This window comes from Somniosus microcephalus, chromosome 13, assembly GCF_052327205.1.
Source record: "Somniosus microcephalus isolate GS21.2 chromosome 13, FLI_Smic_1.0, whole genome shotgun sequence".
Classification (NCBI taxonomy): Eukaryota; Metazoa; Chordata; class Chondrichthyes; order Squaliformes; family Somniosidae; genus Somniosus; species Somniosus microcephalus.
In genome coordinates, this window is record NC_140999.1 from 184,167,300 (window position 1) to 184,311,478 (window position 144,179).

Below are 144,179 nucleotides of genomic sequence, written 5' to 3' on the forward strand. Positions count from 1 at the left end.
CGTTATACACCCGCCCGTTATACACCCGCCCATTATACACCCGCCCGTTATAGACCCCGTCGGTTATATACCCGCCCGTTATACACCCGCCCGTTATACACCCCGTCCGTTATACACCCCGTCCGTTACACACCCCGCCCGTTACACACCCCGCCCGTTCTACACCCGCCCGTTATACACCCCGCCCGTTATACACCCCGCCCGTTATACACCCGCCCGTTATACACCCGCCCGTTACACAGCCGCCCGTTATACACCCCGCCCGTTATACACCCGCCCGTTATACACCCCGCCCGTTATACACCCCGCCGGTTATACACCCGCCAGTTATACACCCGCCCGTTACACACCCCGTCCGTTATACACCCGCCCGTTATACACCCGCTCGTTATACACCCGCCCGTTATACACCCCGTCCGTTATACACCCGCCCGTTATACACCCCGTCCGTTATACACCCTGCCCGTTATACACCCCGCCCGTTATACACCCCGTCCGTTATACACCCCGCCCGTTATACACCCGCCCGTTATACACCCGCCCGCTTTACACCCGCCCGTTATACACCCCGCCCGTTATACACCCGCCCGTTATACACCCGCCTGTTATAGACCCCGTCGGTTATACACCCACCGTTATACACCCGCCCGTTATACACCCGCCCTTTATACACCCCGCCTGTTATACACCCCGCCCGTTATACACCCGCCCGTAATACACCCCGCCCGGTATATACCCGCCCGTTATACACCCGCCCGTTACACACCCCGCCCGTTATACACCCCGCCCGCTATACACCCCGCCCGTTATACACCCCGCCCTTTATACACCCGCCCGTTATCCACCCGCCCGTTATACACCCCGCCCGTTATACACCCGCCCGTTATACACCCCGCCCATTATACACCCCGCCCGTTACACACCCGCCCGTTATACACCCCGCCCGTTATACACCCGCCCGTTATACACCCTGCCCGTTATACACCCGCCCGTTATACACCCTGCCCGTTATACACCCGCCCGTTATACACCCCGCCGGTTATACACCGCCCGTTATACACCCGCCCGTTATAGATCTGCCTGTTATACACCCGCCCGTTATACACCCGCCCGTTATACACCCCGCCCGTTATACACCCGCCCGTTATACACCCCGCCCGTTATACACCCGCCTGTTATACACCCGCCCGTTATACACCCGCCCGTTAGACACCCCGCCCGTTATACACCCCGCCTGTTATACACCCGCCCGTTACACACCCGCCCGTTATACACCCCGCCCGTTACACACCCGCCCGTTAAACTCCCGCCCGTTACACACCCGCCCGTTATACACCCCGCCCGTTATACACCCCGCCCTTTATACACCCGCCCGTTATACACCCGCCCGTTATACACCCCGCCCGTTATACACCCGCCCGTTATACACCCCGCCCGTTATACACCAGCCCGTTATACACCCCGTCCGTTATACACCCCGCCCGTTATACACCCGCCCGTTATAGACCCGCCCGTTATACACCCGCCCGTTATACACCCGCCCGTTATACACCCCGCCCGTTATACACCCGCCCGTTATACACCCCGCCCGTTATACACCCGCCCGTTATACACCCCGCCCGTTACACACCCGCCCGTTACACACCCCGCCCGTTATACACCCGCCCGTTATACACCCCGCCGGTTATACACCCGCCGGTTGTACACCCGCCCGTTACACACCCCGTCCGTTACACACCCCGCCCGTTACACACCCGCCCGTTATACACCCCGCTCGTTGTACACCCGCCCGTTATACACCCCGCCCGTTATACACCCGCCCGTTATACACCCCACCCGTTATACACCCGCCCGTTATACACCCTGCCCGTTATACACCCGCCCGTTATACACCCGCCCGTTATACACCCCGCCCGTTATACACCCTGCCCGTTATACACCCCGCCCGTTATACACCCGCCCGTTATAGACCCCGTCGGTTATACACCCGCCCGTTATACACCCGCCCGTTATACACCCCGCCCACACCCGCCCGTTATACACCCCGCCCATTATACACCCCGCCCGTTATACACCCGCCCGTTATACACCCCGCCCGTTATACACCCGCCCGTTACACACCCGCCCGTTATACACCCGCCCGTTATACACCCCGCCCGTTATACACCCGCCCGTTATACACCCCGCCCGTTATACACCCGCCCGTTATACACCCCGCCCGTTATACACCCGCCCGTTATACACCCTGCCCGTTATACACCCGCCCGTTATACACCCCGCCCGTTATACACCCGCCCGTTATACACCCCGCCCGTTATACACCCGCCCGTTATACACCCGCCCGTTATACACCCCGCCCGTTATACACCCGCCCGTTATACACCCGCCCGTTATACACCCCGCCCGTTATAGAGCTGCCCGTTATACACCCGCCCGTTATACACCCGCCCGTTATACACCCCGCCCGTTATACATCTGCCTGTTATACACCCGCCCGTTATACACCCGCCCGTTATACACCCTGCCCGTTATACACCCGCCCGTTATACACCCGCCCGTTATACACCCCGCCGGTTATACACCCGCCTGTTATACACCCGCCCGTTATACACCCGCCCGTTATACACACGCCCGTTATACACCCCGCCCGTTATACATCTGCCTGTTATACACCCCGCCCGTTATACACCTGCCCGTTATACAACAGTCCGTTATACACCCGCCCGTTATACACCCCGCCCGTTATACACCCGCCCGTTATACACCTCGCCGGTTATATACCTGCCCGTTATACAGCTGCCCAATAAAAATGTCGCCGGTTATACACCCCGCCCGTTAGACACCCCGCCCGTTATACACCCCACCCGTTATACACCCGCCCGATATACACCCGCCCGTTATACACCCGCCCGTTATACACCTGCCCGTTATACACCCGCCCGTTATACACCCTACCCATTATACACCCGCCCGTTATACTGAAGGGTTAATTACAGCCCTAGCCCTTTTGGGCCATCCCAGATCAGGCGTATTCCCCAGATGTTCACCCTCAACTTAAGTTAGAGATAGCCGAATTCCATAAGACGCTTAAATGGGTCTAAAGGTTCAGGCTATCTCACCCTAAAAGAAAGAAACAATTAAAGATGTTACCGATAGTACTTTTAATAAGTTGAACTAGACTGTAACCTCCGGATATTATAAGGGTCCTGAATATCCCCCAGATTTCTGCAACTCCTTACAAAAGAGTGTACAGAATTTGTGGGTTCGCGAGTCTGTACAGATTCACTCTTTGAGACAATTCTAAAAATATATAGTTTTATTTGAGAGCCGGCATTCAGTTAACATCTGTTGAATCAGTCACAACATTAACAATTCAAAGTACAATGAGCTTCCATTTCTTATTTCTCAGCGATCCTTATTCTCAAATCTTTACTTCGCCATCTTTCTTATTTCTTATTTCTAAATCCAGAATCTCCACCAAAAATCAATTACTTTGATTTACCGAGACTCATAGTTAAAAACTTACAGAGATGCCTCTGGAAGGTTGAGAAACGCCCTGCCCGTTCAGCGTGTTCTGACTTTCTGTTAAAAAGCTCTTATTTTTATACCCTTTTGGCATTGGTTTCTTCTTTGATGTTCTCTGCTGATGTCAGCTAATTGTCTTTATTGATACCTCTGTTTGAATGGTTTCTATGTTACTATCAATTCAACTATTGCATGCATAATTATTTCTCTACTTTTAGGTGTTCCAAAAACTATCATAAAAACAATGACAGCTATGGTTTTTGTTTGATGTCATTCTTACCAAAGATTCTTAATATTAGCTTAACTGCTTTTTTGCAGACATTGTGTCTTTCCTTATTCTCCATGTTCAATACAAACACAATGCAATTGCTTGGTGTCTCTATTGAAGTTATATCTTCAAAGTTTTGTTGGTATGGTTTTTACTATATGTAAATCAAAACCACTTTAACTGTGTGTTTACTTGTTTTCTAGCTATCTCAATTGGTTGCATATTTAATCGTGTTTCCTGTCATCCAAGTTTAACATAAAACTATTTGACCAGCAAATGTTTCTTTTCTTGATGTCATGTTTCAAAGGCACATGCCTCTTTTAATGTTTGTATTTCTGTTTTATCGTGTCAGCTTGTAACACTTAAATTGGGTCTTCCCATTGTGTTGGTTGCAAACCGTAGACCTTTCGGAAGCACCAATGGTTTGCTTCAGTCTTTGATTGTTTTAGTATATTTAACTAATTCCCATTTCAAAGCTTGTTTACAACTTTGTTATCAACTGATCTTCTCTCAGAAGCCTGTATTTCTGTTCACAGCCTTGTCTGCTGAGACTTGTGTCTTTTAAACCCAATGGCCTAGAAATTCGGTTGGTAGCGCCAGCAATTAGCGCCTAAAGAGCCCGAGAATTGGGGCATTACCCAATTTTCGGGCAGGCGCAGTGAATATAGCGCCACCTCCCATATTGAGTATCATTTTAGCGCCGGTGCTAACTCTTTGCGCGCGCCCGCGGGCGCAGGCAGATCATGACGTCATTTCATTGTGCAACGCCTTTTTGGCGCCCCGGACCGGATATTCGGTGGCACACGGAACCTTTCCACCTGGCGCTATTAGTGACAGTTGGATGGAGCATTCCCAGGCCCTTCTCGGACTCGGAGGGCGCTATTTAAAGGGGACAGCACTAGTATAAAAGCTGCAGCCATTTGGGCTGGCCATTCTGATCGTTGCTGGAGAGAGTTGTTGACCTTCTGTAGGACAGTAATTTTCTCCTTGAGCCCTCGGAGGCACTGGCACTGGCAGCTTGAGGGCCTGGCTCCCGAGCTGGTGATGCAGCATCTGAAAGCAGGGAGGTGGAAGAGTGGCTTTAGCAAATGGACAGCTTTGCAGCAAGGGATGCCAGATTGCGGCAAGGCTATGACATGGGTCCACAGTGAGAAAGCATGCTGGCGGGGGTAACAAGTGGAAGGAGACAGTTGTAAAAGGTGAGAACCTTACCATCGCTGTCGACAATGGGGTCGGCAGCTGCAGTGGCTACAGGACCACTCAGACGTCCTCCAAGAATCTGGTGGACTCTCTCCCCGAGATCCGTGAGAGTGACCACTTGTGGAGGTCCTCCACCGGTGCGAAGCTGGTCTTTGCCAATCCTCGCCAGCTTGGACTGCAGGGGAAAGGAGGGGAAGTTATGTTACCTGATGCCCTGAGTGATCATCTCATGCCCCCCATGGTGCAAGAGCCCTTACATGACGCTCTGAGTCAAATGTGCATGTGTGTGCCCAGAAAGGGCCATGGGTGCTTGCTGGCAGATGGCCAATGGGGCACAGGCCATCCTGTAGCCATAAAGTCAAGTGCAAATGAAGGGATGCAGATGTTTGCAGAAACAACACTCACCCTCACGACCCGAGTGAGGTCGTTGAATTTCTTTCTGCATTGGACAGGGCTCCTGGTCACCATGCTGCTGGAGTTGACCCTCTGGCATACATCCCTCCAAGCTCGTCGGTAGTCCTTATAATTCGGCCTCCTGCCATTGTCTGGGTAGAGAACATCTCACCGGCGCTCCACTGCAGCCACCAATTGCTCCAGAGCCTCATTGGTGAAGCGCTCTGCTCTCTGTCTCACCTTCTCCATCTGGTCCAAGTTTTTAGCGCCAGAGAAGGGCCTGCGCCGATTCTGAGGCCTGCAAGGCGCAGAGTGTGGATGCTGAAGCTGACTGACCCACCCCTTTAAGAGCTGGCCGGCGCCTGGAAGTCTGGTGGTCATCGGTAATTGAGAGCACCTGCGCTGCGCCCATCCGCTCCAATATTGGGTTGCGCCGGAAGCTTAGCGCCTTAGGAGTCCCGTGTAACGCCTGAATTCGCGCCGCAATCACCTTTAGGGGGCGATGCAACCCAATATCGCGCCAGGTGGCGATAAGTTGCGTCTGGCTATAAACTTTGCGCTGCACCAATTCTAACGCCCCAAGCGGGGCTATACCCAATTTCTAGGCCATTAATAATATTAGAAATCTGTTCATGGTATCGTGTATTTCTCTGAATCATCCCGTCCGTTACACACCCGCCCGTTATACACCCCGCCCGTTACACACCCGCCCGTTAAACTCCCGCCCGTTACACACCCGCCCGTTATACACCCCGCCCGTTATACACCCCGCCCTTTATACACCCGCCCGTTATACACCCCGCCCGTTATACACCCGCCCGTTATACACCCCGCCCGTTATACACCCCGTCCGTTATACACCCCGCCCGTTATACACCCGCCCGTTATAGACCCGCCCGTTATACACCCCGCCCGTTATACACCCGCCCGTTATACACCCGCCCGTTATACACCCGCCCGTTACACACCCCGCCCGTTATACACCCGCCCGTTATACACCCCGCCGGTTATACACCCGCCGGTTGTACACCCGCCCGTTACACACCCCGTCCGTTACACACCCCGCCCGTTACACACCCGCCCGTTATACACCCCGCTCGTTGTACACCCGCCCGTTATACACCCCGCCCGTTATACACCCGCCCGTTATACACCCCACCCGTTATACACCCGCCCGTTATACACCCTGCCCGTTATACACCCGCCCGTTATACACCCGCCCGTTATACACCCCGCCCGTTATACACCCTGCCCGTTATACACCCCGCCCGTTATACACCCGCCCGTTATAGACCCCGTCGGTTATACACCCGCCCGTTATACACCCGCCCGTTATACACCCCGCCCACACCCGCCCGTTATACACCCCGCCCATTATACACCCCGCCCGTTATACACCCGCCCGTTATACACCCCGCCCGTTATACACCCGCCCGTTACACACCCGCCCGTTACACACCCGCCCGTTATACACCCCGCCCGTTATACACCCGCCCGTTATACACCCCGCCCGTTATACACCCGCCCGTTATACACCCCGCCCGTTATACACCCGCCCGTTATACACCCTGCCCGTTATACACCCGCCCGTTATACACCCCGCCCGTTATACACCCGCCCGTTATACACCCCGCCCGTTATACACCCGCCCGTTATACACCCGCCCGTTATACACCCCGCCCGTTATACACCCGCCCGTTATACACCCGCCCGTTATACACCCCGCCCGTTATAGAGCTGCCCGTTATACACCCGCCCGTTATACACCCGCCCGTTATACACCCCGCCCGTTATACATCTGCCTGTTATACACCCGCCCGTTATACACCCGCCCGTTATACACCCTGCCCGTTATACACCCGCCCGTTATACACCCGCCCGTTATACACCCCGCCGGTTATACACCCGCCTGTTATACACCCGCCCGTTATACACCCGCCCGTTATACACACGCCCGTTATACACCCCGCCCGTTATACATCTGCCTGTTATACACCCCGCCCGTTATACACCTGCCCGTTATACAACAGTCCGTTATACACCCGCCCGTTATACACCCCGCCCGTTATACACCCGCCCGTTATACACCTCGCCGGTTATATACCTGCCCGTTATACAGCTGCCCAATAAAAATGTCGCCGGTTATACACCCCGCCCGTTAGACACCCCGCCCGTTATACACCCCACCCGTTATACACCCGCCCGATATACACCCGCCCGTTATACACCCGCCCGTTATACACCTGCCCGTTATACACCCGCCCGTTATACACCCTACCCATTATACACCCGCCCGTTATACTGAAGGGTTAATTACAGCCCTAGCCCTTTTGGGCCATCCCAGATCAGGCGTATTCCCCAGATGTTCACCCTCAACTTAAGTTAGAGATAGCCGAATTCCATAAGACGCTTAAATGGGTCTAAAGGTTCAGGCTATCTCACCCTAAAAGAAAGAAACAATTAAAGATGTTACCGATAGTACTTTTAATAAGTTGAACTAGACTGTAACCTCCGGATATTATAAGGGTCCTGAATATCCCCCAGATTTCTGCAACTCCTTACAAAAGAGTGTACAGAATTTGTGGGTTCGCGAGTCTGTACAGATTCACTCTTTGAGACAATTCTAAAAATATATAGTTTTATTTGAGAGCCGGCATTCAGTTAACATCTGTTGAATCAGTCACAACATTAACAATTCAAAGTACAATGAGCTTCCATTTCTTATTTCTCAGCGATCCTTATTCTCAAATCTTTACTTCGCCATCTTTCTTATTTCTTATTTCTAAATCCAGAATCTCCACCAAAAATCAATTACTTTGATTTACCGAGACTCATAGTTAAAAACTTACAGAGATGCCTCTGGAAGGTTGAGAAACGCCCTGCCCGTTCAGCGTGTTCTGACTTTCTGTTAAAAAGCTCTTATTTTTATACCCTTTTGGCATTGGTTTCTTCTTTGATGTTCTCTGCTGATGTCAGCTAATTGTCTTTATTGATACCTCTGTTTGAATGGTTTCTATGTTACTATCAATTCAACTATTGCATGCATAATTATTTCTCTACTTTTAGGTGTTCCAAAAACTATCATAAAAACAATGACAGCTATGGTTTTTGTTTGATGTCATTCTTACCAAAGATTCTTAATATTAGCTTAACTGCTTTTTTGCAGACATTGTGTCTTTCCTTATTCTCCATGTTCAATACAAACACAATGCAATTGCTTGGTGTCTCTATTGAAGTTATATCTTCAAAGTTTTGTTGGTATGGTTTTTACTATATGTAAATCAAAACCACTTTAACTGTGTGTTTACTTGTTTTCTAGCTATCTCAATTGGTTGCATATTTAATCGTGTTTCCTGTCATCCAAGTTTAACATAAAACTATTTGACCAGCAAATGTTTCTTTTCTTGATGTCATGTTTCAAAGGCACATGCCTCTTTTAATGTTTGTATTTCTGTTTTATCGTGTCAGCTTGTAACACTTAAATTGGGTCTTCCCATTGTGTTGGTTGCAAACCGTAGACCTTTCGGAAGCACCAATGGTTTGCTTCAGTCTTTGATTGTTTTAGTATATTTAACTAATTCCCATTTCAAAGCTTGTTTACAACTTTGTTATCAACTGATCTTCTCTCAGAAGCCTGTATTTCTGTTCACAGCCTTGTCTGCTGAGACTTGTGTCTTTTAAACCCAATGGCCTAGAAATTCGGTTGGTAGCGCCAGCAATTAGCGCCTAAAGAGCCCGAGAATTGGGGCATTACCCAATTTTCGGGCAGGCGCAGTGAATATAGCGCCACCTCCCATATTGAGTATCATTTTAGCGCCGGTGCTAACTCTTTGCGCGCGCCCGCGGGCGCAGGCAGATCATGACGTCATTTCATTGTGCAACGCCTTTTTGGCGCCCCGGACCGGATATTCGGTGGCACACGGAACCTTTCCACCTGGCGCTATTAGTGACAGTTGGATGGAGCATTCCCAGGCCCTTCTCGGACTCGGAGGGCGCTATTTAAAGGGGACAGCACTAGTATAAAAGCTGCAGCCATTTGGGCTGGCCATTCTGATCGTTGCTGGAGAGAGTTGTTGACCTTCTGTAGGACAGTAATTTTCTCCTTGAGCCCTCGGAGGCACTGGCACTGGCAGCTTGAGGGCCTGGCTCCCGAGCTGGTGATGCAGCATCTGAAAGCAGGGAGGTGGAAGAGTGGCTTTAGCAAATGGACAGCTTTGCAGCAAGGGATGCCAGATTGCGGCAAGGCTATGACATGGGTCCACAGTGAGAAAGCATGCTGGCGGGGGTAACAAGTGGAAGGAGACAGTTGTAAAAGGTGAGAACCTTACCATCGCTGTCGACAATGGGGTCGGCAGCTGCAGTGGCTACAGGACCACTCAGACGTCCTCCAAGAATCTGGTGGACTCTCTCCCCGAGATCCGTGAGAGTGACCACTTGTGGAGGTCCTCCACCGGTGCGAAGCTGGTCTTTGCCAATCCTCGCCAGCTTGGACTGCAGGGGAAAGGAGGGGAAGTTATGTTACCTGATGCCCTGAGTGATCATCTCATGCCCCCCATGGTGCAAGAGCCCTTACATGACGCTCTGAGTCAAATGTGCATGTGTGTGCCCAGAAAGGGCCATGGGTGCTTGCTGGCAGATGGCCAATGGGGCACAGGCCATCCTGTAGCCATAAAGTCAAGTGCAAATGAAGGGATGCAGATGTTTGCAGAAACAACACTCACCCTCACGACCCGAGTGAGGTCGTTGAATTTCTTTCTGCATTGGACAGGGCTCCTGGTCACCATGCTGCTGGAGTTGACCCTCTGGCATACATCCCTCCAAGCTCGTCGGTAGTCCTTATAATTCGGCCTCCTGCCATTGTCTGGGTAGAGAACATCTCACCGGCGCTCCACTGCAGCCACCAATTGCTCCAGAGCCTCATTGGTGAAGCGCTCTGCTCTCTGTCTCACCTTCTCCATCTGGTCCAAGTTTTTAGCGCCAGAGAAGGGCCTGCGCCGATTCTGAGGCCTGCAAGGCGCAGAGTGTGGATGCTGAAGCTGACTGACCCACCCCTTTAAGAGCTGGCCGGCGCCTGGAAGTCTGGTGGTCATCGGTAATTGAGAGCACCTGCGCTGCGCCCATCCGCTCCAATATTGGGTTGCGCCGGAAGCTTAGCGCCTTAGGAGTCCCGTGTAACGCCTGAATTCGCGCCGCAATCACCTTTAGGGGGCGATGCAACCCAATATCGCGCCAGGTGGCGATAAGTTGCGTCTGGCTATAAACTTTGCGCTGCACCAATTCTAACGCCCCAAGCGGGGCTATACCCAATTTCTAGGCCATTAATAATATTAGAAATCTGTTCATGGTATCGTGTATTTCTCTGAATCATCCCGTCCGTTATACACCCCGCCCGTTATACACCCGCCCGTTATACATCCGCCCGTTATACACCCCACCCGTTATACACCCGCCCGTTATACACCCCGCCCGTTATACACCCGCCCGTTATACACCCGCCCGTTATACACACGCCCGTTATACACCCGCCCGTTATATACCCAGCCCGCAATACACCCGCCCGTTATACACCCTGCCCGTTATACACCCTGCCCGTTATACACCCCGCCCGTTATACACCCGCCCGTTATACACCCCGTCCGTTATACACCCGCCCGTTATACACCCGCCCGTTATACACCCGCCCGTTATACACGCTGCCCGTTATACACACGCCCGTTATACACCCCGCCCGTTATACACCCGCCCGTTATATACCCAGCCCGCAATACACCCGCCCGTTATACACCCGCCCGTTATACACCCCGCCCGTTATACACCCGCCCGTTATACACCCGCCCGTTATACACCCCGCCCGTTACACACCCGTCCGTTACACACCCGCCCGTTATACACCCCGCCCGTTATACACCCGCCCGTTATACACCCCGCCCGTTATACACCCGCCCGTTATACACCCTGCCCGTTATACACCCGCCCGTTATACACCCGCCCGTTATACACCCTGCCCGTTATACACCCACCCGTTATACACCCCGCCCGTTATACACCCCGCCCGTTATACACCCGCCCGTTATACACCCGCCCGTTATACACCCCGTCCGTTATACACCCGCCCGTTATACACCCGCCCGTTATACACTCGCTCGTTATACACCCGCCCGTTATACACCTGCCCGTTATACACCTCCGACATTTCCTTCATCAGAGTAGCATAGAACTCGTAATATCCATAGGGTATTTGATAATTGCTCCCTACACTTGCCCTATAACCTTCAATGAGGGAAATTCCTACTGGTCCACCCAGCCTATCCCACACAATTCTGATGCCTTCCAGGTATACATTGACCCACCCCACCCGAAACCATGTGACCTCCTGGGAGAGGCGACAAACCAGCTTAAAATCCATGGGGAATTTTTTGAAACTAAATTTAGAAAGCTCCTCTCCTTAGGCGATCGAAACTAGTCCAGGGGACCACTCTGATTAATGTTATACAGTATCTGCCTTTTGTACAAGGTGATCTCTGCCCCAGCTAGAAACTCTCGCTCTCGCTTGAAGGGAATCCACTGCACAAGGTAGGCAGCCTGTTCCATAGATCCACCATTCTCTGGGAATAGAACCACCTCCTGACATCTAACCTTCATCTGAAAGGTGCATTTATATAGCACTTTTCACAACCTCAAGACATCACAAAGCATTTTACAGCCAATGAAGTACTTTTTCTGAAGTGTAGTTACTGTTATAATGTAGGAAACGCGGCAGCCAATTTGCACACAGCAAGCTCCCACAAACAGCAATGTGAAAATGACCAGATAATCTGTTTTTTGTTATGTTGATTGAGGGATAAATAATGGCCCAGGACACCGGGGATAACTCCCCATCTCTTCTTCGAAATAGTGGCCTGAGATCTTTTACGTCCACCTGAGAGAGCAGACGGGGCCTCGGTTTAACATCTCATCTGAAAGACGGCACCTCCGACAGTGCAGCGCTCCCTCAGCACTGCACTGGGAGTGTCAGCCTAGATTTATGTGCTCAAGTCCCTGGAGTGGGGACTCTGAACCCACAACCTTCTGACTCAAATAGGCGAGTGTGCTGCCCACTGAGCCACGGCTGACACTGTATTTAGAAACCTATTTAGTTGAAATTAGATCCTATTAACCAAATAATTATGCAGTTCTTTTTTTGATATGTCCAGAGTCTTACAGTGAAACACGTTTTTTTTTAATTATAAAGTTCTTGGGAAGCGTGTTGATGCTACGTGCGGTATGTGTTCCTGTCGCTTCCATCACTTCCTTATAAGGCACGGTCACTGTTCAATCAGATCCTCCCTCCTCCACCCTGTTTCTCTCCAGCTGGCTGGTGTCCAGGGCCGCCCCTGTTTTTTTGTTGGTGGAGCGGCACTGTGATGTGTGCAGCCCTCCCGGGGCTTTCCAGCAGAACTGAAACCGCACCGGGCCAACTCGCCTTTTAAAACAACCCCAGTCTGGAGGGACCGTCTGCAGTCGCAGGGAGAGAGAGGAGGGAGAAGGCAACAGAGAGAGAGAGACGCCAGTGAAATCGACAGGAGCAATGCATTTCACGGTAACTCGAGTGATTGAGAGGAACTAGTCCCAGTTCAAACAGGCTGCATCTGACATTTTTTGATTTTAATCTAGTGTGTGTGCTTTTTCCTCTCTGTTCATTTTAACAAACTTTTAACATTTCAGCTCCCGTGTTGCTAATTTTAGGTCCGTTTTTACTTTTTTTTTGCGATCCGCAGGGCGAAGTAGGAAAGTCGAAACTTTTTTCAATCCATTTTCATTTTTTTGCAGACCTGTCGCTCAATAAAACCCGCGCGACGAACGCCAATTTTGTTTTTGGAAATCGTTCCCTATTCCCATGACTACCGTTTCTCAAACAAAACCAGCAACTTTTTTTTTTCTCGCCTATTTCAGCCAGTTAATTGGAGACACTTTCACAGGAGGAGGCCATTCGGCCCATCGAGTCTGTGCTGGCTCTTTCGAAGAGTAATCCAGTTAGTCCCACTCCCCCGCTCTTTCCTCATATCCCTGCAATTTTTTTCTTCTTCAAGTATTTATCCAATTCCCTCCTGAAGGCTACTATTGAATCTGTATCCACCGCCCTATCGGGCAGCGCGTTCCAAATCCTAACCACTCGCTGTAAAAACGTTTTTGCTCATCTTGCCTCTGGTTGTTTTGGCAATCGCCTTAAATCTGTGCCCTCTGGTTATCGACCCTTCTCCCGTTGGAAACAGTTTCTCTTTATTTACTCTATCTGAACCCTTCATGATTTTAAACACCTCCCCTTGGCCTTCTCTGCTCTAAGGAGAACAACCCCAGCTTCTCCAGTCACTCCACATAACGGTAATACTTGTAAATTAATCAGTAAATACTATTACAGCACTTGGTGAGCATGCATTAAATGACTCTGCACGTTCTTCCTGCTCCAAAGCCTCTACGTGCCAGTTGTTTTATATGATAATTATTTTAATTTACTCACCTCTCACAGCTGATGGTCATGTGGGTTTTTTTTGATTTGAAAGAAAAGAATTGCCCAGCAAAGACCGAGGCCATTTGGTGCATCATGCCTGTGACAGCTTCCTGAACGAGGCATCCACTTAGTCCCATTCCCCTACCCTTGCCCCATAATCTGTTGAATTTGACATCTCCCCAATATTTATGCATTGTTCTTTTAAAAAGCTATGGTGGATTCTGCTTCCACAGATGTTTCTGGTGGGACATTCCATATCCTAATAACCTGTGTTAAAAAAAAAATCTCCTAACCTCTCCCTTTTGGTAATAGTCTTAAATTTATGTGGTTCAGTAATGTCCTTGAGAGAAGGGAATTTGCCACCCCTACCCAGTATGTGCGGCGCCAGTACCACACTACATGGTTGCTGCTTAATTCCCTCTGAAATGGCCTGGCGGCACCTTCTCAGGGTATATAGGGATGGGTAGTAAATGCAGTCTTGAAGTGTCACCCATATCCGGAGAATGGATATAACAAATCCCCTGTGGGTATCAAGTGTCAGCCATGATTCAGTGGGTAGCACCCTTGCCTCTGAGTCAGAAGGTTGTGGGTTCAAGTCCCACCCCAGAGACTTGAGCACAAAAATCTAGGTTGACACTCCTAATGCTGTGCTGAGGGCATGCTGCACTGTCGGAGGTGCCGTCTTTCGGATAAGACGTTAAACCGAGGCCCCGTCTGCCCTCAGGTGGATGCAAAAGATCCCACGGCCACTATTTCGAAGAAGAGCAGGGGAGTTCTCCCCGGTGTCCTGGCCAATATTTATCCCCCAACCAACATCACTAAAAACAGATTATCTGGCCATTATCACATTGCTGTTTGTGGGAGCTTGCTGTGTGCAAATTGGCTGCCGCGTTTCCTACATTACAACAGCGACTACACTTCAAAAAGTACTGCATTGGCTGTATAAAAGTCTGACAGACTGGATGCAGGGAGGATGTTTCCCCTGGCTGGGGGGGTCTAGAATGAGGGGTCACAGTCTCAGGATACGGGGTAGGACATTTAGGACTGAGATGAGGAGAAATTTCAATTCACTCAGAGGGTGGTGAACCTGTGGAATTCTCTACCACAGAAGGCTGTGGAGGCCGAGTCACTGAATATATTTAAGAAGGAGATAGATTTCTAGACACAAAAGGCATCAAGGGGTATGGGGAGAGAGCGGGAATATGGTATTGAGATAGAGGATCAGCCATGATCATATTGAATGGCGGAGCAGGCTCGAAGGGCTGAATGGCCGACTCCTGCTCCTATGTTTCTATGTAAAGCGCTTTGGGACATCCGGTGGTCATGAAAGGTGCTATAGAAATGCAAGTCTGCCTTTCATCTTTCTTTTATTTCCTCATTGGAGAAAAGTGTATTTTCCTGTAATTGTCTATCTGTATCACTCACTCTCTTCTGCATCTCACCCACTCTCTTGTAGTTTTTGTATCTGTTTGTCTCCATTTCTCTCTCTCTCTCTCTCTCTCTCTCTCTCTCTCTCTCTCTCTCTCTCTCTCTCTCTCTCGGGAATAATGTCTGACTGTTGCGGGCGCCACTTCTGGAGTCGAGCACGTGACCGAGGCCGACAGTGCTTCATGGTATTGAGGGAGTGCTGTATTGTCAGAGGTGCCTTCCTTTGGGTGAGATATTGAAACCACGTCCGCCTGCTTAGGTGGATGTTGACGATCCCATGGAAGTATTTGAAGAAAGGTAGGTGCTCTCCCTGTGACCTGGCAATCCCTGAACTTCACAGTAATACATTGTATGCCAAGAGCTGTGAGAAATTTCTACAGGTGCGGTAAAAGTACAAGTTGTCCTTTTTGTATGTCTTTTCTCTGGCATTCAGCAGAATCGTCTCGCCCCCAAAAAACACTTGAGAACTAGGCATGGAATCGCTTCAGTGTGATTGGACTTGGGTAGGGAGTAACATTTTGAGAGGCTTGAAGTTGGGTGGGAACACATATATGTTGCGGAAACCAAGATAAAGCAATAGAGCATTTTGGGGGTTGGTGGGTTTTGGGTGGAAAGCTGAGTGCTTAGGTAGGCGTCTGATTTGTTCTTGCTAACCATTTAATTAATTTATATTAATGGTTACATAGTTACCATGGACCAATGAGATACTTGGAAATGGGTGGAGATGGTTTACTATTACCAGTGGATACCCCGTGGCACTGCTCATGTTTTGTTGGCTGATAATGCTTTTTATAATATAATGATATAATGGAGCTAAGTCCCCTTCAGGCTGCAGAATCAGAAAGTAGCTGGACCACTTCCTCGCTGTGGTTGAATTAATCCTATAAAGAAGGTAGGTGGTGAATGGGGGGTGGTGAATGGGGGATTTATCACCCAGGCACTATGGCCTACTGGAATTTGAATACTTGCTTTCAGGGGTTGGAGAGGAATTTGAGTTTTTTTTCCCCTCTTGAATTGACCTAGGGATTTTTTTTCTCTCTCTTTGTTGCACTGTCAGAGGAGCCGTCTTTTGAATCAAGTGTTGAATGAGGCCCCGTCTGCCCTCTCAGGTGGACATAAAAGATCCCATGGCACTATTTGAGGAAGATCAGGGATCCTGGCCAGTACTGAACTCTCAGCCAACACCAGTAAAACAGATTATTTTGTCAAGAATCTGATTGCATATTTGTGGAACATTGCTGTGCGGAAATTTGCTTCCACCTTTCCCTACATTACAAATGAATTGCCTGTAAAGCATTTGGGATGTCCGGCGGTCTAGAAAAGCATTCTATCAATGGAAGTTTGTTCTTTCTTTCTAGTTGATTCAGTGACCTCTCCTAGGTCTGCATCCAAATGCAGACTGGTAGGCTGCAAGGCTACAAAAAGGAGACTTAAGCAAAATTAATTTTGGACATTTCCAACCTATTTTCTGTTGCACATGCACAGCACAAAAGTGTCCCTGATTAGGAACAAATTGACAATCTTAAAGAGCCATTAAGAAGTCCGGTGCAGAAGATGGCAGCATCGCACTGGCAGAGTTAGGGAGCAGCAGCCATTCTGCCCATCCCTTGAAGGTAATTGAGCAAAATACACAGAGGACATCAGTCTGGCATTAGCCTGACTGACGTACAACCCAGCCCTGACCAGGTACACCTCACTCATGGCCTCTCCCATGGTCCGAGCGTGACTGGGACAATAACATCCTGGGAAAGTTTGCTCACCTGTTTTCCATATTTAATTCCTGAAAATTGAATTGCTATAATTGCATAGCACAGCTGCTTTTGATAACTCCCTTCAAAAATAAACAGAAGGGTGGGTATTAGAAAAAGCATGTTGTTTCTTGTTTAATGGAACATGATGGCCAACTGAATTTGGCGAGCGATATTACAGCGATTAGCTTTACAGCCTGTAGTGATTTAAACTTGTCTTTTTAACTTGTTTTAACATGTTTGATTGATGTGTATCAAATTTGTACAGCATAAAAAAAAAAGTAAGTAATAATTACCCTTCAAGAAATTCTGCAGCATTTCTGTATCTGTACCTGTTACAGATTAAGAGTTACTGGGGCTGATTATATTCTTGGCCCCCCTCTACTGGACAGGGATAGGGTATGGTAGCCTAGTGTTTATGGTCTTGCACTAGTCACTCCACCGGTTGTGAGTTCATAATCCCACCACAGCCCGTTGTAAACTGAATTCAATGAATCTGGTTATTTGTGGGCTAGCACTTGAATGAAAATGACTGTGAAAGCTGCTGAGTTCCTGTAAACAAAAGCCCAAGTGGTTCACCAATGTTTTTCAGGGCAGAAAATCCCCTACTTGGTCTGGCCTGCATGTGACACCAGCCCCAGACAATGTGGTTGATTCTTCGTGCCCCTCGGGCAACTTGGGAATGCCAGTGTTGACCACATCCCAGGAACAAATATGTATTTCTTTTTTTAAAAGTGCACCGCATCAGTCCAGGCCCAGATGGACCTGAAATACTTGTCCTGAATCATCAATGTGGCTACGTGGTGCAGCCCTGAAGTCTGTCTAGTACTGAAAAAAACAGCCCTCTGCCACTTTATTGGGGCACGCCTGCACCTAGATGCCTCATAAGAAATAGAGATGGGAAATACTCCCTCCTGCCTGATTTATATTTTATTTATGGGCACCTGTGCCTGATGGCAAGGAATAGTTGAGCACACTGTGTGGTTTCTCAGCCTGCCCATGCTACCACACACTGAACTACAGAGCAGAAGAATGCAGGTTCACATCTACATTTTCAAAACATGCTGAGTTCCTTATGCTGTCATGGAAATAATTTGTATTTAAATAGCACCTTTCGTGACCTCAGTCCCAAAGCACTTCACAGCCAATTAAGTATTTTTGTAGCATAGTCACTGTTGTGATGTAGGAAAACATGGCAGTCAATTTGCACATAGCAAGGTCCCACAAACCTAAAAACGGTTTTAGTGATGTTGGTTGGGGGATAAATGTTGGCCAGGACACCAGGGGAGAACTCCCCTTCAAACAGTACCATTGGATTGCTTCCATCCACCCGAGGGATTGATGGGACCTCACTTTAACATCTTATCTGAGAGCCGGCAGCAATTAGCATCACCGTAGCTGGGCAAATATCTAAGGCAGGTCCAAAATCTGTAACCATCCTGAAGGAGGTGCACAAGGCAGAGGGGTTTGGGTATAGAATTCCAGAGAATAGGACCTAGGTGGTTGAAGGCATGGCTTCCAATGGTGGGGTGCAGGGTGGGGATGCAGAAGAGTGTAGCGTGTTTGATGCGCTATCAATTACTCATAAAAGACTGAGAGTTAGAAGAGTAACTAAAGGCTTTTATTAACAACAGAATGGAGGTCTGCCTCGAGGGGTCGACCGGTCCAGGATACAAAGGGCTGGGGAGCAGTCACCTTTATACTAGGACCTGTGGGAGGAGTCAGCCGAGGCATGTCCAGGCATGTACACAGTGGAATACAAACAGGACAAACAGGAATACAAACAGTGGTTTACCACATTCACCCCTTGTTTAAAATTGAGTCCGGCGGGGTGAAGTGTATTAAAAGTTAGTGTATTGGAGTCTCTCCGGAGGTCTTGTCTGCCGCTGTGATCGGCGTGGCGACGGCAGGGGTAGTGAAGCTTCCGGCGTCGAGTCCAGCGTAGGCTGTGGCACAGGCGTGTCGTCCTCGTAGATGTCGAGCGGGTCGCGGGGCCCAGGCCTGCCGTCTGCTGGGGCTGGATATCGGATCGTGGGGGGGGGGTGGTAGTGGGTAGTGGGTTACTGTGGTCCCCGAGGGTGCAAGGTCTCTTATGGAGACTGTGTCCTCCCGCCCGTCCGGGTATGCGATGTAAGCATACTGGGGGTTGGCGTGGAGGAGGTCGACCCTCGACCAGGGGGTCCGTTTTATGGGTCCTCACGTGTCTTCTCAGTAGGACCGGCCCTGGGGACGTCAGCCATGGCGGTAGCGATGTCCCTGATGTGGACTTCCTTGGGAAGACAAACATTTTCTCATGAGGGGTGGCGTTAGTGGCAGTGCAGAGCAGTGACCGAATAGAGTGGAGCGCATCGGGGAGCACATCCTGCCAGCGGGAGGTTGGAAGGCCCCTAGACTTTAAGGCTAGCAGGACGGCCTTCCAAACTGTCGCATTTTCTCTTTCCACCTGTCCGTTCCCCCGGGGGTTGGAACTGGTGGTCCTGCTTGTGGCAATACCCCTAGTTAGCAGGTACTGACGGAGTTCGTCGCTCATAAACGATGAGCCCCGGTCGCTATGGATATAGCTGGGGAAGCCGAACAGGGTGAAGAGGTTGTTCAGACATTTAATGACCGTGGCACTGGTCATGTCCGGGCAGGGGAAGGCGAACGGGAAACGGGAGTACTCATCAATAATATTGAGGAAGTACACATTGCGGTCGGAGGAGGGGAGAGGCCCTTTAAAATCAACGCTCAGGCGCTCGAAGGGGCGAGTGGCTTTTATCAGGTGGGCCCTGTCTGGTCTATAAAAGTGTGGTTTGCACTCAGCGCAGACTTGGCAGTTCCTGGTCATGGTCCTGACCTCCTCAATAGAGTAAGGCAGGTTGCGGGCCTTGATGAGGTGGAAGAACCTGGTGACCCCCGGGTGGCAGAGGTCATTGTGGAGGACCCGTAGTCTATCGATCTGCGCGCTGGCGCAGGTGCCACGCGATAGCGCATCCGGGGGTTCATTTAGCTTCCCGGGCCGGTACAAGATCTCGTAGTTGTAGGTGGAAAGTTCGATTCTCCACCTCAAGATCTTGTCATTTTTGATTTTGCCCCTCTGCTTGTTGTTAAACATAAAAGCAACTGAACGCTGGTCAGTGAGCAGGGTAAATCATTTTCCGGCCAGGTAGTGCCTCCAATGACGCACAGCCTCCACAATCGCCTGGGCCTCCTTCTCAACAGCGGAGTGTCTGGTCTCCGGGCCTTGGAGGGTTCGTGAAAAGAAGGCCACGGGTCTCCCCGCCTGATTGAGGGTAGCGGCCAGGGCAAAGTCGGACGCGTCGCTTTCCACCTGGAAGGGGATGGATTCGTCCACTGCGTGCATGGTGGCTTTGGCAATGTCCTCCTTGATACGGTGGAAGGCTAAGCGGGCCTCTGCCGTCAAGGGAAAAGAGGTGGACTTGATCAGCGGACGGGCCTTGTCCGCATAGTAGGGGACCCACTGGGCGTAATAGGAGAAAAACCCTAGGCACCTCTTCAGGGCCTTGAGGCAGTGGGGCAGTGGAAGTTCCATAAGGGGACGCATCCGGTCGGGGTCGGGGCCGATGACTCCGTGTTCCACAACACAGCCAAGGATGGCGAGGCGGTTTGTGCGGAATATGCACTTCTCCTTGTTATATGTCAGGTTTAGGAGTTGGGCGGTGCGGAGGAATTTTTCGAGGTTTGCGTCATGGTCCTGCAAGTCACGGCCGCAGATGGTCACATTGTCCAGATATGGGAAAGTGGCCTGCAACGCATTTTGATCTACCATCCGGTCCATCTCCCTTTGGAAGATGGAGACCCCGTTGGTGACGCCAAAGGGAACCCTAAGGAAGTGATAGAGGTGGCCGTTTGCCTCAAAGGCAGTGTACTGGCGGTCCTCAGGGCGGATGGGGAGCTGGTGGTACGCTGATTTCAGGTCAATGGTCGAGAAGACGCGGTACTGCGCGATCTGGTTGACCATATCAGCTATACGGGGGAGTGGGTAGGCGTCCAGCAGGGTGTAGCGATTTATTGTCTGGCTGTAGTCGATGACCAGGCGCTGCTTCTCGCTGGTCTTAACGACCACAACCTGGGCTCGCCAGGGGCTGGTGCTGCCCTCAATAATCTCTTCTTTCAGGAGCCGCTCCACTTCGGTTTTAATGAAAACCCTGTCCCCGGCACTGTATCGCCTGCTCTTTGTGGCGATGGGCTTACAGTCGGGGGTGAGGTTAGCAAACAGTGGTGGGGGGGTGACTCTGAGTGTGGAGAGGTTGCACCTGGTGCGCGGCGGGCAATTTGGAAGCTGCTGGCTGCGGACTGTGAGTGGGGGTAGGGGTCCACCGTACGCCATCGTAACACTTTTAAGGTGGCACTGAAAATCTAACCCCAGCAGGACGGCAGCGCAGAGGTCAGGCAGGACCAGAAGTTTAAAATGATCGTACACGGTCCCGTCTACTACGAGTGTCACCACGCAGTAGCCGCCGATGTCTGCCGACTGGGACTCGGAGGCCATAGAAATCCGCTGTTGCGCAGGCAGGACTGGGAGAGAGCAACGCCGCACCGTGTCGGGGTGGATGAAGCTCTCCGTGCTCCCAGAGTCAAAAAGGCAGATTGTATCGTGACCATTTACCTTAATGTCCATTGTGGAACTGGCCAGTTGGTGCGGTCTCGCTTGGTCCAGTGTAACGGATGCCAGCGTAGGGGTCGGTGTGTCGCTGCGGGTATCAGATGAGGCGGTGTCGGGGGCCTGCTGCGTCCCGGCTGTCGTCCAAGATGGCGGCGTCCATGATCCCCATGTGACTGGAGGCGTCCAAAATGGCTGCTGTACCGGTGATTCGCACACGGCCGGGGAGGTCCAAAATGGCGGCCCGCATGGCCCACACGCGGCGCTGCTGGGGTTCGGGGTGGCTTTGGCCCTGCAGACGCTAGCGTAGTGTCCCTTCTTCCCGCAGCCCGAGCAGATTGCGTTTTTTGCCGGGCAGTGCGCTCTGGGGTGTTTTGCCTGGCCACAGAAGTAGCATTTCTGGCCTTGGGGCACTGCTGTCTGGCCTTGGGACACTGCTGCGGTAGTTGGGCCGTTGTTGGGGTGTGGCTGGGGTGGCACGGCGCTATGAGGCGGTCCTACCGTGTCCCAGGCTGTCATTCCCCGCGGCGTCCACGGTGCAGAGGAGTAGGCATCCATGCCCTGGTAGGCTGCATCCAACGATAGTGCGAGTTCAGAGGCCTTGTTGAGGTCGAGGTTACTCTGCTCCAACAGTCGCTGTCGTGTGTAATTGGATCTGTGGCCCGCTACAAAAGCGTCCCGGATAAGTTCCTCTGTGTACACGGCGGCCTTTACATCCTTACAACCACAGGCCCGGCCAAGCACAGACAGTGCCTGAAGGTATTCCACGGTCGATTCCCCAGGTTGTTGTTTACGACTCCCCAGGAGGTGCCTGGCGTACACTTCGTTCACTGGGCGCGTGTACTGGTCCTTGAGGAGCTTGATAGCATCCGCGTACGAGGTCGCGTCTTGGATGACCGAGTACACTCGGTGGTTCACTTTGGAGGTCAGGACATCCAGTTTGTCCTCGTCCGATTTGATTGCTTCGGAGGCGGTCAGGAATTTTTCGAAACACTTAAGCCAGTGAGTAAACTTGGTGGATGAGTCCGCCTCCCGATGATCTAAGTCCAGGCATGCTGGTGTGAGGATCTTCTCCATTATAAAAATGTTGTTAATAAAATTGATGCGCTATCAATTACTCATAAAAGACTGAGAGTTAGAAGAGTAACTAAAGGCTTTTATTAACAACAGAATGGAGGTCTGCCTCGAGTGGTCGACCGGTCCAGGATACAAAGGGCTGGGGAGCAGTCACCTTTATACTAGGACCTGTGGGAGGAGTCAGCCGAGGCATGTCCAGGCATGTACACAGTGGAATACAAACAGGACAAACAGGAATACTAATTAATTAAGTATTTTTGTAGCATAGTCACTGTTGTGATGTAGGAAAACATGGCAGTCAATTTGCACATAGCAAGGTCCCACAAACCTAAAAACGGTTTTAGTGATGTTGGTTGGGGGATAAATGTTGGCCAGGACACCAGGGGAGAACTCCCCTTCAAACAGTACCATTGGATTGCTTCCATCCACCCGAGGGATTGATGGGACCTCACTTTAACATCTTATCTGAGAGCCGGCAGCAATTAGCATCACCGTAGCTGGGCAAATATCTAAGGCAGGTCCAAAATCTGTAACCATCCTGAAGGAGGTGCACAAGGCAGAGGGGTTTGGGTATAGAATTCCAGAGAATAGGACCTAGGTGGTTGAAGGCATGGCTTCCAATGGTGGGGTGCAGGGTGGGGATGCAGAAGAGTGTAGCGTGTTATCATCTCAAAGAGCTTCACACTGCAAATTACCTACAAGTACAGTGACCGTTAGCTAGGCAAAGACAAAGAACAATGAGATGAATGAACAGTTAATTTGCTTTTTTTGGGTATTATTGGTTAAGGGAGGAATTTTGGCCAGTGCACTGGAGAACTGTCTGCATCTTCTTTGAATAGTGTTGCGTTGGAGGCAGCTTCATCAAAGGAAGAACTTATAGGAGTTTCACGTGCGGTCAAAAGGAGCAGTGAGGCCAAAAATGTCAATAGATTAAGAACTGCTATGAACAGAGCTAGCAAAGGTGAGAGGTGTTGGTTAGAGTAGCCAGAGACATCCAGAAGAAGAATTGAAAGCAAGAAAGAAGATTTTCATTGCCCCATTTAAGGACAGGGAGGAGAGATCGAGGCCTGGCTGATTTAGCTGTGATAGAACTGGAGATTGTGATCACCTGAGGGCATGTGATCTGAAGAAAGAATCATCAGCTAAAGAGTGGACAGGGTTGAATGACGAAGAAGGAATGGGTGGGTGAAGACACAGCCTGGGAGCACACCTGAGATAATGGATAAAGAGCCAGGGGGGGTCGAAGGATTGAATGTTGTAAGGATAAGCATGGGCAAGAGCAATCAAATAGTTTACAGAACACAATGGTTTGGAAATGTGGAATGAGATTGGCCAGGACCAATCTTAAATGTTAGAGCGATAGCCTGGATTACATTAATTACCTTAGAGGATTGTTAAGAGATTTCACCTAGGTTCAACATCTTGGATATTTTCTTTGTGGTTGTTCATCTTCTTTGGGTGATTAAATGAGTTGGGTCTTGTCTGTGACTAGCTAAATTCATAGAATCATAGAAATTTACAGCACAGAAGGAGGCCATTCGGCCCATCGTATCTGTGCCAGTCGACAAAAAGGCTATTCAGTCTAATCCCACTTCCCAGGCTCTTGGTCTGTAGCCCTGTAGGTTACGGCACTTCAAGTGCATATCCAAGGACTTTTTAAATGTGATGAGGGTTTCTGCCTCTACCACCCTTTCAGGCAGTGAGTTCCAGACCCCCACCGCCCTCTGGGTGAAAAAAATTCTCCTCAACTCCCCTCTAATCCTTCTACCAATTACTTTAAATCTATGCCCCCTCGTTATCGACCCCTCTGCTAAGGGAAATAGGTCCTTCCTGTCCATTCTATCTAGGCCCCTCATAATTTTATACACCTCAATTAAGTCTCCCCTCAGCCTCCTCTGTTCCAAAGAAAACAACCCCAGCCTATCCAATCTTTCCTCATAGCTAAAATTCCCCAGTCCTGGCAACATCCTCGTAAATCTCCTCTGTGCCCTCTCTAGTGCAATCACATCGTTCCTGTAATGTGACCAGAATTCACGCAGTACTCTAGCTGTGGCCTAACTAGCATTTTACACAGTTCTAGCATAACCTCCCTGCTCTTATATATTCTATGCCTCGATCTGTGGAAGGATCTGTGGAAGAAATGGGCTTGATTTTGTTGCACACTTCCATTTCGTATGTTCCTGTTGGAACCCGTGCTTCTCTCAAACCCTAGTGAGATATTGGCAATTCTACAGGTCATAAATGGGAGTTTTCTTTTTTTTATTCTCTCTTCCCCCCAGGTGGAATGGATTGTGTGTCTCGTGTTACTCTCAAAGGTCAGTCCATCCAGCGGAGTCCAGAAACGATGCGCTGAACCCTCCCACAAGGAGCTGTCAAGGAAGCTGGACCACTGGGTACCTACCTCTGCGGTGACCAGCGCAAAGCATCTGGTGCCTGGCGAAGCGTTCAAAGCATCTTACAGCCACACGTCGCAGATTGGAGAAAGGAGCACTTCCCCATGGTCTTACAGGTAATTATAAAAGTAACAGCTGGTCATAATACTCGCCAAGAGACCACAGCTTTGGATCTGGCAAATTATTTCTGATTCCTTCCCCAATAGAGGAACTGTAGGGATTGGTACAGTATGGAGGTCATACAGACCAGGAAGCTCTTCGGCCCACTCCCTGCCCTGGGCTGAACCAGCTGATCTCGGTGGGTGGGGGATGGGCTACAATTGGCCTCCGTGCCCTTTTGATCACTATCTAGAGATCCTTACTGCAAAGTACTCGTGTTGGGTGAGGAGAGGACAGGGTGCCGAAGAGATTTACTCGGGTGATACCAGGGGGAGAAAGGCTTTAGGTGTGAAGAAAGACTGGGAAAATGTTTCTTATTATCAGAACAAAGAAGATTCGGAGGAGTTCTGATGCAAGTGTTCAAAATGATGAGCAGTTTTGATAAGATAAATTGTGAAAAACTATTTGCACTGGTCTGTAACTAGAGAGCATAAGTTTAAGATCATCACCACAAGGACAGTGGTAGCGGTAAGAAGTATCTTTATTTTTTGCTCAGAGGGTTGTTAGTGTCCTCTCTCATTTTTTGCTGGGGGGTCGTGTGGCCATTTAAAACCTGGCTGGAGTGTCTAGAACTAGGGGTTCATAGTCTCAGGATAAGGGGTTGGCCATTTTAAGACCAAGATGAGGAGGAATTTCTTCACTCAGAGGGTGGTGAATCTTTGGAATTCTCTACCCAGAGGGCTGTGGAGGCTCAGTCGTTGAGTGTATTCAAGGCTACGATAGGTAGATTTTTGGACTCATGGGGAATCGAGGGATATGGGGATCGGGCGGGAAAGTGGAGTTGAGGTCGATGATCAGCCATGACCTTATTGAATGGCGGAGCAGGCTCGAGGGGCCGTATGGCCGACTCCTGCTCTTATTTCTTATGTTCTTTAAAAGCCAGTGAGCTGGCTGCGCGGGGGCTCTAGAGCATTGTGCGGCCACGCATCTTAAAGGGAACATTGGTTGTTAGGACATGGGATGCCCTACCAGAAACAGTAGTGGAAGCATAATCCGGAATCGCTCCTAAAAGGGGAAATTGATAAATATATAAAAAGAAAAATCTTTACGGGGAAAGGGCAATGGAATCGAACTAAGTCAGTAGCTCTTTCAGAGAGTCGGCACAGACATGAAGGGCCGAATAGACTTCTTCTGTACTGTAACATTCTACGATTGGACTGCACGCTGCCATGTTTTTTAAGATAATTGCCAAAAAAGCCAGTGGAGAGATGAGGAGAATTTGTGTTTTTTTCAAACTCAGTGAGCTGTTGTGATCTGGAATGCACTGCCTGAAAGGGCGGCGGAAGCAGATTCAATGGTAACTTTCATAAGGGAATTGGATAAATACTGAAAAAGGGGAAAATTTGCAGAGCTAGGAGGACGAGCCGGGGGGGGGGTGGTGGGACTAATCGGATAGCTCTTTCCCAGGCACGATGGGCCGATTGGCCTCCTTCTGTGCTGCAAGATTCTCGCAGTAACCTGCCAGTACGAACTGTCTAGTCTCGCACCACTTTGGATGCAGTAACAGAAAGGTGTTGGCAGTCCTGAACCTGTACCCCAGGAACAGTCTGCCCCTTCGGGAAGTGGAGGAGCAGCATCCTGCATAACGCTGTTCACTGTAACACATTCTAATATAATGTGGATTGTTCACGGCTACCTCTGTTATGGGGAGGCTGTGTCAAATAGGGGAGAGCGTATTTCAATACCTATCAGGAAAGGATGAACAGGCTGGGTCTCTTTTTCACTTGAAAATAGGAGGCTGAGGGGGTGACCTAATAGAGGTCTTTAAAATTATGAAAGGTTTTGATAGAGTGGATACAGTAAGAGTGTTTCCACTTGTGGGGAAGAGCATAACTAGAGGCCATCAATATAAGATAGCCACCAAGAAATCCAATAGGGAATTCAGAAGAAACCTCTTTACCCAGAGAGTGGTGAGAATGTAGAACTCGCTACCACGGAGTGGTTGAGGTGAATAGTTTAGATGCATTTAAGGGGAGGCAGGACAAGCACATAAAGGAGAGGGAATAGAGGGTGATGAAGAAAGACGGGAGGAGGCTCGAGTGGAGCATAAACACCGGCATTGACTGGTTGGGCCGAATGGCCTGTTTCTGTGCCGTATATCCTATGTACGTAATGGGGGAGTCTCTGTATTGGATGGAATCAAGGGGCAGGGTGTGTTACTGCTGAAATATTTAATAAAACCAGTCTTGTTGCTGCTAATGTTCTCCCTCACTGCTAACCCTGCAGCCACTGCTCCCTGGGTTCAAAGGATTGTGACTTGACTATTCCAACGCACTCCTGGCTGGCCTCCCACATTCTAACCTATGTAAACTTGAGATCATCCAAAACTCGGCTGCTCGTGTCCTAACTCGCACCAAGTCCCGTTTGCCCATCATCCCTGTGCTCGCTGACCTACATTGGCTCCTGGTTAAGCAATGCCTCGATTTCAAAATTCTCATCCTTGTTTTCAAATCCCTCCATGGCCTCGCCCCTCCCTATCTCTGTAATCTCCTCCAGCCCCACAACCACCCCCCACCGGCGAGATATCTGCACTCCTCAAATTCTGCCCTCTTGATCATCCCTGATTATAATCACTCAACCGCCGGTGGCCGTGCCTTCTGTTGCCCAGGCCCTAAGTTCTGCAATTCCCGGCCTAAACCTCTCTAACCTCTCTCTTTCTTCCTTTAAGACGCTCCTTAAAACCTACCTCTTTGATCAAGCTTTTGGTCATCTGCCCATATTTCTTATGGGGCTCAGTGTCAATTTTTTGTCTTTTAACACTCCTGTGCAGCGCCTTAGGACGTTTTACTACGTTAAAGGCGCTATATAAATAAAAGTTGTTGTTGTTGATGATTCGGGGACGGGGCAAAGGTCACAGGTACACAAGTGACGAGGGGAGGAGGTGAACGACCCTTTGGAACAAATTCCAGTTTATGCGCCCAATAGCAGTCGCAGCACAGAAGGCGGCCATTTGGCCCAACGTGTTGGTGCCGGTTCTTTACTAGACGACTCCCCCTGCCCTGCTCTCTCCCCACAGCCCTGTGTCTGCTTCAAATACCTCTCCACTTCTCCTTTTAAAAGGTGCAATGGTCTCTGCTTCCACCGTTCTGTGACCAAGCTCCAGCAAACCCTCATTGTAAAGAAATTTCTCCTAACCTCCCTCCTCACTCTCTTCATGACTATTTTAAATTGATGACAACCGCATCACCGATTTCCCCAACCAGAAAACATTTAATCACTGTTTGTGACCCTAGTATAATATTTTTGAACTATCCATTAATAAAAGTTGTGACATGGAACCTTTGGTAAGCAGGCTGTATTGTTTCATTTCCTCTTGTGTGAAAACCTTCCCTGCTCAGCCCTGCCCATTATGAGAATAGCAAAGTGTCTGTGGTGGAGCGCTGGATTCTTGCATACAGAGTCAGTGCACTCCTCACCCCAATCACTTCTCTCTATTGACTGAATTCTTGGCAAATTACACCCGCTCGCACTCAGGTACAGTTATTGTAAACGTGAGCCAGCTGCGGGGTGCTAACGCTTTAATTAGGGACTGCAAATCAACCTGATCGTTAACTTAGCTTTCTCTACAGAAAGAAAGAAAATCAATTTATGGGATTATGTTCCTGTGCGTCTTCAAGGCTGCCTCAACCTGCTCACTGATCGTCCCAAAGTGCTTTACAGCCAATGAAGTAACTGAAATGTAGTCACTATTGTGATGTAGGAAATGCGGCAGCCAATCTGTGCACAGCATAGCAGTGTGATTCGTGAGCGGATAATATGTTTTAGGTGTTGGTTGAGGGATAGATGTTGGCCGGGAGAAACTGTTTCCACTGGCAGGAGGGTCAGAAACCAGAGGGCACCGATTTAAGGTATTTGGCAAAAGCTGTTCTGAGCTGGAATGCGCTGCCTGACAGGGCGGTGGAAGCAGATTCAATCGTAACTTTCAAAAGGAAATTGGATTTATACTTGAAAAGGAAAAAAATGTGCAGGGCTGTGGGGAAAGAGCAGGGGGGACTGGGGCTAATTGGAGATCGCTTTCAAAGAGCAGGCACAGGCACGGTGGGCCGAATGGCCTCCCTCTGTGCTCTATGATTCTACGAAAGGGCAGAACTTCAAAGGGCTGCTTGTGGAAGTGGCTGATTACCATAAATATATTTCAGAGTGCGAGTTGTGTCACATTGGTGGAGTTCTACAGCTTGATTCATTTCCAGGAGATGAAGGGTGTCGAGTGACAATACAATACTCAGCCCAGTCAAGTTTAGCAAGAATTTCTGCTGTTACAACATTTACTCTTAGGAAAATAAAGCCAAAGGAGAAGGCCACAAGTTGTGTCATGCTGCTGGTGAAGTGCGCTCCGAGTGTCGTCGTCTTCTTCTTAGGCAGTCCCTCGGAACCGAGGATGACTTGCTTCCACATTAAAAATGAGTTCTCAGGTGACTGAGTCCAATGCGGGACCTACAGACTCTATCACAGGTGGGGCAGATGCTGGTTGAAGGGGCGGGTGGGTGGGGTGCTTGGGTTGACTTGCGCTTGGCTTCCGGCGAAGAGACTCGAGGTGTTCGGCGCCTGCCCGGATGCTTCTTCCCCACTTTGTGCAGTCTTGGGCCAGGGATTCCCAGGTGTCAGTGTGGACGTTGCACTTTTTCAAGGAGGCTTTGAGTGTGTCCTCAAAGCGTTTCCTCCGCCCACCTGGGGCTCTCTCTTGCCGTGCCGGAGCTCCGAGTGTACACCTACATTTATCTCACACGAACTCTTAAAGGGACACTATCTTCATCGAAAGCTGTGTTGGAACATAGGAACAGGAGGAGACCATTCAGCCCCTCGAGCCTGTTCCGCCATTCAATTAGATCACAGTTGATGGGTATCGTAACTCCATCTTCCTGCCTTTGTTCTGTATCCCTTAATACCCTTGCCTAACAAAAATCTATCAATCTTAGTTGTGAAATTTTCAGTTGACCCCCGGCCTCCACAGCTTTTTTGGGGGAGAGATTTCCAGATTTCCACCACCCTTTGTGTGAAGAAGTGCTTCTTGACATCACCCCCGGAACGGCTGAGCTCTAACTTTAAGATTATGCCCCCTTGTTCTGGACTCTCCCATCAGAGGAGTTGGTTTCTCTCTATCTAATCCTTTGATCATCTTAAGCACCTCGATCAGATCACCCCTTAATCGTCTATACTCGAGAGAATACACGCCTAGTCTGTGCAATCTGTCCTCATAATTTAACCCTTTTAGCCCCGGTATCATTCTGGTGAATCTGCGCTGCTCCCTCTCCAAGGCCAATATATCCTTCCTGAGGTACAGGGCCCAGAACTGAACACAGTTACTCCAGATGAGGGTCTAACCAAGGCTCTGTACAGCTGTAACATAACTTCCACCCGGCGATCCCTGTAATTTTATTTTGGGCCGTGCGGCCCCTTTAACAGGCGTGGCGGCCCATTCAGAATGGCTCACCGGCTGCGCGGGACCCCTGGAGCGACCACGCAGCTTAAAGGGAACATTGCTTCCTCCCCTCTGTATTCCAGCCCTCTTGAGGTAAAGGCCGTCATTCCGTTTGCCTTTTTAAGTATTTTCTGTACCTGTCCACTCGCTTTGTGATTTCTGTCCTCGGACCCCTGAAATCTCTCTGCTCCTCCACAGTTCCGAGCTTCTTGCCATTTAGAAAATATGATGAAATAGAAATAGAAGCCTCCGCTTACAAATCCACAGTGCAACAGGGCAGATTGCTTTGAAGCTACTCATTGTGCAATGTTGTGACAGTACAGGTAGTGACACACGGATAGCTCACCTGATGAGTGAGTGGGTAATTGCACCTCAGCCACAGAAACCTGAAGGTCCGAGTTTTGATTCGTGTTCCCAGATAGGTTAGCCGAGCCAGTGATGGGGCTGCTACAATTGGTCTCGGTGCCTCTGGGCTAGGAAAGGAAAAGGAAAGCCACTCGGCTGTTAGAGGAACAGGAGGAGGCCATTCAGCCCCTCGAGCCTGTTCCGCCACTCAATTAGATCATGGCTGATGTGTACCTCCACTCCATCTCCCCGCCTTGGTTCTATGTCCCTGGATACCCTCACCTAATAGAAATCTCAATCTCAATCTTGAACGCTTCAATTGACCCAGCATCCACAAACTTTCTGGGGAGGGAGTTCCAGATTTCCACTAACCTTTCCTGATTTCACTCTGAAATGACCTGGCTCTAATTTTAAGGTTATGTGCCCTCGTTCCGGCTTTTCCCCACCAGAAGAAACCGTTTCTCTATCTAACCTCCCATTTCAAAGACCTCGATTAGATCACCCCTCCGGCTTCTAAATACATTATTTTAAGTTCTAAATTTCACGTTGGGTGGGCAAGGGTGGAGACCAGTAGGCCTTTTCCTAATTCTCTTTCCTTTTTCAAACTACAGAGTTAACGAGGATGAGGCACGATACCCACAGAGGCTAATGGAAGCATACTGTCTGCACAAGGGCTGCCTTGGACTCAACGGGCGTATCAATGACACCGTAATGAGCGTGCCGTATTACACTAGTGTTTTGGTGCTGAGGAGGACCTCAAGGTGCAAGCACAAGACCTACATCTACAAACGGGTCGAGGAAAAAATCCCAGTGTTCTGTGTCTGTGTCATACCCAAAGTAGCCAAGCCTTAACTGAAGCAACCACGACCCCAGTAGAATGAATGTAGCCCATGTTGTAAGATTCATGGAAAACTATTTCTGTAGGCCAGTAATAAAAAAGTGGAATATTTTGATTATTTTCTGAAACCCAAATGTGTTTCTCGCTCTCTCGCTGGCAGAAGGGTTAGCCGACTCGAAGGCAGGACAGAGGTTCCTAGGGGTGCGTTGCCATTTTTTGGACCCAACGTTGGATACAGCTGAGATTTTACCCTGTTCTCTGTCAGTACAGGAAACTTTCGATTAACCGGCCCCTAAATAACCGGAAATGTCGGTTAACCAGCAAAATTCAGGAGTAGGTTCAGGTAACTTTTATTACTTGCCTTGCTCCATGTATTACTGTGCAAGGGTGTGGCTGCAGCTGTTGCTAAGCTACAGAGACGCTTGCAACTTGTGGCCATTGTTTTGAACATGTAAGCAGCAGGGTTTGTTGCTTTATACAAGAGCTCTCAGCTCCGTATCTTTTACTATAGCGTTCGGTGATCCGGAATTGTTGTTGAACCGGCACCACGTCGGTCCTGTCCGCGCCGGATACCAGAAAGTTTCCTGTAGAACACAACAGAGCTAACACTCAGGAGGTGTAATAGCAATTTAAACGTGTAAAAAGGCAAGCTCTACTCTCCTGGCTGATTATTGAGTGTGGTCCCGGAGGGGTCCCTTTCCAGAACGCTATCTGATGTATTACCACATCAATGACAACTTGCATTTATATAGCATCTTTAACATGGTAAAACGTCCCAAGGCGCTTCACAGGAGCGATTATCAAACAAAATTTGACACCGAGCCACATAAAGGAGATATTAGGACAGGTGATCAAAGAGGTAGGTTTTAAGGAGCATCTTAAAGGAGCAGAGAGAGATGGAGAGGTTTAAGGAGGGAATGCCAGAGCTTAGGGCCTAGGCAGTGGAAGGCACGGCCACCAATGATGGAGTGATGAAAATCAGGGATGCGCAAGAGACCAGAATTGGAGCCTCCCCAATTGCAGAGGTCTCGGAGGGTTGTAGGGCTGGAATCTGTTTAAATTTAAATGAGAGACGTTACCTTTTTTACAGAGCAGCCCAGCCCTTCAAGTGGGATCATTATTAAAACCTGGTCAAATACACTAACAGGAGCTTCGCTAATGATTTGTTTCCTCCCACAGTCCAAAGATGTGCGGGTTAGGTTGATTGGCTGTGATAAAATTGACCCTTAGTGTTAGGGGGATTAAATACGTGGGGTTACGGGGATAGGGTGGGATATGTGTTGGTGTAGGGGTTACGGGGATCGGGGGTGGGATATGTGTCGGTGCAGGCTCGATGGGCCGAAATGGCCTCTATCTCCACTGTGAGGTTTCTGTGATTTCTGTGATGATTCCATGTTAGGGATGGCCCAGGTTTGATCCCTGATCTGTGCGGAGTTAACCTACCTCACTCTGGTGGAGGTGGCACCAGGGTGCTAGAGTTAGGCTTTAATAGCCCTGGGATGTGCAGGGGCAAAGGTGCCTGCTTCGGGTTGCTGACCCCTGCTGGATGGATCAGTTCATGGGCAAGACCGGGTTCCCCTCTGATGCATTCTGCAGTTGAATAGCCAATCAACACTGGCTCCCCGGGGCTTACCCATGAAGAATGGCCACTTGGGGGTGGGGTGGGGTGGGGGGGGCGCGAGGGGAGGTGAGAGGCTGTTGGAACCATATGCCAAGAATGAGTCCGCTCTTTCAGGAGAGGGCGGGTAAGGGAAAACCAACGAAGAGAAAGAATATCTCTCATTGTAGGACACGCACCTGGCGTCAGTACTTTTAGCTAGTCCTCCAAAACTGATCTGTGCTCTAAGTGAGAACATTAATCAGAGTTTGGAAAGAATGCAAATGCTGAAAATCTTAAGTTGCATTTACAATGCGGCCGTTGGCAGAAACTGATAGCTGCAGTTTGGGACCCAGCCAGGTGGAACCTTGTTTACATCGCTTGGATCCCGTCTGACTGGAATTTTAATTGCTTGGATTAGGAGGGAACTCTGTCCCCATGGATACAAGCTGGGCTAGAGTTGTTAGAGATGTAAATGTTTAGAGGGCGGGGAGCAGAGAGTCTTTGCCTGAACATTTAACTTGACGTCAAGTAGGGGCGTAAAACCCTACTTGACGTATTTCCAATCCGGTGGCGTCAGACGAACGTGGTGTTTGCTCCCTAGTCAGGTCAGACCTGACTCTTTGTACCGACACTAAACTGGCGGTGTAATTACACTCTGACCCTGTGTGTGTTTCTAGCAGTTTCTGTATGACAATCAGCATCTGACCTTTGGTCCCGTTAGGCTGAACCACCGGTGAACGGTCCCAAATTAAAGTTAAGCACCCAGGATTTTTGCCAGGGTTCATTCTCCCCACCAACCGTAACCACAGCGGAAACATCTCCCGCTGTAACCACGCCGGGAATCCCCGGAGAAACCTGGGGCCAATTCTCCCCTAAACCGCCCGTCGTGAAACTGACGGGATCGGGCGCGACGCTGGGTTTTACTCTCCACCCGATTCCACGCCTCATTTAAGTCAACCGAGAGCAATATTGGGCGGGGCGTAAAACCGCCGTTCCACCCGATCCCATGGGATTCCCGCCCGGCGAGTTCGGTTCAAGTCCCCCCCACCTTCCCCCCATTATAAACAATTGTTGCTTCCGGGTTCCCACGCAGGATTCCTGCGGAAAAATTTACCCCAACCTCTTTAGGATGCTGACGAAGCTGCTGTGAATGTCTGGTATTTTCTGTTTTTTATTTGAAGGCTATGTTTCCCACATATCCCCCTTTTACTGATGCTGGGTGTACAGTGCAGTCTGTCCACAGCTGATTAATCCCCAGCTATATGAGCGCTTTTTAAAAACATTGTTATTTGTTATTTTGACTGAAATGAGCTGTGTTAATTTGGCCCCTGCAGTTGTTTGATCCAAGTGGGGCATTTTTGTGACTGAGCAATGGCTTGCCTGAGAATTTCATGTATATCCAGTTTAAGGTACCTCTCACAGCCTGGAATTAGCTCATCATTTGTCTAGTTTGTAGTTACAGGATTTCAGAATCCTGCCTGGTACCTACCTGAGACTAGTTGAACTGACCATTTTTTTTCCGTAATGTTTTCAACTCACATTTTGTGATGAAGAATCTGCCAATATTACAGCCACGATGGGCCGAATGGCCTCCTTCTGTGCCGCAAACTTCTATGATTCTGTTACTGTAATAACGCCACTGAGATGGTTGATTGGCTATGATAAAATTGACCCTTAGTGTTAGGGGGATTAAATATGTGGGGTTACGGGGATAGGGTGGGATATGTGTTGGTGTAGGGGTTACGGGGATCGGGTGGGATATGTGTCGGTGCAGGCTCGATGGACCGAAATGGCCTCTATCTGCACTGTGAGGTTTCTGTGATTCTGAGATGTCTGTGACATAAATGTGTGGAATTTTAAAAGATCCTTATTAAAAAAATAATGAAAATATTACTTATTTGCCCATCTCCCTTCAATAAATTTTCTTGGGCTGCGGGTGACACTAATACGACAGTATTTATTGACCATTCCTATTCACCCTGAGGGCATCGGGAGTCAACCAGGTAGTGTGGAACTGGAGTCACACGTAGGTCAGACCTCATAAAAGGCCAATCAATCCTTGCACATTTTGGGCTCTATCTTGACTTTTGTGCGATGGTGTGAAACGAGAGTGGGCAGCCCATTTCACATTCTCTCCCTGATTTTTATTTACATTGAAAGTCAGCGGGAATAAAAATGGCAAGAGGGGTAAAACGGGCTGCCACCCCTTTTTACACTATCGCACAAAGTCAAGATCTACTCCATTTGTTTAACCTGCTTTCCCACATCTCCTTGCTCACTGCTTATCTTGGAGCTGGGACCTTGCTGATGGTAAAGAATTGATAGCTAATTGGCTGCTGACTGGCTCCAAAAGCCATTCTGCAGCCAATCAGGAACTGGATCAGTGAGGTTTGGTTTGAGTGGCGTCATTAGAGCGGCCAAACCAAATTTCTAATCTGCTTTCTGGGTCAACATAGGGAGCCCAATGTGCTAAACAGTCCAGGTAGGTTACTGGTAGTGGCCAAAGAGTTAAATAGAGTGACTAATTTTGTTAATAATGGATATTGACTCTAACTCAACAGGGGAAACTCAGGATAGGTAAGTCAGTCAGAACAATTACTTGCTTTCAGTTTGAACTCTTGCTGCACTCATATAGTTGTCGACAGGAGTTTCACTCACACAAGCCAAAATTAATTCAGATGCGTGCAATATTCTGTCTGCCAAAGAAATGTATTTCCTACCAGCACAAGCTGTTCTTTAACACACTGCCATAGTAACACAGACTGCAGAGGTTCGAGACAAAGGCTCACCACCACCCTCTCAAGGGCAACTAGGGATGGGCAATAAATGCCAGCCTTGCCAGTAACGCCCACATCCCGAGAATTAATTTAAAAAAATAACCATCAGCACCTGCGCTGCATTGTTTATTACAGCCCTTAAAGTAGTCTTGCTTGCTTCAAGGAAACTTGTAAGGTTCCCCATGTCTGTCCCAGTACCAGCCTTTCAGCTCAAGTGTCTCTTGCCTCACAGTTCCTACATGTTCCTGAGTGCCATTGTTTTAACACAATTGCCAACTTGCTCACAGAATGGCACAAGAAAAGAAAGACTTGTAATTTATACAACGCCTTTCACAACCTCAGGGCATCCCAAAATGCTTTACAGCCAATGAAGTATTTTTTGAAGTGTCACTGTCGTAATGTAGGAAATGCGGCAGCCAATTTGTGCACAGCAAGACCCCACAAACAGCAATGAGATAAATGAGCAGATAATCTGTTTTACTGATGTTGGTTGAGGAATAAATATTGGCCCAGGACACCAGGGAGAACTCCCCTGTTCTTCAAAATGGTGTAGTGGGATCTTTTACGTCCACCTGAGAGAGCAGACGGGGCCTCGGTTTAATGTCTCATCCAAAAGACAGCACCTCCGACAGTGCAGCGCTCCCTCAGTACTCCACTGGGAGTGCCAGCCTAGATCTTGTGCTCAAGTCTCTGGAATGGGACTTGAACCCACAACCTTCATACTCAATCATCTAGATCAGATCAGCCTCCCTGTCCCCGAGCTGGTAGAGGAGAAAGGTTTTGGGGAGGGGGCTGACTTCACATACAACCTGACAAGAGTACCACTGATTACTGAGATTTGCTATACATAGATAATCTGGCTAATTACCGCCCCATCAGTCTACTCTCAATCATCAGCAAAGTGATGGAAGGTGTTGTTGACAGTGCTATCAGGTAGCACTTACTCACCAATAACCTGCTCACTGATGCTCAGTTTGGGTTCCGCTAGGACCACTTGGCTTTAGATCTCATTACAGACTTGGTCCAAACATGGACAAAAGGACTGAATTCCAGAGGTGGGGTAAGAATGACTGCCCTTGACATCAAAGCAGCATTTGACCAAGTGAGGAATCAAGGAGCCACAGTAAAATTTAAGTCAATGGGAATCGGGAAAAACTCTCCACTGGCTGGAGTCATACCTAACACAAAGGAAGATGGTTGTGGTGGTTGGAGGCCAATTGTCTCAGCCACAGGACATCGCTGCAGGAGTTCCTCAGGGCAGTGTCCTAGGCCCAACCATCTTCAGAAGCTTCATCAATAAACTTCCCTCCATCATAAGGTCAGAAATGGGGATGTTTGCTGATGATCACAGTGTCCAGTGCCATTCGCAACTCCTCAGATAATGAAGCAGTCAATGCTTCCATGCAGCATAGCCTGGACAACAATCAGGCTTGGGCTGATAGGTGGCAAGTAACATTCGCGCCACACAAGTGCCAGGCAATGACTATCTCAAACAAGAGAGAATCTAACCACCGCCCCTCGACATTCAACAGCATTACCAACGCCGAATCACCACCATCAATAACTGGGGGCGTCACCATTGACCAGAAACTTAACTGGACCAGCCACATAAATACTGTGGCTACAAGAGCAGGTCAGAGGTTGGATATTTTGCAGTGAGTTTCTCACCTCCTGACTCCCCAAAGTCCACCATCTACAAGGCACTTGCCTGGATGAGTGCAGCTCCAACAACACTCAAGAAGCTCGACATCATCCAGGACAAAGCAGCCCGTTTGATTGGCACCCCATCCACCACCTTAACCATCCACTCCCTCCACCACCGGCGTACCGTGGCTGCAGTGTGTACCATCTACAAGATGCACTGCAGCAACTCGCCAAGGCTTCTTCGACAGCACCTCCCAAACCCACGACCTCTATCACCTAGAGGGACAAGGGCAGCAGGTGCATGGGAACACCACCACCTCCAAGTTCCCCTCCAAGTCACACACCATCCAGACTTGGAAATATATCGGCCATTCCTTCATCGTCGCTGGGTCAAAATCCTGGAACTCCCTCCCTAACAGCACTGTGGGAGCACCTTCACCACACGGACTGCAGCGGTTCAAGAAGGCGGCTCACCACCACCTTCTCAAGGGCAACTAGGGATGGGCAATAAATGCTGGCCTTGCCAGCGACGCCCACATCCCATGGACGAATAAAAAAAAAAAGCTAATTTTCCCAGTAATAACATTGCAAACTGCCATCGTGGTTGAGGAAGAAAATGTGTTTGTTGTGCTGCCATAAAAACCATCAGCCATGCAAATGGCAGCAACACAGCCAGGCGTAACATAACTAGATTGATTCCTGGGATGAGAGGGCTGTCCAATGAGGAGAGAGCTGTTATGTATTGTGTGTTCTATTTTGTGTTCTCCTCCCACCTGTGGTGGCGCTGTCACAGGAGATAAATGGTTGGGTGTTCTCTGTTAAGTTTAGCTCTCTTTGTTCGGAACTTTCCAGAACTTCCTTTCCTCCCAATAAAGCACTTCATGTTTGAATCTCTGAGTTCCGAGTCCTAAATTGTGTCTAGGTAGAAAGGTACCAACACAATAAGAGCAAGTAACATAGGCCTATATTCTCTGACGTTTAGGAGAATGAGAGGTGATCTCATTGAACGTATAACCTTCTTAGAGGGCTTGGCAGGGTGGATGATGAGAGACTTTTTCCCCTGGATAGAGAGTCTAGAACTAGTTGTCATCGTTTCAGGATAAGGGGTCGGCCATTTAGGACTGAGATGAGGAGGAATTTCTTCACTCAGCGGGTTGTGAATCTTTGGATTCAGAGAGCTGTGGATGCTCAGTCGTTGAGTATATTCAAGGCTGAAATCTATAGATTTTTGAACACTAGGGGAATCAAGGGATATGGGGATCGTGCGGGAAGGTGGATTTGATGTAGAAGATCGGCCATGATCTTATTGAATGGCGGAGCAGGCTTGAGGGGCCGTATGGCCGACTCCTGCTCCTATTACTCATGTTCTTATAACATCTACCATCAAATTGGCTTTGTTTCAGAGGAAAAATGACTCAATTGTCAGTCATAAGCACACGTAATGGTTTCAAAATATCATATGAAACATCAAATCACTAAGGCACGGTGGCATAGTGGTTAGCACTGTTGCCTCACAGCGCCAGGGACCCGGGTTCAAATCTGGCCTCGGGCGACTGTCTGTGTGGAGTTTGCACATTCTCCCTGTGTCTGCGTGGGTTTCCTCTGGGTGCTCCGGTTTCCTCCCACAGTCCAAAGATGTGCAGGTTAGGTTGATTTGGCTATGATAAATTGACCCTTAGTGTTAGGGGATTAAATACGTGGGGTTACGGGGATAGGGTGGGATATGTGTCGGTGCAGGCTCGATGGGCCGAAATGGCCTCTATCTGCACTGTGGGGATTCTGTGATTCTGTGAAGGCACCTCACATTGAGAAATGTAAAATTATCCCATAGTGAGACATCCAGGACCTATTTCTTGTCGAGATTGGTGCCTGGGCCCCTGGGTAGGGTGGAGTAAATCAATTAGTGTTAGGGTTTCCACCCATCTAATTTTAGAGTCACACACTGCTTTTTTGACTTTTGCAGCTTATCACAGAAATCCCACAGTGCAGATAGAGGCTATTTCGGCCCATCGAGCCTGCACCGACACATATCCCACCCAATCCCCGTAACCCCTACACCAACACCAACCCCACCCTACCCCTGTAACCCCACGTATTTAATCCCCCTAACACTAAGGGTCAATTTATCATAGCCAATCAACCTAACCTGCACATCTTTGGACTGTGGGAGGAAACCGGAGCACCCGGAGGAAACCCACGCAAACACGGGGAGAATGTGCAAACTCCACACAGACAGTCGCCCGAGGCCGGATTCGAACCCGGGTCTCTGGTGCTGTGAGGCAACAGTGCTAACCACTAACCACTTATCTTCCTGAAGGTGCAGCAAGAACAACAACTTGTATTTATATCGTACCTTTAACGTAGTAAAACGTCATAAGGTGCTTCACAGGAGTGTTAAAAAAACAAAATTTGACACTGAGTCACATAAGGAGATATTAGGGCGGGCGACCGAAAGCTTAGTCAAAGAGGTAGGTTTTGAGTAATGTCTTTAAAGGAGGAGAGCGAGGTAGAGAGGCGGAGAGGATTCGGGAGGGAATTCCAGAGCTTAGGGCCCAGGCAGCTGAAGGCACGGCCGCCAATGGTGGAGCGATTAAAATCGGGGATGCTCAAGAGGCCGGAATTGGAGGAGCGCAGAGATCTCGGAGGGTTGTGGGGCAGCAGGTGAACGTTTCCATTGGGTCTATTGGGTGGTTGCCCTCTGCAGTCACTTCCTGCAGCAACACATGGAGTAATTAATCCTGGCAGGAATCCTCGAACTTCCACAGCCCCCCCCCCCCCCAACCCGTACCCACATCACGTGCATGATGCTATCAGATCGGTTGCTCCCATCAGATGACAAATTGCAGGCAACTGTCCTTTAAACGTGAACCAGCAGCCCTTTAAGAGCTGCTGCTTCATCCAATTTTGCAATTGGCAACCAGCCAGCTTCCAGCCGGATTCCCTGGACGCAGTCTATTGAAATAAAGTGGAGATGGCTTGCCTTACATAACCGGCAAAGCCAGTCCTGCCAGCTGCTGTAGTGACCACACGACGGGCACACAGCCTCCCCCGACCCCCACCTCCTCCCCAACCCCCCCAATTTTGCCAGATTCTTCACCTCCCCTCCATCATCCAGCTGGGTGGGACTGCACTCGCCTGGTTCCATTCTTATCTATCTAATTGTAGCCAGAGAATCACCTGCAACGGCTTCGCTTCCCGCTCCCACATCGTTACCTCTGGTGTCCCCCAAGGATCTATCCTTGGCCCCCTTCTATTTATCATCTACATGTTGCCCCTCGGCGACATCATCTGAAAACACAGTGTCAGTTTCCACATGTACGCTGATGACACCCAGCTCTACCTCAATACCACTTCTCTCGACCCCTCCATGGTCTCTAAATTATCAGACTGCTTGTCCGACATCCAGTTCTGGATGAGCAGAAATTTTCTCTAATTAAATATTGGGAAGACCGAAACCATTGTTTTCGGTCCCTGCCACAAACTCCGTTCCCTCGCCACTGACTCCATCCCTCTCCCTAACATCTGTCTGAGGCTGAACCACACTGTTCGCAACCTTGGTGTCATATTTGACCCTGAAATGAGCTTCTGACCACATATCCACAGCATAACTAAGACCGCCTATTTCCACCTCCGTAACATCGTCCGTCTCTGCTCCTGCCTCAGCTCATCCGCTGCTGAAACCCTCATCCATGCCTTTGTTACCTCTAGACTTGACTATTCCAACACACTCCTGGCTGGCCTCCCACATTCCACCCTACGTAAACTTGAGGTGATCCAAAACTCGGCTGCCCATGTCCTAATTTGCACCAAATCCCATTCGCCCATCACCCCTGTGCTCGCGGACCTACATTGGCTCCCGGTTAAGCAACGCCTCAATTTAAAAATTCTCATCCTTGTTTTCAAATCCCTCCATGGCCTTGCCCCTCCCGATCTCTGTAATCTCCTTCAGCCCCACAACCCCTCCAAGATATCTGCACTCCTCTAATTCTGCCCTCTTGAGCATCCCTGATTATAATCGCTCAACCATTGGTGGCCGTGCCTTCTGTTGCCTAGGCCCCAAGCTCTGGAATTCCCTGCCTAAACCTCTCCACCTCTCTACCACTCTTTCCTCCTTTAAGACCCTCCTTAAAACCTACTTCTTTGACCAAGCTTTTGGTCACCTGCCCTAATTTCTCCTTATGTGGCTCGGTGTCAATTTTTTTGTCTTATCACACTCCTGTGAAGTGCCTTGGGACATTTTACTACATTAAAGGCGCTATTGTAGGAATGGCTAGATTCCTACCTAAAGGACTGAGGTCGAGTCAGTCTATCAAACAAACGATGTTTAATACTAATCAACAGAGTTTAAAACGAAAACACAGGAGAACTACATTACAGGTCTGTACTCTTTGCTGGCTCCACGAGGACTGACTAGGGCAGCTCCCCAGCCTGACGTCATCACGTCATCACGTTTTCCCGCCGCTGGAGGATCACGTGATCAACGTGATGACGTCATCGCGTTTGGTCTCATTCTTAAAGGGATCGCGCTATGTACATGCAATGATATGAACAAAGATAGAGATTCATTCTGTAGCTAATAATTTGTTAAAGATAATTATGTACATTAGATCAGAGTCCCCCTGGTGGCTCCGCCACACTATATAAATACAAGTTGTTGTTGTTGTTGATGATGATTCTGAAAATGAATTTAAAAGACCACACATCATCTGACCTCTTTCCAGTTTTGGATTTGTGAGCAGTGGTCCCATTCCTGATGACCAGCGACCACTGCCGGAAAGTACGTGTAAGCAAGCAGCACTGGACGAGGAAGTTGCTCAGCTGTGATGCCTCTGACCCTGACCCCTGACCCTGCTCCTGACCTCACTGTCTAGGATCATGCTTAAAGGGAGTGCAGCGAAGATTCACCAGGCTGATACCTGGGATGGCAGGAATGACGTATGAGGAGAGATTGGGTCGATTGGGCTTATACTTGCTGGAGTTTAGAAGAATGAGAGGAGATCTCATTGAAACTTATAAAATTCTAACAGGACTAGACAGACTAGATGCAGGAAGGGTGTTCCCGATGGCCAGGGAGTCCAAAACCAGGGGTCACAGTCTAAGGATAAGGGGTAAGACATTTAGGACAGAGATGAGGAGGAATTTCTTCACCCAGAGATTGGTGAACCTGTGGAATTCTCTACCACAGAAGGCAGTGGAGGCCAATTCATTAAATATATTCAAGAAGGAGTTAGATATATTTCTGAAGGCTAATGGGATCAAGGGGTATGGGGAGAAGGCAGGGACAGGGTGCTGAATTTGGATGATCAGCCATGATCTCATTGAATGGCGGAGCAGGCTCGAGGGGCCAAATGGCCTACTCCTGCTCCTATCTTCTATGTATCTATGTATCTCTGTAATGAATGGCCACCTGGGCAAGGTATCAGAGGCTGGTCCATACCCAAGCAATGTGTGTCAGCCGTGTCTCGGTAGGTAGCACTCGCCTCTGACTGGGTTCAATGTCCCACTCCAGAGATCTGAGCACCCAATCTAGGCTGACACCTCAGTGCTGTACTGAGGGAGTGCTGCACTGTCGGAGGTGCCGTCTTTCGGATGAGACGTTAAACCGAGGCCAGGTGGACGTTAAATATCCCACAGTACTGTCCTGGGCTAATGTTTATCCCTCAAACAACATCACAAACAAATTATCTGGTCATTGTCACGTTGCTGTTTGTGGGAGCTTGCTGTGCGCAAATTGGCTGCCGCGTTTCCTACATTACAACAGTACTTTGAAAAAGTACTTTATTGGCTGTAAAGCGCTTTGGGACGTCCTGAAGTCGTGATAGGCGCTATAGAAAGGCAAGTCTTTCTTTCTGAAACCCCCCCAGAATGTGTCACCATATTTGGGAGACGTGCGAAAGGGTGACATTTTCTCGAAGCCTTTTCCCTTCCTTCAAATACAGTGGCAACCGACACAACAACATTGGCAGAGCACTGGATCAGGTTACCTACCGTACCCTCTTGGCCAGGGACTATGCAACGGGCACAGAAGACCTCAGGAGAGTTAGAAAGGGAGAAAAACTATGAGTCCAATTCGTCCCACTCCCCCCCTGCCCTTTTCCCCCCCATAGCTCTGCAAATTTCCCCCCCTTCATGTATTTATCCAATTCCCTTTTGAAAGTTATTATTGAACCTGCTTCCGCCGCCCTTTCAGACAGCGCGTTCCAGATCACAATAACTCATCTTGCCTCTAGTTCTTTTGCCAATTACCTTAAAAGAAAATGAAGAAGATAAAAATAAACTGTACGCTGCCTGCACAATAAATAACTTCCTGGAAAGCTCCTGTCACATGTTTTTGAAAAAGTAACGGTCTTAAGGAAGAACAAACGTGCGTTTATATAGCTTCATGGATATTCCAAACCAATGGATTCCCTCTGAAGTGTAATCACTGCTGTGATGGAGACTGATCAAGACCAACAACTGGACAATTAATGATTTCCATCACTTGGCGCTTTCAAAAGGAACTCCAGGATCTTCGATTAAAATGCCTTCTGGAAATAAATCACTGAAAATATTCCCGGGAACATCTCCAAGTCTCCAGCTGCATCCTTCCACTTGCACCACAGGGGGGCAACAATATGCCACGTCTAAAATAACACAATGCCAAAAAACTGGCAGTCAGCTGCCTGGGATCTGCAAATGATACTTACCTCTGGGGAACTTCACACGTGCAAATTTCAATGAAAGCTCTTCTGCTAATTGGCTTGAATGAGAAAATAATGAACCTTTAAACAATCATGTGAAATAAGTAATAAACTGTAACACTATATGGACGGAATATGTTTAAATTTACACCTCAGTTCTCTGGCCTCCTGTCTCCATATTATCCTGTTCAGGAAGCAGCACAGCGTGACGCCAGGGTTCTGACTTCTCCATAACTACTGTCAATGTGTTTCCACAACAACAACATTATTTATTGCATTTATATAGTGCCTTTAACATAGCAAAGTCGGGAGGACCACAATGCATCCTATGAAACCCAGGCAGAGAGGACCTGCAGGAAGGAGGGAGGAGGACAGTAGGAGTATGTTTGTGTGTGAGTGCTAGGCTGATGTAGGTGAGCACTTTGGTGACAGTGACCATAATATGGTGAGATTTAAGGTGGTCATGGAAAAGGACAGGGATGGGCCGGAAATAAAGGTTCTAAATTGGGGGAAGGCCGATTTTAATAGGATAAGGCAGGATCTGGCCAAAATGGACTGGGATCAGCTACTTGTAGGAAAATCCGCATCGGAGCAATGGGAGGCTTTCAGAAGGGAGATTGAGATCATACAATGGCAACGTGTTCCCGTAAAGGTCAAGGGTGGTTCCAAAAACCACAGGGAACCTTGGATGTCAGGGGATATACGAGAATGGATTAAAAAAAAAAGTGGGCTTTTGGCAGATACAAAAGGCTAAAGACGGAGGAAGCCCTAGAGGAGTACAAAAAGTGCAGGGGGATATTTAAAAAAGAAATTAGGAGATCAAGGAGGGGCCATGAAATAACACTGGCGAGCAAAATAAAGGAAAATCCTAAGATGTTTTATAAGTATATTAAGGGTAAGAGGATAACTAGGGAAAAAATAGGGCCCATTAGGGACAAAAGTGGAAATCTGTGTGTGGAGCCGGAAGATGTAGGAGGGGTTCTAAATGAATTTTTTGCATCTGTTTTCACTATGGAGAGGGACGATGTAGACATAGAAATAGGGCGGGGGTACTGTGATATGCTCGAACATATTAACATCGAGAGGGAGGAGGTATTGGCGGTTTTAGCAGGCCTAAAAATGGATAAATCCCCAGGCCCGGACGAAATGTATCCCAGGCTGCTGTGTGAGGCAAAGGAAGAGATTGCGGGGGCTCTAACACACATATTCAGAACCTCTCTGGCCACAGGGGATGTGCCAGAGGACTGGAGAACCGCTAATGTAGTTCCATTATTCAAGAAGGGGAGTAGGGAAAAACCGGGGAACTACAGGCCAGCGAGCCTAACATCAGTGGTGGGAAAATTATTGGAAAAAATTCTGAGGGACAAAATTAGTCTCCACTTGGAGAGGCAAGGATTAATCAGGGATAATCAACATGGCTTTGTCAAGGGAAGATCATGTCTGACTAATTTGATTGAACTTTGTGAGGGGGTGACTAGGTGTGTGGATGAGGGTAACGCAGTGGATGTGGTATACATGGATTTCAGTAAGGCCTTCGATAAAGTCCCGCACAGGAGACGAAGGTAAGAGCCCATGGAATCCAGGGTGCCTTGGCATGTTGGATACAAAACTGGCTTAGTGGCAGAAGGCAGAGGGTGATGGTCGAAGGTTGTTTTTGTGACTGGAAGCCTGTGGCCAGTGGGGTACCACAGGGATCGGTGCTGGGTCCCTTGCTGTTTGTGGTCTATATTAATGACTTGGATATGAATGTAAAAGGTATGATCAGTAAGTTCGCGGATGATACAAAAATTGGTAGGGTGGTAAATAGCGAGGAGGGTAGTCTCAGTCTGCAGGACGATATAGATGGGTTGGTCAGATGGGCGGAACAGTGGCAAATGGAATTTAACCCGGAAAAGTGCGAGGTGATGCACTTTGGGGGGACTAACAAGGCAAGGGAATACACAATGAATGGTAAGACCCTAGGCAAGACGGAGGGTCAGAGGGATCTGGGTGTGCAAGTACACAGATCCCTGAAGGCGGCGGAACAGGTGGATAAGGTGGTAAAAAAGGCATATGGGATACTTGCCTTCATTAGCCGAGGCATAGAATATAAGAGCAAGGAGGTTATGATGGAGCTGTATAAAACACTGGTTAGGCCACAGCTGGAATACTGTGTGCAGTTCTGGTCGCCACACTACAGGAAGGATGTGATAGCTTTGGAGAGGGTGCAGAGGAGATTCACCAGGATGCTACCAGGGCTGGAGCGCTTCAGCTATGAAGAGAGACTGGGCAGATTGGGTTTGTTTTCCTTGGAGCAGAGGAGGCTGAGGGGGGACATGATCGAGGTGTACAAAATTATGAGGGGCATAGATAGGATGGATACTAAGGAGCTTTTTCCCTTAGTAGAAGGGTCAATAACTAGGGGGCATAGATTCAAGGTAAAGGGCGGGAGGTTTAGAGGGGATTTGAGAAAGAACTTTTTCACCCAGAGGGTGGTTGGAGTCTGGAACTCACTGCCTGAAAGGGTTGTGGAGGCTGAAACCCTCACAACATTCAAGAAGCATTTGGATGAGCACTTGAAATGCCATAGCATACAAGGCTACGGACCAAATGCTGGAATATGGGATTAGATTAGACAGGGCGTGATGGCCGGCGCGGACACAATGGGCCGAAGGGCCTCTATCCGTGCTGTATGACTCTATGAGCCTGGTCTCCAATCATCTTGGATCCCCTTGCCATTGGACCAAGACCTTGCTCTGTCAAGCCCGTGTGGTAGCTGGTGTGCAACAGCCACCCCACGTTAAAAGAATTCACTCACAGGCACCTTCCACCCTTTAAAATGAAGTTCGAGACCTGGAACGTCAGGACCCTCATGGACAACCCCAACAGTGCCCGCATTGGACTCATCAGTCACCTGCGAACTCATTTTTAATGTGGAAGCAAGTCATCCTCGGTTCCGAGGGACTGCTTAAGAAAAAGAAGAAACATAGATACATAGAAGATAGGAGCAGGAGTAGGCCATTCGGACCCTCGAGCCTGCTCCGCCATTCAATTCAATCATGGCTGATCATCCAAATTTAGTACCCTGTCCCTGCTTTCTCCCCATACCCTTTGATCCCTTTAGCCTTAAGAAATATATCCAACTCCTTCTTGAATATATTTAAAGAATTGGCCTCTACTGCCTTCAGTGGTAGAGAATTCCACAGGTTCACCACTCTCTGGGTGAAGAAATTCATCCTCATCCCTGTCCTAAATGGCTTACCCCTTATCCTTAGATTGTGACCCCTAGTTCTGGACTCCCCGGCCATCGGGAACATCCTTCCTGCATCTAGTCTGTCTAGTCCTGTCAGAGTTTTATAAGTTTCAATGTGCTTTACAGGAGGGTTATCGGACAAAAAGTAACACCGAGCCAAGGAAGGAGACATTAGGGCAGATGACCAAAAGCTTTATCAAAGAGGTAGGTTTTAAGGGGCATCTCAAAGAAGAGAAAGAGGCGGAGCGGTTTAGGGAGGGAATGCCAGAGCTTAGGGCCTATAGGCGGCTGAAGACATGGCCGCCAACGGTGGAGCGATGAAAATCGGGGGTGCGCACGAGGCCAGAATTGGAGGAACGCAGAGCAACATTCCCCCTAAGCTGCGCGGGCATGCGGCCGCGCATTGATCGGGAGGTCCCACGCAGGCCGCTCACCAGCTCTTGACGCTGGCGAAGGTACTGCGCGGAAAATGTAACGGCACCACGCATGAAAAAAAAAATTAGAGGCAACACTGACGCAGACATCTCAGAGGGTTGTAGCCATCAGCATCATTGGCCGACAGGAGATCACAAGAGAGTTATAAATCAGGAAGCCCATTCAATCCATCTTAACTCATTCATCAGGAACAAATTTACAATTCTCTCATTAGGGCATTCAATTGTTTCTTAAATGGTTCCAAGGTTGTTGTTTCCATTCTACCTAATGATTGCTCTTTGTTTGAAGAACTTCCTGACATCAGTCCTAAATTTGTCTTTTACCAGTTGGAGCCTGTGCTCCCATGGTCTTACTACAGGAAACTTTGGTTTATCCGGAGGTTAACTGTCCGGAATGCTCGAGCCACCGGCAAAAATCAGGAGCCGTTTCGTTAGGTTTTTTTTCTTTTTCTTTTCGTTGCTTTTTTTTCACCAGTCAGGCTCTGCAAGGTCTCGCTGAAGCTGTTGCTAAGCTACAGAGACACTTGCAAGGTACGGCCGACTGTTCAGAAGCTGTTGCTAAGCGACAGGGTTTGTTGCTAGATACGGAGCTCAAAATCTCCGTATGTTTCAACATTAGCGCTGGTTTGTCCGGCAGTTTTGATGGGACGGCAACAGCTCGGTCCCGTCGGTGCCGGATAGCACAAAGTTTCCTGTACCATGATTTAACTTGAAATATAGTATGCCATCTACGAACATATGTAACTCAATGAGGCTCCCTCGTAATTGTATCCTTTTAAAACCGTGAGATCCTTTAACTTTCTCATAACTTTGTCATCTAGGATTATATAGATCATGAAATAGGTTTGGCCTGCTTACCAATTTTTCCTTCCTTTGCTTTTCCCTGCCCCTCCCCATCCTGAGATGCCGTATTCAGCAACTATGAAGCTCGGAGCTCAAAACCAGTAAAACTCACCCACAAAAAGCAGCTCAAGTTCAAGTGGCTCGATTAAGGCTGAAACTTCAGGCTCCAAATGGGGGACTCCAGCGCTGAGCAACTGGAAATACAGTTACCACACTCTTTCTACACAAAGGGCAACGGTTGGAATAATTTGCAGGGTAGAGCGTTGAAGCAAATAGCATAAATGGGTCCACGAGACAGCTACTGAGTCCAACTCTCAGGCACCACAATAAGAAGAAAAGAAAGAACTTGTATTGATATAGCGCCTTTCACAACCTCAGGACTTTCCAAAGCGCTTTACAACCAATTGAAGTGTAGTACAATAGCAAAATACTGCAGATGCTGGAAATCCGAAATAACAACGGAAAATGCTGGAAAAACTCAGCAGGCCAGGCAACATCCGTGGCGAGAAAATAAAGTCAACGTTTCGGGTCTTGACAAAGGGTTTGACAGGGTAGATGCAGGGAGGATGTTTCCCCTGGCTGGTGAATCTAGAACCAGGAGTCACAGTCTCAGAATAAGGGGTCAACCATTTAGGACTGAGAGGAGGAGAAATTTCTTCACTCAGAGGGTGGTGAATCTTTGGAATTCCCTACATCAGAGGGCTGTGGAGGCTCAGTCGTTGAGTATATTCAAGACAGAGATAGGATAGATTTTTGAATATTAAGGGAATCAAGGGATATGGGGATAGTGCAGGAAAGTGGAGATGAGGTAGAAGATCAGCCATGATCTTATTGAATGGCGGAGCAGGCTCAAAGGGCCAAATGGCCTACTCCTGCTCCTATGTCTTATGTGCTTATGTTAATGACTGCATTAAAATAGCTCCAGGAATTTGAAGCATACATGTTTGTTATGTAGTGTACTCCAAGAGGAAATGAAACCTCTAGGTATGATTCTGAAGAAAGGGAATTGATGGACTTGTTGAGAAAGCAGGATTGAGATTAAGAAATAGAGACAAGCTGCTGATCCAATGGTTTCGGCCTGAAGTTTTCTATCTTGTTATGTTTGTTAATGTTCGGTTAATTTGAATATAATATACTTCAGTGACATATGGGTATCGGATTTCCATCACCTGCATCTTCAAAAAAAACAGTAAAAAGTTTTTTATCCATTCTCAGGTTGTGGGCATCGCTGGCAAGGCCAGCATTTATTGCCTATCCCTAGTTGTCTCCGAGAAGGTGGTGGTGAGCCGCCTTCTTGAACCGCTGCAGTCTGTGTGGAGAAGGCACTGTACTCCCACAGTGCTGTTAAGTAGGGAAATTAACAGTTGCAGAAATGTTAATTTGAAATGGAAGTTTTAATATTTAACCAATTTATTGCATGGAGCTTCTTAGTTCAGCTCGATCATAGCCATCTGCCGTGTGACACAGTTTTAGTCAGGACCGTGCCGTGTAAACACACACACAGTGCACTTAGTCGCATACCACACTCTGCCTCTTTAAATAGAAACCAGGTAGGAACTCACTGCTGGGTAATTAGTGTTGTCACGTAGCTACCAGACCCAATGGTTGGACTCGCTGACTAGAGTGAAGCGAGGACAAAGAAAACAAATCGAAAAGTAAACCAATTCCTGCAGACGATGGTAGGGCAGCAGGCAAATTAAAGTCACCTGGGCAAGTCTTGCGCGTGGACTTGAATGTACAATGGGTTGGGTTAGATGACCTGAATAGCACTCCCTCCTTCTGTTCTTAAACGTGCAGCTCAGCATGACATCTCAACTGGGTGAGGAAGCTCAAACCACTCGTGCTCCACCTGCCCCACAAGGCAAACTGATCAATTTTTTTTTTAAAGAACATAAGAATTAGGAGCAGGAGTCGGCCATACGGCCCCTCGAGCCTGCTCCGCCATTCAGTAAGATCATGGCTGATCTTCGGCCTCAACTTCACTTTCCCGCCCAATCCCCATATCCCTTGATTCCTCTGGAGTCTAAAAATCTATCGATCTCTGTCTTGAATATACTCAACGACTGAGCCTCCACAGCCCTCTGGGGTAGAGAATTCCAAAGATTCACCAGAAGAAATTCCTCCTCCTCTCAGTCCTAAATGGCCAACCCCTTATCCTGAGACTGCGACCCCTAGTTCTAGACTCTCCAGCCAGGGGAAACAACTTCTCAGCATCTACCCTGTCAATCCCCCTCAGAATCTTCCATGTTTCAATGAGATCACCTCTCATTCTTCTAAACTCCAGAGAGTATCGGCCCAATCTACTCAATCTCTCATCACAGGACAACCCTCTCATCCCAGGAATCAAACTAGTAAGCCTGCCTTGGGCCTCTTCTGGCCCACCATGACACACTCCTCCCCCTCCCTCCCCTCTGGCCGGACTGGTCTGGCAGGGAAGCCGTCACTGCCTCCTCCGCTCAGGCCTCCGACTAATAATGCAGTCGGGTCCCGATGACATCATCCGAATCCGATTTGCATATTTAAAGTAGGACCCCGCTTCCTTCCTGTGGGTGTCCCACTCGCCTGTTCAAAAGTGCAGGTTAAGATGGGGAATCGATGCGATCAGAGGGGGTAAGTCGCTGCCCCTATATTAACTGTCCCCCCTGCCCGGATTCTGCCAGGCGGGTTGGATGGGAAGTAAAAATGTAAAAAAAATCTCAAACACAAACCCAACCCACCTTGACCCGCCCACTTCCGGTTTTACCAGAGGTGGGACCGGGAAGTGGGGGGTGGGTAACCAACCCGCTCCCACGAGGCGGATTGCTCATTTAGATATTATAATGAGTCTACGTACCTCGGACTTTTTCCCTGCTCCAGCTTTAACCCTGGCCGGTCAGGTTTCCTAGGCCTTGGGAAACCCGGCAGCTGAAAGGAGGCGAGGACTGCTGCATGGAAGAGGCAAGTGCTTTCCCAGCACTGCCCCCCAAGCAAATGTGTTAAACTCCACAGTGATCGGAACCCCCCACCCACGATCCAATGCCCTCTCGATGTTCTCCACACCCGCTATCTCCTCTTGCCCACTTCCCCCATGTCCTCAGCAATCTTCACGCCTCCTCCCCGATCTCTCTGCGCATCATCGATGTTACCTCCCCCTATCTCCCCGCCCCCCAATCAATGTCCCCTTCAAACCCCGATCTCTACGCGCGCCCCCCATCGATGTCCCCACGACCCCCGATCTCTCTGGACCCCCCCAATTGATGACCCCCAATCACTCCGGACCCCCCCCAATTGATAACCCCCACGACCCCCAATTTCTCTGCACCCCCCAATTGATGACCCCAACGACCCCCTATCTCCCTGCCCCCCTAATCAATGTCCCCTTCAAACCCCGATATCTACATGCCCCCCCATCGATGTTCCCATGACCCCGATCTCTCCAGAACCCCCCAATTGATGACCCCCATGACCCCCGATCTCTCCACCCCCCCCCCAATCTCTCCGGCACTCCCATCGATCTCTCCAGCCACTCCTTCAATGTTCCTCTCGACACCTGATCTCTCCCAGCCTCCCCCATCGATGTCACCCTTGATCTCTCCCGCCACCACCACACCCCCCCCCAAACCCCAATCTCTGATCTCTCTCTCTCCCTCTACGCTCCCCAGCTGTGGCCTGGTACCGCAGGCCTAACCACCCGACAGCCAGCCTCTCAATCTGGCTGGCTGGCTGGGGCCGGGAAACGGATTCCAAAAATGGTAACCAGGTCCTGCAGTTAGTGAGTGAAATCCATTCTTCCGGGTTTCCTGACCGCAAAACTTCCAAAAACGAAATATTGGAAAGACTGAAGACATTGGGCAGGAGTTTCATTGGGCCGTGGAGGCGGGATTGGAGGCATGTGGGGGGTTAAAATCCCGAAATCGGGGGGCACGAACCCATCCCGCCCCCAACCCGCCTCCATGCCAGTTTCAAAGGAGGCGGATACCCGACCCACACGGGGACCCGCCTCCCCGAGGCAGGAAGGGGATTAGTGCCAATTAACTGCCTAATCCCTATTTTCATTGGTGAAATGTGGGATTCCCGACGGCTCCAAACCACGCCAAGTTAGTGAGGCGGGCCGTCGGGATGAAGGGGTCGAGATGTCCAGTGTTCAGGTGAGTGATGGGTGCATGAGTGCAAAGGTAAGTGTGTTTGGTTGTGTAAAGTGTTTAAATAAGTTTTACTTACATGTACTTACCTTTAAAGCCTTCCTTCAGGTCTCGGGAGTCCCTCATCTCACTGACACAGAAAGCAGAATGGCCGCGATCTGTCAAAAGTTGCAGCATTCAGCTTTCTGTTCTCTCTAAATCATCCTGAGAGGAAGGAATTAACCTGGAGTACAGATACAGCTTCAAAGAGCTGTCAAACGCTGATATTTCATCAGTCAAAAGGTTTTGACAGATGAAATGTCAATCTGTGACGTCACCTGTTGCCGGGTGGCCCGCTGGGCAGGCTCAACAAGGTCAATCGAGTCAAAATCGCGTGGGTTGGCTAGAACTCGATGGAGGCGGGACTACAACCCCGAAAGTTGTAGTCCCGCCTCCTCAATGAAAGTCCAGCCCATTGTCTTCAATCTCTGCCACACACTCTATTCTCTAGCCACCGACTCCATCCCTCTCCCTGGCCACTGTCTGAGGCTGAACCAGACAGTTCGCAGCCTTGGAGTCCTAGTTGACCCCTACATGAGTTTCTGACCATATATGCACCCCATCACCAAGACCGCCCACTTCCACCTCCGTAACATCACCCGTCTCCACCCCTTGCCTCAGCTCTTCCGCTGCTGAAACCCTCATCCATGCCGTTGATACCTCTAAACTTGACTATTCCAACCCACTCCTGGCTGGCTTCTTCCACCCTCATCTTCCACCCGCCATAAACTTGAGCTCATCCAAAGCTCGGCTGCCCGTGTCCTAACTCGCACCGAGTCCCGTTCACCCATCACCCCTGTGCTCACTACCCCGTGTCCTAACTCGCACCGAGTCCCGTTCACCCATCACCCCTGTGCTCACTACCCCGTGTCCTAACTCGCACCGAGTCCCGTTCACCCATCACCCCTGTGCTCGCTGCCCGTGTCCTAACTCACACCAAGTCCTGTTCACCCATCACCCCTGTGCTCGCTGCCCGTGTCCTAAATCGCACCAAGTCCTGCTCACCCATCACCCCTGTGCTCGCTGCCCGTGTCCTAACTCGCACCAAGTCCCGTTCACCCATCACCCCTGTGCTCGCTGATCAACATTGGTTCCCGTCTGGTAATGCCTCGATTTTAAAATTTTCATCCTTATTTTCAAACTCCTCCATGGCCTCGCCCCTCCCCAGCTCTGTAACCTCCTCCAGCCATATAACCCTCCGAGATCTCTGCGCTCCTCCAATTTTGGCCTCTTGCGCATCCCTGATTTTAGTCGCTCCACCATTGGCGGCCGTGCATTCAGCTGCCTGGGCCCGAAGCATTGGAATTCCCTCATTAAACCCCGCCGCCTCATCTTTCCTCGTTTAAGACGCTCCTTAAAACCTACGGGGGTGATTTTCACTCAGAAGTCGGGAAGGAGACGGGACTACAACTTTCGGGGTTGTAGTCCCGCCTCCATTGAGATGCGGCCAATCCACACGATTTTAACTTGATTGACCTTGTTGAGCCCGCCCAGCGGGCTCAGCAGGCCAATTAAGGGCCACCTGGCAACAGGTGACGTCACAGACTGAAATCTCATCTGTCAAGACATTTTGACAGATGAAATATCAGTGTTTCACAGCTGTTTGAAGCTGTCACACACTGACAGTCTTACTTCTAACCCGAGTCCTTCTACACAGACTCAGTTAGAAATCTCACCGGCACAGAAAACTGCAGGCTGTCACTTTTGACAGTTCGCAGCCGTTCTGCTTTCTGTGCCGGTTAGATGATGGACTCCCGAAACCTAGAGGAAGGAAGGCTGAAAAGGTAAGTACAGGTACTTTAAACTTCTTTACACACTTTAGACACACCAAACACACTTACCTTTGCACTCATGCACCCATCACTCACCCGAACACCGACATCTCAACCCCTCTAAGCCCTTCAACCCGACGGCCCGACTCCTCTAACTTGGCGTGGTTTGGAGCCGTCGGGAATCTCACACTTCAAGCTTTAAAATAGGGATTAGGCTAAAAACTGCCTGTTAACTACCTGTTAACTGCCAGTTAATTGTCACGAATCCCTTCCCGCCTCGGGTAGGCGGGTCCCAGTGCGGGGCGGGTACCCACCTCCTTTGAAACTTACATGGAGGCGGGTTGGGGGCAGGATGGTGGCGGGACCACCGAATTCGGGACTTTAATCCCCCGCACGCCTCCAATCCTGACTCCACGGGTCAGTTAAAATCGAGGCCTACCTCTTTGAGCAAGCTTTTGATCACCTGGCCTAGTATCTTCTGATGTGGCTGGGTGTCAAATGTTGTTTGATAATCGCTCCTGTGAAGCACCTTGGGGACGTTTTACTATGGTAAAGGCAAATTGTTGTTTTTGTTATTGATACAATGGGTCGAATGGCCTCCTGCTGTGCTGTAAACTTCTGTGGTTCGACTCACCTGAGCTCCTGGAAGCAAACTCAACAGCTTCAATCTACGGCTGAATGCAAACACACAAAAGGCCACCAAACACATCAAATTTTTACAAATATTTATTTACATATACAACAGAGAGAGAAAGAAAAATACAATACCCGATTCAAAGAAGCAATGCATTGAAAGTAACAAAGACACAAAGGTCCGTTGCTAATCTTCAATAATTAGCCACTGCTTTAAAAGAAGATAGGTGTGGAACTGTACTTTCAACATAACGTCCTGCCCCAATCCCCCTTACCCACATTGAGGCTCGCTTAGACTGGGTTTTTATAGCACGGACAGGCACGTCTTTGCTTCAATGTCCTCTATGTTGGCGGGCCAGGGAGCTGGTGTTTGAGAATGGCCAGACTGCAATCCAGCTCGATCTTCAGGCACAGCACCCGTCACCAAGGAATGGGCTTGGATGGTTTCCTTTTTTTTGTTCCTGTAATTACACTTACTGATGAGCCGGTAACACGGATGATCCCGACGGGCGCAGACTTACAAACCAGATCGTGGTTCCCCTTTATGCTGAAAGTACTTTTCCCCCCCCGACAGGTTATCCGCCGTTCCTTCAACTCTGGGAACAGCGCAGATCAAATTAAGTTCTAGTTTCTCACATTGACAAAGGGCAAGAGCAAGCTTGCATTGGATATTTCACATCTCTTCCTTGCCAAGAGTCTGGAATCACAGCTTTTGCATGCTGACAGTTCCGATCCTCATACTTTATGCAGACATGCCTGTACTAACATGATATTTATCCAACTGTGCCTCGCGGTTAACAGTGTCCACGATCTGGAATGCCTGAAAGGGCGGTGGAAGCAGATTCAATAGTAACTTTCCAAAAGGGATTTGGATAAATACTTGAAAAGGAAAAATTTGCAATGCTATGAGGCAAGAGCAGAGGAGTGGAATAGCTCTTTCAAAGAGCCGGCAGAGGCAGGATGGGCCGATTGGCCTTCTTCTGTGCTGTATGATTCTACGATAGCTTCATGTGGGTAAGCAGTTTTTCCTGCACTGTCAAATGTCTCTCATCTGCCTGGTAGCCAGGATATACAGCTTTATATTTATATACTGCAGCTTGAAATGATAACAAAGGTAACCCAATGCCACTGAGCACCACCAAGCTGTGCCACAGAGCGGTTGGACTGAGGTTTGTGCCCATTGCCTCACCCGCTAAGTTCTCTGATAGCCGGGAGATATGCCCAGTGGAAGAGAGTCACCTTGAGGACAACAGGGTTGAGATGAGCTCAATAGTTGGCCAGAGGTTTAACCTGTGTACTGGAGTGTGGCACAGGGAGAACTTGAGGGCTGTGTGTGTGTGTGTGTGGGTGGAGTGGCAGGGTGGGACGGGGTGGATGGGGGTGGCAAGAAAAATGCACCAAAATCCTGAAGCTAGGAGAACTTGTCAATTGCCAAAGCACAACTGTGATGTAAATAGAGACTGATTATAACACACACTATTGGGTGGGCCTTGACTTTGTGCGCTCGTCTAAAATGGGTGATAGTGAGTGGGCAGCCCCTTTTACATCTCTCCCCATTTTTATCTCCTTCGAAAGCCTATGGAAATGAAAACGGGGAAAGATGGTAAACGGGCAGCTGATTCGCTGTCACCCGTTTTTACACGATCGCACAAAGTCAAGATCTATGCGTGCACGGGTAACAATTTGTTAATAGCCGTCATCAAAATGAATACCTAATTTTTTGATGCTGCACAGCTTTAAAAAAAAACAGGCTTAATTTGTGTAATAAACACGTGAACCGCGCTCGACAGTCTAACTCCATCCACCCCAGAGCTGGTGAGGGGAACGTTACCATTGCAGCCAACAGAGAGATTACTTGCTTTATCACGTCTTCCCTCCCCTCCACTGGCATAATCAGATCATTGGGAAGCAGCAGCCGCCAGCATTCAGATGCATGTGTTAACACCAATTATATTTTGACTTGTTTTTTTAAAAAGGTGGTGGAGGAGGTCACTATTTTAGTTGGCGAGGCGGAGAAATCCAAACCGCATAGATACACGCGGAGGTTCTAGTCAAATGGCAGAGCCCTAGTGTTCTACCAATGATTGAGCTCATGGTAGATTACACCAAGGGAAATACAAAATTGGCCAGAGAAGAATTGCCAATTGGTCACCCGCATAGAGAAGCCATTTTAGGTTTCGGCATTGACATTTTATTATCTGAAATGTACCGATATTTTTCTGGCGGTGGGAGAAGATGGAAATTGAAATAAATCTTGAGAAACCAGAAATTAATTTTGTACAACCTGAAATTACATATTGCACAATTTGGGACAACAAAGTCACCAAACTACAGGCTGATTAATTCTTCACTTTATACCAGCATAAAATTTACACATCTTTGAGGAAAAAGCAGAAACGAACGAGTCTCTTGTGGTTTTCCCTTGGGATAAGATAGCCGTGGTCAGGTTAGAAGGTTGCTGAAACTTCTGTCAAGAGTGAGGAAAAAACACCAAGAGTACGGGCAAAGTGTCGTAATCAAAGAATGGCTCGTGTGGAACTGCTCTACTTTCAACAAGTGGGCTTTAGCCATGATTGTTAAATGAGGTTTTTCTTTTACATCCAAGCCCATGTGTTGAGATCAAGATTTAGGAAGGGACAGGGGAGGAACAGAAACAATGGGGGTAATTTTGGCCGATAAAATTACAAATCGAATATACAGCACAGAAACAGGCCATTCGGCCCAGCCAGCTTGTGCTGGTGTTTATGCTCCACACGAGTCTCCTCTCCTTCCATCTGCCTCATCTCAGCCTTTCAGCAGATCTTTCTATTCCCTTTTCTCTCATGCACTCGTCTACTTTCATTTTGAAAGCATCGAAACTATTTACCTCAACCACTTCCTGTTGAGTTGCACATTCTCGCCACTCTTGAGTAAGGAAATTTCTCATTTCCCTATTGGATTTATTAGTAAAAGGGGCGATATTGGGATCGGCCACATTGTTATACATCTCTCCCGATTGAAGTCGATGGAAATGAAAGTCAGTGGAGGTGTAAAATGGGTGACTGATCCAATATCGCTGGTTTTACGCTATCGGCCAAAGTCTAAATTACCCCCAATATTTTCCATTTCCGCTTCATTGCTTTTCTGCCGTTGATCAGTGCTGAAGACCAATGTAGGGGAGGGAGGAGCCATTACCCTGGTCATGAAGAACAGTCCTCTCCATTATCAGTCGCCGGTCTCCTCCTCATGATGCTTTATCAAATTCCATTAAAAACAGGGAAAAGGGACCCGCCCTGATGGTACCACAGGATTGCTGGCGTCCCATGTACCCTGAACGGTCTCCTCTTTGGGAGAGGAAAAGGGAGGAGCGTGGGAGGGGGGGGGAAAAAAATGGGAGAACAGATTGATATTTCAAAAATATCAAAACAGGCAGCTCCATGGTTCTTCCCTTCCCTTCCCTTTCCTCTCCCGAGACTTTACATAGAATTGACAGCAATTTAACCAGGATACACAGCTGTGGGTTCCGGCAGTCCTGCAGTACCATCAGTGGGGGTGACCTTTACCCTGTTTATAATGAAACTTGATAAAGCATCATCATCAGGAGCCCAATAATGGACAGGAAGTGACTATAAGAGATGCAGAGATAATTCAGTCCCTCTTCTCCCAAATGGCCTTGTGTGGATGGCAATGGAATATCTCTTCTCCCCTCCCACTCCTCCACCGCAACCTTCTGTGGCTCAGAGAATTCCCGATTAATTGCTGTACTTTCACTTTCCCTTGCCCCCCCCATAAAAAGGGAGGAAAGAATGAAAGTTTGAGGAAAGATGGACTCCAGTAATCCGTACCCCTTGGAGGAGTTAATAAGTTGGTGTGTGTCATAAATCTCATCATCTAGAAACTACCTATGAAATAACACTGGACGGCCAGCTGGTGGCGCCGTCCAAGGAGTATAAATACTCGGGCGTTGGCCCCAGCTTGCCAGGGACATTTTGTAAAGACAAGGAACTAGTGAAGTACAACTAGACCTCCATGTTCTGAAACAAATTGATTAAAGCCTTGCTTTATACTCAAACCAAGTGTGTAGTGAGTTTTATTACGTCAGTGTGTAGGGCATTAAATGGCACAAAAGCACGGAGAATATATTTGGGGGAAGAATCTATGCCGACACTTTCACAACAAGCCCCGCCTACAAACCCTGAGTACACAGGAAGACAGGAGTCAATTCAACCCGATTGCAATCCCCAGCAGGCGATTAAATCGAAAGGTAGCACAAGCCAATGACACAGAATGTTAAAAGAAAAACTGTCAGGGACGAGTCGCCATTTATCAGTTGCATACACAAATTCTTCTTAAATAAAAAAAAATATTTAAAAAAAATAAAGAATTCAGTAACCACAACACGACAGCTTCACAGAACAGAAAGAAACGGCAGGCCGCACAGGGCTGCTTACACTGATGCCAATACTACAACGCTTCACATCGACCATTCACAAGTGAAACAAACGCACTGTACTTCTCATTCACTTACAGAGACACACAGCTGAACAGAGGGATTAGTTTATTCGGTTTTGTTTATTTTTTTGAATCCTGAACGATGAGGTTTTGGTTGTTGGCCTAGCAAGGTAGGCCCACCCCACTCTCCGACTTTCATAAGCCGAAGAGAGAGAGAGAGTTTGGCTTCGACAGTTTGGTTGTAGAGAAAGTGATAAATTTGGTTCGGTTTATGTTTTGGTGGACACACAAGAGTCGCGCAGCGCCAACAGTTCACTTCCAATCCCATCAGAGTTTGGGATACCCAGCGGTGCTTGGTTTTAATCGGAGTTTCTGCAGGAGGTGGGAAAATGCAAGCTCGTGTTTCGAAGTCAGAGGGGATAGGCTGAGCAAAGATTCCCGGGCCTGCACTAAAACTGTACCAAGGAAAGGAAAAGTGGCTGATCTCGCACTCACCACTTCATGTAAACAGGGGGGATGGGGGCGGGAGTTTTCACTTTGACCGTGGAGGAAAAGGGAGAATTGAGCTTGGGAGAATAGCAGCTGGGAGTAAAGAGGCGGGGAGACTGGGCAGCGGTCACTGGACGCAATGTAATCTAATAGAGGGGACCAGAGGACAGCAAACACAATGGCGGAGCAGCGCACTTTCACCAGTTTAACTCAGACATTGGATTAAGGTCTTCAGACAGTGATTGCTTTAGACGCAGAGGATGGTGAATTCCATTTAAAAAAAATCAATAGTAACGACACAACAGAGCAGTGATATGTGGCACTGTAAAGCGAAGGCGTTCGATTCCTTACTCTGCTCACTTGCCAATCTTTGCAGGGAAGCGGCAAACAATTAATTGCTGCTCCGTGGGTTGAGGTAGGGTTTGCCAACCTCTCCAGGATTGGCCTGGAGTCTCCAGGAATTGAAGATTAATCTCCAGGGCACACTGCTCCGAGCAATAATGAGAAAAATCACAGGGACAGTAAAAAAAAAAAAAAAAAAGTTGTTGTTTTTTTTCCATTTGTTTGAACACTTCTGATATAAAAAGTACTGGAGATTGGGGGGGGGGGGTGGGGGGAGTCAAGAATCATCCAATTGGCCAAGGAAGAGTCTTTTCGCTCTCCAATTGGTGTGGGAAGGCAGGGCGTCGCGAGGACGGACGTGGGGGAGGAGGAGAGGTTGGGGGTCATGTGATGAACTCTCCAGGAGTACATTCAAGCAGAGATGGCAACCTTAGGTTGAGGGTGTATTAATTTGGAGGTGGAGCTGTCCCAGGGGGAGCCACTGTCACACTTCTCCGTCAAGCCAGCTACATGGGCATAGCAGGCCGAGGCCTGGCTGGTAAATTTCCGGCTTGCGGAAGGGCAAGGCCCCCATTTAGCAGCGTCGCCAAAAAAAAAGTGTCAGATGACACTGGCGATCAAAGGGTGACACTTCCAACATGTACAGGCAAGCCTTGTGGAATACCAGCTTACCCTCAACTATAAGCTGCAAACAAGGTCACTCTCCTGTGCATTGCAGCTTATTTCACAGGTTCCAGTAGGATGATCTCTTTACTGTGTTGTGTAAGCCTAGGGTATCTAGGGTCGCCAACCCGCCAGGATTGGCCTGGAGTCTCCAGGAATTGAAGATTAATCTCCAGGGCACTGCAGCCAGCAACACCCGGGGGAAAAGTCATCAGGTTATTAAAAAAAAAAGTGGGTTTTTCTCCCCCCCCACCCCCATTTTCTTTGAAGACTTTTGTTTATTAGTTGTTGTCTTGACTGACAGTCAGGAATCATCGAATTGGCTTTCAAATTGGCCTGGGAAGGAGGAGCTCCGCAAGGACGGACATGTTGGGCGGCCAATGGCGGGAGCGTTGCGGGGGGGGGGGGCGGGGAAGGCGCGCAGGAGGTCATGTGATGAGGCCTCCAGGAATACGTCCAATCAAAGTTGGCAACCCTAAGAACGCACGTTGCGCCTCCAACGTCCCTCTCCCCACCCCCGCCATGCTTTAAATGTGTATCCTATTCAAAATGAGAGTTCGACAGGCAAACTTCCCCACCGAGAACCTGTGTAACCGCAAGCCCAAGAGATACACGACAGCCGAGCACCCTACGTTGCTGCGGGACCAATCACAGGGCGACTCCCTGGTGCTCTGCGATTGGCTGTTCAATTCTGCTGCCTCCTGCTCTTGCTGAAAAGCGGTACTATTACGTATTTAAAGACCATACTTAAGATGGAGGGAGCGACACACTCGGAACTTGAGGCGGCATCGGAAGAGCTCCACAGCCTCATCCTTGCTGCTGAGGATGTTGCCTGAACGCTTAGATGGGTCGCAGCTTTGGTGCTAAAGCCCACAGACCCATGCAGCTTATATTCCTGGAATCAGTAATGGGTTGATAAATACTAACAGATTTACGAACATTTCCTATGCAATTTACAATTGGATAAATAACAGGGCCAGTGATTTTATAGGGATTTACTTGGCAGGAATCGCTCAGGAATTGTTCCCATTCGCTATGTATGCAATGCACTCCTAGCCATCAGTTGGTTGTCTCCTAGCTACCATGGGCCAAGTGTGATAATTCCAGGGAAGACCTTATGACCTTTAGCGGGTTGAGTTAAGTAAAAAAAATTAAATTTAGTAATATTCAACCTCAACAGTTGTGGCATGTTCTTACCAAACGAGGCATGTCGGTCTACGAAGGTTAAATTAAAAAAAAAACACTGCTTCGCTCACGTACATTGCAGTTTTATTAAGTCACTAGCCAATCTCCCGTGGGGTTGCTCATAGGTGGTGTAGGTCCCGGAGCGTGGGAGGTGGCTGCTGGGTTAGTGACTGACAGGAGCAATGGCAGTGACGGAAAGTGCAGCAAATGGAGGGGAAAGGATGGCTGGCAAGTTCGCACGGTTTTACTGGGAGGTCAGAGCGCGAAGCTGGCACACCAGTTCCGTTTACGGGTAAGGCCCGGAGGTTTTGGCCGATGTTGGTGTCAGTCTTGAGTTTTAGAGGCAATGATGCAGTAACTGTCATGGCCGCCGTCGGTTTTTGGGTTTGCTGATCGGTGATTGTTTTCTGAGTGGTAGGAACCATGCATCCATAGAGACACAATACTTATTTTCTAGATAGATCAGTTCCATAACCAGACAATAGAATTGTGCAGTGTTAAGGAAATCACATATGGCATTGAAATAATAGCCATAGTGTGACCTTATACAGTGGGACTCGCGCTTGGCAACCATGGAAACCGGAAAGTGTTCCCAGGAAACCTCAACTGCATGATCTGCGAGTGATGGAGGACCCTTAGCAATGGACCGTTGCCTCAGAGCAATCTGGAACATTCAATGTGACCGATTTACAAATCTCGGATCAGACTGTTTCTTTCCCAAGTGAGCAAAGAGCTCCAAGATTGAGAATTAATGCTCGAGTTTATGGCATCACATAAGTTGGACAATGTCTGTCTCTCATCCCACTGCCCCCACTCCTTTAAAGAGAAACGTGTTATAATGGGACATCGCTAGTCCAGTGATGTGTGTTTTATACGCTTGCAACTTAATTCGGCACAGTTTAATCTCTTCATTGCCAGACAGCTATTGGTAGATCCCAATCAGTGGCACCAGACTCCTTTTGGGGGGGGTGGGGGAGGACTGGGGAATTGAAGGGTGGACGGATCCTTTGGTGAGCCTGAATAACTGAGGAGTCACCAGTTTACCAGCAACAACTGTTTTCAATCCCTCGCCTTGTGTTTCCTTCTGATCTTTGGGATCTGCTACTCCCCCTCCTCCACTGGCCAGTCATTTATTTGTATCAGAGGGTAGATGTTACTTTTAGTTAAGAAACATTTGCCAAGGGAAAAGTTCTTTGGCGCAAGATGTCAAGTATCTCAGGTACTTGTCTAGCTCCGCCTTCAACCAGATAGGAGATATAAACAGATACAGCATCACCACCACCAGCGCTCCAATGGAGACCTCCAGATATCCAAAACTCCTGATGGCAAAAAGAGGCTAAACACACGGTCTTTTTTTGAAATTAGACTTTGAACAACATCCTTGTGTGTCTGGAGCTCCTCATTGTTAGCTCACAGCACGAACTGTTCGCTTGCTTTGAGGAGATCGAAGGGGAGGTTGAAGAGTTACTTCTCAAGAGGTCAGTCGTTACAAAAAAAAAGTGTACAAGGAGCGGCTTCACACACAAGGGCAAACCCATTCCATCCTTCCCCATCAATACACTCCCGGAGGAGTCACCGGGCAATGGCCTGGCTCTTCCAACTGCCCTTGTGGGGGGAATGGAACAGCATGAGGGACGAGGAAGAGGAATTGGTGTACAAATCTCTCGTGGGCACCCGGTAGGGGAGATGAAGAGGGGAGATTGCCTTTTGTACCGTTGCTATCAATCTGAAGGGGGCATGCAAGTCCAAAAAAAGTTCCTTCACCCCCGCACCCCCCTCAAGACCAGGGCAAGAAAAATAGCCACACTCCTTTTGACTTTTTTTTTTAAGTTATAAGTTCTAATCTCTTGAGAAAGAGTTCTGCTTTTATCAAGAGGTAAAGAGTGTTTTGAGTACGTAGAACTTGAATAGATACTCCACATCCAGTTTGTTTGCACTGGCAAATGTTTACCTTTTCAGACAGTAGAGCAAGATGGAGGATTCATGTGGAACTGCAGTAAAGAACCAGGGAGGAGCAGAAACAGCAGGGGGAGAAGAGGGAGGATGTTAATAACCAGGTGGCTTTTAGTGTCCAATCTAAAATGTTTCTGCAGCCAAGTCATCAATGGCATCATTTCTGGAGGGTGGATTCACCAATCAGCTTCCTGCTTTGTCCGAGAGTCTGGCTGTAATTTTTTTGCTGGCCTGGACCTCGCTTATATTACAGTCGAAGCGCTCAAGAGGACGTGCGTACTCTTGCAAATCTTAAGCCGTTCTTTGTTTTTTCTCCCCCTCAATTGGATATCACAAATTATCTTTAAAAGCCGAGGCCTAGACCTGATATCGAACCGTGGGCCAGGCCGGGAGTTTTCAATTCCAATGTCTCCGTCGGTGCGGGTCGGAGGTCACGCTACTGCACGCTGGCGTCCGGCGCGGCCGGGGTGGCGGACCTGGAGGTCACGGTGGACGGCGGCGCCTTCTCCAGAGCCGGGCTCTTCTCGCCTTTGGCGGCCTTCGGGGCCGAGCCCCCGGTGGGCAAGGCCTTGGTCTGGGCCTGCAGGCTCTGCCCGCAGATGCGGTGGTGCTTTTCCCAATCTTTGTGCTGGCAGAACGAGCCGCAGTAACGGGCTGAGTTGCATCCGCTGCAGGTCTCGCTGGCTTTGCGTCCACAGTTCCAGCAGCTCTAAGAACAGAAAAGGAGGTCAGACTTGGGGTTAGAGGTCAGCCCCGGGGTTAGAGGTCAGCCCCAGGGCTAGAGGTCAGCCTCGTTCTTTTCATACATATATAAAACGCATTTTTATAAAGTCATTTGATGTCGAAGAACAAAAGCCTCATTATTTTAACCCCACCCTTTTCCTGAAACTGTTAACTCAGGTTGGTGGCATTGCCCCATCAATAACTTCTCTCCTCTTTCAGGACACCAAGACTCCAGTCGGTCAATTAGTTTCTTCTTGGGTTTTGTAAGGCACTGCTTCAGCATCACAACTAGTGTGGACGAATTGGCAGCTGTCAAGGTCTGATTGAATAAGTCTCTGCGTGGAGTCAGTCGCACCTTTGCTAATCTCCGCTTTGGCTTTCATAACTTCAGGAATATTAATTGCCATGGCCTTGCCATGGACAAACCCAGCGAGTGCTGCTGGGTTAGTCAACCACAGAGAGCACCACAGCCAAGCACTACCCTGCCCTCACCCAACGTACGCACGTGCACTGGGTCGGGATCAGGAGTGGGGTTCTCTTGGCCGACATTTCCACTCCAGTGGGGCCCAGAGTCCTAGTGTAGCACTTCTCTCATTGAGATCAGCACAGACTGGCGGGGCGGGGCGGGGCAAGGGGGGTCAGGTGATGGATCTTCCATGTCTGCGTGGCTCAGTTCTACATTGGGCAGTGCACATCGCAACCGAGCCACTGGAGCAATGGGCGTTTGTTGAAAGAGGGGCCATCAATGGTTAAGCCCAGGCACAAAAGCATTAGCGGTCCAAGGAAGGGGGAATGAAAGGAGAGCCTACCTCACTGGTGTCTTCCTGCTCATTGATGACGGTGAAAGCGTCTTCGGCCGCTTGCCGCTTGGCGTCCGCTATCTTCTGCTCCATCTTGGCCCTCTCTGCCGTTATCATCTCGTAGGCTTTCTGCTCGGCCTCGGTCACCGCCTTCTGCAACTGTGACACGGCCTGGCGCTTGACCTCATTCACCGCCTCCTCTGTTTACCGGGGAGAAACAGAAACACCGCTAAGAGATGGCAACATAGGTGCTCAAAATCACGAGGGGTTCTGATAAGAGTAGATGGGGGGGGGGGGGAAACCGTTTCCACTGGCAGGAGGGGCGGTAGCCCGAGGACACAGATTTCAGATCATTGGCAAAAAAAAAATCCAGAAGGGGAGATGAAGAGAATTTGTTTTACGCAGCGAGTTGTTATGACCTGGAATGCACTGCCTGAAAGTGCAAGCAGGTTCAATAACTGTCAAAAGGGAAGTGGATAAAGACGCATTCATTATTGCTGTGCACAGAGATTCCTTTGTTCTTCCTCATGGCTTCAAGACATTGTGTGAGGCTTTGCTAATAGGCTGATTTCTACAACACCAGTGCAATGTGAAGCAGTTCAGAAAATGATTCTCCTGTTCAACACAGACAACAATAACAACTTGCATTTACAGAACGCCTTTAACCTAAACAAAAAAAACCTCAAGGTGCTTCACAGAGGCATAATGAGGGAAAGATTGAGGCTGAGCCAAAAGAATAAGATAGATTGAAGGCAACTGGCAAAAAGCTGGATTGCGCTTCGAAAGAGCCAGCCCACACTTGATGGGCTGAATAGCCTCCTTCTGTGCTGTACTATTCTATGATCGCAGGTGGGGGGTGGCGGGGGGGCGACCAAAAGCTTGGCCAAAGAGACGGTGTATGCTGCTGGGTGGAAGGCCATCCCACGCTGTTATAGGGAGATGGTAGTGTCGGTATTCTGAAAGGAGGGAACGAAATGGGCTGAAGGGCTAGGCTTAGACTTGGGACTGTGAACCCAGAACGGAAATGTCCCGCAAATGGACACAATTGACGGCGCATTGGCCGAGTTGACCCAGAGTTAGCGAGTTACTCACTTTAATTTATACTTTAATCCCGTTTAGATCTTGCAATATGCAAGAAATCGGATGAGAAATAAATAAATGGCAGGTGCCCGACACCATTGTTATAGGGTTGCCACTTGCAGATGGCATTGCCACACACAAACACACACACACACACACACACACACACACACACACACACACACAAAACTGAATACCGAGAAGGTGCCAGGGCAGAGTCACACTTTGGCGTCAATTCCGCTCTCGGTTGGCAGATGGTGCATTTTCTGCGGGTAACATAGAGTGCGACAGTTTTCTTCCCTCGATCCTCTGCTCTTTTTCTCCTTGCCTCTTGCAAAAAAATGCCAAGTCTTGCTACCCGGGCTACCAGCTGTCAAGTTACCCAACCGGCAAAGGAAATATCGAACTGCAAGCTCACATTAGCTTCATAGGTGGGTTTTCCCCCCTGCCCTCTGCTTTTTATCTTCTTCCTTTAATTCAGTTTTTACCCCTCCCTTCCTAGTACCACATACCCTCCTTCACCTTACACCCCCCTCTCTTCCCAGTGGGAGGGGTGTAAAAGAGGCTGTCGATTTGCTGTTGCCTGCTTCACACAACCTCCCAAGACCAACTGCACCCCCAATGAATCAAGTGACAACTATGTAACCAGACCCTGCATGTTAATGTACAAGAGAGACCCAATTCATTTTTCACACGGACCATTGGGTGCCCACACACACAGCACCTTCAGACCAACTCGACATTACGTAGAATGTACAGCACAGAAACAGGCCTTTTGGCCCAGCTGGTCCGTGCCAGTGTTTCTGCTCCACACGAGCCTCCTCCCACCCCTCTTCATCTCACCCCATATCCTTCTATTTCCTTCTCTTTCATGTGTTTATCTAGCTTCACGTTTGGGTGGTGTTTTCTTTTTAGATGCTTAGAGGCTGTTTCCCCTAGAACTAGGGGGCATAGTTTCAGGATAAGGGGTTGACCATTTAGGACTGAGATGAGGAGGAATTTCTTCACTCAGAGGGTTGTGAATCTTTGGAATTCTCTACCCCAGAGGGCAGTGGATGCTGAATCGTTGAGTATATTCAAGGCGGAGATCGATAGATTTTTGGGCACTAAGGGAATCAAAGGATAGGGCGGGAAAGTGGAGTTGAGGTCGACGATCAGCCATGATCTCATTGAATGGCGGAGCAGGCTATAGGGGCCATATGGCCGACTCCTGCTCCTATTTCTTATGCTCTTACTTTCCCCTTAAATGCATCTATGCTATTCGTCTCAACTACTCCTTGTGGTAGCGAGTTCCACATTCTAAACACTCTCTAACTAAAGATGTTTCTCCTGATTTCCCTATTGGATATTTTAAAAAAAAATTAGTTTATGGGATCTGGGCGTCGCGGGCAAGGCCGGCATTTATTGCCCATCCCTAATTGCCTTTGAGAAGGTGGTGGTGAGCCGCCTTCTTGAACCGCTGCAGTCCGTGTGGTGAAGGTACTCCCACAGTGCTGTTAGGGAGGGAGTTCCAGGATTTTGACCCAGCGACGATGAAGGATCAGCGATATACTTCCAAGTCAGGATGGTGTGTGACTTGGAGGGGAACTAGCTTGAATTTTGGTCTCCCCACAAGTGCAAACATCTTCACTATGTCTACCCTATCAAATCGTTTCATAACCTTAAAGACCTCTGTCAGGACGCCCCCTCAGCCTTCTCTTTTCTGAAGAAAACAGCCCCAGCCTGTTCAATCTTTCCTGGTAAGTATAACCTCTCAGTTCTGGTATCATCTTTGTAAATACTTTTTTTGCACCTTCGCCAGTGCCTGAAGGTAAGCATGCAGGTGCAGCAGGTGGTTAAGAAGGCAAATGGTATGTTGGCCTTCATAGCGAGAGGGTTCGAGTACAGGAACAAGGATGTCTTGCTGCAGTTGTACAGGGCCTTGGTGAGACCACACCTTGAGTATTGTGGGCAGTTTTGGTCGCCTTATCTGAGGAAGGATGTTCTTGCCATGGAGGGAGTGCAGCGAAGATTCACCAGACTGATACCTGGGATGGCAGGAATGATGTATGAGGAGAGATTGGGTCGATTGGGCTTATACTCAATAGAGTTTAGAAGAATGAGAGGGGATCTCATTGAAACTTATTGTGGTAAACCACTGTTTGTATTCCACTGCGTACATGCCCGGACATGCCTCGGCTGACTCCTCCCACAAATCCTAGTATAAAGGTGACTGCTCCCCAGCCCCTTTGTATTCTGGACCGATCGACCACTCGAGGCAGACCTTCATTCCTTTGTTAATAAAAGCCTTTAGTTACTCTCTTAACTCTCAGTCTTTTATGAGTAATTGATAGCGCATCAATTTTATTAACAAAGTTTTTATAATGGAGAAGATCCTCACACCAGCATGCCTGGACTTAGATCATCGGGAGGCGGACTCATCCACCAAGTTTACTCACTGGCTTAAGTGTTTCGAAAAATTCCTGACCGCCTCCGCAGCAATCAAATCGGACGAGGACAAACTGGATGTCCTGACCTCCAAAGTGAACCACCGAGTGTACTCGGTCATCCAAGACGCGACCTCGTACGCGGACGCTATCAAGCTCCTCAAGGACCAGTACACGCGCCCAGTGAACGAAGTGTACGCCAGGCACCTTCTGGGGAGTCGTAAACAACAACCTGGGGAATCGACCGTGGAATACCTTCAGGCACTGTCTGTGCTTGGCCGGGCCTGTGGTTGTAAGGATGTAAAGGCCGCCGTGTACACAGAGGAACTTATCCGGGACGCTTTTGTAGCGGGCCACAGATCCAATTACACCCGACAGCGACTGTTGGAGCAGAGTGACCTCGACCTCAACAAGGCCTCTGAACTCGCACTATCATTGGATGCAGCCTACCGGGGCATGGATGCCTACTCCTCTGCACCGTGGACGCCGCGGGGAATGACAGCCTGGGACACGGTAGGACCGCCTCATAGCGCCGTGCCACCCCAGCCACACCCCAGCAACGGCCCAACTACCGCAGCAGTGTCCCAAGGCCAGACAGCAGTGCCCCAAGGCCAGAAATGCTACTTCTGTGGCCAGGCAAAACACCCCAGAGCGCGCTGCCCGGCGAAAAACGCGATCTGCTCGGGCTGCGGGAAGAAGGGACACTACGCTAACGTCTGCAGGGCCAAAGCCACCCCGAACCCCAGCAGCGCCGCGTGTGGGCCATGCGGGCCGCCATCTTGGGCCTCCCCGGCCATGTGCGAACCACCGGTACAGCAGCCATTTTGGACGCCTCCAGCCACATGGGGATCATGGACGCCGCCATCTTGGACGACAGCCGGAACGCAGCAGGCCCCCAACACCGCCTCATCTGATACCCGCAGCGACACACCGACCCCTACGCTGGCATCCGTTACACTGGACCAAGCGAGACCGCACCAGCTGGCCAGTTCCACAATGGACATTAAGGTAAATGGCCACGATACAATCTGCCTTTTTGACTCTGGGAGCACGGAGAGCTTCATCCACCCCGACACGGTGCGGCGTTGCTCTCTCCCAGTCCTGCCTGCGCACCAGCAGATTTCTATGGCCTCCGAGTCCCAGTCGGCGGACATCGGCGGCTACTGCGTAGTGACACTCGTAGTAGACGGGACCGTGTATGATCATTTTAAACTTCTGGTCCTGCCCGACCTCTGCGCTGCCGTCCTGCTGGGGTTAGATTTTCAGTGCCACCTTAAAAGTGTTACGATGGCGTACGGTGGACCCCTACCCCCACTCACAGTCCGCAGCCAGCAGCTCCCAAATTGCCCGCCGCGCACCAGGTGCAACCTCTCCACACTCAGAGTCACCCCCCCCCCCCCCCACTGTTTGCTAACCTCACCCCCGACTGTAAGCCCATCGCCACAAAGAGCAGGCGATACAGTGCCGGGGACAGAGTTTTCATTAAAACCGAAGTGGAGCGGCTCCTGAAGGAAGGGATTATTGAGGGCAGCACCAGCCCCTGGCGAGCCCAGGTTGTGGTCGTTAAGACCGGCGAGAAGCAGCGCCTGGTCATCGACTACAACCAGACAATAAATCGCTACACCCTGCTGGACGCCTACCCACTCCCCCGCATAGCTGATATGGTCAACCAGATCGCGCAGTACCGCGTCTTCTCGACCATTGACCTGAAATCAGCGTACCACCAGCTCCCTATCCGCCCTGAGGACCGCCAGTATACTGCCTTTGAGGCAAACGGCCGCCTCTATCACTTCCTTAGGGTTCCCTTTGGCGTCACCAACGGGGTCTCCGTCTTCCAAAGAGAGATGGACCGGATGGTAGATCAAAATGCGTTGCAGGCCACTTTCCCATATCTGGACAATGTGACCATCTGCGGCCGTGACTTGCAGGACCATGACGCAAACCTCGAAAAATTCCTCCGCACCGCCCAACTCCTGAACCTGACATATAACAAGGAGAAGTGCATATTCCGCACAAACCGCCTCGCCATCCTTGGCTGTGTTGTGGAACACGGGGTCATCGGCCCCGACCCCGACCGGATGCGTCCCCTTATGGAACTCCCACTGCCCCACTGCCTCAAGGCCCTGAAGAGGTGCCTAGGGTTTTTCTCCTATTATGCCCAGTGGGTCCCCTACTATGTGGACAAGGCCCATCCGCTGATCAAGTCCACCTCTTTTCCCTTGACGGCAGAGGCCCGCTTAGCCTTCCACCGTATCAAGGAAGACATTGCCAAAGCCACCATGCACGCAGTGGACGAATCCATCCCCTTCCAGGTGGAAAGCGACGCGTCCGACTTTGCCCTGGCCGCTACCCTCAATCAGGCGGGGAGACCCGTGGCCTTCTTTTCACGAACCCTCCAAGGCCCGGAGACCAGACACTCCGCTGTTGAGAAGGAGGCCCAGGCGATTGTGGAGACTGTGCGTCATTGGAGGCACTACCTGGCCGGAAAACGATTTACCCTGCTCACTGACCAACGTTCAGTTGCTTTCATGTTTAACAACAAGCAGAGGGGCAAAATCAAAAATGACAAGATCTTGAGGTGGAGAATCGAACTTTCCACCTACAATTACGAGATCTTGTACCGGCCCGGGAAGCTCAATGAACCCCCGGATGCGCTATCGCGTGGCACCTGCGCCAGCGCGCAGATCGATAGACTGCGGGCCCTCCACAATGACCTCTGCCACCCGGGGGTCACCAGGTTCTTCCACTTCATCAAGGCCCGCAACCTGCCTTACTCTATTGAGGAGGTCAGGACCATGACCAGGAACTGCCAAGTCTGCGCTGAGTGCAAACCGCACTTTTATAGACCAGACAGGGCCCACCTGATAAAAGCCACTCGCCCCTTCGAGCGCCTGAGCGTTGATTTTAAAGGGCCTCTCCCCTCCTCCGACCGCAATGTGTACTTCCTCAATATTATTGATGAGTACTCCCGTTTCCCGTTCGCCATCCCCTGCCCGGACATGACCAGTGCCACGGTCATTAAATGTCTGAACGACCTCTTCACCCTGTTCGGTTTCCCCAGCTATATCCATAGCGACCGGGGCTCATCGTTTATGAGCGACGAACTCCGTCAGTACCTGCTAACTAGGGGTATTGCCACAAGCAGGACCACCAGTTACAACCCCCGGGGGAACGGACAGGTGGAAAGAGAAAATGCGACAGTTTGGAAGGCCGCCCTGCTAGCCTTAAAGTCTAGGGGCCTTCCAACCTCCCGCTGGCAGGATGTGCTCCCCGATGCGCTCCACTCTATTCGGTCACTGTTCTGCACTGCCACTAACGCCACCCCTCATGAGAAAATGTTTGTCTTCCCAAGGAAGTCCACATCGGGGACATCGCTACCGCCATGGCTGACGTCCCCAGGGCCGGTCCTACTGAGAAGGCACGTGAGGACCCATAAAACGGACCCCCTGGTCGAGAGGGTCGACCTCCTCCACGCCAACCCCCAGTATGCTTACATTGCATACCCGGACGGGCGGGAGGACACAGTCTCCATAAGAGACCTTGCACCCTCGGGGGCCGCAGTAACCCACTACTCACTACCACCCCCCCCCACGATCCGATATCCAGCCCCAGCAGACGGCAGGCCTGGGCCCAGCGACCCGCTCAACATCTACGAGGACGACACGCCTGTGCCACAGCCTGCGCGGGACTCGACGCCGGAAGCTCCACTACCCCTGCCGTCGCCACGCCGATCACAGCGGCAGACAAGACCTCCGGAGAGACTCCAATACACTAACTTTTAATACACTTCACCCCGCCGGACTCAATTTTAAACAAGGGGTGAATGTGGTAAACCACTGTTTGTATTCCACTGCGTACATGCCTCGGCTGACTCCTCCCACAAGTCCTAGTATAAAGGTGACTGCTCCCCAGCCCCTTTGTATTCTGGACCGGTCGACCACTCGAGGCAGACCTTCATTCCTTTGTTAATAAAAGCCTTTAGTTACTCTCTTAACTCTCAGTCTTTTATGAGTAATTGATAGTGATAGCGCATCACTTATAAAATTCTAACAGGACTAGACAGACTTGATGCAGGAAGGATGTTCCCGATGGCGGGGAGTCCAGAACCAGGGGTCACAGTCTAAGGATAAGGGGTAAGACATTTAGGACAGAGGTGAGGAGGAATTTCTTCACCCAGAGAGTGGTGAACCTGTGGAATTCTCTACCACAGAAGGCAGTTGAGGCCAATTCATTAAATATATTCAAGAAGGAGTTAGATATATTTCTTAAGGCTAAAGGGATCAAGGGATATGGGGAGAAAGCAGGGACAGGGTACTGAATTTGGATGATCAGCCATGATCTCATTGAATGGCGGAGCAGGCTCGAGGGGCCGAATGGCCTACTCCTGCTCCTATCTTCTATGTTTCTATGTCCTTTTGTAATATGGAGATTAGAACTGCGCAGAGTACTCCGAGTGCGGTCTAACCAAGGTTCGATACAAGTTTAACGTAACTTCTCTGCTTCCCATTTTTATCTCTTTAGAAATGAACCCCAGTGCTTAGTTTGCTTTTTTAAAAATGGCCTTATTAACCTGTGTCACTACTTTTAGTGATTTGTTTATCTGTACAACTAGATCCCTTTGCTCCTCTACCCCATTTAGATTCTTATTTTTCCAAGGAGTTATTCTTCCAACCAAAATGCACCACCTTTTGAAAGATTGCATTTATATAGCACCTTATCACACCCTCAGGATGTCTCGGGGCAGCCAATAAATTTCTTTTGATTGTAGTCACTATTGTTTTGTAATCAAGCATGGCAGCCAAGTTATGCACAGCAAATGAAGGAATCAGAAGACCATGTGCTTTTAGTGGCGTTGATTAAGGCACGAATGCTGGCCAGGACACCAGGAGAACTCCCTGCACCACTTCTGTCGTTTACTTTTTAATACTCATTCTCGGGATGTGGGCATTGCTGGCAAAGCCGGCATTTATTACATATCCCCAGTTGCCCTCGAGAAGGTGGTGGTGAACCGTCGCCTTCTTGAACTGCTGCAGTCCGTGTGGTGAAGGTACTCCCAACAATGCTGTTAGTTGGGAGGTTCTATAGTCCTATGGGGTCTTCTCCACCAAGATGGTGCCTTAGTTTAACATCTGAACTGAAAGATGCCCCCTCTTGACAGTGCAGCACTCCCTCAGTACCGCACCAAAGTGTCAGCAGTGTGTTCAGGTCCACGGTGAAGTTTGAACCCGCGCTCTTCGGATGCAGGGGTGAAAGTGCTAACAACTGGGTCAAGCGGACAAAGTTCCCATTCCCGTTGTTATACAGTGAACCCCTTTCTCTAAAGTGCATCGATATGGATGTTGGGCGAGAACAGGATGAGGCTCAGCTGAGGTACTTTCCATGGTTTATTTGCCTGTGACACTCACTGTCTATGCTTACACTGGTGTCAGCCAGTGGCTCAGTGGGTAGCACTCGGAGTCAGAGGGTTGTGGGTTCAAGTCCCACTCCAGAGACTTGAGCACAAAAATTTCGGCTGACACTCCAGTGCAGTGCTGAGGGAGTGCTGCACTGTCGGAGGTGCCGTCTTTCGGATGAGACGTTAAACCGAGGCCCCGTCTGCCCTCTCAGGTGGACGTAAAAGATCCCATTTAACTATTCGAAGAAGAGCAAGGGAGTTATCCCCGGTGTCCTGGACAATATATATCCCTCAATCAACATCACTAAAAAACAGATTATCTGGTCATTATCACATTGCTGTTTGCGGGAGCTTGCTGTGCGCAAATTGGCTGCCGCGTTTCCCTACATTGCAACAGTGACGCCACTTCAAAAAGTACCTCATTGGCTGTAAAGCGCTTTGGGACATCCGGTGGTCGTGAAAGGATCTTTATTAACACTAGTTCTTTCTTTACAAATGGGGACGTATAGTGCTCTAGTCAGACGACACATTGAGCACTGTGCCTTTGTTCTGGTCACTGAGGTATTCAAGCACTGGGGGCAGCGCAGAGAAGATCCACAAGGCTAACCCTTAGTGACAAGGGTCTGAGCTATGAGGACAGACTGGAGAAACCCGAACTATTCAACCTGGAAAGGAGGCATCTGAGAGGTGATTTTATAAAAGGTGTATAAGATAGTTAAGGGAATGGAAAAAGTAGATCTGGAACATTACTTATAGTTTCGTGAATAGGACAAGGGGACACAGGTTCTAATAGTAAAAGGACATGGAAGCACTGGAGAAGATGCAAATAAGATTTATTAGAATGATACCAGAACGGAGAGGTTATACGTATCAGGATAGATTGAACAGGCTGGGGCTCTTTTGTCTAGAAAGGAGAAGGCTGAGGATGCGACCTGATAGAGATCTTCAAGATTATGAAAGGGTTTGATAGGGTAGACATGGAGAAGATGTTTCCACTTGTGGGCGAGACCAGAACGAGGGGCCATAAATACAAGATAGTGACTGATAAATCCAATAGGGAATTCAGGAGAAACTTCTTTACCCAGAGAGCGGTGAGAATGTGGAACTCGCTACCACAGGGAGTGGTTGAGGCGAATAGTAACGATGCATTTAAGGGGAAGCTCATGAGGGAGAAAGGAATAGAAGGATATGCTGATGGGGTGAGATGAGCAGGGTGGGAGGAGGCTCGTGTGGAGCATAAACCCCAGCATGGACCAGTTGGGCCGAATGGCCTGTTTCTGTGCTGTAAATCCTCTAATAACTTTATAATAGCAAAAAGGTACATTTAGGAATCATGTCAGGAAGATCTTTATGCAAAGAGTGATTAACCCATGGCGTGGACTCCAAGTAGAGTAAAGGAGGCGAAAACTCAATTATTTAAGAACTAATTAAATACGGCAAGGGAGGGTCTTTATAGCATCTTAATGGATGGATGAGCCAAGATGTGTCAAATGACCATCCACATCTGTAATTATCTTGGCATCTTGAGAATCGAATGAAAAAAAAACCCAGGAGAATGTTCCCTTTTTTAAAATCTGCAATTAATAACCCATTAACAAAATCGAACTGTTCTTTCGAAAGTTGCTGTGTTTTCGTTGGCGGGTCGCTAATTAGGAAGAGAAACGGGCACTGCCCTATATTTTGTTAAAAGATAGATTACAGCAGAGGAGCGGAGAAAGGGAAACAAACTAAAATAAAACCAGGAATGAATAAGTGAATAGATAGGATTCCATAATTCCATGATATTTTACAGGGTGACAAATCGAGACCAAACAATAGGGGCATCCAGAGATTCTGTAAGTGCAAAATTCTAATATTTTCCTTTAAAATCTCTTTCTCCAGATTGCCATTCCCTCTGGTTGTCCCTCTTTCCCCCCCAGGGGATGCTTTAGCCTAAACCACGAGCTGCATTAAATTAGCTCTAGTATGGCTTACCTGCCTTTTTCCAGATTTCATCTGGGACGTACCCAGCTGATGGCCTGTGACTGATCTCCCGATGAAACTCTGCAAAGACACAATTCAACTTAAAGTAAATTCGTTAGCCCGTTTCCCCCCGCCCCCACAGAGTCTCAACCCCCTCACTGCCACAAAATCAGGATACTCAACAAAAGGAGTCCTCCACTAAACCACCGTCAGCTGGCTTTGACAGTGAAGAGGTCCTCCGGCTACTCCATCCTGCCCTTTGGGCTCCCGTGGCCAGAACCCAATCGCAGAATCTAGGAGTCAAAGTGGAGAAAGGGTTGATGCAGAATCGATGTGGCGCCAGTGGATGTCTTATGTCCTTGGCAAATACGCGGTGATAGATTGCCCCGCATACCGCAAGATCACAGAACCAAGGTGGGTAGATGGAGTTAAGATACAGATCGGCAATGATCTAATTGAATGGCGGGATAGCAATGAGGGGCTGAATGGCCAACGCCTGTTCCCATGTACTTAGGAATTGTGCCACACTCCTAGGATTTTCGGCTTCTCTCCCTTAGAAAGTCAATGAAATCAGGGGGGGGGCGTGGGGGGCAGCCGTCCTGGGGGCCTTGCCAGGGGCAGAGACTCCTTCTCTGGGACCTCCTGCTTGCCATCTTGGTCAGGGCCTGCTGTAGGACTGAAGGTTGGTACTTTTGAGAGAGAGAGAGAGATAGAGAGATGGAGAGCTCCAGATGGATCATGAGTGGGCCCCACTGGTAGGGAGTCGGGGGGTGGTCCAGACCAAGGAAGCAGATCCCTGCCCAAAGACTGCAAAATATCTTCTTTTAAAAAAAAAGAAAATGTGGACTGACCCCTTAATTCCGCAGGGGCGGGGGAATTATCTCGCTGGGGGCAGGGTTGACAACTCTGGTTGGGCGTATTCCTGGAGGTGTCATCACATGACCTCCCGCCTCCAACTGCCCCGCCCCCACACACTCCCGCCATTGGTCGCCCCACACGCCCATCCTTGTGGCGCCCCGCCTTCCCATGGCCAATCAGAAAGCGAACAGACCCTTCGTTACCCGATTGGATAATTCTTGACGGTCAGTCAAAACAGCCTCTTTTCTCCCCCATGTCCAATAGTTTTATAACTAACAAACAAAAGTGTTCAAATAAAATGCCTCCCCTGGGATTTCTCTCCCGGGTGTTGCTCACAGCAGTGTCCTGGAGAGTGGTCTTTAATTCCTGGAGACTCCAGGGGCAATCCTGGAGGGATGGCACAGTTAGGGCGTGGGCGCCCCCTAAAGGTGGGAGGTGCCCAATTATATAGAGCCTTGGTGAGACCACACCTGGAGTACTGTGTGCAGTTTTGGTCTCCTTACCTAAGGAAAGATATACTTTCCATAGAGGGAGTGTAGCAAAGGTTCACCAGACTGGTTCCTGGGATGGGGGGATTGTCCTATGAGGAGAGATTGAGTAGACTAGGCCTATATTCTCTAGAGTTTAGAATAATGAGAGGTGATCTCATTGAAACATACAAAATTCTTACAGGGCTTGACAGGGTAGATGCAGGGAGGATGTTTCCCCAGGCTGGGGAGTCTAGAACCAGGGGTCACAGTCTCAGAATAAGGGGTCGGCCATTTAGGACTGAGATGAGGAGAAATTTCTTCACTCAGAGGGTGGTGAATCTTTGGAATTCTCTACCCCAGAGGGCTGTGGAGGCTCAGTCGTTGAGTATATTCAAGACAGAGGTCGATAAATTTTTGGATATTAAGGGAATTAAGGGCTATGGGGATAGTGCAGGAAAGTGGAGATGAGGTAGAAGATCAGCCATGATCTTATTGAATGGCGGAGCAGGGTCGAGGGGCCGTATGGCCGACTCCTGCTCCTATTTCTTATCTTATGTTTCTAGCCGTAGGAGGCAAGCGGGAGCTGGAAATGCGCCTGCAGTGCCGTGGGAGTGGGCCCCATGCAGTTTAGCTGACCCCTCACTGAACCCTGAAAACTCCGACAAGGTCAGCGACCCCGTCGTGACCTGCGAACCTTCGGGGCATCAGTATTTAATAACAGCGACAGCGCCAGGATGAGATCTGGTGGCCCAACCTCCATTCTCCGCCAGTCTTGGTTATCGAGAGCAAAAAGAAACACACCGCACCGGAAAACCCTGGCGCTCAGTTAGCGTCTGTGCAGCCTTTCCAGCCCCAAGACCGCTTACCTCCAAAATATGTCGAGAACCCTCGCCTCAGCCACGCCGCCACTGAAACCCTTATTCGTGCACCCGCCACCTTCAAACCCGCAATTATTCCAGTGCTCTCCTTAGTGGCTTTCCAAACCTCTAGCCGGCCCTGCGCCAAGTCCCACTTACTCAACACGCCCGTCTCCACTGAGCGACGCTGCCCCTCCCCCTCAATCCTTGACCTCATCTTCAAATCCTTCTGTAGTCTTGCTCCTTTGCAACCTCCTCCAGCCCCTCGCGTGCCCTCTCACACTGTAAAGTCTTCTGACTGTGGCCTCCCGTGCATCCTCCTCTCTCTTTGCCCCAACTCTTGCTGGGTGAGGCTTCAGCTGCCTCAGCTTTATTCTCTGGAAACCCCTCCAACTTCTCAGTCCTCCTTTAAAAATCTTCCCTTTTTTTTGGACCCAGTCTGCAGTCACCTCTCCGAACCCCTCTCCCATTACTCAGTATCCATTCCCCTTTGTTCTTTCTCTGGGAAGCAACTGCAGATGGTTTGTACGTTGGAAGCGCCAAATAAATGCAAGTTGTTGTTGTAAAGCAGAACGACCGGTTAACTTTGAGCGTAACCCTTCATCTGAAAACTGAGAGATAAGCAAATATTTCAGTCGGGTTGGGGGAGCCAAACAGAAATGGGAGAGACTCCAATCACAATGGAGTTAACGGGTCACATTGTCCGCATGCCCGATACGAGACTTCCAAAAACAAGCGCTCTACTCGGAGCTCCGGCACGGCAAGAGAGCCCCAGGTGGGTAGAGGAAACACTCCAAGGACACCCTCAAAGCCTCCTTGAAAAAGTGTAACATCCCCACCAACACCTGGGAATCCCTGGCCCAAGACCGCACAAAGTGGAGGAGAAGCATCCGGGAAGGCGCAGAACACCTCGAGTCTCTTCGCCGGGAGCAAGCGGAAGCCAAGCGCAGGCAGCGGACGTCAACCCAAGCACCCCACCCACCCGCCCCATCAACCACCGTCTGCCCCACCTGTGACAGAGACTGTAGGTCCCGCATTGGACTCATCAGTCACCTGAGAACTCATTTTTAATGTGGAAGCAAGTCATCCTCGGTTCCGAAGGACTGCCTAAGAAGAAGAATGGGTTGAATGACCTGAAAACTGCTTTGCAGAAAACTATTAGATAATATAAAAGATCACTTCAATGAGGCAGTGGAAAGGCAGTAAAAAGAACATAGAAAAACTTCCCTAGGCACTTTGCAGTGACACAAGGCAAAATGGACACCAAGCTAAAAGGAGATATCTTCGACAGAGCCTCCCAAACCAGTGACCTCTACCACCAAGAGCAGCAGGTGCATGGGAACACCATCCCCTCCTCCAAGTCACACACCATCCTGACTTGGAAATATATCACCTTTCCTTCATCGCCGCTGGGTCAAAAATCCTGGAACTTATTCCCCGACAGCACTGTTGGGAGCACCTTCACCACACGGACTGCAGCGGTTCAAGGCGGCGGCTCACCACCATCTTCTCAAGGGCAACTTGGGATGGGCAATAAATGCTGGCCTTGCCAGAGATGCCCATATTCCGTGATTGAATAAAAAAATAAAGGGGAACGAGGCGGGTTTTAAGGAGGGTCTTAAAGGAGGAGAGGTTCGTGGGAGCTTTCTGTGGAGAAATCGGCTGCTGCCTTTCCTACATTTCAACAGTGACTACATTTCAAAAAATACTTAATTAGCTGTAAAGCGCTTTGGGACGTACCGAGGTTGTGAAAGGCGCTATATAAATGCAAGACTTACTTTCTTTAGTTCAGGAGAGGTGTCTGTGGATGAAAGTTGCTTACATGAGGAACAAGACGTTGGGGAAGGCCTGAACCGTAACAAGGCCTGAACTTACTAAAACTTATAAAATTCTAACAGGACTAGACAGACTAGATGCAGGAAGGATGTTCCCGATGGCAGGGGAGTCCAGAACCAGGGGTCACAGTCTAAGGATAAGGGGTAAGCCATTTAGGACAGAGATGAGGAGGAATTTCTTCACCCAGAGAGTGGTGAACCTGTGGAATTCTCTACCACAGAAGGCAGTTGAGGCCAATTCATGAAATATATTTCTTAAGGCTAAAGGGATCAAGGGATCAAGGGATATGGGGAGAAAGCAGGGACAGGGTACTGAGTTTGGATGATCAGCCATGAGCTCATTGAATGGCGGAGCAGGCTCGAGGGGCCGAATGGCCTACTCCTGCTCCTATCTTCTATGTTTCTATAACTACCCTCAGTGGCTCAGCTGGTAAAGGCAATGAGTGAAACTGAGCCACGCAGACAGCAAGGGTCCCAGCTTTGTGCCGAGTTAGCCGATTTCAGCAAGGGTGGCAATATCGATGCAACAATCGGCCTTCGTGCATCTTGGGGGGGGGGGGGGGGGGGGGGGTTGGGGGCAATGTTCCCTGTAATTTTGTTTGGCACCGCGCAACCCATTCCAAATACTGCGCCTGCGCGGTTTTAGCATTGAAAAGCCGTCTAGCCAGCTACGCGGGGCCCCCGGAGCATTGTGTGGCCGTGCAGCTTACAGGGAACTTTGGGGGGTTGGGGGAGGGGGATTGATCAGCCTACTCTCGATTGTTGGAAGTGTGGAAGTTGGGCGAGGACAGGCTCAGACTCGGCTGTGCTTCCCCACACAGTCGAATAGCACTGCCCCGGCTTGCACGTGAAGAATGGCAAATTTGGATGCGGCATCAGAGGGTGACAGCCACCCCTTGGACCGTTGCCCTGGCATGAGTCAGTGCCTTCAGGCGAGGAGCGGACAAGGATGGAGGGGAGGAGGGCGTGGGGGGGATGGAGAGACTATGGGAGGGCTGGCGCGGGACCTGGAGAAATTAGACGGTGGAAGAGCAAGGGCAGCTTCAGGCTGCTCCCGACTGTTCTGCACCTTACCTGGGAGGGAGTGGCTGACAACACTGGAGGCTCGCACTGAAAGGGCGTTCAGTTTCCCAGCATTAAGATCCCACAGCTGGGTATGAAAAATTTACAAAGAAATTTAAAGAGTTTTAAAAGAAAAAGGGTAGGACAGGTAAACGCAAGGCCCGTAATCCTGGTCTTGGGGTACGTGAAGTTGCAGAAACAGAACACCACACCGTCAATCCACGGCCCACTAAGCACACCCTGGGGGCCATTTTGACTTTTTACGATAGTGAAAAACGGGCGATAGCGAATTGGCGTTTTACACCCAATTGCCTGTTGTACATCTTTGCTGACTTTTATTTGCATTGATTCGCTATCAACCATTTTACACAATCTCACACGGTCTAAATAACCCCCCCGCCCCCCCTTTAGTTTACAGCTAGCTCTCTCTCTCTGGGGAATTACAAAGCAACTCAGTTAAACGCACTTTAAAATGGCCACCGAGAACCAACGCAGCGAATCCTCCGCCCTACTCACCGGATTGAACGGTGTCAGTGTTCCCGGGGCTGAGTTGTCGGAGGTGAGTGCTGCTTCCCTTTCGCACGTCCTCGGTGTCATTGTAACGCCTCATCCAGTAGTTCAGCTCTTCCCGGTCGGCCTCTTGGCAACGGCAGAGGACAGCCAGCGAGCGGCGCGTCTTCTCCACCATGTCCATGATGCAGTTCAGGAGCTGGAAGTAGAGAGAGAAGGTTTCCGTTGCTACGTGACCTAGCCCCATCTGTTTTTGCTCCATTTCGAAGTGACAAGATCCAAGTGAGACTTCATAAACGCCCAACCCACGTCAACTTTCCCCCCCTTACCGGCTATCAGAAGACACATTCCAGGCAGCATCTGCGGAGAGGGCAACAGAGTGAACATTTCATCCCAGTGACCTTTCGTCAGACCTGAAACACTGGGCTCAATTTTGTTACTGGGGCGGGCTGGGGTCGTGTAATCCGCTTTTCATGTTAGCCACCGGATTCTAAATCGATGTGGGAGAATGAAGCGATTTTAACTTAAGTGGGCAATTGAGTTCCAGCATGTGGGAACCCATGGCCCAATTAGTTTTTTCAGTCTGAAACTCGCCTCCAACGACGTCATCATTGCTGCTGCATTTAAGGTCTGCAACAAGCCTTGCTTCTTCTGCAGACTGCCAACCTTTTGGCCTTTCATGTTAGAGGGACCTGGAGGCAGATTGACCAGCCAGAGACCTAGGTCTGCTCCCAGGTTTGATGACGTCGCCCTGCACGCTTTAGTGGAGGGAGCAAGAGCCAATAAAAAGGTGCTCTTCCCTTCTTCAGGGAGGACGAAGCCTCCCCAGCAGACCAAGGCTGTGTGGATCCAGGTGGCCCAGTAGGTCAACTCTTTGTCGATAACCCGCAGAACCTGGCTTCAGTGCAGGAAGAGGTTTCATGACCTTCTGCGCACTGGAAAAGTGAGTATGACTTTCCCATCACCCTCAATCTGATCCCCATTGCCTCTCCTCACCAGCACTCAGCTTTTGCAATCTCTTCCTCCACATCCCATTTGACACTGACATCCATGCACCCATACCCATTTCCTCTTTCTCTAGGCTCACATTCACCTAACTATTCGACTATGCAGCCCTCTCACTCCCTATCACTGTGATGCTGTGAAAACAACTTACAACACACAGGGAGGGCCCTTGGTCTTGCCACCTCACTCCATCTTTGTCTCCTTCTAATCATCTATGCTATGGATTCTCTACACTCACTCCTTCATTCTCACTCAAACTCCACTTGTCTCCCTCATTGCAGGAAAAGAGAGCTCACAATAAGAGGGAAAGAGCGAGGACAGGAGGAGGGCCACCCTCAGTGGCCCAGTTCACCCCCTGGGAGGAGGCGGTGAGGAAATCTACATGATATAAGGGGTTAATTTCAAGTGCTTGCTGGGTAAAAGTTTTCAGACTTGACACTGGGCAAGTGTCGATGTGTAACTAGAGCTATTGCACGTACTCAGACTACAGCCAAGAACAGATGTCTGCCCACCTAATGAGAATGTAGAAGTGAAATAATGAGTTCCTTTGATGTAACCAGTGACCTGATAACTTGTGACCGTAAGCAAAGCTAGCCTCCCAATATATGATTAAAGAGGACCTCCGGTTACACGATTCATGCCCTGTTATAGATTAACGGTTGACTTATGTGTCCAGGATCCTTCTGTCAATATGTTATTTCTACCTGATGATTAATCTAAAATGTATCCTGATAGAGGAACAAAGGAATGTCAATCAAACTTGTTTGTTACACTGTATAAATATGGAACGCTTACGTTGTATCATTGGAATAGTAGCCTCACCCCTTGAGTAGAGGTGCTGATTCCCCTTGCAAGAAGAGAAATAAAAGGCCTGTCCGTCTGACGAATCCAAGTGTGTATTGAGTCATTACCCAGAGCTAAGAAGTAAGGCACTTCTACAGCGGCCCTGGAGATAGTGGGAGTGGAGGACGATGCGCAAGTGGGGGACAGAGATGGGTGCATCACAGCAAGCTGGTGACAGAATAGTTTTTCATCTCTCTCATTGACATTGCATGAGTTGCTGATAATGATTCTGAAGCTCTAACAGATGGACTTATGATCATCTGCAATATGCAATATGCATGTAACCTTGGCATCACATCTCTGACTCTTTCCTTTACTCCCCCACAGGACCATCGAGAGCCCCCGTCCTCACTAGCCAGGAGGAAGAGCCTGAGCATCCAGACTCCTCAGAGGAAGCTGCAACCTCTGAGGGCGCAGCATCAGCAGAATTCAGCGCACCCAGCACCAGTGCAGACACTCACACCTCGGTGGGACCTTTGCAAGATAGAGTAGTGTTGTCACCTGGTGTATCACAGCTCACAAGTGAGCATCAGCAGATGGTGGAGACAGGAACAGCAGTGGAGAGTCCTCGTCGGAGGGCGCAGGACTCTGCCAGCTCAGCTCAGCTGCAGGTCGACCTTCTGCCTCTGGGTCCATCCACAAGATCAGCGGTGCTGGAACTCCAGGAACAGACGCAGGAGTCTCTGGCAGGTTTTGCCTCCAGGGTCGCTGCGAGTGTGGAGTGAATGGAGGAGTCCATTGCGAACATAAGCAGAGCCTTTGTGGAGTCATTGGCGCATGAACACATCACCATGGAAAGGATGGCAACCTCCATGGGAGGTGATAAGTCGCCAGAGTGCAGAAAACATGGTGAGTGTTCTGAATAGAATGACATCTCTGGAGGAGCGATGGTCATCTATTGAACAGAGAAACCAGGCCTTCATGGAAATCCTTCGGAGTAGGACTGCCAGTGCAGATACGGGTCCCCATGGCCCCCCTGATGTGCAGCAAGGTGCTCTCAAGCCACTTGCAAGCGCTGAGGGGGACCTGACCCATGAGAGGAGAGTTGGTGACAGACATCAAGGAAGTGGGGGCTCCTCTCCAAGTGCTCACACTTCCATGCCACTGCAGAGCCCTCGGTCAGAGCCCCACCAGAGTCCCCACCCAACTAAGATCGGTGTCTCAACCCCTGCACAGCCGCAGGAGCAGCAGACTGTTGGCGAGCCCTCACAGGTTCGCAACCCCAGAGGACGCCCGCCAAAGGTGTTGAGACAGGAGCAGCAAGAAAGCGAGCAAGGGGCCTCCACATCTACTGAAGCCACAGGGGAAGCACCACGTAGGAGCACACGTAAGAGAAAGATACTGCACAAATAGTCACAAAGGTAGTCACTTGGGTGAAATTTGACGTTTAGTGTTAAAAAGCCATCAGATGGTTACTGCTGCAGTTGTGGCGTGTGTCATTTCGCTAATGGGACTTCCACATTGAGGGCTTAGGATTACTTGGTATATGCCTCAGTTGAGGAAGCGCACTGGAGATAGGTGTCAGGCTCCAAACTTCCACAGCTGTGGTTATGCCTTCTAAAAGTTCCCCCAGACCTGAGACAACAAAGTCCTGTCACCTGCAAATGATGGCTGATCAAATATCCTATTTAATGGTGGAGCTGCAGCTAACAGTCAGCAATCCAATTGTGCTCCCGCCAGGTTTCACCGTCGTGTTTCAGAGCAGGCGTGCTTCACGTCGGAAAAGGGTTAAAATCACCAAGGCCTTTCAAAATGGGATAATGGAGGCAATTTAGTGCTTGTTAAGGGCCTTAAGGGCCTATCCCGCCTCTTGGAGGCGGGGCTGGGCCCGCCCGCCACTTTTTGCAATTTTAACACCCCACACGCCTCCACGGCCCTGTGAAATTCGAGCCCATTAACTCTGTTTCTCTCTCCACAGATGCTGCTTGACCTGCTGAGTATTCCCAGCAATTTTCTGTTTAGAGTTCAGATTTCCAGCATTCACAGTATTTTGCCTTTGTATCAGAAGACAACAGTTTTGCGGACAAGTCCCAGGCTGATGGCCAACGGAGAGAAGGAATGGGAAGAAGTATGGAGGTTGACCTTTACAATCTCCAAATGCAGATACTCATTGGGGGCAGCTTGTGGCCACAAGCAGATCCACAAAGTGGCGGGAGACCAACAGGGGCAATCACAAAGTCCTACCTTCCTGCCTCACGATTGTGATCCCGAGAGTGTCTGCACTGTGCTGGTGAATCCCTGCATTTTTGCTTCCTGGAAAGTGAGGATAGCAAGTAAATGCTATGGAGGCAGGGCTATCCCAGGATTCATAGTTTTGATAGAGAGCTTTCCCTGAAGCTATGAGCTCTATAGATTTAATGGAAGACTTTCACTATTGCAATGAATGCTGTGTAAAAACAGAGGAGTAAAACAAACAAAAAGAAAAAACACCCACGATGATATAGAATATTGAAACATATTCTGAGGGAGATTGACAGGGTAGATGCCGAGAGGTTGTTTCCCCTGACTGGAGACTCTGGAACCAGGGGTCACAGTCTCAGGATAAGGGGTCGGCCATTTAGCACTGAGATGAGGAGGAATTTCTTCACTCACCGAGGTTTGTGAATCTTTGGAATTCTTTACCCCAAAGGGCTGTGGATGCTCAGTCGTTGAGTATATTCAAGGCCGAGATCGATAGATTTTTGGACTCTAGCGGAATCGAGGGATATGGGGGAAATCGGGCGGGAAAGTGGAGTTGAGGTCGAAGATCAGCCATGGTCTTAGTGAATGGCGGAGCAGACGCGAGGGGCCGTATGGCTGACTCCTGCTCCTATTTATTATGTTCTTGAACCCTCTTTCATCAGCTAAATATGCCCCAAACTCCCAGCCCCTGAAATTCAATGGGGTTCAGTCTCCCATTGTAACTCCAATTACCCTCAGGCGATGCTAGGTCACGGTGACAGAGCCCTGCACAGTAACAGAGCAAATCAGGACAGGAAGGTGTGAAGAGGATTTGTTCAGATTGTTAAAATCACCTGTTTCTAAACGGGTCAACGTATCAGAAGAGAACGTGAATGGGAAAGATCTGGAGGAGAAAGAGGAGGAGGAGAAATGCAAAGAGAGAAGGAGATGGAGAAAGAGGAGCAGGAGGTGTCAGGACCTACATGATCCAAATGCTTCCATTCTTCAGCCCACTCCCGGTCAGTCAATCGATGGTCGATCATCTCTTCCTGATATACGCCGCGGGATCCTCCTGCAAAAAAAAAAAGAAAAGTTAAAGGACTGGCAGTTGCATTTTGTTAAAATGTCTTTAGTCTAATGCATGAAGAGCGCGTCAACCCTTTGAAGACTTTGAGTATCTCTTTCCAAAACTGCACTCAATGTTTCAAGTGTATAATACGAGAAGCCTATGAGGCCCCCAAAGAAAGTGACCTGCAACACAGGGCACTGTGCCTACGTGAGCACATTCATAGTGGGCACATATCTTGTTCATTTCACCCTGACAGGGTAAAAGTTTGCAAGTAGGATCCTGCTCCGATTAGAACAGAACTCCCTCCTCTGCATTCCTCACTTGAATTTTACCAGTAAAATCCACCTTCTCCCATGTTCGCTTTCCAAGCCTCGCGTGTCAGTGAATAAAAAAGGTTGAAGCAAGATTGCTCTAGAAAGAAAAACACCATTATGACTCCGCTCCTGATGGCGGCCACCTTTAATGGGTTGTACGGTCCGTTCAGAATTCCACGGATGTGCAGTTCTTTTATTTAAAAGCCGGTGAACCGGCTGGGAGGGAGGTCCAGCGCGCTGTCCGGCCGTGTTCGCACATGCGGCAGCTCTCTGGTACCTCGTCCAGGAGACCATTCTTAGCTGTGAGCCTGGGCGGTGGGCGATGGTCGGTGATTGTGGGCGTTGGGCAGGGAACCTCACAGCTCAGCTGATCGTGTTCTTAACCAGTATCCCCACACGCCCACTGACATGAATCAGTCATTCATGAAAGACTTATGAAATAATACTGAGCGGCCTACGGGTGGCGCTGTCCAGGGAGAGTATAAATACTCGGGCACGGGCCCAGCTTGCGCAGGACATTCTTAACGGGAACTAGTGAAGGACACAACTAGACCTCCATGTTGTAAAACAGTTGATTAAAGCTTTGTTTAACGCTTAGACCAAGTGCCTAGTAGTTTTCTTACATCACCCACTTTTCACTGGGGTCAGTGGACAGCGATCCGGAATGGAAAACCTGGCTAATTTTTTTTTTTTCCTCCTCTCTCTTTCAAGCCAAGGCACTGAAGTCAACTGGAGCATACTAACCTGTCAGCCATGGATCAGTGGGTAGCACTCTCGCCTCTGAGTCAGAAGGTCGTGGGTTCAAGTCCCACTCCAGGGACCCGAGCACAAAACCTAGGCTGTCACTCCCGGTGCGATACTGAGGGAGTGCTGCACTGTCGGAGGTGCCGTCTTTGGAATGAAGCGTTAAACCGAGGCCCCGTCTGCTCTCTCAGGTGGACGTAAAAGATCCCATGGCCACTATTTCGAAGAAGAGCAGGGGAGTTCTGTCCAACATTTATCACTCAACCAACATCACTAAGAACAGATTATCCGGTCATAATCACATTGCTGTTTGTGGGAGCTTGCTGTGCGCAAATTGGCTGCTGCGTTTCCCACATTACAACAGTGAGTACACTTCAAAAAAAGTACTTCAGTGGCTGTAAAGCGCTTTGGGACGTCATGAGGCCGTGAAAGGCGCTATAGAAATGCAAGTCGAGCAAACCCAAAAAGCCAACCCTGGCTCTCTCTCCCCAACTGGAGAAACCATGCCATGCCTGCCCTCTACGAAGACATGCCCCCTCGCTAAAAACAGGCATCACCACAGATGGCCACCCGAGATGGCTACGACCAACCTACGCCCCGATGCCTGCATCTGCTCACCGTGATGCCTGTGCCGGTCTCTGTATTCAGGAAGGCGCTGCGGGTCCCTGTACAGGTGATTCATGGCCACGTCGTCCAGGCTGTAGTGTTGCAGTGGAGGCGGAGTTGGATGCAGTTGTCCGTTTGGTGGGTGAGGTAAGCCAACGTTTGGGCTGTGTCGCTGGGCAGGGCTAATCGTGCACACCCGCTTTGCTGGAGGGTCACGGTCAAAACCATTCTCTTTATTCCTGAGGAGAGGGGGGCGGGGTGGAATAACTTGATAGTGAATCAAAGCTTTCAAGGGAAGAATCTCTTTCACAGGCTTACCAATTGAATTTATGCAAAGAAATCTCAGATGGACGTAAAAAGATCCCATGGCACTATTTCGAAGAAGAGTTTATCCCCGGTGTCCTGGCCAATATCTATCTTTGATCAAGACCGGGGAGAACTTCCTTGCTCTTCTTTGAAATTGTGCCATGGGATCTTTTACATCCATCCAAGAGGTTTAACATCTCAGCCGAAAGACGGCACCTCCGACAGTGGTGCACTCAGTACTGCACTGGAGTGTCAGCCTGGATTTTGTGCTCACTTCTCTGGAGTAGGACTTGAACCTACGACCTTCTGACACACAAGCGAGAGTGCGAGCACTAAGCCACGGCTGATAAATAATTATTTCCATTGTTAGACGTCAGCCGTGGCACACTCGCACCGCTAGAGTCAGAAGGTCGTGGGTTCAAGTCCCACTCCAGAGGCTTGAGCACAAAAATCTAGGCCAACACTCCCAGTGCAGTGCTGAGGCAGTGCTGCACTGTCGGAGGCGCCGTCTTTCGAATGGGGCATTATAAATCGAGGCCCGTTTGCCCTCTCAGGTGGACGAAAAACATCCCACGGCACTCTTTCAAAGAAGAGCAGGGGAGTTATCCCTGGTGTCTGGTCAATAAGACCACATAAGACCCCCAGATCCAGATACTGGATTGAAGGAGAATTAGCGAGGACACTACTACAGCGTTGATGGCCTTGCAACTTGAGGTCTTTAAACTTCTCCGTAAGTATATGATATGATATTAAGTCCTCATACCCAAAATATACGTCAATACTGCTCCAGTATTTATTGTTATGATAAAGACAGTCTGTCCAATTTTGGTGAGCTTGTATTTTTGCTGGCATTTCTGTTCATACTTTAGTCATCTCATTGGAATGTCAATCTCTCCCTCATCCCCCTCCACCACCACCACCCCCATCCCTTATTGGCACAGACTAAAACTGCTTGGATCAGATCCAAGCCCACTTAATTCTCTCACCACTTGAAGCAGAGTGGCAGGAAGTATAAAATGCATCACGTAAGGTTTTACTGTAGTGGCTCGGCAAAAAAAAAAATGGATTTTTTTTACACAGACTTGGCAAGTCTGAAGGCGTACGAGGCAACATTTCATTTATTAATTTACATTTTTAAAACATGTTCTGGAGCCTTTCCTATTAAGTGATTATTCATTATAGCGAATGGCTACGAGAGGGGGGGTCGCCCTGAGGTCGTGAAAAGGGCGATATAAATGGCAGCAACGTCCCTTTAAGCTGCTGTTTCGAGGTCCCGCGCAGCCCGTGAGCTGGCTTCACAGTGCAAAAAAAAAAGTTTGAATGGGCTGCGCACCTGTTAAAGGGGCCACACGGCCCCCCCAAAAAATTGGGGAGAACAGGAGCAAGGATGTCCTGCTGCAGTTGCACAGGGCCTTGGCGAGACCACACCTTGAGTATTGTGTGCAGTTTTGGTCGCCTTATCTGAGGAAGGATGTTCTTGCCATGGAGGGAGTGCAGCGAAGATTCACCAGACATGATACCTGGGATGGCAGGAATGACGTATGAGGAGAGATTGGGTCGATTGGGCTTATACTTGCTGGAGTTTAGAAGAATGAGAGGGGATCTCATTGAAACTTATAAAATTCTAACAGGACTAGACAGACTAGATGCAGGAAGGATGTTCCCGATGGCAGGGGAGTCCAGAACCAGGGGTCACAGTCTAAGGATAAGGGGTAAGCCATTTAGGACAGAGATGAGGAGGAATTTCTTCACCCAGAGAGTGGTGAACCTGTGGAATTCTCTACCACAGAAGGCAGTTGAGGCCAATTCATTAAATATATTCAAGAAGGAGTTAGATATATTTCTTGAGGCTAAAGGGATCAAGGGATATGGGGAGAAAGCAGGGACAGGGTACTGAATTTGGATGATCAGCCATGATCTCATTAAATGGTGGAACAGGCTCGAGGGGACGAATGGCCTACTCCTATCTTCTATGTTTCTATTATACGAACATATGAATTAGGAGCAGGAGTCGGCCACTCGGCCCCTCGAGCCTGCTCCGCCATTCAGTAAGATCATGGCTGATCTGATTACTCCACATTCCCGCCTACCCCCGATAACCTTTCACCCCTTGCTTATCAAGAATCTATCTACCTCTGCCTTAAAAATATTGAAAGACTCTGCTTCCACCGCCCTCTGAGGAAGAGAGTTCCAAAGACTCACGATCCTCTGTGAGAAAAGATTTCTCCTCATCTCTGTCTTAAATGGGCGACCCCTTATCTTTAAACAGTGACCCCTAGCTCTAGATTCTCCCACAAGAGGAAACATCCTCTCCACATCCACCCTGTCCAGACCCCTCAGGATCTTATGAGCAGAATTTTCATTGGGCCGTGGAGGCGGGATTGGAGGCATGTGGGGGGTTAAAATCTCGAAATCGGGGGGCACGAACCCATCCTGCCCCCAACCCGCCTCCATGCCAGTTTCAAAGGAGGCAGGTACCCGACCCGCGCTGGGACCCGCCTCCCCGAGGCGGGAAGGGGATTAGTGCCAATTAACTGCCTGTTAACAGGTGGTTAACAGGCAGTTTTTAGCCTAATCCCTATTTTTATTCCTGAAGTGTGGGATTCCCGACGGCTCTAAACCACGCCAAGTTAGCGAGGCGGGCCGTCGGGATGAAGGGCTTGGGGGGGTCGAGATGTCCGGTGTTCAGGTGAGTGATGGGTGCATGAGTGCAGAGGTAAGTGTGTTTGGTGTGTTTAAAGAAGTTTTACTTACCTTTTCAGCCTTCCTTCCTTCAGGTCTCGGGAGTCCTTCATCTCACCGGCACAGAAAGCAGAATGGCCGCGAGCTGTCAAAAATTGCAGCATTCAGCTTTCTGTTCCGGAGAGATCTCTAAATCATCCTGAGAGGAAGGAATTAACTTAGTGTACAGATTGTCAGCTGTTTGAAGCTGTCAAACACTGAAACACTGATATTTCATCTGTGAAAAGGTCTTGACAGATGAAATGTCAATCTGTGACGTCACCTGTTGCCAGGTGGCCCTTAATTGGCCTGCTGGGCGGGCTCAACAAGGTCAATCAAGTGAAAATCGCGTGGGTTGGCCACAACTCGATGGAGGCGGGACTACAACCCCGAAAGTTGTAGTCCCACCTCCTACACGCCTTCTCAATGAAAATCCAGCCCTAAATGTTTCAATCAACATTGAATGTTAGTATTTCTTTTTTTTTTTTTGAGTCGGCGCAACACAAAAGTGACGAGAAATCTCGGCACTATTACACAACCCATCTTACCGTCGCCAAGACTCCCTGGACAGTTGTGCCCACCACAGGCCGTTCGGCTATGTTCACTGCCCATTAAAAGTCTGGCACCTCGCGCCCACTTCCCCCCCCGGCAAGCGTCACCCTCACCTCCTGGTCATGGTTTAGCCGTCACACGCCACAGCAGCCCTCTAACTCGCCGCGAGCAGCGCGGACGGTGGGAGATGCGTGCGGGGCAGGGGGGCGGGGGGCAGGTGAGATTTACCTTTCCGGGCTGCTCCTCTTCCCGTTCTCGTTCACCTCCAGCAGGTCCGTCGAGTTGACGGGGGACGTGGCGTTGGCGTTCAGCAGCAGGTGCTCGTGCTGTGCCAGGTACTGAGCGGGCGTCTGTTTCGCAGAGCGGGCACAGTGCAGCAGCTCCCGCTGAAGCAGGGGCAGGTTGGCCTGGTAAAACAAAAAAAAAAAGCACACAGGGCCTCACCACCATCTCCAAATATTCTGCATGGTTTCCATTTATCATCATCAACAGCTTGCATTTGTGTAGCGCCTTTAGCGTAGTGTAACAACCCCGGGCACTTCGCGGGAGCGATCGTCAGACACAATTTGGCACCGAGCCCCATAAGGAGACATCAGAACAGGTGACTTGTTCAAAAGGTTTGAAGGAGGGTCTTAAAAGATGAGAGAGCGAGAGAGAGGTGGAGAGGTCTAGGGAGGGGATTCCGGAGTTTAGGGCCTCTACAGCTGAAGGCACGGCCGCCAATGGTGGAGCGATGAAAATCGAGGTTACGCAAGAGTCCAAAAATGGAGGAGGGCACACCTGCTTAATATCTGTTACATCTCCAGCTTTTTCCAGTTCTGATGAAGGTGTCCCAGACCTGAAACGTTAACTCTGTTTCTCTCTCTCCATGGATGCTGCCCTGGCCTGCTGGGTATTTCCAGCATTTTCTGTTGTTATTTCAGATTTCCAGCATCCGCAGTATTTTGCTATTGTATCCCGGAGGTATTGTCAGGCTGGAGTGAGGTTACAGAGGTGGGGAGGGTGGGGGGCGGCAAGGCCATGGAGGGATCTAACATCAAGGACGAGGGTTTTAAAGTTGAGGCGTTGTCAGACCGGGAACCAATGTAGGTGATTGTCGTTAAAAACCCATTTGGTTCACTAATGTCCTTTAGGGAAGGAAATCTGCCGCCCTTACCCGGTCTGGCCGATATGTGACTCCAGTCCCACACCAACGCGGTTGACTCTTAACTGCCCTCTGAAGTGGCCGAGCGAGCCACTCATTCGTATCAAACTGCTACTAGAGGTTCAAGGCGGCTCAGCGCCACCTTCTCAAGGGGCATCTAGGGATGGGCAATAAATGCCGGCCTCACCAGCGAGGCCCACATCCCGAGAATGAATAAAGAACAAAAAATATCCCAACCCTGTTTTAAGAGCAAGAAGGGTCTGCTCCGGGGCCTCTGGGAATGCTGGACTGCAACCATCCAGCAGGATTCCGTGAGAGCAGTCTGGGCTGACAACCTCTGGGAACCCTCATCAGTTCTATGTTAGTAGTAAGTAACAAATGTGCCTGAAGGAACAAGGAGGGGGATTTCCTCTGTGTAACTTTGTCTCGCAAAATCTGGATCACAAGATCTTGACAGATGAGGAAGGCCATACACCTTGGTTTATCCATCCAACAACCCCTAATGTCAGTCTTTGTCGCGTCCAATTGTGTTCCAAGTTTTGCCTCTACTACTGTATTTGGAAGTCCGTTCATTCCATGTACTGACCATGCTCCATGTGAATAACTTCCGGTGACCACTCCTGGATTTATTTAGTTTTGGATTGAGTTTGAAACTAAAATGTAATTGTGTTCTCTGGAGCTGTGGCTCAGTGGGCAGCACTCTCGCCTCAGAGTCAGAAGGTCGTGGGTTCAAGTCCCACTCCAGAGACTTGAGCACAAAAATCTAGGCTGACACTCCCAGTGCAGGGCTGAGGGAGCGCTGCACTGTCAGAGGTGCCGTCTTTCGGATGAGATGTTAAACCGAGGCCCTGTCTGCTCTCTCGGGTGGAGGTAAAAGAGCCCATGGCCACTATTTTGAAGAAGAGCTGGGGAATTCTCCCGGTGTCTGGACCAATATTGATCTCTCAGCCCACATCACTAAAAACAGACCATCATACTGCTGTGTGTTGGGAGCTTGCTGTGCGCAAATTGGCTGCCGCGTTTCCTACATTACAACAGTGACTACACTTCAAAAAGTACTTCACTGGCTGTAAAGCATTTTGGGACATCTTGAAGTCGTGAAAGGCGCTATATAAATACAAGTCTTTCTTTTAGCGTTCTAAATTTACCTTATCCGTAACATCACCTATCTTGTATGTCTCTCAAGACTGCCTCCTTTAAACTGGTTCACGATTTTGGTACATTCAGCTCAGGAGAGGAACTCTTCCAGCAATGATATTCCCAATCAGCAGAGATAAAATCCCAGGGGGGGGGAATGGGTCCTTTAATTGCTAACTGCGGCCCTTCCTTGCAAAATGCCCGATTAGATGAAGCAGAAGTGGATGCTTCACTGGTACTTCTTGCAATGTGCCACATTATCCAACCGCACTGAACTCCAGTTACAAATCAGCCAACACGATAGTGCCAGCGATATTTATTTTTGGATAAGTGCCTGTATCTTCAAGGGCAGCCAGATAAAAATGAAAGATCTGGCTCGGAGTGTCGGAGATGATGGCGAAATCTGAAACACTAGTACACTCCCAGTAACAAACTAATTGTGTGTGGTAATCTGCAATAAAAATATCTTTGTTTCCTAGGCAACGGGACCCAGTTCCCACCGATGACTCGTTAGGGAGTTTCGGACTGGGTTACATCGAATGTACAGCACAGAAACAGGCCATTCGGCCCAACTGGTCTACGCTGTTGTTCATGGTCAAGCTTTTGGTCACCTGTCCTAATATCTCGTGTGGCTCGGTGTCAAACTTTGTTCGGTAACACTCCTGTGAAGAGCCTTGGGATGTTTCACTATGTTAAAGGCGCTGTATAAATGCAAGTAGTTGTTATGCTCCACATGGACCTCCTCCCACCCCTCTTCATCTCACCCTATCAGCCTAGCCTTCTATTCCTTTCCCCGCCCCCCCCCCCGCCATGCCTTTATCTAACTTTCCCTTGAGTGCCATTGTGCTGTTCGTCTCAACTGCTCCCTGTGGCAGCGCGTTCCACATTCTAACCACTCTTTGGGTAAAGAGGTTTATCCAGACTTCCCTATTGGCTGATTTAGTTTACTCAGGCGACTTCCATTGCATAGTGCAATCCCACGCTGCCACAAGGCGAGGGCCCATTGCTGTGTCTGGCCTTTTGCAGCATTGTGCCCCCCTGTTGCCTCAGTGAGTAAATGGTGTGGTACTGATTCTGAGCCATACAGACCAGAAACATCCCTCCCAACACCAGATCCTACCTCCAGGCTGCATAGAGTTAACTGAGCTCAGTAGGGATGCTGGTGCTGGTTTCAATGCCCCTGGACCAGAGAAAGGGAGTTAAAGGGGGTCCCCTGGCTGGAGAGTCTAGAACTAGGGGTTCATAGTCTCAGGATAAGGGGTCGGCCATTTAAGACCGAGATGAGGAGGCATTTCTTCACTCAGAGGGTTGCGAACCTTTGGAATTCTCTGCCCCAGAGGGCTGTGGATGCCGAGTCATTGAGTATATTCAAGGCTGAGATCGATAGATTTTTGGACGCTAGGGGAATCAAGGGATATGGGGATCAGGTGGGAAAGCAGAGTTGAGGTCAAAGGTCAGCCATGATCTTATTGAATGGCGGAGCAGGCTCGAGGGGCCGTAGGGCCGACTCCTGCTCCTATTTCTTATGTTCTTATGTTCCTGAAAACAAACCAGGGCCTCTGCTGCAGAACACAATTCAATGGCCCTCTGTGCGTGTGTGGATTCAAAGCGAGGACAGGATTGAGATTGGCTGTGATACTCCCTTGGTACAATAGTCTGCTGATGCTCACTGTCCAGAAGGGTGATTTGGTGATGCTTAAGGAATTATACCTCACTATGAATCACCAACCTTCAGGACAGGAGAGGATTAAAAATGAACAAAAATAAAAGGGTTTACACAGTGTCACAGATAATTATTTTAATTCATCATTGTGAAAAAAAACCTGTAAATGGATTCAACAGAGGATCACATTGCATCCGCAATTAACCTCGGTGTCAAATTTTATCTGATAACGCTCAAGCGCCTTGGGGCGCTTTACTACGTTAAAGGCACTATATAAATGCAAGTTGTTGTCATTCTATATAAACAACAAACATTATCGAGAGAAGATACTGTTGGCAGGACAATATCATCCCTTTAAGTTTTTCTCAATGTGCTGGAAGTAGATGGTGTGGAGAATGGGTGGGGGGTGGGGGAGAAAGAGGAATAAAAGGACACTATAAACTTCCCACCATTAAATTCCTGGCAGTACGAAAACTCAAAAGTATCCCGACTGCTTACAGTTGTAACTTGGTGATACAGCATTTTACAAACCAGGTCCCCAGCCCTCCCCAAAAAGCTTTTTGACTAAGTTCATCTCCCAGAGACAGGGGAGCGAGAGAGAAAACACACACACTCGCATGCACACGCGCACACAGGCACACACACAGGCGCGCACACACAGGCGCGCACACACAGGCACTTACACACTCGCACGCACACACAGGCACAGGCACACACACGCACACACACAGGCGCACACACACAGGCGCACGCACACAGGCGCACACACGCGCAGGTACACACACACGCAGGTACACACGCGCACACAGGCACTTACACACACGCAGGTACACACGCGCACACAGGCACTTACACACTCGCACGCACACGCACACACAGGCACAGGCACACACACAGGCGTACACACACAGGCACACACACATGCGCACACAGGCACTTACACACTCGCACACATACAGGGACACACACGCACACACACACACACACACACACACACACAGGCACACACTCGTACACACACACACAGGCGCACACTCGTACACACACACACAGGCGCACACACACACGCAGGCACTTACACACACACACAGGCACAGGCACTTGCAAACTTAGCTCAAAATTCTATTTTACCAGCCAGACGCAGTTAGATATTATGCAAATAACTGCGCTCCAGCGAGTTTTCCCTTTCTCCTTGGCGAAATCAAAGACAATTAAAGCTGGGTAATGTCGATCGGAATGGGCTGCGGAGTCTTCCTGGTGCTAATGTCAGCCGTGGACCCAGTAATTGAAATGGTTTCCATTATCTTTGCAGCGAGCAATTTGACATGCTGCAGATTGGAATGGGAGTCGGAGGGTTACATTAACGTAATGAAAGGCAGGCTCAAGTGCAGGCAGTTACAGCTGCTGCCCTCATTGAGGATTCAGCTCAGATATCCAAACACATATGGTCCCTGTCATTTACTCTTCCCTCAGCGGGCGGATGCTATAGTTCCGAGCGAAAAAAAAAAAATTCTCCCGTTCGAATGATTGCCACTAAGTGATATGGTGCCCATATGGCGTGCGATACTTTCATTAAAAAAAAGGGTTTTCAGCATGGTTTCACACTCACGCTCTGCCACAGACACACAACCCCCCCCTTCCCTCCCCCCCTCGGGAGATTCCACAATAAACACCACTCAGTCAAGACGGCATTGAAGAGCTAGGTTGCAGTAATAAAAAAGTTAACCCCCCCACTTCTCACTTTTAATAAAAATGAAGACATTCAAAAGATATGATATTAATGAAGAAACAAAACGGCAAATGGTGAAACGATGTAGGAAACAGTGGCAATATCCACAAGCCACTGACAAGAGATTGACATTTTCAACTGATGCAGGGGTTTCTAATCAGAACCTTCGTTCGCTTGTCCAACACGATCAGACCCGTTATTTCTTAACACATGTAGAAAATGGTGAAAATACATAAGAACTTAAGAAATAGGAGCAGGAGTCGGCCATACGGCCTCACGAGCCTGCTCCGCCATCCAATAAGATCGTGGCTGATCTTCGACCTCAACTCCACTTTCCCGCCCAATCCCCATATCCCTCGATTCCCCTAGAGTCCAAAAATCTAATCGATCTCAGCCTTGAATATACTCAATGACTCAACAGCCACAGCCCTCTGGGGTCGTAACCCTCCGAGTGAAGAAATGTCTCCTCATCTCAGTCCGAAATGACCGACCCCTTATCCTGAGGCTGTGACCCCTAATTCTGGACTCTCCAGCCAGGGGGAAAAAGCCTCTCAGCGAATGGAAGCGATAAGGCTGGTGGTTTACACCAGTAAGTGTCATTCGGATGCAGTCGGTTCCAATCTCATTTCTAGAAGCAGGAAGTTCCTGCTGCACCCCACCCCCGCCCCCCCCCCCCCCCAGTTTCCAGATCTGTGGTGTGTGGTTGAGAGAAACACACAGGCAGTACGAATGCAGTGCCCGAACGTTTTAAACGGGCTGCGGAGAATTTCACGCCTGCGGCAGCCAACATAAGCTTGCCAACTCTGGTTGGGAGTATTCCTGGAAGTTTTAACACATGATCTCCCGCCCCCAACTGCCTTTTTTTTCCCTCCGCTCCAATATTTTTTTATAACTAAGTAACAAAAATGTTCAAAGAAAATGGGGGGAAAAAAACACACACTTCTTTTTAATTGATCCTACGATTTTTCTCCCGGGTGTTCGTCCTGAAGATTAATCTTTAACTCCTGGAGACTCCAGGCCAATCCTGGAGGGTTGGCGACCCTAAACCCACACTGCCAATTATTGTTTCCGACCCGGAGTAAAATTAACTGAACGCCGTGATTTTCCAAAAGGAGGGATTGAAAGGTGACGGTCTGTATAGCACAGGAAGACTGAAAAACAAAACTCAAGTTGGGAGGGAGAAATAGCAACAAGTCCAGGTTTTCTTTGCTAATTTTCCACCCTTCTTTCCTGCTAAGATTCAGTTTCACTTGGGCTTGCTGGGCGACCCGCCGAAGTGGCCAGATTTTTCCTGTGTGACCCTAGACAGCGGGGTGTTAAATAACAGGGGGAGTCCAATCCTCTCCTTACCCAACAGGGACAGGTCCCAGCAAGCGAAGCGCCCTAATATCACCCTGGTTGAGATCAGCGGACTCGTGCATGGTCTAGGGATCCAACTTGGTCCCTCCTTGGATGAGTGGTTCAGTATCACACTGGGCGGTCCATCTACCCATTGGACCATCAGGCAGCTCAAGCTGTTGCATGGTACACGGGCATTTAGGCAGGTTTGTGGCATTTAGTAGAAAGTGCACAATTTTCTCCCATTAAGGAACGGAATCAGGTATTCTCCAGAGACCGAATCTCCAACACCTCCACTTACACAGTAGGGAGAGCTACAGTCAATTATTCTTTTGCCAAGATGAACATATTAGATGTGTTAAGACCATGAAGACCCTATTCCCCCAGCGACTTCATTAAAAGGGAACTCTAGTTGTTGCAGTCAAAAGATCTCATATGATTGTCACTCCACCACACACCTTGCATTAAGCCGCTGATTTAACATTACACCTTCCATTATAATGATCATAAAGTGAAATGTGAAAAAAAAACTTTGGAAAGGCAAGGTCATTATTGATCTATATATATATATATATATATAAAAAATCCTGGGTCCAGCATACTTCAGACGTCACACATTGGTGCAGTTTGCAAAACAATTTTTGCAAAAAAATGAGGGAAAAAGGCAATGACTAACCTGGAGCATGGAATTTACAAACAGTTCAAATTGTCGTCTGATTAACCTCAGCAATGAACAGGCAGCATGAATTACCTGGACTTGCTTATTTAGAGCCATAGCCTTAAAAAGGGACAGCTCGGGTTACCAGTCAAACATTAAACCCACTGAACAGCTATGCAACGCTGGGTGTTACAAACCTCTTAGCCCTTCCTTGCTCTTGTGCTTTATGCTTTCAACCGAAGGGCAGAGACAACCTGGAAAAAGGTATTTTGTGTGGAAACTTCTTTCAAGTGATGGTATGAAGCAGCAGTGGCGATGGAAGCTGTCGACAACACACTCAATTCATGTCCTTGCAGACAGGATTCTGCACAAGGTGCCTGCTCCGATGTTGCCTCTGATCAACAATTGGAATGCACAAAGCACTGAGTAACAAGGAAGTATTGAATAACAAGGGAGAACTGAGATGCCAGTAAGTGTTGGGACTCCCTGTATAATTTATGTGGTAATTCAGCAGAGCTCACTATCCCTTTAACAGAAAAGTCCTTTTTGCCAAGAAATACCAAAGGTGGGAAATGACCTCAAGGGAGCATAGCCAACCCTCTAGGATTGTCTTGCAGACTCTAAGAATTAAAACTTAACTTCCCGGGAGAAAAAATCATAGGGGCATTAAAAAAGTGTGTTTATTTGAACACTTTATAAAAAATATTGGAGATGGGTAAAAAGACTTTCTGACGGACAGTCAACAATCATCCAATGAGGTAACCAAGAATCACAGAATCACAGAATCTATTTCGGCCCATCGAGCCTGCACCGACACATATCCCACCCTATCCCTGTAACCCCACGTATTTAATCCCCTAACACTAAGGGTCAATTTATCATAGCCAAATCAACCTAACCTGCACATCTTTGGACTGTGGGAGGAAACCGGAGCACCCGGAGGAAACCCACGCAGACACAGGGAGAATGTGCAAACTCCACACAGACAGTCGCCCGAGGCCAGATTTGAACCCGGGTCCCTGGCGCTGTGAGGCAACAGTGCTAACCACTATGCCACCGTGCCGAAGTCTGCTGGCTTTCCAATTGGCGTGGAAAGGCGGGGCGCCGTGACGCTGGACGTGTCAGGTGACCAGCGGTGGGAGCATGGGGGCGGGGCAGTTGGAGGCAGGAGGTCATGTGATGAAACCTCCAGAGTTGCTCACTCAGCACCACACATGCTCGCTACCTTTGCATGCATAGTCCCTTAAAGGGGAGGAGTCACACGAGAAAAGAATCTTTTTCTCATCATGGCCAAAGGGTCAGTTCAGTTGGGTGATGGTCAGCTAGGTGATGGTCCTGGAGTTCATCGTGGTGCTTGTATTGAGTGACAGATGACAACTGCCCATGTTGGATTCTCCATTTCCTCCCCCTCCAAAAAAAATGGGCTCTCGCAAGACAATAGATGATCTTTAAACAGGAGGAGACTGCATTACCTTTAGGAATGGAATTACAAAGGGCCGCAGTGGGAAGTTTGTTGCCTCTTGCAGCTTGGAGTGAAACTCTTCAATGGTCACAGTTGAGTTCTGGAAGCGTAAGTAAGAAAATAATAAAAGGTCAGATGGGTGTTTGTAAGTGAAACCATTTCCGAAGGTCAGGGGGTTCATCTTTTGGTGCAATACTCCAATATCACTACTCCCTGGAAGGACAGTTTTAGGACCAGTGTCCATCAACAACTGGTCCTAGTTGACCTAAACTCTTGGGATTGTGATCGGTCAGATAATAGGAGGCACCTGCCAAATCACCCCTCTGCCTGGCCTGGATTCAAACCAAAAAGACTCCAAAACCAACTAAGTTACTGTTTAAAAAGTCTCTGTAGAATGGTTTTTAGGAACTATTTTTAATGAAGAGACAAGGGGAGAGAAATTCAGTATCGCCCCGTTTGGAGCGCCATTATCGGCCGTGCGCAAAGTTTAGCGCCTGGCGCTAATTATTGCCTCCGATGGCAAACTTGGCTTTTATTGCCCCTGGAGGTGATTGGAGCGCTAAATCAGGCGCTTCACACCTGTCTTAAGGCGCAAAGGCCGAGCAGCGAGGCGCTACCTCAGAGCGCTGGTGAAGCAAGGAAGGGCAAATCAAAATAAACCTGCAAAGTGCTGCTCAGTACCCAAAACCCCTTCACACAGCGTTGAATCGCTCCAGAAGTCTCTCTCTCTCTCTCAGAAGGCGTGGTGCAAAAATGTCATCGACAAAAAAAGGCAGGAAGCGGTCTTTAAATAGCGCTCCCCCAGTCCCTTTCTGACAGCATAACGCTACCCTCAACCTGTCGTTGCTAGCGGCAGGCGGTAAGGCAGGGGGCGCCGCTCAATATCCGGTCCGGGGCACTACCGGGGCGTTGCGCACTCGACTGCCGGTGCAGGAGATCATGGCGGTAGTGTCTAGCGCCGCCGCAAAATGTCTAGTTAATTTCGCGAGCGGCGCAAATATCGCCGCGCCCGGGCGCTAGTTGCTTTGCGCCCCATTAGCGCCCTCTTAAGGCACTAACGGGAGGCGCAAACAACTGAATTTTTCCCCCAAGGAGTTGAGGTGCTGCGAGCTGCACGACCGCACGACGGTCTGGAGGTCCCGCGCAGGCCGCCCACCGGCTTTTACACGGGAGAAACTGCACACGCGCAGAAATTTGAAATGGGCCGCACACGGAATATAAAAAAATGACAGGGAACGATGGTGCTGTGTAATTTCTCCACCACTAAAGGAGCCTTATCCAGTGACCACAATACCCCAACCCAGGCTACTTCCCAATACCACGCACTGACCCCACTGACATCTCTTGATTTGTGAGAAGACTGATTCACTGGCTTAAAAACTGATTTCCTTGTGTAAAAATAATGAGAAACACTTTTGAATCTTGGCAGGTACGTTGGTATTTAGATTGAATAATGACAAATTGGTCAACAAATCGTGAAAACCATTAGTCGCAGAAAAGCCCCTTGCTTGTGTTAACATCGGGGTAGACACTGGGTGACCGGTTTTCTGGCTGCGTCTGTTCCCCAGACATTAGAGAATTCCAGAGCCATTATTTCCAGATTAGTTAAAAGATTCGTTCAACCAAAGATGCTACATCTAAAATCGGTTGGAACAATAATCCTGCCGTGTTTAAATCAACTAGACTTAACCTAGTTGATCGAAAACCTGACACTGACTTCATAGAATCGTGGAACAGCACAGCACAGAAGGAGGCCATTCGGCCCATCGAGTCTGCGCCGGCTCTTTCGAAGAGCAAGCCAGTCAGTCCCACTCCTCCCCGGCTCTTTCCCCATTTCCCAGCCATTTCTTCTCCTTCCAGTATTTATCCAATTCCCTTTTGAAGGCTACTATTGAATCTGTATCCACTGCCCTATCAGGCAGGGCATTCCAGATCCTACCCACTCGTTGAGCAAAAAAGCTTTTCCTCACGTCGCCTCTGGTATTTTTGCCAATCACCTTAAATCTGGGCCCTCTGGTTATCGACCCTTTCCCCCATTGGAAACAGTTTCTCTTGATTTACTCTAAATAGGGTCGACAAGAGGATAATCTATGTCAAGCCTTGCCTGGCAATACATTAGAGTCTACTGATGACCAATGGATTGTCAATGTGTCCAGTGGATCTAGAAGCATCTAGTGAAGCACATGCAAGGTTAGCATTGACGTTCTGCTCCAACATACAAACAGATATGACGCAAGAAAACTACTAGGCACTTGGTCTAAGCGTTAAACAAAGCTTTAATCAACTGTTTTACAACATGGAGGTCTAGTTGTGTCCTTCACTAGTTCCGGTTAAGAATGTCCTGCGCAAGCTGGGCCCGTGCCCGAGTAGTTATAGTCTCCCTGGACAGTGCCACCTGTAGGCCGCTCAGTATTATTTCATAAGTCTTTCTTTCATGAATGACTGATTCATGTCAAGATGTACTAGTTATACCTCCATATAACATTTCAGCTGGGTTAGATATAAGGTAGCGGTAGCCTTAGCATGGTGGTTCTGTTACTGGACTTGTAATGCAGAGGCCTGGACTAATGATCGGAGTAGACGGGAGTTCAAAATCCCACCACGGCAGCTGGGGAATTTAAATTCAGTTAATTAAATAAATCTGGAATAAAAAGCTAACACCAGTAATGGAAACTACCAGATTGTCATAAAAACCCATCTGGTTCATCGATGGCCTTCAGCAGAAGGAAATCTGACCCGGTCTGGCCTACATGTGACTCCAGACCCACAGTTGACTCTTAACTTGCTCTCTAAAAATGGCCTAGCAAGTTGTGCCAAACCAATACAACAAAGTCACTGTGGGAGCACCTTCACCACACGGACTGCAGCGGTTCGAGAAGGCGGCTCACCACCACCTTCTCAAGGGGCAGTTAGGGATGGGCAATAAATGCTGGCCTTGCTGTGAATGAGTAACAAAAAAAGCCCTCTCTAACACAATAAATAGGACAAAAGCTTATTTTGTTTGCACTGCAGTAATATGCAACCATGTCCCATTTTGAGATGCAAAGTGCATTTTGGCACAATACAATTTAAACTGTTGTTGCTGGAAATGGAGCATTTCCCCCAATCTCTGCAGCCAGGGTCAGGGTCAAGCACTCCAGGCCTGGAGCAGCACAGCCTCGAAGCAGAGTAGGGCTCCCTCACCTCTGCTTCCAACAGCGCGCCTCAGTCCCCATCTCAGAATGGGACTCTGCTGCCCCAATGTGACGTTTCTCAATTTGCAACCTCCATTATCCTCCTGGCCTCTGAGCAGTTTTGTAGTATTTTGTTCTAAATTAGGGGCAATGGTTTTTTTGCTACCCACTAGGAATTGGGCTCAGGCCACTTGTCTCATTTCTAATTGGACCTCGACAGCCAGCACAGAGGGAAGATTTGGGTGTAGAAACTGGTATGTGTTGCACCCGTTTTTCAGGCATAAAACAGGCACAAAGCCTACCAATTTAGCAGTGGGATGGCCTGTGCCCAATCTGTACAGGCATTGTTCCCACTGCTAAATTTGTAGGGACAATTTTTGAAGTGGCCACAACAGGCATTCTGGGCACCCACAGGCATTGGACCCTTTGAATGTGTTAATGAGCGGGCCTAACTCCCGCCGAAAGACCCTTTCCAGAAACGGGGCTGCCATGGGCAGAACAAATCCTTTTCACTTTTAACCTGGAGCCAGGGAGGAGCAGGAGCGCTCCTCCCGGTCCCACAGTACACCTGCGATCCCCACACCCCCACCACTCTGCTTCGCTCTCCTTCCCCGCCCCACCACTCCCAAGAGACCTACTTGAGGGCCACTGAAGTGCGAACTGCCTGTGAAGGCGCGACAGGTGATGGCAGCTCACCGGGAATAGTTCAGGCTGGCTTCAGGCCTCTCTGTTCGGGCGTGCATTGCTTGCACAGCGCCAGGATCAGAAGGAGGACTACTCTAGGTTCAAGATGGATGCTCAGAGTTCCAACCAAGAGCAAAGGAAGTTGCAAGGAGATATTGACAAGCTGGGTAAAATGGGCAAAAAAGTGGCAGATGGAAATTAATGTCAGCATGTGTGAGGTGGTCCATTTTGGTTTTTAAAAAAAGCAACAATTATATTCCGAAGGGGAGAAGGTTGGGCAATGTGGAGAAAAAAAAGGGATTTGGAGGTTCAGGGTCACTAGACATTGATAGCAGCATCTCAAGTGGAGAAGGCCATAAAATAAGCGAATGGCAAACTGGGTTTTATGGCAAGAGGTACAGAATATAAAAGGCAAGATCTAATTGTGAATCTATATAAGACCACACTTGGAGTACTGTGTACAGTTTTGGGCTCCACACTATAGGAAGCAATAGAGAGGGTACAGCGCAGGTTGCCACCTGGTATGAGGGAATGCAAATACAGAGAAAGACTCAACAAACTGGAGCTACTTTGGTTTGAACAGAGGAGATCAGGGGGTGATTTGATAGAGGCATTTAAAATCATGAAGGGTAGATAGAACCAGGCGATTTCAGTGGTTTCAGAGTCTAGAAGAGGTGGGCCTTGATGTAAGGTGACATTTAAGGAATTTAGGAGAGAGAGAGAAAGAGAATTCTTTTTACGCAGGGGGTTCTGAGGCTGCGGAATGGACTACCGGAATTAGTGATCCAAGCAGAGCGCGTGTCAACATTTAAGAGCAGGTTAGACAGACGGTTGAAGGAAGGGGGAGTAAAGAGAGATCGGATTAGAACTGCGTGGAGGGGAAATTGAACGGAACGGCCTGTTTGCGTGCTGCAGTTTCTATAATTCCACGCCTTAATGGAACAATCGCAAAAAGCAGGGGAACAAATCCAGATTTCAGTCATCAAATTCCACCGGTCAAGTTAACATTTCAACCCGAGTCCAACACAGGTGCTTCTCCCCCACAGGGCAGCTGTCTTTCATTCTGCCAGCGCAATTCACACTTCATCTAGAGCCATCCTTTGTTTCTGAACCTGTCCCATTACCATCTCCTCTCGCCTTGAATATCTCTTACTGTCTATTAACCTCTTCCGCCTTCTATCCTATCACAGACCTTCCATTTTGTTCTTTCCTCCCCTCCCCCCTTTCCCAGCTTCTTCACCTGCTTAAAAATCTGTTCCATTTCTGACTTTTTTCCAGTTCTGATGAAACGTTAACTCTGTTTCTCTCTCCACAGATGCTGCCTGGCCTGCCGAGTTTCTCCAGCATTTTCTGTTTTTATTTCAGATTTCCAGCATCTGCAGTATTTTCTTTTTGTACAGGTGCTTCATTTTTGTTAGGCAAGGGTATTAAAGGCGTTACGGAACCAAGGTGGGGAAATGGAGTTAAGATACAGGTCAGCCACAATCTGATTGACCGGCGGAACAGGCTGGAGAGGGGCTGAATGGCCAACTCCTACATTCCTATCACTTCTTTCCCCTCTGCGCACCACCACCACCCCCCCCCCCAACCACCTTCCCCAAACGAGATGGTACTCACCACCAGCGCCAGAACAAGGCTACGCACTCGCTCCCCGATCTCCGGCGAGATGTCGTTGCCGAACTGTTGCAGGGTGGTGAGGAAGCGTTTCAGCTTGCTGAGCTGGCGGGCGCCGCAGGTGGCGGGCAGCTGTTGGCTGGCGAGCGAGGACGAAGGGCCGTTGCTGAACCGCTGCGGCGGAGACGGCACGCCGTTCAGGGCTGGCGGAGAGTGGTCGACGCCATTGGGCACTGCAACAAGGGGGAAGAAAACACACACACACAATCTTGTTAAGAGGCGCGAAGAAGACAGTCATTTCTATTTTCCAGAAATGCGAGGTTATACATATCAGGAAAGGATGAACAGGCTGGGTCTCTTTGCTCTTGAAAAGAGAAGGCTGAGGGGTGACCTAATAGAGGTCTTTAAAATTATGAAAGGTTTTGATAAGAGTGGATACAGAGAGAGTGTTTCCACTTGTGGGGAAGAGCATAACTAGAGGCCCTCAATATAAGATAGTCACCAACTTCTTTACCCAGAGGGTGGTGAGAATGTGGAACTCGCTACCACAGGGAGTGGGTGAAGCGAATAGTATAGATGCATTTAAGGGGAGGCTGGAGAAGCATTTGAGGGAGAAGGGAATAGAGGGTTATGCTGATAGAGTTAGATGAAGAAAGACGGGAGGAGGCTCGAGTGGAGCATAAATGCTGGCATGGACTGGTTGGGCCGAATGGCCTGTTTCTTTGCTGTATATCCGATGTAATCCTATTTGGGCTTTTAACTTCTAACCTTTTTCTTAAAAAAAAGGGACAGCACACCAGGCTCCCCTGATGTCTCAGTGGGTAAAAGAAAGAACTTGCATTGATCTAGCACCTTTCACCACCTCAGAGGAATGGAAGGTCCCAGCACGGTCGATCTGGTCCCCTCCTGTAAACATACTGGCCACCTTTTAGACCAGGTCGAGAACCATTTGTGTGGCACCTTAATTTGGGAGGAAGAGAGCTGGCTGTGTACTTGGAGTCTCACCCCTAAAATAGCTGGAATATTGCATTCAATTCTGGGCACCACACTTTAGGATGGATGTCAAGGCCTTGGAGAGGGTGCAGAAAAGATTTACTAGAATGGTACCAGGATTGAGGGACTTCAGTTATGTGGAGAAGCTGGGGTTGTTCTCCTTAGAGCAGAGAAGGTTGAGAGAGGATTTGATAGAGGTGTTTAAAATCATGAATGGTTTTCAGAGAGTAAATAAGGAGAAACTGTTTCCAGTGGGTCGGTAACCAGAGGACACAGGTTTAAGGTGATTGGAGATGAGGAAACATCTTTTTACGCAGCGAGTTGTTGTGATCTGGAATGCACTGCCTGAAAGGGCGGTGGAAGCAGATTCAATGGCAGCATTCAAAAGAGAATTGGATAAACACTTGAAGGGGAAAGATTTGAAGGGCTATGGGGAAGGGGCGGGGGAGTGGGACTAGTTGGACAGCTCTACCAAAGTGCTGGCAAAGGCACGATGGGCCGAATGGCCTCCTTCTGTGCCGTATCGTTCTATAACAATCGGTCTATCTGCCCCTTGGGCTAGGGAAGGGGGAAAAATATTAGCCAGGGTTCCCACAATTCTCCTGTGGGGACCAGCACCTTGTAGACAATGGGTCTGAGGATACGAGCAGGACCACAGATCTTGCCTGCTCCCAGTCACCGACGAGCCTTCCGGCCGAGATGAAGGAAAGATAATTTCAGGGATCCAGAAGTTAAGTTATGAGAGAGAAGAACTTTTGTTTCCTTTTTAAAAGAGGATATTTTGAGGGGACTGATTGAAGTTTAAGATTATTTGAAGTAGTTAAAATTGATCCAAGCAAATTGTTCACAACGAGAAATGGCTCAAATACAAAAACGGTGAAGTTAAAATTAGAAAATTAGGAGTGAGAATTCACATTTTCACTCGGGTTGCCAACCCTTCAGGATTGGCCTGGAGTCTCCAGGAAGTGAAGATTAATCTCCAGGGCACTGCAGCCAGCAACACCCGGGGGGAAAATCATAGCGGACAATAAAAGAATTTGTATGTGGTTTTCATTTTCTTTGAGCACTTTATTAGTTGTAAAAATATTGGGGAAAGGGAAAATTGGCTGTTTGACTGACAGTCAAGAATCATCCAATCGCGTAACAAAGAGTCTGTTCACTTTACACTTGGTGTGGGGGGGGGGTGCGGGGTGGTTGGAGGCGAGAGATCACGTGATGAAACTTCCAGGAATACGTCCATCCGCAGTTTGCAAACCCCCGAGATTTCACCCAGGGGATAGCGGAGGTTGTTGAATAAGTTACCATGGAAGGTCTTTGAAATGGACAGCTTAAACGGGTGCAGAGACAATTCATGCATTTCTGGGGGAGAGAAAGGATTGCGGGATGTGACGAGAAGGTGGGAGGTGGAATTGATCTATGAAAATCCACAGGCTCGTTGGGCCTAATGGCATTTTCCTAAGGATTCTTGCACTCCGGTGAAGAGCAATGACTTGGGTGAGGCAATGGAGGGCCACCATCACCGTGGAACTAAAGCACAAGTCAGCAACACAGAAACGGAGGGGAGGAAACTGGAAGAAGAAAATCTGTTTACAGATCATTTGCAACTTCTCCTTAACTAGGATAAGGTATACCTGGGAGTGAATGTTGAATCAGGTGGATTTTGCCAGATTAGGTGTTAAATGTTGCCCTTTAGAGAGACAATTCAATGTCATGTGTTTTACACAAAGTGCGCGGATTACCAATGTAACAACGGAAAATATGCAACAATTCCCAGAAAAAGCCTTCAAGTAACGTTACCAACACGTTGGACGTCACAAATGAAACCTACTTGATGTAGGGGTAAAGGAGGTCGGCCGTGGTCCCCCTTGGTTCCCCGAGGGTGGTGGAGGCATGGTCGGTGGGGTGGACCTGGATTGTGCCTTCACATCCACTGGTGATCCGGGCATTGTGGCACGTTTCTTCTCTCCGGTGACTGTTTTAAAAAAAAAAAACACAACGACAAAGAGTTTTTCCCTTAGAAGGTCACTCCAAGACTCCCAACATTTGAAAAGACCACAGAAAAATTCAAAATAACAACAGAAAATGCTGGAAAAACTTAGCAGGCCAGGCAACATCCGTGGAGAGAGAAACATAGTTAACGTTTCAGGTCGAAGACCCTTCGTCAGGACTGAGAAAAAAAAAGCAGGAAATGAAACAGATTAAAAGGCAAGTTTGGGGGCTGGGAAATGGGGGAGGGGATGAAAGAACAAAAGGGAAGGTCTGAGAGGTGAAGAGACATTAAGAGATATTCAAGGTGAGACGAGATGGTAATAGGACAGGTAAAGAGACAAAGGATGGCTCTAGATGAAGTGTGAAAGGCGCTGGCAGAGTGAGAGACAGCTGCCATGTGGGAGAGAGAAAAAGGAAAAGGCACAAACCAAAGGTGTGGATAAAAAATATATAAAAATATAATAGGGGCCGAGGTTATGATCTGAAATTGTTGACCTCGATATTGAGTCCGGAAGGCTGTAAAGTGCCTAAACGGAAGATGAGGTGCTGTTCCTCGCGCTTACACTGCGCTTCCATGGAACAATGCAAGAGGCCGCAGACGGTGAGGTCTGAGTGGGAATGGAGCGGTGAATTAAAATGACAAGGCGACCGGAAGCTCGGGGTCCCCCTTACGGACTGAACGGAGGTGTTCCGCAAAGCGGTCACCCAATCTGCGTTTGGTCTCCCCAAACATTCGAGATCAGTTTGGCTCATCCCAGTTATTATATATATTTTGGGGGGGGATTTAATTTCACTGCACCTGTAGGCGCTAACTCTAGCTGAACTATAGTTCGGCGGTCCCAGGTTCACTCCGATACTTCACCCAAGCGGCCAAGACCACATCTTGAGTATTGTGTGCAGTTTTGGTCGCCTTATCTGAGGAAGGATGTTCTTGCCATGGAAGGAGTGCAGCGAAGATTCGCCAGGCTGATACCTGGGATGGCAGGAATAACGTTTGAGGAGAGATTGGGTCGATTGGGCTTGTACTCGTTGGAGTTTAGAAGAATGAGAGGGGATCTCATTGAAACTTATAAAATTCTGGCAGGACTGAACAGACTAGATGCAGGAAGGATGTTCCCGATGGTCAGGGAGTCCAGAACCAGGGGTCACAGTCTAAAGATAAGGGGTAAGCCATTTAGGACAGAGATGAGGAGGAATTTCTTTACCCAGAGAGTGGTGAACGTGTGGAATTCTCTACCACAGAACGCAGTAGAGGCCAATTCATTAAATATATTCAAGAAGGAGTTAGATATATTTCTTAAGGCTAAAGGGATCAAGGGATATGGGGAGAAAGCAGGGACCGGGTACTGAGTTTGGATGATCAGCCATGATCTCATTAAATGGCGGAGCAGGCTCGAGGGGCCGAATGGCCTACTCCTGCTCCTATCTTCTATGTTTCTATGTTTCTATTATTCATGCGTGGGCCTGGAGTGACTTCAGGAAGCATCAGAGTTGACCTGACCCGGTCGTCGCCCGGCATCCGCACAACGCCCTGCTCCGCGTTGCGGGATAGCGATCAGGAGCAGCGGCCCTGGATGACGGGCCCCTTTCTGGGAGGCCGGGGCCCACGGTTACGGCCCCTTGCTGCTTTCCCAACTGAGATGAGCTCAATCAGCACAGATCATAAGATTGCACTTGGGGCTTTCCGGAGCTCTACGGCTCAGACAAAAACAAAGCAGCTGGATTATGTGCCGAAAGCCCCGCTCCAGGGACTTTGAGCTCAACATCTAGGCCGATGCTCCAGTGCAGTGCCGAGGGGGCGCTGCACTGTCAGAGATGCCATCTTTCGAATGAGACGTCAAACCCAGGGCCCCGTCAGCCCTGTTAGGTGGATATAAAAGACCCCGGCATGGACCTATTGGGCTCAATGTCCTGCTTCAGTGCTGTAAATAGTATGCAATAATACGAACACAAAAGCAAAATACTGCGGATGCTGGAAATCTGAAATTTAAAAAAAAAAAGGTGCTGGAAACACTCAGCAGGTCAGGCAGCATCTGCGGAGAGAGAAACAGAGTTAACGGCCCAGAAATTAGGTTCGGGGGCTTGCCGCGCGTGCAAGCCCCCGATGTGCACTTACCCGGCGCGCCAACAGCTGAAGCCTGGGCCTGCTTGGAATTCCTGTCACTGGCCCGGTTCAGCTGTCGGCGTGCTGTGCTTACCTGATCCAGCGGCGTAGTTAGTGCGATGTGCCAGCTGGGATCAGGTGAGCACTGGGCAGCCAATCAGGGGAGGGAAAACTTCATTCATGAGTTTGATAGTAAGAACTGTCAAACTCATGAAAACTACGGGCACCCAAAACACTACTTAAACTTTAAATAAAATTTTAAAAAACATCCCACTAATTAAATGAACTATAAATAACTTTAAAAAACTATTTTAAACAATTAATCAAATTTTTGAAAAAAATAATTTTTTAAGAAATCGGGTCTAAAAATAAACTTACCTTACTGTAAAGTCCTTAAAAACAATAAAGCTGTGGAAAAAATGTTATAATTTTAAATAATAGACCACTTACCTTAAAGAATCAAGTCCTTGCGTCTCCTTTTTTCATTTCTAAAAAGTTGAGGCCCTTACACACGGGCAAACCTGTCAAAAAGAAGTTCAACGCGTGCACGCAGAGTCCTGCGCTCACGCGTTGGACCTCTGAACCCCTTGGAGAAAATGCGGGTTTCCCACGCATGCGCTGTGCATGCTGAAATCCAGCACTTCCAACGGGCCCACGCGTGAGTACCCCGTCCGTACTCGCGCGTTGGGACTGGAATTACTGGGCCAATGTTTCAGGTCGATGACCTTTCAGGAGGGGGTTACAGAGATAGGGAGGGCCGAGGCCATGGAGGGATTTGAACACAAGGATGAGAATTTTAAAATCAAGGCATTGCTGGACCAGCAGGAGGAGGAGGATATTATGTCCGTGTATAATTGAGACACGGACTGCAGGAGTTGATTATAACAAGTCTTTACTGAATGGAGACAACCTGGAAACTGAAAACTACAGAAGCCTGCTAGGGCCTTTTATACAGGGGTGGTCACTGCCAGTACTGCAGTCTGAGACCAGTTATTCCCTTAAAGGTACATACACAACAGAGGAGGAGGAGAGAGGGGAGAAGAAGCGATGAAAGGAGAGAAGAGTGGAGAGGAGAGAAAGAGAAGAGAGGAGTGGAAGAGAGGAAAGGGAAGGGAATTGGAGAAGAGAAGCAAGGAGAGGGGAAAAGAGGATAGGAGAGAGGAGAGAGAAGGAGGAAAAAGGCTGGAATTGTGTGCCTGCCTGGAGTGTGATGTGCCATGCTTTGTGATCAAGCTGTTTGTAATCCTGAGATTAAGAAATAATTAGTTCCAGACAAATTTGTTCTGAAGAGGTTTTTTTTAACAGATCACCACAAATATTTTTCTCGTAATAAACACTTCCTGTACTGGGAAATAGCCACACAGAATTGTGTAGCAAGCATAGACTATCCCTCCCTTCCCGCAAACACGCAATTTGTTTTCCCCTTCTTGAAGGCAAGGATTTATCCCGAGATACGATTCCACAGACAACAGTGGCCCACTGCTGCCACGTACAACTGGCCACGTGACATGTGTGACTCCAGATAACAAGTCGGCTTACGGTCCAACAGGGGCTAGGGTTCGATGAAGTAGGGCGGGAGGAGGCTCATGTGGAGCATAAACACCGGCATGGATCAACTGGGCCGAATGGCCCGTTTCTATGCTGTACATTCTATGTAGTTAGGCTATCCCACCATCTCAGTCCAGTCCTTCCTCTTACAGTATCATTCATTATCTCTAGTAGTGTCAGCAATGGCTCAGTGGGCAGCACTCTCGCCTCTGAGTCAGAAGGGTTGTGGGTTCATAGTCCTCACTCCAGATACTTGCGCACAATAATCTAGGCTGACACTCCAGTGCAGTGCTGAGGGAGTGCTGCACAGTCAGAGGTGCCATCTTTTGGATGAGATGTTAAACCGCGGCCCCGTCTGCTCTCTCAGGTGGACGTAAGAGATCCCATGGCACTATTTCAAAGAAGAGCAGGGGAGTTCTCCCCGGTGTCCTGGCGTCAATATTTATCCCTCAAATCAACATCACTAAGACAGATTATCTGGTCATCATCACATTGCTGTTTGTGGGAGCTTGCTGTGCGCAAATTGGCTGCCACGTTTCCTACATTACAACAGTGACTACACTTCAAAAAGTACTTTGGCTGTAAAGCACTTTGGGACGTCCTGAGGTCGTGAAAGGCGCTATATAAATGCAAGTCTTTCTTTTAACAATACAAGACAAGGCACTGACACAAGTGAGCACTTTATTCCGCAATCTGAATTTTTAATATATTATTTTTGTTCCTGTCTGGCCAACACTGGTTCGGAGCAGGTTAGTACAGGAGATCAAACGGTTACAAGACAGGTAAATAAATTGTAAGCAAGTCGTTACGCGTTCCAAATTTATTAAATTAAGAGGACTGGGGTTCCCTATGATACAGAAAACAAACCACGATTAGAGACTCTTATGCTATTAAGTGGGAGGTACTGCGCCACTAAGGTTTGGAAACGGTGGGTAGGCGGAGTGAGAGCCCTAATAATTTCCCTGCTGACACACACACACACACACGTGGAAACACACGCGCGCGGAAACACACACGCACGGAAACACACGCGCGCACAGAAACACACACGCGCGGACACACACACACGCACGGACACACACACACGCACGGACACACACACACGCACGGACACACACACACGCACGGACACACACACACGCACGGACACACACACACGCACGGACACACACACACGCACACACAGACACACACACACACACACACACACACACAGAAAGTGGACCGGGATTTAAAACTGGGACCCTTGGCCCACCTTGCACAGTTACGTATTGTGTTTGTCAGCTGACATGGGGGGGGGGGGTGGATTTCCTAGCATGGAGTCTGAGCAGGGTTATAGAATCACTGGACTGGACAGACTAGATGCAGAGAGGATGTTCCTGATGGCAGGGGAGTCCAGAACCAGGGGTCACAGTCTAAGGATAAGGGGTAAGCCATTTAGGACAGAGATGAGGAGGAATTTCTTCCCCCAGAGAGTGGTGAACCTGTGGAATTCTCTACCACACAAGGCAGTTGAGGCCAATTCATTAAATATATTCAAGAAGGAGTTGGATATATTTCTTAAGGCTAAAGGGATCAAGGGATATGGGGAGAAAGCAGGGACCGGGTACTGAATTTGGATGATCAGCCATGATCTCATTAAATGGTGAAGCAGGCTCAAGGGGCCGAATGGCCCACTCCTGCTCCTATCATCTATGTTTCTATAGAACCTTACAGCACAGAAGGCGGCCATTTGGCTCATTGTGCCTGTGCCGGCTCTTTGAAAGAGCAGTCGTGCTCAGTCCCACGTCCCCGTTTTTTGTCCGTAACCCTGTGGGTTCCTCGTCCTCCAGAACCCGTCCGACTCCCTTTTAAAATTATTCATGGAATCAGCTTCCACCACCTTTTCAGGTCGAGCGTTCCAGATCCCCACAACTCGCAGAGTGGAAAAAATTCTCCTCATCTCCCCTCTCGATCTTTTGCCAATGATTTTGAATCTGATCACCTCTGGTTATTGACCCACTCTGCTTCTGCTCTTTCTGTAAGGGTCTTCCGCATTGACAGCTAGGGTGAGAAATGTAAACGAGCAAACTCCAGCTCCTCCCGGCCCACAAGGAAGCCAGAACATGTTAAAACCCACCTAACCTTGGGTCTCTTCTGCGCCCATGATTCCCCTCCCGCTCCGCCTCTTTCAGCAGGTCAGGCCTGATGGGGAAGCCCTCACTGCTCCCTCATCCCCACCCCGCCCCACTCAGTTCGGGTCTCCATGGTCTGCATATTTAAAGTCGGACCCCGTCAACTCCTCCGGGTGGCCTGCTCAAAAGAGCAGGTTAATATCCGGGCCCGTCAAGAAGGGAGCGGGGGATAAGTAGTGACCCTCATTTTAACTGGCCACCCCCTCCCTCCACCCCAGTGGGAATAATGCGTAGGAGGGGGTTAAAATGTGAAAATTCTACTTCCCGGCTCCAACCCGCCACTTTCCCGGCCGTTTACATTTTTTATTGTCCCATATCAGACCATTGACGAGGCTCCCGCAAGAGGCAGGCGGGGGCCTGGTTAACACGTGGCCTGGTGGCATCTTCGGCACCGCGACATAGAATTAACTAAACATCCCGCGCTGTCGGCTGGCCAAAGGTCTCTGTTTAGAACTCCCTGTGGGCCAGGAGGAGCAGAAGTACTCCCTCCCCACAGGCCCCGCAGGGGAGTCCTTGGGCATCCCCAGACTGGCCTCCCTCCACCCCCCGATTGCGCAGGAACCTCTGATCTTCTGCAAAGCACTCCTTCCACTGACTGCCTGGGACCATTCCCACGGGTCGCGGGCTGTGGCCTCCTGTTGCTAAATTCCTGCTCCTGCCCACCGGTCAAGGCAGTCAAGCTGGTTAGGTGTCAAGTGGGAGTCAGCGATGTTACTTAAATGAGGCCCTGCCCTCAAGAAGATCAGCAGAGCCTCCATGTCCTCAGTCTTGCCGGGGTTCTTTACCCACTACCGGGTTTGCCCCGGACCCTATCATGCCCTCCCTTCATATCGAGGCCATATAGCGTCCCTTTCCTGTCATTCAGTCTTCTATTACCGCCAGAAACTTGAGCTCATCCCAAAACTCTGCTGCACGTGTCCTAACTCACACCCAGTCCTGTTCAACCATCACCCCTGTGCTCGCTAACCGACATTGGCTCCCATAGAAACATAGAAGATAGGAGCAGGAGTTGACCATTCGGCCCCTCGAGCCTGTTCCGCCATTTAATGAGATCATGGCTGATCATCCAAATTCAGTACCCTGTCCCTGCTTTCTCCCCATATCCCTTGATCCCTTTAGCTGTAAGAAATATATCTAACTCCTTCTTGAATATATTTAATAAGTTGGCCTCAACTGCCTTCTGTGGTAGAGAATTCCACAGGTTTACCACTCTCTAGGTGAAGAAATTCCTCCTCATCTCTGTCCTAAATGGCTTACCCCTTATCTTTAGACTGTGACCCCTGGTTCTGGACTCCCCCGCCATTGGGAACATCCTTCCTGCATCTAGTCTGTCTAGTCCTGTTAGAATTTTATAAGTTTCAATGAGATCCCCTCTCATTCTTCTAAACTCCAGCGAATATAAGCCTAATCGACCCAATCTCTCCTCATACGTCATTCCTGCCATCCCAGGTGTCAGTCTGGCAACTCCTCGATTTTAAAATTCTCATCCTAGTTTTCAAATCCTTCCATGGCCCTTGCCCCTCCCGATCTCTAATCTCCTCCAGCCCTAAGCACCCACCCCCCCCACCCAAAGATCTCTGCGCTCCTCCAACTCTGGCCTCCCGCGCATCCCCGATTTTAATCGCTCCACCATTGGCGGCCGTGCCTTCAGCTGCCTGGGTCCTAAGCTCTGGAATTCCCTCCCTAAACCTCTCCGCCTCTCTACCTCTCTCTCCTCCTTTAAGACGCTCCTTAAAACCTACCTCTTTGACCAAGCTTTTGTCGTAAAATCTCATGCGGCTCGGCGTCAAATAAAGTTTGGCAACGCTCCTGTGAAGCGCCTTGGGACGTTTTACTACGTTAAAGGTGCTATATAAATACAAGTTGTTGTTGTTGTTAGCTGCTCATTCACCAACAATTGTTTTTAAACTGCAGAACACGGGTCGAGTGAGGTGCGCGAACCGAGGAGGTTAATCTATTGCGGAACTGTACGGCCTGTCTCTTCAAACTTTCACATTTGAAAATATTAGTATAATGAGCTTATCCATCTTTAATGTACACCAGCTGCTGCCAACTGAAATAAGGACAATCGTTTTTTTTTTTTCCCTGAGCCACAGAACAAGAATATTGAAAATTTAGTTAATGCAGTTTAAATTTCTCTGGCGGGTTGTACGGGGTCTCTGAGGCCATTCCGGTGATGGATGACAGCAATCTGCGAGGGACTCATTACTTATTCCGCTTGTGGGCAACGCGTGTGGAAAACGTGTGGAATTAGTTCAGGGACTCCCCCGTCACAACCATCTCCTCCTGACTGACGGCAGCTCAGCGTCAATCTTTTACCATATCGCAGAATCAAAAAATCGATTAAAAAAAGAGATTCCTCCTCTGGCTCTTAATTAGAAGGCCCGGTACACATCCCCCAAACAGAACCAGGGAGAATGGGGGGGGGCGGGGGTGGCGGGGGCATTTTTCTGTTTTTGCTCATCAAGGTGAGAGGCGTTTAGTGTTGAATAAAACTCTTTCCATTTTGGGTACTACCGGTATATTGGTGTAGTGGTTATGTCATTAGATTAGCAATCCTAGAGACCTGGCCAAATAATCCGATGAAAGCACGTTCAAATCCCATCATCGCAGTTTGAGAATTTGAATTCAGTTTAAAGAATCTGGTAATAAAAAGCTGGCATCAGTAAAAGTGGCCGTGAAGCTTGTCGTAAAAACCTGTCCCTTTTGGGGGGGGGGGGGGCAAGGAAATTTGCCGTTCCTACCCGGTCTGGGCCTATGTGTGACTCCAGTCTCACACCAGGCTTGGGCTGATAAGTGGCAGGTAACATTCGCACCACAGAAGTGCCAGGCAATGACTATCTCCAACAAGCGAGAGTCTAACCACCGCCCCTTGACATTCAACGGCATTACCATCGCCAAATCCCCCACCATCAACATCCTGGGGGTCACCATTGACCAGAAACTTAACTGGACCAGCCACATAAATACTGTGGCAACAAGAGCAGGTCAGAGGCTGGGTATTCTGCGGAGAGTGTCTCACCTCCTGACTCCCCAAAGCCTTTCCACCATCTACAAGGCACAAGTCAGGAGAGTGATGGAATACTGTCCACTTGCCTGGATGAGTGCAGCTCCAACAACTGTCAAGAAGCTCGACACCATCCAGGACAAAGCAGCCCGCTTGATTGGCACCCCATCCACCACCTTAAACATTCAGTTCCCCCACCACCGGTGTACTGTGGCTGCAGTGTGTACCATCTAGAAGATGCACTGCAGCAACCCGCCAAGGCTTCTTCGGCAGCACCTCCCAAACCCACGGCCTCTACCACCTAGAAGGACAAGGGCAGCAGGCACATGGGAACACCACCACCTCCAAGTTCCCCTCCAAGTCACACACCATCCTGACTTAAAAATATATTGGCTGTTCCTTAATCGTTGCTGGGTCAAAATCCTGGAACTCCCTCCCTAACAGCACTGTGGAAGCACCTTCACCACACGGACTGCAGCGGTTCAAGGAGGCGGCTCACCACCACCTTCTCAAGGGCCATTAGGGATGGGCAGTAAATGCTGGCCTTGCCAGCGACGCCCACATCCCGAGATTAAATTTTATTTTAAAAAACTCTCGAGAGCATCAAGTACTTCCAGGTCGGGTTTAAAGTGAGGTTGGACGCACAGATGAGTGATAACCTCTCTCTGCTCTGCCCGAATACATTGCCACAGCCCCAATCTCAGAAGACTCTCCCCACCCACTCCACCAATTGCACCAGTGTGACAATTTTCCGTTTCCCACCCACTCGGAATGAGATCATCAATAAGTGCCACCTTAACGCGCATTTCCTCTTCAAAGGCGTAAACATGATCAGGCAAAATCCATGGGGTGGGGGAGGTAAGCTAACAAAGGGAGATCATATTGGATCTCTGCAGAGTTCGAATAGTATTGGACCTAGTAACCCAGAGGTCATGTGGTCCTATCCCACCATTACAAGTTGTGAAACCGAATTCAATAAATCTGGTCATTTGTGGACTGGCAACAGATATTTTTTTAAATGATTACAAAGGTTGCCGGATTGTCGTAACAACCCTACCCGTTCACTCAATGTCCTTCAGGGAAGGGAACCTGGCACCTCTTCCCGATCTGGCCTACGTGTGTCTCCAACCCCACACTCCATGGTTGACTCTTAAATGCCCTCAGGGCAAATGAGGAATGGGAGATAAATCCTTAATTGCCTGCATCACTCACATCCCAAGAACCAAGAGATAAAAAAACACCTCCTGGCAGTGAGAGTGCGAGTGCGAGAGTGCCTGTGCGAGAGTGAGAGTGCCTGTGCGAGAGTGAGAGTGCCTGTGCGCGAGTGAGAGTGCCTGTGCGCCTGTGCGAGTGCGAGCGCGCCTGTGCGAGAGTGCCTGTGCGAGTGCGAGTGCCTGTGCGAGAGTGAGAGTGCCTGTGCGAGTGCGAGCGCGCCTGTGCGAGTGCGAGAGTGCCTGTGCGAGTGCGAGAGTGAGCTCTGGCGGTAGAAAAGTGGACACACAAATAGACCAAATCCTAACCATTAGTGACATCCCAAACTCACCTGTAATGTAACTCTTAGCTGGGTCGCTAGTTGGCATGGTGATGGACTGTTTGCACGGGCAAGGGATAAAGAAAGATGATTACTAACTCGGCCAACCTTCTGCCCCACTCAAGGGCACCTCTGGCCAAACCAACACCATCATCAACATGAAGGAGCCTGTGGCTGGGAGAAATCAGCTAGGATCCCCGCTCCCGATAGGTAACTAGTGACTCTTGCTGGAAAAAAAGTGTATATGTGTTGTGATTGGGTAAGGGCAAAAGAATTGGCTTTAATGTGTTGTACTTACGCACTCACTCACTCAAACACACGCACGCGCACTCACAGGCACGTACGCACACACTCACGCACACACTCGCTCTCACAGGCATGCGCTCACACGCACACACTCACACACTCGCTCTCACAGGCATGCGCTCACACTCGTCCTCACAGGCATGCGCTCACACGCACACACTCACTCTCACAGGCACGCACTCACACGCACACACTCGCTCTCACACAGGCAAACGCTCACACGCACACTCGCTCTTGCGCTCACACTCACTCTCCCACGGGCACGCGCTCACGCACACACTCGCGCTCACACGGGCACATGCTCACACACGGATATGAGATCACACTCACACGGGCACGCGCTCACACTCGCTCTCACACGGGCACGCGCTCACACTCGCTCTCACACGGGCACACGCTCACACTCGCTCTCACATGGGCACACGCTCACACTCGCTCTCACACAGGCACACGCTCACACTCACATGGGCACATGCTCACACTCGCTCTCACATGGGCACACGCTCACACGCACACACTCGCTCTCGCGCTCACACTCCCACGGGCACGCGCTCACACTCGCTCTCACAGGCACGCGCTCACGCACACACTCGCGCTCACACAGGCACACGCTCACACTCGCTCTCACACGGGCACGTGCTCACACTCGCTCTCACACGGGCACACGCTCACACTCACTCACACGGGCACGTGCACACACTCGCTCTCACACAGGCACGCGCTCACACGCACTCACTCGCTCTCACACGGGCACGCGCTCACACGCACACACTCGCTCTCACACGGGCACGTGCTCACACATGCACGCCCTCTCACACACGCCCTCTCGCGCCACCCTCTCGCGCACGCACGCACAAAATGCAGCTACGAGAAGCAATGGCCCGAGAAATCAATGTCCAAAAACTAATCTGCGCTGGTTGTCTATAATCCCTTCCACACAATTGAATCTAAACCCCCAGAGGGAGTTTCAACTCCTGCACCACAGAGAGAAGCAGCAGGCATCTTAATCACCAGAGCCAGCTGTGACCGCGGCATTCCAACTGCTGGCTTTCTCAGAATTTCTTCACTATTTCATTACCGGCAGACAGTCCGTATCATTCAACCGTCCAACCCACATCAGTGCTGGGCACCTCACTCTGCCCTCTCGTCTCTTGCCCCCGCACCACCCAAAAATTTTTTATTTTGAGACATCGTGACTGGAGTAAGTGAGCATTTGTAGCAATTAAAAAGATTAGATCAATCAAAGCCCACATGCAAAATAAAAACATATTTCCAGGAATGTTTTCCACCTGGGTTTTCTGGTTATTCCGTTATTGTGAAAAAGAAAGAAAGACATGCATTTATATAGCGCCTTTCGCGGCCACCGGACGTCTCAAAGTGCTTTACAGCCAATTAAATACTTTTGAAGCGTAGTCACTGTCGTAATGTGGGATATGCGGCAGCCAATTTGCGCACAGCAAGCTCCCACAAACAGCAATGTGATAATGACCAGATAATCCGTTTTTGTTATGTTGATTGAGGGATAAATATTGGCCGGGACACCGGGGAGAACTCCCCTGCTCTTCTTCAAAATAGTGGCCATGGGATCTTTTACGTCCACCTGAGAGCAGACGGGGCCTCAGTTTATCGTCTCATCCGAAAGACGGCACCTCCAACAGTGCAGCACTCCCTCAGCACTGCACTGGAGTGTCAGCCTAGATGTAGGTGCTCAAGTCCCTGGAGTGGGACTTGAACCCACAACCTTCTGACTCAGAGGCGAGGGTGCTACCCACTGAGCCACAACTGTGTGGCGTTATGCCGCGCGGACAGGCCCCAGATTTGATTCTTGAGCTATGCGGAGTTGGCTGATCTCGACAAGGAGGCACTTGGGGACGCCACAACAGGCCTCAGCACCTCTGGGCCAGGGAAGCGCTGGGAATATCAGCTGGGGTTGATCCTGCTCCTGACCGCTGTCTCATGGCTTCTGCTATAACAAGCATGTGCGTGGCTGTCAAGCTCAGAAGAGGATTTGGCTCGGCTGCGATGCTCTCCATGGTTGACTAGCCTGGGCTCACACAGTTGGGTGAGATCCCAGATGGCTGCTGGTGTCCATTAAACTGCCTTCAGGGGTTGGGTGGCAGAAAATGAGAGGGGGGGGGGGGGAAACTCACCAATGAGGCCTAAATATGGGCTTCTTCAAGTATATCTATAATGTACGGTGGCGGTAATTTTAAACGTCTTCTCTCCCGCGCGTGCTATAGGGGAGATGTTGCAGCCCTGATCTTACGATCCACGCACACTACACTGAGGAAGCTCAGCCTTGTAAAGGTACACAGGATATACGGCACAGAAACAGGCCATTCGGCCCAACCAGTCCATGCGGTGTTTATGCTCCACTTGCGCCTCCTCCAGTCTTTCCTCATCTAAATCCATCAGCATAACCCTCTATTCCCTTCTCCCTCATGTGTTTGTCTAGCCTCCCCTTAAATACATCTATACTATTCGCCTCAACCACTCCCTGTGGCAGCGAGTTCCACATTCTCACCACACTCTGGGTAAAGAAGTTTCTTCTGAATTCCCTATTTGATTTCTTGGTGACTATCTTATATTGAGGGCCTCTAGTTTACCCCATAAGTGTTAAACTATGAGGACAGGCTGCATAGACTGGGCTTGTATTCCCTGGAGTATAGAAGATTAAGGGATGATCAAATTGAGGAGTTTAAGATGATCAAAGGAGTTGATGGAGAGAAACTAATTCCTCTGGTGGGGGGCGGTGAGTCCAGAAGGGGGCATAACCTTAAAATTAGAGCTAGGCCGTCCAGCGGTGATGTCAGGAATCACTTCTTCACACAAAGGGTAGTGGAAATCTAGAACTCTCGGCCCCCAAAAAGCTGTTGAGGCCAGGGGGTCATTTGAAACATTCTCCCCGTGTTTGCGTGGGTTTCCTCCGGGTGCTCCGGTTTCCTCCCACAGTCCAAAGATGTGCGGGTTAGGTTGATTGACTATGATAAATTGACCCTCAGTGTTAGGGGGATTAAATACATGGGGTTACAGGGATAGGGTGGGATATGTGTTGGTGTAGGGGTTACAGGGATCGGGTGGGATATGTGTCGGTGCAGGCTCGATGGGCCGAAATGGCCTCTATCTGCACTGTGGGATTTCTGTGATTCTGTGATTCTGAAAACCAAGATCGACAGATTTTTGTTAGGCAAGGTTACGGAACCAAGGTGGATCGATGGAGTGAAGATACAGATCAGCCGTGATCTAATTGAATGGCTGGAACAGGCTCGAGGGGCTGAACGGCCTATTCGTCGCACTTTTAAAATCTATTTAAATGCACATTTTACTGCGTCAAAGGCGCTATACAAATGCAAGTTGTTGTTGTTGTTGTCTGTAGAACAATGTTACGAATTTTCCGACTGGTTCAGATTTACCAGGAAATCAAAAAAAAAACGCTCGTGCCACAGCCTCTCAGACTTCGACCCGATCCCATGACTCACAACCAACTTTGCCGCAAGAGGTTCACCCTTAATTAAATAGGTTTCGGTGTTGCCGCGCCAACTACGTGCTGGGACAGTCTACACACTTGGGAGTCTGTAGGGGCTAGAAATTGGACCCCGTTGAGTTAGTTTTTTTTGGGCGATAAACCGGGTCAAAAACGTTCTTCTTCGTGGGGTTATGTCCTGCGCCCCAAGAGCGCCTGAAATAAGACCGGCCCCATATTAGGTTGGACGATATTCAAGCATTCCTCGCGGCCGCCTAAAGCAAGCAATAGGCCCCTTGAATATGCTAATGAGAGGCCTAGTGCCTGTTTGAGGACCTTTCCAGTTTTTTTTAGTTCCCAATGCGGCCTAACCAGCATTCTGACCTTAAAAGGGACTGTTGGAGGCTGCCGTCAAAAAGGTAAGTATATTTTTTTGAAATTTTACTTTATGCGGAGCCGGTGGGGATGGGGAGCAGGAGTGCTTCTGCCGGCTCCACAACACTACTGTCGGCCACAGCCGGACCGTGCTCAGCTCATCCCACCCCGCCCAGGACATGCCCCACCACCCCCCCACCCGGGACCTGTCGAGGGACACTTTCAAAAGATTGAGTAAACCAGGCCTGTATTCTCTTAAAGTCAGAAGAATGAGAGGGGATCTCATTTGAAGCATACAAAATTATTACAGTGCTCGATAGGGTGGATACTGGAAGAGTGTTTCCCTTGGCTGGGGAGTCTAGAACCAGGGGCCGCAGCCTCAGGATAAAGGGTCGGCCATTCAGGACTGAGATGAGAAGAAATTTCTTCACAGAGGGTGGTGAATCTTTGGAATTCTCTACCCCAGGGGGCTGTGGAGGCTCAGTAATTGGGTATATTCAAAACAGAAGTCGATAGATTTCTGACTAGCAAGGGCATCAAGGGATATGGCGATAGGGCCGGTGAATGGAGTCGAGGCAGAAGATCAGCCATGATCTCATTGAATGGCGGAGCAGGCTCGAAGGGCCGAATGGCCGACTCCTGCTCCTATTTCTTATGTTCAGCAAGGCAACCAACCCAAACTGATCTCCAAACCAGGTTGCTGCCCAATTGGTGTTCGCAACTCGCCGGAAATATGCCAGATTAGGGCCCCAAGGTTTAATTTGGGACGAGCCTCTGGCGCAGGCCTCGGAGCGCGCCGCCTACGCTACGCCCGAAAACCGGCCCGAATGAATTTCCAGCCCACGAAGTATTCCAAAAATGGCAGTTTCTAACGACCGAGAGCGCGGGTAAAATTGCCGACTGGTAGAAAGGCTTGCTGCCAATTGTTCAAGCAAGAGCTCCAGCGTCAAATCACTGGGAGTTTTGAAGAGTCGAGTTATCGGACGTGGCCGCTTTAAGCCAGGGGAAGAGAACTGGAGGTGGGGATAATGGAATTAAGCCATTAGGATGTGACCACTGTAGAAATGTGGGAGCTAATTCCAGGTTGCAGCCCACAGACACACAGAGATAAGTTTTTTTTTTTTGCAAACGATTAACTAAATATACTCAATGAAAGCAGAACGATGAAGGAGAAGAAATAATAAGGTGCATGCATATCCGAGAGGTCGTTGCAGGTCAGACTTGAATCCGTATGAATGCAAGGCAAAAATTACTCTGCTTGGCTGAGCTTTTCCAGATGACAGTCAAGATGAAATACGGCCCATTAAACCATTCACACTTTAACCGGTTCCAAATTATGAAATGCTTCATTATTTATACAGCAGTTTCTGCAAGGAGTGGTTAGTGGGCAAATGGTGACAGACAGGCACTGAATGAACAAGGTGATGCTCGCATCAAGTTTATCCATGAAGTGAAAAACATTCTGCCTGAATTGGGAGATATAGGTGGAAAAGTCAGGGCTACTTAATGAGGGAAAATGAGAAAAAGGGTGCTTTGACGTTAGAGGATATACGGCACAGAAACAGGCCATTCGGCCCAACCAGTCTATGCCAGCGTTTATTCTCCACTCGACCCTCCTCCCGTCTTTCCTCATCTAACTCTACCAGCATAACCCTCTATTCCCTTCTCCCTCTTATGCTTGTCCAGCCTCCCCTTAAATGCATCTATACTATTCACTTCACCCACTCCCTGTGGTAGCGAGTTCCACATTCTCACCACTCTCTGGGTAAAGAAGTTTCTTCTGAATTCCCTATTGGATTTCTTGGTGACTATCTTATATTGATGGCCTCTAGTTATGCTCTTCCCCACAAGTGGAAACATTCTCTCTGTATCCACTCTATCAAAACCTTTCATAATTTTAAAGACCTCTATTAGGTCACCCCTCAGCCTTCTCTTTTCAAGAGAGGAAAAAAAGAGACCCAGAAGTATATACAAAATGTAAAATACTATTCTAAATCGGCAGACATGATGGCGCTAATGCGTACTTTTAAAAATAAATTCTCAAGGAACAATTTTACTGTCTGAAAAGCATTGGCTTCCTCGCTGGGATATCATTTCACGAGCAGCACTTGTTGCCCATGACTTCAGGCAAGCCGCCATTATTCATGCAAGAGCCTCAGCGGCGACTATCGGCAAGTGAAGGCTGAGGGGTTGACCTAATAGAGGTCTTAAAAACCACGCCAGGGTCTGAATAGTATCGGAAGTCTTACTCCAATTAAATAGGGCCTTGGTGAGACCACACCTGGAGTACCGTGTACAATGTTGGTCTCCTTACCTAAGGAAGGATATGCTTGCCATAGAGGGAGTGCAACGAAGGTTCACGAGATTGATTCCTGGGATGGCGGGACTGTCGTATGAGAAGAGATTGAGTAAACTAGGCCTGTATTCTCTTGAATTCAGAAGAATGAGAGGGGATCTCATTGAAACATACAAAATTATTACAGGGCTTGATAGGGTGGATGCTGGGAGAATGTTTCCCTTGGCTGGGGAGTCTAAAACCAGGGGCCACAGCCTCAGGATAAAGGGTAGGCCATTCAGGACTGAGATGAGAAGAAATTTCTTCACACAGAGGGTGGTGAATCTTTGGAATTCTCTACCCCAGAGGGCTGTGGAGGTTCAGTCATTGGGTATATTCAAAACAGAAGTCGATAGATTTCTGACTAGTGAGGGCATCAAGGGATATGGCGATAGGGCCGGTGAATGGAGTTGAGGCAGAAGATCAGCCATGATCTCATTGAATGGCGGAACAGGCTCGAAGGGCCGAATGGCCGACTCCTGCTCCCATTTCTTATGTTCTTCTGTTCTTGAATCCGGACGAGGCCCTCGCCAGCCTGCGGCGGGGCGTCTCATGCGCCTCCCAAATCCCCGGACTTAAAATGGTGGCCGGCGGGAGCGTGGACCCGACAGGGAGGTAATCAGCTCTGCGTTACTAGTCCAGTACAATAACCACCGCACTACCATAGCCTATAGCACTTACAGAATTACACAGCACAAGAGGCCATTCGGCCCATCACGCTCTCCAATTAATCCCACTCTCCCGCTCTTTCCCCATAGCCCTGCAAATGTTTCCTTTTAAGAATTTATCCAATTCCCTTTTGAAAGTCACTATTGATTTTACTTCCACCAGCATTTCAGTCAATGCATTCCAGATCACAAGAAGTCGCTGTGTAAAACAATTTCTCCTCATCTCCCCACTGGCTTTTTAGCCAATCACCTTAAATCTGTGTCCTTTGGTTACCGACCCTCCTGCCAGTGATAACAGTTTCTCCCTATCTACTCGTCAAAACCCCTCTCAATTTTGAACACCTCTGTTAAATCTCCCCTTAACCTTCTCTGCTCCAAGGAGAACAATCCCAGCTTCTCCAGTCTCTCCACATAACTGATGTCCCTCAGCCTTGGGGGGGAAAAATTCAGTATCGCCCCGTTTGGAGCGCCATTATCGGCCGTGCGCAAAGTTTAGCGCCTGGCGCTAATTATCGCTTCCGACAGCAAACTTGGCTTTTATCGCCCTGGAGGTGATTGGAGCGTTAAATCAGGCGCTTCACACCTGTCTTAAGGCGCAAAGGCCGAGGAGCGAGGCGCTACCTCAGAGCGCTGGCGAAGCAAGGAAGGGCAAATCAAAATAACCCTGCAAAGTGCTGCTCAGTACTCAAAACTCCTTCACACAGCGTTGAATCTCTCCAGAAGTCTCTCTCTCTCTCAGAATGCGTGGTGCAAACATGTCACCGACAAAAAAAGGCAGGAAGCGGTCGCCTTTAAATAGCGCTCCCCCAGTCCCTTTCTGAGAGCATAACGCTCCCCTCAACCTGTCGTTGCTAGCGGCAGGCGGCGCCACTCAATATCCGGTCCGGGGCGCTAACAGGGCGTTGTGCACTCGACTGACGTCACAATCTGCCGGCACAGGAGATCGTGGCGGTAGTGTTTAGCGCCGCCGCAAAATGTCTAGTTAATTTCGCGAGCGGCGCAAACATCGCCGCGCCTGGGCGCTAGTTGCTTTGCGCCCCATTAGCGCCCTCTTAAGGCGCTAACGGGAGGCGCAAACAACTGAAGTTTTCTCCCTTGGTCTTTATAGCTCATATACAGTGGGGTAAATTTCCACCTTTGGATCGCTTGCCTGTTGTAAAACGCGCTGGGATTTTAATCCATGGAATGCAGACCAGGTATTTCCTACAATGGGAGTCCGATCCACTCTGCCAGATTACTGTCCAGACATCACCTGTGCTCGCTGACCTACATTGGCTCCCTCGATTTTAAAATTCTCATCCTTGTTTTCAAATCCCTCCATGGCCTCGCCCCTCCCTATCTCTGTAACCTCCTCCGGCCCCACAACCCCCCACCCCCGTGATCTCTGCGTTCCTCCAATTGTGGCAACTTGCGCATCCCTGATTTTAATCGCTTGACCATTGGTGGCCGTGCCTGCAGCTGCCTAGGGCCTAATCTCTGGAATTCCCTCCCTAAACCTCTCCATCTCTCTCTCTCTCTCCTCTTTTAATTCGTTCCTTAAAATCTATCTCTTGGACCAAGCTTTTGGTTACCTTTCCTAATATCTCCTTCTTTGGCTCGGTGTTAATTTTTTTTGTTTGAAAATCACTCCTTGGGGCGTTTTACTACGTTAAAGAAGCTATATAAATGCAAGCTACTGTTGAAGATGAAAATTTACCCCAGTGGCTTTACTCTGAGCCACTTGGGATGCGTGCAAGCTCTCTTAATGCGAGTATTGAATAGTTTTCCCGGCCCGTTTTCTTTTAAAAAAAGGAGGGCTGGCAGTGCAGTCTTGTAAGACACGTGTCCTACTCCTCCCGCGCTGGTAGCTCGGGGGATCCCTGAACCGAGTGGACAACATAGCCTAAAATAAAACGATGCGAGAAAGGCCGATCCAAATGCCGCCCCAAATGGCTCGCTAAAAGAAAGAACCTTTTTAAATCTGCCAACAGCGTCCTGAATTTCAGTCGCTTTTCCCTGGAGGCACATCATGCGCACCAGGTGGTTTGAATCCAATCCATTTCCTGAAGAAGCAAGCGTGTGCCAGCAGACAGCTGTGGCCCAGTGCAGGTGATTCACACAATAACCTGTCGGTGCCATTTGCGCATTTACCCACCTACATTTCCAAATATTCCCTGCGTCGCAATCCTTTCTCTAACCATAGAAATAACAAACAAATTGGTTAGAATTCGTCCCTCCCATCGCACGAACCTCAGCTGTAGGCCTGAAGCCTGGAGCTAAATTTTACTTTGGGAGACTTGTGCCATTTTGCCCTCTCTCTCTCTCTCTCTCTCTCACACTCACTCACTCAACAAAAAATACACTCATCTGTCAAGCTCTAGTTAAACTGTTAGCCTAAACATCTACTGGTTCAACCTTTTCCACAGCGGGTAGCAAAAAAACAATTAATGCCCTCACATGAACAATGGCGTGAGTGTTTCTTTTTTCAGTACATTGTGGAGTTTTACTTGGGAGCTGGTGCACTTGCTCGTGGCCTTTGACCCCATCCTGGCCAGCTACCCCGGGCGCACGGCGTTCTGGCTCTCCCGGGTGCGGATTGTCGGGCACTGGTCGTAACGGGGGGGGCCGGGCGGGAAGCTTCACCCGAGCGGTGCGCTCGAAGGCATCGCTCGCAAAAGGGAGGATCACAATGCTCGTGGCCTTGGAGGAGATGCTGGTGTCATGGTTCATCACCTCGTGCCCTGGTGTTACTCAGGGGAGGGGGGGGGATGCAAGAGATCCCACGGCACTATTTCGAAGAAGAGCAAGGGAGTTCTCCCCGGTGTCCTGGCCAATATTTAAACCCTCAACCGACATCATTAAAAAAAAAATTATCTGGTCATTTATCACATTGCTGTTTGTGGGAGCTTGCAGTAGGCAAATTATCTGCCTACATTACAACAGTGACTACACTTCAAAAAGGAGTTCATTGGCTGGAAAGTGCTTTGGGACATCCTTACGTCATGAAAGGCGCTATATAAATGCAAGTTTTTTTTTACTGTCTTAGGAGTGAGATTCCAAGTATACAGGCAGCTCTCTCCCACCCAAACTAAGGTCCTACATGAATGCTTCGCACCCTGATCTAAAAGGTGGCCAGCACGTTTACGGGGTGGGGGGGGGGGGGGGGGAAACCAGGTTGACAGTGCTGGGACCTTCCATTCCTCGGGACTTTCAGGCCAGTGAAGGGGGCAGCTGTGGCAATGTGAACCTGGCTGCAGAAATGTCTGGGAATAGTTGTTGCTCCTCTTCAGCTCAAAGGAAAGTGGGTGAACCCCGTACGCCATCTCCCAACCGAGAGGGCAGGGCAGGTGACTTTGGCCAGGGACCCTGCCGATGCTGTACTGCAACTGGACGCAAGGGAGGAGTCCAAGACTGGTCGAGGGTGACTTTCCTTCTGGTTTCCCCTTGGAGGAGAAGACCACAACTCCAACCCTGCTGAAAGCCCATGCCCGAAACGGCACGCTCGCCACACAGGGAAATACATACAAAGGCACCGATTTCAAGTGAATTGAATCGGGAGAGTCCTTACTCTCACCGTGTCAGCCGTGGCTCAGTGGGCAGCACTCTCGCCTTGGGACACAGAAAGGTTGTGGGTTCAAGCCCCACTCCAGAGACTTGAGCACGTATTCCAGGCCGACTCTCCAGTGCAGTGCTGAGGGAGTGCTGCACGGTCAGAGGTGCCGTCTTTCAGATGAGACGTTAAACCGAGGCCTCGTCTGCTCTCTCAGGTGGGCGTGAAATATCCCACAGCACCATTCTAAGAAGAGCCAGGGGAATTCTCGCCGCTGTCCAGGTCAATATTTAACCCTCAACCAACGTCACTTTAAAAAAAAACTATCTGGTCATTATCACATTGCTATTTGTGGGAGCTTGCTGTGTGCAAAATTGGCTGCCGCGTTTCCTACATTACAACAGCGACTACATTTCAATAGTACTTCACTGTCCGTTAGGCGCTTTGGGACATGGAGGTCGTAAATGCAAGCTCTCTTATTTTTACTACTCTCTGACTGCCCGCATAGCCACGAATGCTTTGTTCCATTTTCTTTCTTAACTTAAGACCTTCTTGTCTTAAAATTTAAAAGTCAATAGCAAAAAAAAAAGGTCAGCTTGTGGTGCTGGAACACTGAGTTTCTCAAAGCTGAAGGGGAGGGAAGGGGAGAGTTGTACTTTCCCCCCTCCCCCCCGCCAACTTCATTACGGCCTCCAGAATTGCTTCACGGGTTCAAATAAAGACAACTTGTATACCACAGACAGGACACCGCAGGAATGGTTATGCAACTGGTGCAGGTGCATCCAATGCCAGAAACGAGCATCTCCCCGCCCCCACCTCAGACACGCACACACACACAAACACAGGCTGCAGTTCACATCCTGGCGTGGGTCCAGGATTCGACAGCTGTGAAGAAGGTTGGCACAAGCATTCAATAAGATAACAACTTGCCAGGATAAAAACTCCCTCTCATCTCGCTCGCGCGCTCTCTCGCACACACCGGCTGCCGTTTACCAAAGGCTGGCAAGTGTCCAAGGCAGGGCATCTGTGACTTAGTATTGGCACCGAAAATCCGCCCATGTCTCCCCCACTAATAAAATAGGCCCGATAAAAGCCCCTCATTAACTTAATAGATTGCCAAACCCAAACACTGGCGTGCAATACAAACACGACGATGGATTCCACGCCTGCAAGTTATGAGCAATGAAGTCAAAGGGGGGGATGTACAACGAGCTGCCGATTTGCAATCACCCGTGTCACACTACCGCACAAAGTCAAAATGAGCCCCAATGAATTATATTGTTGAGGGAGCGCAATGACTTGTTACTTTGGCAAATGCAGCAACCATTCTACACAAACAACCTAGCAATGAAATAAATGACTGGTTAATCTGTTTTTTTTGGGGTGGTACAGGAAACTCTTTTTTATCCAGCACCGACGGGACCGGCGTGGTGCCGGTTTATCAAAAAGTCCGGATTACAGAGAGGTATAGTTAAAAGGTATGAGAGCCCCATACACGGCAACAGATCCAAGCGTCCTTGTTGCTTAGCAACAGGTGCAGGAACCCCGGCCACAAGATCCAGGTGTCCCTGTTGCTTAGCAACAGGTGCAGGAACACCGGTTACACAGCCCCAGATCCAGCAACGGCCACTAATATGAAGTAAAACTTACCTGAACCTACTCCTGAATTTTGCCGGTTAACAGAGATTTCCGGTTATTGAGGTGCCGGTAAATCGAGAGTTTCCTGTATTTGGTTGAGGGAGGAATGTTGGGACAGGAGAACTCCCTTCACTTCTTTGGAAAGTGCCATTGGGTCATTAACGTCCATCAGGATCACTGGGCCTTGATTTTAGGTTCTGCCATCCAGGACAATGGTGCCACACTCTGTCAAATGCTGCCTTGAGGTCAAGGGCAGTCAGTCTCACCTCACCTCTGGAATTCAGCTCCTTTATCCATGTTTGGACCAAGGCTGTAATGCGGTCTGGAGACGAGTGGTCCTGGCGGAACCCAAAAAAAAGACTGGGCCTTGATTTGATGTCACGTTTAATCAGAGAACAATCCTGAATTCTCACAGTATTCTTTGTACTTGGTAGTGAGGTCAATTTACATACAGGCCAGAAAGGTTAGGAAATTTTCCCCAACTTCTTACTTCCTCAGTTCGTACCACAAGATCGCTGAGAAAAAAAAATATTGCACGTCTCCAAGCTTCATTGACTCACTTCCGAATGGCCAACTCACCAAATTGTTTCACTTTAAAGTATCCCACCCAAGCAAGGGACTGGTTAGCATAGTGCCGGCTGGGATTTACTAAGATTGCCTACAATCATTGGCTGTAAAGCGTTTTGGGTCGTGATACGCGCTATAGAAATGCAAGTCTTTTTTTTAAAAAAACAACTTGCATCTATCTAACACCTTTAACGTGGCAAAACGCCCCAAGGCGCCTCACAGGAACAATTGTCAAACAAAACTTTGACACCGAGCCACATGAGATATTAAGATACGTGACCAAAAGCTTGGAGGACACTCAACGTGCACCACACAAAACACACACAACACAAACTGACAGAGAAAGAACCAAAAGAAAATGGAGAGCAGACAGACAATACCTGCACCTGGTGTGGGAGAACCTGAGCAAATGCTGCTGGTGCAGGCCGCAGATAAGGCCAACAGCTGTCCCTAATCTCGGTTAATTCTCACCTGTTTAATGTTCACACAACGACCACTTGGGGGTACCAATATATAGTTTTATGGAAAGGATGCTGTGATTGCCACAACATTTAGGTAGGCAGTTAAGTGGCACTCGCGTGCTGTTCTACATTAGAAGATCTACATGTCAAGGTGTAGCAGGTGGTACTCTTCTGAGCTTTTGGTCATAATTGGGGGTGAACTACCAGCAGATGTTGATGTTTTAATCCAGAATACCACCCAGTCTTGCTTCATCCACCTCGCCTCCCCGGAAATGCTGACTCTTGTGGGGGCCTGGTTCCATGGGCCCTGGTGGCCCCCTGGTTCGTCACCATAGAAACATAGAAGATAGGAGCAGGAGTGGGCCATTCGGCCCCTCGAACCTGCTCCGCCATTTAATGAGATCATGGCTGATCATCCAAATTCAGTACCCTGTCCCTGCTTTCTCCCCATATCCCTTGATCCCTTTAGCCTTAAGAAATATATCTAACTCCTTCTTGAATATATTTAATGAATTGGCCTCAACTGCCTTCTGTGGTAGAGAATTCCACAGGTTCACCACTCTCTGGGTGAAGAAATTCCTCCTCATCTCAGTCCTAAATGGCTTACCCCTTATCCTTAGACTGTGACCCCTGGTTCTGGACTCCCCTGCCATTGGGAACATCCTTCCTGCATCTAGTCTGTCTAGTCCTGTTATAATTGTATAAGTTTCAATGAGATCCCCTCTCATTCTTCTAAACTCTAGCGAATACAAGCCCAATCGACCCAATCTCTCTTCATACGTCATTCCTGCCATGCCAGGTATCAGTACCAAAATGGCCAACTCTTCACGTGCAACACCTACACAGTCAGCGTGACAGGAGGGGCCTCACACAACCAAGCCCAATCCTCTTCTCTCTCACACAAAGTCCACATACCTGCATGGCCCAACAAAGCTTATTGGATGGTGAGCAGCAACAGGAACAAAAGAATCTCCACCCAGCTGTTCGACTAAAGATTGGTCGACATCTGAAAGGAAATTGAAGAGGCTGGGAGGCATAGCGAGAGGACTGGGAAGTATCAGGGCAGATACTACACACTTTTGCTATCCATTCCCCCTCCCATCGATTTTCTTCCTTACCCTCCCTTGCCCCCCCTCCTGAAGGTGCTGCCTCCTTGCTGTGGTATGGTTCCACAGTGATACTCGCCTTCCAGTATCTTGCCCAAGTGCTGATTCTTCATGCGTGAACACAGGCAGTGAGTGCTGACCCAGGCTTGTCTTCACCTGACATCCTCTTCACTGCAGGAAGCGCTTACCCTTTAACGATTCTCCCCTCCTGAATTCAGGACACTGAAGCTAATTTGAACACGGCCACACATTCAGCAGAGACCAGAAAACTCAGCACAGATCAGAGATCACAAGAAACATACAGAGAGCACAAGAAACATATAGAGATCACAAGGTCATTCAGCCCATCGTGCCTGTACTGGCTCTTTGAAAGAGCTATCTCATTAGTCACACTCCCCTGCTCTTTCCCCTTAACCCTGCAAAAAATATTTTTAAGTATATATCCACTTTCCTTTTGAAAGTTACTATTGAATCTGCTTCCACCGCCCTTTCAGGCAGTGCATTCCAGATCGCAACAACTCACCTGTATTTAAAAAAAGTTCTCCGCATTTCCCCCCTGGCTCCTTTGCCGATTATGTTGTTATGTCTGTCTCCTCTGGTTACCGACCCTCCCGCCAGTTTCTCCCTATCTGCCTTATCAAAACCCCTCAAAATTTTGAACACCTCCATTAAATCTCCCCTTAACCTTCTCTGCTCTAAGGAGAACAATCCCAGCTTCTCTAGTCTCTCCACGTAACTGAAGTCCCTCATCCCTGGCACCATTCTGGTAAATCTCCTCTGCACCCTCTCCAAGGCCTTGGCATCCTTCCTAAAGTGTGGTGCCCAGAATTGGACACAATACTCCCGCTGAGGCCTAACTAGTGATTTATAAAAGGTTTGCCATCACTTCATTGCTTTTGTACTCTATGGGCTCAAATTTCATCAGGCCGTTGAGGCGGGATTGGAGGCATGTGGGGGGTTAAAATCGTGAAATCGGGGGGGCACGAACCCATCCCGCCTCCATGCCCGTTTCCCAGGAGGCGGGTACCCGACCTGTGCTGGGACCCGCCTCCCCGAGGCGGGAAGGGGATTAGTGCCAATTAACTGCCTGTTAACAAGCAGTTTTTAGCCTAATCCCTATTTTTATTCCTGAAGTGTGGGCTTCCCGACAGCTCCAAACCACGCCAAGTTAGCGAGGCGGACAGTCAGGCTGAAGGACTTGGAGGGTTCGAGATGTCCGGTGTTCAGGTGAGTGATGGGTGCATGAGTGCAAAGGTAAGTGTGTTTGGTGTGTGTAAAGTGTTTAAATAAGTTTTACTTACCTTTACAGGCGTCCTTCCTTCAGGTCTCAGGAGTCCCTCATCTCACTGGCACAGAAAGCAGAATGGCTGCAAACTGTCAAAATCTGCAGCATTCAGCTTTCTGTTCTGGAGAGATCTCTAAATCAGCCTGAGAGGAAGGAATTAACTTGGAGTACAGATTGTCAGTGTTTGACAGCTTCAAAGAGCTGTGAAACGCTGATATTTCATCTATCAAAAGCTCTTGACAGATGAAATGTCAATCTGTGACATCACCTGTTGCCGGGCGGCCCTTAATTGGCCTGCTGAGCCCGCTGGGTGGGCTCAACAAGGTCAATCAAGTGAAAATCGAGTGGATTGGCCACAACTCGATGGAGGCGGGACTACACGCCTTCATTGATAAAATCCAGCCCTATGACTCTATTTATAAAGCCATGGATTATGCTTTATTAACAACCTTATCATATGAAACAAATGAATATGAATATTACACTCCTAGAGGAAATTTATACAGAAGTCTTTTGACTCAGTTGCTCTTGCATAATGCTAACTAGAGTAGTCCTCCTCTCTCTGGATGAGAAGCGGGCAGATGTAATAGTCACCCATGCACCTATCCATGGTACATGTTTACTTTCACTTAATTATAGGTCTCTTGTGCCTGATTTGTTGCAGCTTCAATATTTATAAGTAAATTGCCCTGTGGTGTTGCCCATAGCCAGCTGATGAATATAACTTTTTTTTAAATATACAAGATGGCGACAGAGTTGTTAAAGAGAGTTCAGAGGTTGACTCCATGGGGGCCCTAGTGGTCAGAGTCTGCAATTACACGTGACAGTTCACGTAGAAAAATTGAATGGGAAAGGTTGACAGAAAAGTGTGACAAAAACTAACAACAGGAAGTAAGGTTTGTGGACAGCTTCTGCAAGACTTAATAACACAGATTATTATTCACACTTCATTTACAGCTACTTATGACAGCAGTTAATCAAAATAGCGCCACGATCACACTGCCTCAATCCATTTTATGGCTGCAGGGCAAATCACACAGCAGAATGTTTAAAGCTTCACAGAAATATTCTGATTTAAAACAAAAACGATCAGCAGCTGAGAGCCCTGAATCTAGCACTAAAGAGGCAGTCTTGCTCAGAGATGGCATTAAGAGGTGGCTGGGTGGGATATCGAATGGTCACACTGTTACGGTAGGGGATGCGCTTTTGCATTTGTGGCTATAATTGGGGATAGACTATAGGAAGCTTTACCCACAGCCTCGCCCCTCCCTATCTCTGTACCCTCCTCCAGCCCTACAACCCTCCGAGATCTCTGCGCTCCTCCAATTCTGGCCTCTTGCGCATCCCCAATTTTCATCACTCCACCATTGGCGGCCGTGCCATCAGCTGGCCTGGCCCTAAGCTCTGGAATTCCCTCCCTAAACCTCTCCGCCTCTCTCTGCTCCGCCTTTAAGATGCTCCTTAAAACCTACCTCTTTGACCAAGCTTTTGGTCACCTGCCCCTAATATCTCATGTGGCTCGGTGTCAAATTTTGTCTGATAATCACTCCTGTGAAGCGCCTTGGGACGTTTTACTACGTTAAAAGGCGCTATAGAAATGCAAGTTGCTATTGTTGTTGGGTACCGCTGAGTTGGGAGTGCTTGCTGCCAAAGTGGGAAAATTCCCCAGCACCGACATTTCTCAGCTTGAAGGCACTAAATCACAAACGGTGGGGGAAAAGGTTCAAAAACATGTAGGAAACTCGAGGGTTAATGCTTCGAGTTTTAAAAAAAAATATATAAAATCCAGCCCAGGTGGCTCACCAGAATGTTTGTGTTGTCAACACACTAGTCAGACGGGAGTCTCAGCAGACCTTTCAATTCTCACTTGTCTCACGTGTACATCTCATTCCCTTTTTTCACACCGCTCGCACACTCTCTCTCTCCCCCCTTGAGGGTTTCTGTTGCGTCCAAACGGTCGCTGAGCTGGAGCGACCTTCGTCGCCCAAACCCTTGCCGTCCGACTAACTCTGGCACACAGCTGTCAAACTGCCCCAGGCGGGCAGGCGGAGGCGAGGGCCTGTGCCCGCCCGGCAAGACGGCCCGACAGACTCGACGCAGCTCTCCTGTTCCAGCTAAATCCAAGCCAACAGCTTTGATTGTAAAAATGTTTGCCTTTAATACGAGGGGAAGGTGGTGGTGGTGGTGGGGGGCGGGGGGGGGTGGGGGGACACGGGCGGGGAGGTGGAAGACAGTAGGAATCACTGCAGATGTCACTATTGGCGTCATGCCCATGAAATTAGTGTTGCTAATTCTTTTATATTTCAATTACCCAAACTGCTAAGATTATTTCAAACGAGCAAGCTTCAGTCAGTGAACAGTTCCTTCGCATTACGAGCTCTGTTTGTACAAAGAGGGCTGTCATTTTTCTTTTTAAAAAAGGGAGATGGCAGAAAATAAAAAAGGCGAAAGCTGTTTTGTCAATTAGCTCTTAACTAAGTATCTTTGCTTTAATGGAATAACCCCCCCAACCCCCCCACCACGGTAGTTGAAGGGTAAAGTTCCCGCTGCGCTGCCCCAACGATGGGCCCGAGTCTCCGCCTCAGAAGAGCATCATGGATGCAAATGTGACATTTACCCCCCCACCCTCACATCAGCTATCGTCAAGGTTTCACTTGCAAGAGATGGGAAACTTGACAGTAAATAATGGGCAGTTTTTTTTTTGCTGTCGACTCACATCCGCTAGTAATAAGATTCAAATCTGTCTAAAATTTGTTTCACTTAGGAATCCGTTAGCCGGCAGTGACAGCAGTCTTCCAATCCGGCAGTCTGGGCCCGATCCACAGCTGAAAAGAACAATGCGCCTGCCAGCTGTGCGACCCCAACAGTCCATTCTTCAAGGCAGATCTCGTTTTACGTGCCAGCGATTTAAAAACTGTACCACTGGAAATTAAGACTGGAGCGGAAAAGATTTATTCTAAATCCAAGAGACCAGAACATGTAGGATTTGCTTCAATCAGGAGTTTGCTTATTACATAGAATGTACAGCACAGAAACAGGCCATTCGGCCCAACTGATCCATGCCAGTGTTCATGCTGCACACGAGCCTCCTCCCAGCCCTCTTCATCTCACCCTATCACCATATCCTTCTATTCCTTTCTCCCTCATGTGTTTATCTAGCTTCCCCTTAAATGCATCTTCGCTATTCGCCTCAAGTACTCCCTGCGGTAGCGAGTTCCACATTCTCACCACTCTCCGGGTAAAGAAGTTTCTCCTGAATTTCCGATTGGATTTATTGGTGCCTATCTTATATTGATGGCCCCTAGTGTTGACCTCCCCCTTTATAGCGGAGCAGGCTCGAGGGGCCGAATAGCCTACTCCTGCTCCTACTTCTTATGCATCAGGTTTGCATCAAAATATATTGAGCGCAATAAGGAATTGAGAGCGCATTGTCCACCTTAGGGCAGATAGCAGTGAATAGCTGTGTCAAATAACACTGAAATCGTTACTTAACGCACATTTTTTAATAAGTGATAGAATTCAATGGACATTTCACATTTGGAGTATCCTGCAGGCACAGGTCAGGCATCGAAACAGGGTAGCAACAAAAGTGTCTGACACATCTTCTACTGACAAGAGATGACAACTTAGCATATTTAATATGGAGATCCCCAACACCCCCCACCAAGTTTTTCCCAATAGATCCATCTATTTGAATTTTCTTGCAGTTTCCCCCCACAACTTTCCAAATACCCAGCCAGAAAATCAAAGTCTCCGCATTAAATCCTTGAAGTTAGTAATACTGCAGTAACACTGCATCTGGAACACACGAGCAAGTTGGAGACAAATGTAAATTCATTTAGATTCACTGGTCAAGATTCTCCTCGTCACAATCGAGGCCATTCTTCTCCAAGTATCAGCTTGCTCGCACGGTTACCGCGGAGTCAGAAGGTCGTGGGTTCAAAGCCCACTCCACAGACGTGAACCCACAATCTAAGTCGACAGTAAAAAGATATGGCGTCTTTCACAACCTCAGGATGTCCCAAAGCCCGTCACAGCCAATGAAGTACTTTTGAACCGCCGTCACTGTTGTAATGTGGGAAACTCAGCAGCCAATTTGCGCACAGCAAGCTCCCACAAACATCAATCTGATAATGACCAAATAAATCGTCTTTTAGTGATGTTGGTTGAGGGATAAATATTGGCCAGGACACCGGGGAGAACTCCCCTGCTCCTCTTCGAATAATTCCATGGGACATTTCACGTCCACCTGAGAGGGCACGCGGGGCCTCAGTTTAACATCTCGTCCGAAAGACGGCACCTCTGACAGTGCAGCGCTCCCGCAGTACTGCACTGCAATGCCAGCCTAGACAGTAGTAAAGGAGGTGCTCTTTTTCGGAAGAGATGTAAAAGATCCCATGACACTATTTCAGAGCCAGGAGTTCTCCCTGGTGTCATTGCCACACCTTTGGCTACCCTACTAGATATTGAGCTCAAGTGAGACATGAGATTTCTCCTCCTTCCGACAGATGACCCAGGCCAAGTCTGGTCACTGCGCACTTTGAGGGAAGATATCAACCTTAAACATTTACTCCCTCCACCGTGTCTGCAGTGTGTACCATCTACAAGATGCACTGCAGCAACTCGCCAAGGCTTCTTCAGCAGCACCTCCCAAACCCGCGACCTCTACCACCTTGAAAGCCAAGAGCAGCAGGCGCATGGGAACACCATCACCTCCAAGTCACACACCATCCTGACGTGGAAGTATATCGGCCGTTCCTTCATCGTCGCTGGGTCAAAATCCTGGAACTCCATTCCTAACAGCACTGTGGGAGCACCGTCACCACGCGGACTGCAGCGGCTCAAGAAGGAGGCTCACCACCACCTTCTCAAGGGCAACTAGGGATGGGCAATAAATGCTGGCCTTGCCAGCAACGCCCACATCCCGTGAACAAATAATTTTTTTTTTTTAAATCACAGACTGGTGACTCATTTCCAGGTGTTTATGCTCTCAGTCAGCAGGCCAAACGGTCTAGGTCTAGCGTGATCACTACTGGGCTACAATTGACACGGGCTACTCGATTCTCGGCCTCGCACAGTATTCCAGTTGCCAGATCGTAAACAAAGCCACTGTTATCTCTCCTTTTGGGTCCTGTTTTCCTTGCGCAGCAGATAATCCGACGCAGGAACTTTACTGCAATCATCCAAGCCCAAAAGTATAATCAATCAGTCAGTGGCTCAGTGGATAGCTCTCTCACCTCTGCGTCAGAAGGTTGTGGGTTCAAGTCCCCAAGTTCACTCCAGAGACTAGGCTAACACTCCAATGCTGCACCGTCGGAGGTGCTGCACTGTCGGAGGTGCTGCACTGTCGGGAGGTGCTGTCTTTCAGATGAGACGTTAAACCGAGGCCCCGTCTGATCTCTCAGATGGATGTGGAATATCCCACGGCCACTATTTCAAGGAAGAGCAGGGGAGTTATCTCCGGTGTCCTGTACAACATTTATCCCTCAACCAACATCACTAAAACAGATTACAGTACCTGGTCATTCTCACATGATGACATAGGATTTAAAATTAGTGAAAAGTAAATTTTAAAAATATTATTAGGGGAAGAACTTCTTTGCTCAAAGAGCAAGGGGGCATAACCTTAAAATTAGAGCCAGGCCGTTCAGGGGTTGATGTCAGGAAGCACTTCTTCACACAAAGGGTAGTGGAAATCTGGAACTTGCTCCTCCTAAAAGCTGTTGAGGCTGGGGGGGGAGTTGAAAATTTCAAAACTGAGATTGAGATTTGTGTTAGGCAAGTGTATTGCGAGACCTTGCTATGCGCAAACTGATCACCGCGCTTCCTACGTTACATTTCAAAAAAGTACTTCATTGGCTGTGAAGCGCTTTGGAGCGTCCTGAGGTTGTGATGGGCGCTCTAGAAATGGAAATTCTTTTCGCATTTTCATGTTTTGGAGAAACACCCCCCACCATCCACCCCCATCCCATTTGTGCATCAGATCCTACTTCAGTTTAGTCATTAACCCTATAATTAGCTCGCCTTTCGAAAATACGAGCAGGAACCCCCATTCAGTGCGGAGGATGCCATTTGGCTCCTCTCCCAATTCAGTCTCTGGTCCTGGGAAGAATGCCAGAGGATGTTAACATTGCAACTGCACACTGTGGATGTGGGTTCCAGCGAATGACGTCACCATGACTGCGAGTAATGGAACAGATAAAGACTCAGTACAGTACAACATGAGAGAGAGAGAGAGGGGGAGAGAGAAAGGGGGAGAGAGAGAGAGGAGGAATTTCTTCTCAGAGGGACGTGAATCTTTGGAATTCTCTTCCCCACAGAGCTGTGGAGGCTGGGTCATTGAATATATTTAAGGTGGAGATAGATTTTTGAACGATAAGGGAGTCAAGGGTTATGGGGAGCGGGCAGGGAAATGGAGTTGAGGCCAAGATCAGATCAGCCATGATCTTGTTGAATGGCGAAGCAGGCTCGAGGGGCCGAATGACCTACTCCTGCTCCTACATCTTACGTTCTTATGTAGAGAGAGAGAGAGAGAGAGAAAGAGAGAGTCCCTGAGGGCTGTGCAGATCCATCTATCTTTGTTTCAACTCGTCTCTCAAAGAGATTTTCAGCCGATTTCAGCCCGAGGCTCTGGTTGTGGTGCTGTGAGTAGCCGGGCACCCCAGGGCTCAGGAAAGGGAAGGGAGAGCATCATTTCTATTGGAACATGCATGTGTGGACACCAGGTGAGGACAGGATTAGACGTGAATGGGATGCCCCAGTGATAGACCAGTCTGCCTCCACTCACCACCACACACGAAATTTCGCCATATGGGCACGTTACCAGAGAGGTGCCGATGAAACCACAGCGACTGATCCTGGATTTTTCATACACTTGGTCCGTGTGATCTCCTGGACTGGTTTCGATCGCCTGAGGGGGTCGGAGTGGAATTTTTCCAGAGTATTTTTTTCCCCTTTTTGGCCCTGGGTTCTTTCCACTGGTATTTTCCCTCTCCCAGATCACATGACTGCGGCAGTGGAGGGTGCAGGAAGTGTCTCGTCACGATGCTCCAGCCGTCAGGAGCCTGGGGCAGGATTGATGGCCCAGCGGGTCATTTCCTGCCCGTCAGTTTCGAATGTTTGTATTTTTCCTTCAGACGTGAGCCAGGAAAGTGAAATTAGTGAAAAGTAAGTTAAACAGATATTAGGGGAGAACTCCTTGACTCAAAGTGCGAGGCGTGTTCGGGATAGTCTGCCAGCATAAATACGAACGTACGATAAATAACAGGAAAAGACCAGCTGGTCCACTGTGCTCTTCCTATCCTGGTATAGTGTAACTTACATAGGATATACGGCACAGAAACAGGCCATTCGGCCCAACCAGTCCATGCCGGCATTTATGCTCCACTCGAGCCTCCTCTCGTCTTTCCTCATCTAAATCTATCAGCATAACCCTCTATTCCCTTCTCCCTCATATGTTTGTCCAGCCTCCTCTTAAA

The 144,179-nt window shown here is 49.1% G+C and overlaps 2 protein-coding genes across 2 annotated transcripts; one reads left to right on the forward strand and one right to left on the reverse strand.

Annotated features, from left to right (window-relative positions):
• The first annotated feature begins 12,709 nt into the window (after positions 1-12,709).
• On the forward strand, positions 12,710-32,012 carry LOC147108863 (interleukin-17D-like). The gene is made up of 3 exons (XM_086005782.1): positions 12,710-12,965; positions 25,010-25,239; positions 31,658-32,012. Exons 1-3 carry the CDS (start codon positions 12,954-12,956, stop codon positions 31,896-31,898), a joined length of 483 nt encoding a protein of 160 aa, XP_085861908.1. The 5' UTR covers positions 12,710-12,953; the 3' UTR covers positions 31,899-32,012.
• A 23,730-nt stretch (positions 32,013-55,742) lies between these two features.
• LOC147108864 (protein CBFA2T1-like) lies at positions 55,743-111,039 on the reverse strand. The gene is made up of 10 exons (XM_086005783.1): positions 110,444-111,039; positions 107,626-107,855; positions 102,162-102,251; positions 93,249-93,427; positions 89,454-89,680; positions 87,692-87,780; positions 82,707-82,899; positions 77,121-77,189; positions 66,255-66,445; positions 55,743-65,431 (listed from the first exon to the last, which is right to left on the reverse strand). Exons 1-10 carry the CDS (start codon positions 110,745-110,747, stop codon positions 65,159-65,161), a joined length of 1,845 nt encoding a protein of 614 aa, XP_085861909.1. The 5' UTR covers positions 110,748-111,039; the 3' UTR covers positions 55,743-65,158.
• Between the last annotated feature and the right edge of the window lie 33,140 nt (positions 111,040-144,179).

Coding starts and splice junctions, on each gene's coding strand:
- LOC147108864 (XM_086005783.1), bottom strand. CDS start 110,747: ATGTTTCTCTCTCCACGGATGTTGCCTGGCCTGCTAAGTTTTTCCAGC. Junction 102,252..107,625: donor GCCTTGTTCTGGCGCTGGTG/GTGAGTACCATC, acceptor TTACGCTTCCAG/AACTCAACTGTGACCATTGA. Junction 65,432..66,254: donor AGCAGGAAGACACCAGTGAG/GTAGGCTCTCCT, acceptor TTCTGTTCTTAG/AGCTGCTGGAACTGTGGACG.
- LOC147108863 (XM_086005782.1), top strand. Junction 25,240..31,657: donor ACTTCCCCATGGTCTTACAG/GTAATTATAAAA, acceptor TTCAAACTACAG/AGTTAACGAGGATGAGGCAC.